The sequence below is a fragment of the Tinamus guttatus genome, unplaced genomic scaffold (genome assembly GCF_059628265.1).
Source record: "Tinamus guttatus ecotype Peru unplaced genomic scaffold, ASM5962826v1 Tinamus_guttatus_pri_ptg000150l, whole genome shotgun sequence".
Taxonomy (NCBI): Eukaryota; Metazoa; Chordata; class Aves; order Tinamiformes; family Tinamidae; genus Tinamus; species Tinamus guttatus.
Window position 1 is genome coordinate 5722082 of NW_028288684.1, and position 144179 is coordinate 5866260.

Here is a 144179-nt window from a genome sequence, read left to right on the forward strand (position 1 = left end):
GAACTCCAAGAGGTGACTAAAACCCAATCACGATTACATTATCTCTTTAAATAATTCTAGTGAGAACCTTTTCTCTGTTCAGCCCAGCTGGAAAATGGCTCTCTCTCGCAATCAGCAAATTCTCTACAGACCAACATGAAGCTCAGGGGAGATGGCACCAGGAAGCAGCTCCATTCAAGGGGCTGGTAATCAAGGCCCTCTCTCCAGGTTTCGTGCACTCTGCACTTAGCCTGGTGCTGCCATTTAGCTAATTGGCTGCAGCTGAACTGCTCTGAAGAAGTAAATTGCTCCATCAGCCCATTTGAGGCAATTATTACTAATGCTGAAACAATATATTTTTTTCTTCATGATGGAAGCAGTTTCTTGAGAATATTAAGAGAAGTATTGGATTATAACAGGGTGTTTTTTTTTCTTTTTTTGATTGCCTCTAGATGCTTTGTACTCTCTGCTCAAACTCCCAAGGTACTTGCTTTTAGCAACAAACCTTTTTCTTTTCTTCTTTGTGCCTGGAGAGCAGCTCCTCCCTGTGAGCACATCTGGCAGGAGAGGAAGGAGTTTCTCCCTGCCATGTTAGCAGAACTGGGAAAGAGCCGTTTTGTCCAGGTGGAGGCATGTGGAGTTACGGTGTCTTGTCTGAGGATTCTGGAAATCAGCCAAGTGGGGGAAAAGCATAGTTTATTCCCCTGGAATTTTAGATATGGAAATAACCCAAGTTTAGCCCTGCCCAGCAGCAGAATATATGGCGTTTTTTGGAGCATACTTTGGAGAAACCTGACCTGAAAGCACTCTGTCCTCAAATACGAGCTGTGCAATCCCAAACCATAACTCCCATATGTAGCACGTGGTCTAGAAATGGCTGAGATCTGCTGCCACAATGATCAGCTCTCCTGATAAAGAGTCTGCTGACAGGTGGATCTGATTCTGTTGCCATGTCAGATTGATAACTTGGTCAGTTCTTCATATGAGGAGATGCTCAGTGTCTATGGGCTTGTAGAGTGAGCGGTTGGATGGCAGCCCTGAAGAGGCCAGTCTCTGAGTCTTTCTCTTTGGTAGACTGTAAACTGTGGTGCACCAGCACATAAGTATGAATGCACGTGACCCATCATCCAAGCCTCGACAGCCATTTCCTAGTCTGGGCTCCTTAGACATCATCATGGGAGAGGAAAGCAGGGGTTTGACAAGGGCTCCATTTTAATTCCTATTCATCTCTTCTGTATGATTCATAATTAGAGACTCCTAGCCCCATTCATGTCTTTCAAATGGATGGTTCTAGCCTATTTAATCTTTCATTGAACAAAAGCTGATCCGTAAGTCCCCTGATTCTTATATTCTTTCTCTCCATTTTTAATTCCATTAGTTCTTTGGTGGGCCTGGTTTGTATGGCTACAGCATGTTCCAATAACTCTATATGCACTCAAATGGAAGCAGTAGCCATAATCACGAAGCAAAAAGCCCAAGCCTTCTTCCCTTGGATTTTTATGCATATAAATATTACATAGGAATGGTCACAGTTAGAGCAAAGATCTGCCTATCCCTGTGTACCTGTCCAGCTTCAGACTATAGTAGTTTAGGAGTTTAGGGACTTAGCTTGAAGCTGTTTCCAGGGAAAAAAGAAAAAAAAAGTGATTTTTAGCCCTTTTGGACCTTTGTGAATTTGTGCAACTCTCTTTAAACCTTTTTATAAACCTTCAGCCTCTCCACAGCTTATGGCATCAAGTGAGGCTGTTTAGATTTGTGCTGTGCAAAAAGTAGTTTCCTCCTCTGTTTTGAAACTGTTTTGATGAGTTTTCTATGTATGTGCTAGTACTTGAGTTATGACAGAACAAATAATCACTCCCTATTCATCTCTTCTGTATGATTCATAATTAGAGACTCCCAGCCCCATTCATGTCTTTCAAATGGATGGTTCTAGCCTATTTAGTCTTTCATTGAACAAAAGCTGATCCATAAATCCCCTGATTCTTATATTCTTTCTCTCCATTTTTAAAAACAACAAATGAGCTCTGTACATTTTATGTTTTATTAGAGAATAATATATTTTTTGCTTTAAATGAATGTTGACAATCACAAGACAAGGGGCTATAAGAATCTGACTCATTTCATTGCATTTAATGTTTCTGTTCAACATCCATTCATACGTGATGCAGGCAATGAGACAGACCACATTTCTCTCTCATTTGGATCTACTCAATCCCTCTGTTTGAATATTCTGCTATAAATTCTTACTTTTTTTTTCCTCCAATGTATGGAATGTTTTGGTGTTTGAACAGTGCTTTCCAAGAAGAGCTGCGCTTTGGTTATGTTTGCCCATAAAGCTGGGAACTACATTAACCTGTCCATTGTAGCCCACCTGATTTTACCGGATATTCTTTCAAGAAACCCAAAAGATTTTAAGAGTGAAGGGGCTGTACTGCTAACAAAAAACATGAAAACTCTCATAATAACCAGGCACTATGAGGATGCTGGAAGGACATAAAATATTTTATCGATTTTTGGAGAGTGGCAGGACAATTACAACTTTTGTATTTGTTAAAATGCTAATTATAAGACTTCATTGAACGAGTGGCAAACTATGATGAAGACAAGCCAGCTCCTGTAAAGCAAAATCATGTTTTATTCCATTAGGATTTTTAAGCTTTTTCAGACTTTCAAAATGACCCCAACAGAATCCCAAACAAGAAGATATTAATTTGGTAATTATGGGATGACTATCCATATTTCACAAATTAAAAATGTATTTCACTTTATTAAGTATTAAGTTATTCTAGCACTAACATTTGTAAAATACAATTTTTTTTTTAAACACACAATCCACCAACAAGAAAATTCCAGCATAGATAAACCATAATGGAAAGAGTAAAAATAAATCATCAACTTGGCTTACCAAGACAAGAGAGAGACTGAGAATTTCTTGGTGGAGCTACATGGCTGGGCAGAAGGAGGCAGAGGTGACACCACGTTGGTTGCAGGAGAGTTCTTGATTCACTCTGGTGATTCCAGGAAAAAAAGCAGGCAACTCTGCAAAGGGATCCCTAAAAGAAACATCCACAATGAACATAACAATTCTTGTTTCCACACATGAGGTTGAGAACATATATGTGAAATTATTACGTTATTATGTATTATGATGTGTGGAAAATATGTGTGAAATTATTAGTCTAAAGAAATAATTTGAAATGAAAGTGACCTGTGAATGACCAGCATTAGCTGTCAGCACTTGTGACTGACTATATTCAATAAGCAAAGCTGTTGGTTCCTCCTGAGCTATAATTGAGCTTGTCCTGGCATGAGTTATTCCCAAAGTTGACTTCTTATAATATTCCTTACTAACTTTTTGTTACATAATTAACCAGGGAACAGAAAACTGAAGCAAGAGCAGCATGAGCTCTTCGAGGCCCCGGGCTGGTCCTGCACCTCTTGCTGTTCTTGCGGGCTTTGCAGAGCAGGTACCAGATAGAACATTTCCGTGTGGTTGTGCAGTGCCTGCCTGGCCCAGTAGAATTAGGTCTAGCACTTGAGTTCCTGCTGCAAGGAAAGATCCTTCCTAAAGGGTGCACTTTAGTGTGGACAGACTGCTTAGTCCTTTATCTGTCAAAACTACAGTCCAATGAACCGTCCAACACATCTTCCAAACTTATATGGCCCTTCCCCTTACTCCTGGATCATGGTCCTCAATTGCTTGGCAAGAAAAAAACCATGAGTAATTGGCAAGAATGGCTGAGAACTTCAGTCATAGCATGACTTCTTACTACAGCATCCTTTCACTGCAATAGGCTGCAGCTTTCTCTGTCTTTTATATTTACTATTAAGTATTTACTATTTACTTCTAAGTGAAAAGCTTTGGTAGCCACTGGTAGAAACTCAAACACCATCAGTAGAAGACACTGGAAAAGTCCCACTCTCTATCCTGTAGCATAGGGATTTTTCAGGGAGTCTTCCTAGAAGGTAAAAATGTTCAACTCAGAATAAAGACAGGAATGAAAATAAATGTCCTGTCCTTAGTGACTATTTGGGGTAAAAGAAACCTTAACTTTAGCCTCACAGATGGGTGCCTACAGAAACCTTCCATGCTGGTGCTTTACTTAAAGAGACTGTAATTGGTGATTTGATATCACTATACAAATACACAACAGCAATTACCAGATCACTCCGTTACTGCTTCACATGAAGAGCAAAAAGGACCCTTTGTCCCTGGGCAGCAATGAGCAACAGATGTTCCTGCAAAGCTGCAGCTATTTGATAAAAATACATCAAAATGCAACAGACTCTAATTAATTGAAGATAATTTCCATGTAGAAAAAAAATTTATTGATTTTTGTTTATATTCCATATTTTTAATATGTTTATGATTCAAGTTAATAACTTAGAGCTTTTTACTTTCTTTAACTGGTCTGTGTGAAAGTTAGGCTCTTAAGCCTTCACATATATTAGCACTCATTTTAATCTCCTTCTCCCAGAAATAGTCTAACACTTATTTTGTTTATCCTACAAAACCAGCATGCCTACATATAGTCCATAGAGAATGTTTCATGATATGCAAGGGATGTAATCTCCTATCACTCCTCTCTATAACAGGCCTTCCAGAGAATTCCTTCCTCTGTTGATGCTGAATGCTTTTGGCCTCTGAACACAATTGTGTTCTGTCTACTTACTGCTCCCTCTTTAAAGATATTATTTCTAAGGTATCTTTTCCCTAGTGTTCAGGAGTAACTAGACTACAGCCACTCCACCAAAGCTGTTCCATTCTTGACATGTAGATGTAGGTCGTAGTAAATCTGAAGAGATCTCTTTGGCCTCCTGACTCTAACAGAGACGCAGATGAAGTAGTGAGAGTTAAGGAACTGAATATAAGCGTTAGATGCAAAAACAAAGCTCACTTTTGCCTCCCTGCTCTAGTCTCATGGGTTTCTAGGGCCATAGGTCTTCTTTTAAACCACAGTCTGAGATTTGAAAAGTGGGAACATTTATTTTTTCAGTAGACACAAACTTAACCATCAAGTAGCTACTTACACGCTGTTTATCACTGTATAAATAAAGCTGGTCTCTGTATGTACTCTACACAACACAAAACAAGTTTAAATAGAAAAATTAGCTACCTACAAACTAATATTGCATCTATTTTATTTAATGAATGAAGTATGTTCTTAATGGTATCATCATCACTGTGACTGGTGAGGAGAACAAGGTACGTGTGTGCTGGGAAGGTTGCAGCAGCCTTGTGGTGTGACCTGAGAGCTAGGCCTGCACTAGGTGCTGGCAGCAGCAGAGGTGCAAGTGCTGTTAGTTTCCTCAGCAAATCTGTGACATGTCACGGGTCATCAAGGCACATTTTGTTCATTACTCTAAATTTCTTTCAGTTATTTAACATTTATATGAAGAAGCAGTTCTATTAAAACGACCCAGAATGTATTTATTAGCATAGGGTGCTGCAAACAGTAGCCTTTTACGGTGTCACAAAAAGCTAACTTTTCTGTGCCTTTAAAAACTTTTTTTTTTTTTTAGTTTTGTTATTAATGATGCAGCATTACTTGGGGGCACTTTGCAGTAGCCCATTAAGGTAGTCCTTACCTGGTGTTGCTCTCACTCTTGGGGCATCTAATGGAATGTAGTCCTGGGCCTCTAGCTACAACATATTCTCATTCCAACCATTATAAGGCAAGTCCTAATACAAGAGTAATAAGAAATGGAAAACAGTCATTTAGATTCCTCCCTGCAGCCGAGCAGCAGAACTGGTGTCAGAGCAGAGCTGTCCTGCATGAAACGCCGCTCCGATGGAGGCTGCCTCACGCGTCTGGCCTTTCCTACGGCAGTTGGAACGAGGGTCAGTTCTTTGGGGCTCTCCATACTCAAATCCAGTTTTTCTTCCCTGCCTCTGCTGAAGGCTCGTGGCCATTGTTATTCTCGCCTGCACTCGCTCCATCCTGAGGCTCAGGCACCCTGTTACTCGTCATTTACATGCCTGGCTATAGTGAAGGCATCAGTATTTGTTGCAAATTTGAAGTACATTAAACAATCAATGGAATTATCCAGAAAAATCCATCATAGAAATATTGTAACACATGCTAATTTTCCATGTTATCACCACATTTGACTCCCCGCAATGACTTCTTTTTAATGTAACAGCTGTGGAACTTTCTGGAAAACAGGGCCCTGAGCCGCCCCATTTTAGTCTGTTACGAAGATGACTTGTGGAATGCCTTTCTCTTTCCTTGCTTTGAAATACTCTGTTTAAGCTCCCCTTGACTTTTATTGGAGACATTTATACTGCTCATGTTCACCACAGAACCATTTATACTGCTCTGTTCACCTTGGAGAACAGAGTAACGCTCTGCTCTGCATTCTAAAAGTAACGGTAGCACTGAAGGCTTCGCATCTTGTTTTCAAAACTTCACTGTGATATTGAAGTCTTGTTTTGCACTTTTGTCCGTGGAATAAAAGGTCATTTTTGTCATACTCTTTTGCAATGCTGTTGCTGGAGAGAAAGGATGGTCTTTAAACACCTACTGTATTTGTTGTGTCAAAAGAAAAACTCTGAAGAAGCAAGTAAGCAAAATAAGACTGAATCAGTGGCTTCCAAGCTCTAAAAAAAGAGGAAGCAGCGAAGGGCAACACAGCATGGATCCCAAACCAACCAGCTTTGCCTGATGTACCCAAAGAGATGTCAAATATCGCCCCTACTCAAGTTGGAAGTGATGTGACTACATTAGAAGACCTCCGGAGAACTTGATATTTAATACACATATACATATTTATTTGGATTGTTTTGTGTGAGAGCATCAGGATTCCCAATTATATGTGAGGAGCTCACTAGGAAAACATTTTTCACTTGCACATAACTAGATACTAAAAAAATTATCTCACCTAGGGAAGTGTGTTAGGACGAGGTTTTGAAAGAAATAAAATGCTTAAACTAGCTTTTAGCAGCACTGAACTTAGAATATTATTCAGCTGACAAAATTATGATAAGGGTGCTTAAATAGCTCGGTGCAAGTTGCTTGCAAAGAGGAAGAAGGCACACCAGGTTAAACAAGGAGGCTTTTATTCGGCTTTTGGCTCTCTCAGTTCTAAACAGTAAAGAGTTAATGATACATCCACAGTACCAGAGAACATAGTCCTGGTATCAGCAAAATGTCTACTGTTTAAGGCACTGATTTGAGGAAGAAAGAATAAAAAAACCACAATGTGGGCTACTCCTATGTAATCAGTATTTGAATCTATTATAAATATGTGCTTCCACAAGCCCCATTCACAAGCAAGTGTTCAGATAACTTCAGTAATTACTGAAACAAGAATCAGTGGTTTCAGGGCTTTAAATCCAAAGCAAGTGCTGCATTACGCTGGAATGGAATCCAAATTGCAACCTACTGATAGTGCAACACAAAGCACAAGTGACTTCAGCAGTAGGGCTTTCAGACCCTGTATTTGGTTACAGTGCAGCAAGGGAAGTTAGGTAAGAGCATACAAGTGCCATATTCTGTTGTCTTAAAGGGGACAGTTCTACAGTATAAAAATTAGTTTAAAACATACTAAAGACAGACTTTGTACAATTTTACAAGACTGAATTACACAAAGAAAAAAATCAAGAATATTTTAAATACAAATCCCTCTTTACATGTTGTATGCATCAAATTACTTGCTGATATAAATTAGGAATATTGCAATTTTTTTAAAGCTGGCATCCATATACTATGGAAATGCACACAGAAATACCGAAGTGTTTTTCAGAAGTCCTTAACAAACACATTTGTACTCACCATATAGATACCCAGTGACATACATTTCTAAAGGAGACACAGGGACCTCTCATGGACACTTAAAAAATCCCATTTTTTTTACCTTTTGACATTCTGAATGTCACTTTCATCACAAATGCTAGTCATCTTCAAGGTACAACAGCGGTGCACGGCTTGTCCACCTATCCCATGAAACCACAATATTCCTGTTTGAAATGAGTATTCAAAGGGCACAGTCCTCACTCAGTATAGCTCCTGGTCATAGAAATAAAGTCACATCTCTGAATTACCAAGGACCTGCTCCAGAAGAGTTTAGAGAACTGTTTTCTGAAGTCAGTGAGGCCTATGAATGTTCAATATTAGGCAATAAAGAATTTCTGCTCATGAGACAATAAGGAAGAAAATGTAAGTTGATGTCTGACAAAGTCCAAAACGTAGATAATGCTGTATGAGATATTACAAAAGAAACTAAGCTTAAAAAAAGAAATAGAAAAATCAGTGAGGTGCCTTCTTCTATTGCTCTGAAGTGTTGTAACAAACGGAAACAAAATATTATCTTCTATGTCATGAACAGATGAACAATATAGAAGATCAACAAAAAAATCACAGTTACTGACTGTCTCTCATTTTCAGTACATTAACTGAAATTTAAATTATTCTTCTGCTTATAAATCTTCCCTGTTATATCCAGCTTTCTTTCCATAAAATGAATCTTCTGTGTTTGGTGCCAGCCATGTGAAATATACCTTCACTGGATCAATATTCCAATGTTTGTGGAACGATACTGGAATTTGGTGAGAAAGGTAGTCTTTTGGATAGTCCATTGGCCGTGCCTAAGAGAGAAGGATGAAACAAAAACGCAGCTACTCAGTAACTCAGAGCTGTTTTTAGAACAAGAAAGTATCACCATTCACTATCATTCAATTCAGTATCATCATAAAGCAATGGAGCACTGACATACTCCACAAAACCTAAACAGTGGCAACTTGGGTTGAAGTCACCACACATATTAACACCAGGTATGCCTGGCTGCTCAGGAATAAACAGACACCAGCTGAAAAAGCAAGGGATGAGCAGCAGCGTAGCTTACACCCCATTTCTTTAAATGCAAAGTCTGGATTCAATGATGAGAAATACTTTCCAGCAATACTCTCTGTCCTTCCTCTTACCGAGAGACGCCAATGCTGCCAATATCAAATCAAATAAGAAGTTTTGTGATAGGAAAAGATTACCAAAGCCAGTCTACTGCCAAAAACGCACTGGTCTTTTTCAGGTTATATCAAGAGGCTGAATTGCAACAAGCCCACATGATGCATATTTCATGTTCCCTTTGACAATTTAATATGAAGCAAGTACATTGTTATTTAAAACAAAAGTTCCATCTGTAGCAGGTCCTGGTTAAATAATCAGATTTTACCATTGAAAAAAGAATTTTAATGAAAAGCAAAACAGACATGTACAATCTTATTCAGAAAGCACTTAATACCAGCATTTAAAAAACAATTTAATAAAAGATATATTCATTCTTTCCTGATGTAAAATAGTAGGAAAACAAGGAGGTGAGGATACTGAATCACTGATTTGACACCTAAGCTTGTGACTGATTTAATATCATCCTCTTGTTGCTGCTTGTGGTTGCCACATGCTGCATTTCTGCTGCTGCTCTATGCAATTTCAGTCAGAAAATCAGGCAATGCAGTTTGACATTAAGAAATCTGTGGAGGAGGTGGGAGTAGGGAGATTCTTTGATATTTAAGCCACAAGTGTGCTTACCTATCAAAATTCCTTTGCAGGCATCAAGGGAGCCTGTCTCCTCTAAGGCTTTTGGAAAAGCTATCTTTGAACAACATCTTGCTTCCCACGATCTTAAGAATTTCCTGCAATTTGCTTTGGATAGGAATAGCTTTTATGTTTCTGAGAGCAAGAGTTTTTCCAGTTTGAAAAAGCAATCAGCCAATTACAGACATAATACACAAAGTTTAGGTGCTCTGGTAATTTGCAGGGACTCAAATCTGCTACAACAAATATTATGTTTATTACATTGCTCTTTAAGAATAATATTGCTTTATCAGTGACTGTCCCAAATGTATACATTCTTCCAATTTATTTTTCTACTTTCTCTTCCTTTCTTACATTTTGTGATATAGGTAATATATATATTTATACACAAACACACACACTTTTTTTTTTTATTTGGTGTGTGTGCTCCAGTTTTCATTTGGTGTTTTATAAATACACTCTTGCCCAGAACATATATTTTAAGACCACAATCCAGAAAGCTATTGGGCCTAGGCCAAGAGCTGTTCTTTTCAAGCTATTCTAAGAGCCTCATCATTTAAAAAGCCCCTGGAACTGGCTACAATATGTATGTCCACATTAATATGTAACAAACTTGAAAACAGTAAGAAAGAGCACGAGTTATACCATATCATGGACACTCTAAGGATGAAAATATTCTTTGCCTCTCTTTCATAGTAATTACTTAGTAGAATTTTGCTTCATCAACTTCCAGGCATCATATTGTACATCATAGACATCATAGTCTTTTCAAAAATAATTTTTGAGTTGACAAAACTACTTTTGATTTTTTTTTCTCATTTTAAAAATCTTAATTGCATAATGGAATAAGTATACTGAAATTTTTCCTCAGTAGTTTCTTTCCATCCTTGACTTTTGTTGCAAATTTTGTTGCAAATATGTTAATTCAGAATTTATTGTAAGCAACAGAAAAGAATTACAATTCAAGTGTAATTTTGCATTTGGAAAAATTGTGATTTATGACCTCTTTATTCCTTGCCCTATGTCCTGGCCAATTTATGAAGAGCTATTTATATCATTCTTCAAAATCCAGCACGAAAGTAACAATGCTAGAAATACTGAATTTATATTAAGTGTCTTTAGTAATATTCAGAATAGGAGAAAATAGAAATAGAATAGAAAAAAATAGAAAATTTATTAGAATAGAAAAAAATAAATTGATACAAAAGTTGGATAAGCATAGATGATAGATTAAATAAGTCACAGTCAATACTCCATTATCTGAAGGAAAAAAAGATTGTTATGTAGCCCCTTCTGAATGGCCCCTTAGAGGCCATATCATAAGTATTTAAAGAAGTGGCTCCCAATTATATCTAATATCTGAAGTGCCAATGTGACTGTGGTTTTTGTAATATGTAGTCACAGGGGAGCTGGGATATAAATCTATTAAAGCTTTGTAATAATCCACGCTTTGAAAATATATTTATTTGCTTGATCAAACTATCCCTGGAAAGGTATAAGGTAGAGCAGCAGTATCTTGGTTACAATTGTTAGGCATAAGTCTACTTTATAGAATACTAATTCATTAGTCTACTTCATATCAACTCTGGTATTAACTGTATACTTAAGAGAATGAACTATATTTTAAATAGTATTAAAAATAATTCTCTGACCTGATGAAAGAGTGGACTATGTGTTATAGGGATTCCTAAGCCACTGAAGCACATCCCAAGGACCATATCATCAGGAGCATCCATGCTGTAACACCGGCATTTACTAGCAAGAAGTTTCTGGACAGCTATTCTGCTAAAGACCATGCTGAAAAATAGAAGCAAATGAAGAGTGTAAGACAACAAATAACACAGCAGCCAAAAATCTCTAGTCACATCTTGACGGAATATTGCTAAGTGATACAAATTGCAAGATGAAATACAACCCCTGGTGCAACATAATTGACATTTCACAATTTAACCACCACTTTTTGATGCATTTCTGAAAGCTAAGTGCTGCAGGTAATAACAATTAGTTGTGCTGTTATTCAAGCAATTACATAGGTGACCATTTTTAGAGCTGCTCACTGTTCCTATATCTGGCCAGGACTTTCAAAGGGAGATTTCTCTTTATCTTACTCAAATATATTGCCTGGTTGGTTATCATGTAGCAATTAAATGAAAAGGAAAGAAATCTAAGCCTAAATGTCATTCCTTATTGCATGTGTTACACAGAGCTCCCTCCATACATAAAAATGCAGAGTATTCTTTAAGTAAATATGCCGGTTGTCTCCACTGATGACGCTCTGCTTCACAAAATGAAGTCCATCAGGTGCAACGTGGCTGTGTGACGTGTGAGCTACAGGAGGGCACGTGGTGCCCTTGCTACTGAAAACCGGCTCTCAGGCAACAGGGTTGGCCGAGCAAAAGAGCCCTGGCACTTGGAATGGGGGATCTCACTAGCCACTGCTTCACTCTGCAAATCTGTTCCCATTGGGCCGCATAACTTCTTACACTTGTGGGTTTTTTTTTTTTTTTTTTTTACCATCACTGTGTTTTAATCATATTAGAAAACAACACTATTTCTGTTTCATCAGATTTGTTCAAAACATTAATTTAAAACACTTGCATCAAAACAGCCAGTGACGTATACAGATTTCTGTAGGAGTTAAATTAACTTACCCTCCTCCTCCAGTGATATAACTATATCCTCCTGTTCCCAAGCCATAACCATAACGCTCTCCAAGAAATACTGGTTCATTTGGGTCATAGCAGCTGAGCAGCTTTCGGAGTCTGGAGATGCTATAATATGAAAGTTTATCAAATTAAAAAAGATATTAGTTCATGCAGGCATTTCCTTTGAAACAGATTTAATATCCTTAGATTACTAGTCTAAATGGCATTATAGTACACAGCACAAAAATAACAGGGAAAATTCAGAAATTCTACAAAAAATGAAATTATCATAATTTTACTATGATAAATGATTTTTAGATTTGGTCGAATGGTGAATCAAATAGCTTGTAATTATTTCTCAAGAGAGGCAGACAAGTTTCTCAGCAAAACAGAATTTCACCTCAAAGAAAGCATGCAATTATTTAAAAAAAAAAAAAAAAAGAACTTTGCAAATGATCTTTTCTTCTCAGAAACCAAAAGAAACTAAAGGGTTGATTTAATTCTAAGAATCATTCTTTATCTTTAGTTATAGGCTCCTCTAAATTATTCTATCATAAATCAAAAATATTATCTTGATCAATCTCTCTTGTTCATGAATATGCGATCCTGCTCACTGATTACTCTGCCTTCTTTCTCTCTCCTACTGCTGTGTCACAGAACACACATTCATTTATCTTACTAAATGCCAGCTTTGTCACACGGCCACCATCTTTCAGTTCTCACTGATCCAATTTTCTCACACAATAAATGTACCTAATCCAACTTTATTTTAATCTTAACAGTTTTGATTCATGCTTTTTAATTTGCTCTAAGTTCTATGAACTCTCTTGCCTGAGAGGGAATTGTATGTTGATGCATGTTCTTGCTAAACTTAACATAACTAGGCATTTTTTCTTTGGTGATGAATGCTACTTCCCAGATTTCCTGAAATATTACACCCTTCTTAAAGGGTTCACTTCAAGCAACTTAATTAAAGCTGAATATTTGAATGTTTTGTTTCTCCGGTATGGTTCAAATTCTCAACTTGTTCATTTCTTGAAAGCAATGACAAACATATATGCAATCTACTCTGGAGAGAGATCGAGAACTCCAAGCTTCTCGTCATAAAAAAGTTACTTCTCATCTGAAAGTGATCTCATTTTCTGACAAAGGCAAGTCCCTGGACACAGTTCCAGGTGGCTCTGAGAATCAACCTTTTTTTTTTGACTATTTTATGTGAGGAATACATCTTATAAAGTGTATTAACGAATGACTAACAATAATCAGCTCATATATGCTCCATCAAACAAACACAAGACCTTCACGTATTTCAGCTACGTGATTACATAGTAACACTATTTGCATAGTTTTTATCAAGTTACAATCAGTCAAGGAATTCTGAAAAAATGACTTTTTATTTTTCTTTAAAGAATATAAATCTGAATAACTACTAAAAAAGATTTATGTCTTAAATATAGAATAAGAATTGAAAATTTCTAAAAGTCCTGTCAGGATGAACAATGAAATACTGCAATTTATACCTTATCAATGTGTCATCATCCACAATGACTAACCAAGGAACTCTGGAAGAACTCTGATTCAAAAACCTTTCCAAAATGGCAAAAGTTTTTCCACAGTGACCTAAATGAAGAGGAGTAAGAAAAAATAGACGTTATTTGAATTAAGGAGACCTGGGCCGCAAGCGGCATTTCCAGCTTTTTTGTGAAGTTGTGGGACATTTGGGAGAAACTTTCTCATACTTCCCAAAACTGTAAAAAGGGAAGACGAAAACAGAAATATCTTTTGCAAATTACTCCAACATCCATGAATGTAAAGTGATACTGAAGTACTGCTTAAACACACCAACCCACCTACCCACCGATAGGATTTCATGATACATCACATCAATATAGACTTAATTATTTACAGGCAAGCACCTGATAAACCGTATTCATAACTAACAACTCAGGTCCTGGTCACTTCCTCAGAGGAAAGATCTTAATATTTAACATAAAGACTATCCACGAAGTTGAGAGTAAAACACCCTTGATTAGAATGAGTCAGATAACAGAAACAAAAAGCTCCATTCAGACATCTGCAGAATATTTTCGAAGGAAAGGAAAATCCAACTGCATTCTTTCTTCATCTAAACAACAGATAATTATCTAAATCAATTATCATTTTCAATAAATCCTACTAAATAAGCATTAAAACATAAAGATGATACAAGACACGTGAAGCTACTTCCATTTAAATGGAATGCAGTATCTCTCTCTTTGCTTAAGAAATAAAGGAAATCCCGGCTGTCATTACTTTGTGAAACCATGGACATAATTCAGATTGATATATAGAGATATACAAAATTAAAACCAATATTTTTATATGTATTTCATGATGAAAGGTGGCCATAAGTAGTATTATAACAGACTCAGCACAATTTGTGTAGTTTGGGACACCAGGACCCCCAGGCCCCACCGGTTACCCCAGCAATGCTCTAAGGTGGATGCAGAAGGTCCATCCCTCATGGTGTGACCGTAAATAGCGAGTGCAACTTCTATAGATAATAGATGCGGACACAGCAGACCTGCCACCTCCTGAAAACACTTACAGGTTGCACATGTGCTACACGATACCTGTGCAAACAGAAATCCTTGCCCATTCCCATGTGCCTCTGATGAGCCCTGAGGAAAAAAGGGCAGCTGGAAACAAAGACCAGAACAACTCACCTAATGGCATAGACAAAGCTAACAGGCCACAGCTCGGGCAATGCTAATGCAGAAGGTAATAGGCTTGTAGACTTTACAGGCTTAGAGAAATAGTTCAAATATGAGAAAAAAACAAAAAAGACATTAAAAAGAATGTCTGAAGCCATCCTATACATGGCTCTTCTGCTATTCAAAGATGAAGCAAGTTACTACCTTAAACCTACTACACTGTCATTACAAAAGTTATTTCAATATTAACATTTGGCTTTTATGTTTAAATAAGACATACCAGATACAAGCACCTAATATCCAAATGCCAGATGCCAAGCAGTTTATGATAAGTACCCAGCTGGCACTGCCTGAGGTCTTTTGTCCTAAACCTATCACATATTGCCACCATTAACAAACCTTATGCAAACAGTGGGCAGACAGCAATAACACATTTTTTCTCTCCTAGGGTAGTATTATCACACCTTGCTTTTATTTAATATTTAACTTAAAATATTTAGGTTTCTACTTAAAAATAAATAAATAAATAAATAATCTGTCCAAATTGGTAAGTTGCACTCTCCATCCACTTCTTGCGTGTGAAAAGTATTCTTTCTGTTTCAACTGCAAGAATGTGTACTACAGAAATACAGAATTTCTAAATTATATACTGTACATGAAACATACATCTTATGCCAAAAACTTACCATCTTTATACAGTAATTCATGCAATACTGAGAACAACAGTCAGCAGCTCACCTCTGTCAGTATTAGGCACTCCTAGGTCTATAGTGGGAATGGAGATTTCTGCATAATCACTGTAGTATTCAATAAGGGCAGCCTCTCTTTCCCAAGTCTGCTTTACAATTGGTACTGCAAAACAATCAGCAGCATTGAAAAGTAAGTAACTACTCGATTAAAATGTTTATGACCTTGTTAACTGACATATTTCTTCACATGGCGAAGGACACATTACATTTCCTTCAAAGAAAATGCTGTTTCAAAGACAGCATCATGGTTATAACCTTTCATTCTACTTTCTTCCCTACACTTTTTAGAGTGAGGCAATTTGACATTTTTATGTACAGGCAGCCAGGACAGTTTTATAGAGCAATAAGTTCCTTTAAAACATATGACTGTAATTTCATACAAAGTACATTGAAAACTGTGGTGTTTACATGCATGCTAACCAAAGTATGGAATTCATTAGTTTTACACTTGCTATGTTATACTTAAGAGCATTAATTATGCAGCATGAGCACTAATTATTAGACATCAATCAACCTTTCAGTTTTGAAACTGTCATATTTTAAGAACAGCACATCCACATCCATAGCATATACAATATACTTATTCTAAGAATAGGTATCTTCACATTAATGTTCAAAAGCACCTATCTCTGGAAACACACGTACAGACTGACATTTATAAATATCATGCAATCAATTTTTACCCAGTGGAGCTTCTACTTAATGCAGGGACTGCTAAACACTTCTTTACAACAGTAATTCTTTTCTTATCAGTTTGCCATTTGCCATTTATAACCAGTCATAGAAAACATTCTAGCAACAATGCTACAAACAAATATAATTATTTCCTAAGGCGAGCAAATTATGAGTAAGACAGAAAAGCAGGATGGTAGGAGCACTTGCAGGATACTTGGAAGAGAACTTTCCAATTAAAACTGTTTATCTTTTTTCCATGTTAAACATTAAGTGGCCAAATCATAAATGAGACACTACTCTGAAACATCTTGCATTCTGGTTGCACTGTTTTATGTTCCCTGACACCACACAGTGGGTCTTCCTAGCAGCAGCATCTTCTTTGAATGATCACCAAAATCTGTATGCCTTATGTGTACGTAGTTCTGTACCATTCTCTACAGAATCAACAAACTATTGCATAAGAAGAACAAATATTGATGCAACTTTCTTTTGTCACTATATATAAACCTGATCCATGTGAACACAAAAGCCACACGTTTTAGCCCCTTGCTGGATTCCTTCAATTATTCTCATTTGACCCACGGTCATTTTAATAAGACTAAAATGAAGTGAAAGTTAACTGCTAAAAGAGAGTAGTAAGAACCAAACTGTACTGATGAGTACAGCTGCTGTATTTGGAAAACTTGATTCCACTCGTACAGCACTGCATACTAGAAAATGCTGCATTAAAAAGTTTTAGTCACTTTAACTGTGCTTTTTTTTTTTTTTTCTTTTTCTGGAGATTTTCACAGGAAATGATGTACAAAAAATACATTAATACAACATTAAGGTTGATATTTGAAATCCAAAGTCAGGAATTTCACAAGACATGAACTCCACCTTCTGTCACAATTATTACACCATACAACACTGCATTATCATGTATTACTTGGTAAAGAATAACATCTAGGTTTCTCATTTAAACTAGAATACATTTTGTAGGCAGAAAATTATTTTGAGGGAATGTTCTACTTCAGAAATGTGCTTGTTTTGCCAAAAAACAAAACCAGAATCCTTTCGGAAACTAGGGACACAACACAGAATTGTCACACGCACACACATACAATCCTTCCAGCGTTCACCCGCAGCAGAAGAGAGGCTCCTTGTAGGACTATGTTTCACCTTCTTCCAATCTATAACTTAGACCTCAGTAGGGTGTTCAACTTGCTATTATGGACTGAGCCTCTCCATTTCTTCAGTGGAGTTCCTTTTTCTTTTTATGCAAGGAAAAAGTTCCCTGAAGCAAAGATCTGAGTCTCACCTCAGTTAAGTGGTCTAACCACAGTGCTACAAGCTAAAGTCTCTTTCCGCCTGCTTGCCTTGCTTGACACTATGCAAACTATTGTCTCTTGTAAACAGAATCCCACAATATTTTGCAATTTCTAGATAACTCATCCTTTCTAAAGAAAATAACAATTATTTGAAAGTTCTTATCACGTTGTTGATGCAAGTCTTTAACAATATATATTTCTGCTTTTGATAACAAGGAAGATTCAATATACACCAGAGATACTCACAGAAGCTCAACTATGAATTCTTTATTATAATTTGTGTCCCTTCTAGAGCCTTGATTTTCTGTATAATCATGAAGTACTTGTGAGAAGGAGAGTTAAGTCTACAGTAAATCTCAAATTTAGCGGCTCTTGCACATCAAATTCTAAGCCTTAATGTTGCACTAGTGTAGTTTTTGGCATACAATAGAAAAAGACTTACCAGGTAAAAGGAGCTCTCTGAAGCTGGCATCCATTAATCTTTCAAAATCTTGAGTAAGATTATCCTCTATTGCATAACATTGGAAGCTGTGAGGAAAGTTCAAGAATTTTCCTCAGTCTTCAACATGTGTTTCTTGACGGATGTTTATATTATCTTTTTAAAGCCTTATGTTCCTTTCTGAGTTTCTGATAATCTTTAATAAAAGCAGCCTTTTTTTGCTTGTTTGTTTGTAATTTTAAGGATTAGAAAATAAACGCGGATCCAGAAAGGCAAATTCTTCAGTGAACTCCAATTACAGGACAGTCATTTTTGCTCTGTCAAAAGCTACTTCATAAGATATCCAGATGACTATGTGATTAAAATACTGGTAATGTGCCTTCATAAAGTACACTAACAACATTAAGAAAAATAAATTACATAGAATTTTATTTGGAAAAAAAAAAAAACTGGCAAATAGCCTAAATCTAAAATCACAAAATGATAGAACCTGCAGTTTTGAATGTGTTAGCAAAGAGGAGCTTAACTAAGAAAAGAATTTCTTACTTCATCCTGTCTTCTGACAAAAGGCATAGCAAAAGCCACCAAAAATTCTACATAATTATCGGTCATTACTTAATTTGCCTTTTTTTCTCTCCATCAACTTTTCTCTCCATCGATAATCATTTTAACTTAAGCTGATACATAAAATAGGCATAATGGCGACAGTGTTACTTACCTGAGTATTCAAGATCTTACAAAATGCAGCTCATTTCCTGTAAATTTGCTTGTTAAACAAATGCCCAGAAGTAAATTAGAATGGACCAGTAGACAGAGTATCTTCCATTAAATCAGTGGACTTGGAATTTTTCCCACCAAGTTTTGTAAATACGAGTTCTAGCTCAACTTAGCTGACACTTATTGTACATTAGCTGAAGTAGGGAGTCTTCTCTGTGAATGCATTTTGCAGAATTTCTTATTACAAGCATTACAGATCACCTGTACACGTCCGAATGTATACGGTGACATTAGATAACAGCAACACAACAGTTTAAGCTGCCTACTTCTTTTATGGGAAAAGAAAAACAAGGAAGGAGTGGAGACAGCTCTTAGTCTGCTCAAATTCCTGAACCAGCTCACTCTACAGCTGCAAGAGTGTCATTGCCAGCACACAAAATGGTACATAGCTGGGTGATACAGTGAAGCATATTAATGCAATAGCTCCAATTTAGATCACTGTAAGCACACTTCAGCCATAATTTTAGTTCAGGTATGTAGTTTCAATAGCTTTTGCCACCCAAGTACTAACAATGAAACATCAAACTACCATAACTTTTTGTTTCAGGCATTTTGAGCACTCCTGAACAATTCCAAATAACAAAAATGTTCTATCCAAACAACACTGTCAGAATTCAGAAGCTTTCATTCTTCCCAGTGGATTTTGCAAACATTTAGTTTCAAGACCTATACAGCCATATAGCTTATGAGCTTGTTCTTTTAAATATTAATTTCCTAAGCTATGTTGTACTGAGCTACTACCTTGAATAATCAGTAACTTACTTCTGTCTGCATGGAATTTCCGACATGTTTTTACAGCAACAAAAACATCTTCCTTTTTCACTGGCTCTCCCTATATGAATAGAACAAAAAAATGAGTTTGTAATTGCAGGCTCCATACCTATAATAAAACAGAGAATAATATGTTTTCATTGCATAGCTTGTCAAGTAGAATAGCGTACTAATACAGTAGAAAATAATTTTTTGTCCCTTCAAAGTGTGTCACTAGTCGTTTCAAATTCCTGAAATAACAAAATACTTTTTCCATTGATGTAGCATTCTAACTTGAACTAAAATACCTATCATTAAGAAAACTAGAGCAGTAGAATTTGTTGTACTAAGAATGATTTACCCCCCCCCCCAAAAAAAAAAAGATATTTTCTTAATGAAAACAGTCATTATGAGAATCTGTATCATACTGGGAAAGAAAAGCCTAACAGTTCATACCAGAACCTGCAAGCTTCAACTCTACTGAAAACATGTTTATTTTCTTTTTTGGCACCTAGAATTTTGTTTTCCTGCAAACACAGCAGTCACTTTTTGGACCCTAGTTACAGTTACCTGTGATATCTTTAAAGGTATTCTCCTAGAGATAGGGGTTGTACTTAAATGCACTTAAAATCTGTATTGCATTTTATCTTTTATCTTTAGACACATCAAGTTTTAGATTCCCATTTCTAAAATGAGACTATCTGGCTGTTAGTATATCATAGAATCATAGGGAGAAATACTGTAAAGACCATGGGCTGCTCAAACACTGTGATTAAATCATATGTGGTAATTGCTTGCCAGGAAATACTGTGCATGACAGAAGGCTGAAAGTAAAACAAAAGAAAATGCTAACAGAGTTCTTTTTTGTTTTGATTTTATTGAAAATCATTTTCTTAACATGTGAGATATTTTTAAGTCAAGTATTATGCATTTTATTAAGGGTTTTACTTTTGCTAAGCAAGTGGTATTTAAAACATGGTACTTACACAAAGTGGCAGAAAATTACTGAATGTTGTTGCACAATGATCAACCTTATATGAGTTCGCCTCATTTGTACAGAACTCAGGCACGGGAGTAAGATGTGGTCCATCCCCTTTCTGCCAAATATATAGTGCAATCTATCAAAATGCAAAACATTTATATCAATGAGTAGAGTAACTAGATAAAAATTCCCAGGGCAAGCACACAAATTATTGTATTACAGGATAAACTTAATAAGAAACAGTTAAAAATATTGGATGTCATTGAGGATTTGTGTCTTGATTGATTAACTTGCTGCATATCTTACTCCTTCACATTTCTAGAGCCAAAATCTAATTTTTTGCTGTAACGGAAATTTTATGGATGGTCAAGGTTTAAAGAATTAAAATTGGATTCACATGTTTAAGCATATGAAAACAACTCATCTCTAAATTTGTAGGAGAAGGGATGAAATGAATATTGGCATCTTCTTTTCAATAAAATAAAAAGCTAGCACTATTCCTTCTATGTGGCAATATGCTGTGTTGCAAAAGAGCCTCATTCTTTGGTGACAATTTAAAATTATTTAAAAATCAATAATGAAACTCAAAAGTTGCAAAGTTTCTTGTAGCTTGGCCAGACTAAGTTTTCAGTCAGGAATCGTCCATGTTGGCTACCTATCTCAGGTTAGTTAAAAAATTAACCTCATTTCAGCCACTTTTTTAAAAAAAGTAATAATAAAAAAAGTTCTTAAAAATGTAAAGGGAAGAAATCTCTCTGCATTCAGTGAAGTCAAGATTGCTCAGTGGCATTGCCATCTACTTTGGATCGTGAATGCTTAATCTCTTTCGAGGACAGGTATCTCAAAATCGGAAAGCATTTTCCTTTTGTATAAAAGCTGTTTAAGCATAAGCTCAAAATAGAGATATGTATTTTGGGCTTGTTTCTGCTACTTCAATCAGAAGTTACGGCTCCTCCATTTCAAAAGGGTGCCCAAGCTAACAAACCAGATATACTTCCTCACAAAGTGGAATTATTGTGTGAAAACTGAGATTCATGGAGCCAACAAGATAGAGTAGCAAAGAGGAGCCTGACTCTACAGCACAGAGGAGAGATCTCCTCCAAGGGAGGAAAATTCCTCTTGGATTCTAGCTGCTGCTTCCAGTTCTTCTTTAACATATTCTCAATGATTCTTACATGGAAACAAGCTCTTCACTAAAATATGGGACTAGAACCAGCACAGACCAAAGCCAATGAGAAAATAACTCTCCCTCCATCTTACGCCTGCTTGGGAAGCAGGAACCTGCTTCAAGGCGGTTTGAACGAGGAGCTTCAAACCTCAATGTTATGTAGGGACCAGCACCCAAATCATGCTCTTTGTAAGGCGCAGGTTTTCATTAAGCTGTTATTAGAAGAGCCAGATCCTTCCTTCCTCCTCCCTACAGTGTTCAGGAAGCACTCAGGGCACACTAAGTGTACTACATATGGTCTAGACATAGCTAGGAGGTCAAACCAGTTATAGACTTTAAGTATTTCAAGTCAGAGGTTAGTTCCTTTTTGCCCATCTCGTTCAGATCAACCTCCTGAAAAAACCTCATCAACCTACACAAAGTCATTCCTGGCACTGAATGGGAATGTAACAGATGCCAGTTTGTTTCAGGCACTGCCAGGGCTCGGGGACAGGTTTGAAAACAGTCTCATATTCTTGAAAATTCAGCTTCTAGCTCTGGCAGATTCTGGACACCAGATATAGCCACACAACAGAACACAACCAGCTGATGACATTTCTACAAACTGCTGGTTATAACTGAACTGTCGTAATCACACAGGCTCCTAGCCCACCTCAGTTGCAAAGTAAAACATATTTAGCTTAATTACACTGAAAACGGTTTAAATGTCTGTATTTTTCTTATAATTAAGGGGAATGCAGATGTCTGGGAGCTGTGCATGCAAACATGTTATTACTACTGCTCAGTTGATAGCAACTTTTTAAGCTATTGCAACTCAGCTGTAGGTTTCTAATAAATCCAGATGAGTTTTGTAGTTTGCTAATTAATTCTACCTTCTCTTAGCCTTGCCGTGAGTGGTCTGTTTCTTCACTGTTTTATCTTTTTACCTTGTTACTATATTCCCCTTATGGCATGTAAACTGTTCCTGACCCTGCCTTGGTTAGAAGGCTACATAAGAGCAAAGGATGTGATTTTATAAAGAGTTTGAAACACATTTTAAGAGTGTATTATCTCAGAATTCAGCTATGTCTAATACATGAATCAACAACAACAAAAAAAGCAATGTTCATGCTTCACAAAAAATATTTAATTATAACTTGAGTTATGCACTCATCATTTATGAAAGTTCATGATGTGCTCAGAAAGCAGATTTTTCATAGAATAATCCCTTAGTATAGTTTTAGCCTACCATATTTGAGATGTAAGAATGCCATTTTTGGTGCTACAGAAGAGGAAGATAGACAGTACCTAAAACAGCAAGAATAGCCTGAAGATAAAAAGACATAAAATACATAAGTCTTTTGTTCATATCTAACAATAGCTATACAAAAATAATCATTCACTGCTGGTTTTGAGTAACCATCAGAGTGAAGAGAATGTGCTGTATTACATACATTTTAAAAAGTCTAGAAAAAAAATCTACAAATGAAAACCAGCTTGATAAAAGGCTTTTCACATATTTGTAAGTTTGGCTTTCCATATGGAAAGTGATATAAGCATTAGGGATGTAGTAGAAGAAAAGGAAAAAAAAAAAAGATACAGAGAATATCAAGGACTAGAAGCACATGTTATTAGGGCTCTGTCAAACCAAGATATTTAAAACCAAGACATTTATCATCCTCCATGAATTTAAACATTATACACAAACATTAAAGATCTCAGATTATATCTTTTGATTTGCTGTCAATCATGACTCATGTGAGAAGGATGTAGCAAGATAAAAAAAAGATTGAAGAAAGAGGAAATGGTGATTTATAAAACAAATGTGGGGGAACAGAACTGTCTCCAGGGAGAGATGACAAGAGACTGTGTAGAAATGATAAGCATAGGGCTGAAGTAAGCTACCAACAGCAGTGAATCTGAAATGGAACACAGGCAAAGAATTGCTAATTGAATATGAAGAGAGATGGAAATTTTTTTGCCATCAATAGGTCTTCATTAACTACCATGGTGCACAAATTAAGAGTCTGCTAATGACATTTTTTGATGGCACTTCAATTAGAGATTTTGTCAGCACTGAGGTAGCCTGGAATACTGGGCTTCAAGATAACACGCCCAAGAAGATGACCAGTGTGAGATGTAAGTTCTTATATTTAAAAAATGAACAAGAGGAATGCAGGCCAGCAAGGTTGCTGGCTTGTTTCATGAAGCAAAACGAGGGGTGCAGTGGTCCAACTGTCTTCTAGAAATATCTCAGACAAGGAGGGAAAATCAAGTGAAAGAACGCTGTTGGCACAAAGCCAAATGCATTTAAATACACTATTGATTTATCCACTATAAGTACAGTATAAATTTATGTGATATGAGGAAGTTTGTAACCATTATAGTATAAGAAAATGTAATATTAAGTACATTCTTAATACAGCCTGGGGCCAGAGTTTACAGATGAATTTTAAGAGCTTTAAAAACACAAAATAAAGTCAAAATCACACATGATTTCAGGCCAAAATCTAATAGCCTACCCCAGGCTCATCCTCCCCTGCTCCCCTTGTTCTAGTGTTCAGTTTGGTGACCCTGGGTGGTTGGAAGCAGAAAAAACACATTTCAGAAATAAGGGTAGCATAGGTGTTGCTTCAAATTCCCCAGTCTTTATTTATGTCTCTTTTGTTTCTTCAAATCAGCTCCCTTATCCTGTGAAATACCCAGCAGCCACCTTTTGGCAGTTGATTCTTGCAAACCAGTGGAAAACAAACAAACAAACACGTTTTTTAACATACAAGTTGCAATGTTGGCTGTTCACACTGACACAACTACCACGTTCCTCAAACCCATCATATCTAGTTTTTGTGCACTAATTTAAAATGTGAGCATGGCTGTCTAGTATTTGAGATGCCATTCGCACTAGTTGAAACTTCATGAATTGGAGGCTTTTTCGTGCTCTGTAAAATAGGTCTTCAAAGGTACCTCACTGTATACAATCATGTAATGTTAATAGGAATGCAATTTTCTTCATGAACTCCTCTATGCTTGCAGCATGGTTTTGAAGTATCACATGTCATAATATTCTAAAGGAAGGGAAATAAATTAAATGTGCCATTAAAACTTTCAAACAAGCCTTAAAAAAAGCTGTTACTCCTTCTTTATTTTATGAAGATTCAAAGAGATTTTTTTCTTACTCACATCACAGGAATAACCCACTGCTTACCTCATGTTTTAAATCTATTGTAAAGTCTGACTTGAGTGGTTCACTCTTCAACTTGTTCGCAAGCCTGTACAATAAAGATGATGAAACTTACTTCAAAAAGCATGAACAAAAGGAACGTATGACTGGCATCAACTGACCCTTTACATAAACAAATAGACTTACATCTTACATCTATTAAATATACACAAATTGCCTAAAAGTTTCTAGAATCAGCAATTCTTAACTGTAGTTTTCATGATCATGATAAGTAATCTGTAGCTGATCTATAAAACCAAAAATATTTTTCAAAAAATAATTCATGGGTAAGCTGCAGAGCAAGCAGAGAGAAATGCAGACCAACAGCAGACTTTTGACACAAAGGGTTAGGGAAATACTGCTCTAGATAAAGAGCTGCCTATAGATATTTCACAAAAATAATATATATTTTTAAATGATATATTTTCTAGCATATTTTAAAGTATTTTAAATAATAACATTTTAATATCTTCTAATGCCATAGTCCTACTGTATTACAAAATAATCACTACCATACTTACAAAATAATAAATCACTGTCAAAAATATCATACTTAACTGCATACTGTTAATCCTCTTCAAAAAAAATCCTATTTCTGTATTTACTGTCCCAAAAAGCAACATGCCTTTTTTCATATCAACTTTTATTGCATCCGAGCACAGTGACGATGATAATATTCATTTTCCGCACGTATTTCAACACATTTTTTTCTGCCCAAGAAGGAAGATCTCATCTAGAGTGGATGTGGCCTAACATTTTCAACAGATTAAAGGCAATAGTAGCTGCAGACTGATCACCATCTTGAACTTCAGACATTCTCTTTTCGTGAATTCCAAAGCACAATATTTAGGCACCTTCCATTTGCAAAAATATTGATTTTTGCTACAAGGTGCGTTCAAATTCTGAGGTCTAGGAACGTTTCAAATCTTACCTAAAAACTACACATCCAATCTGAACTAAGCAGTTCAGAACTAAGTTCTCTCTATAAGATGAGCACTTACAGAGTCACCCTAAGATCCAGGAATACATCAGCTGTCTAGAGGAAATTTCTTTTTTAAAATCACAAACAGTATCAGCCACAGGTTAACGTGATGTTAATTTTTAGATAGGCAAAGCTAAGAAAAATAAATCATGCCTAACAGGTACAGCAATGCTACAGAATTATATGTGGATGTATAGATGTGGATGTATATATGTGGATGTAGAATTATCTGTGTATGTATACTAACAAATTCTTAAGTGTTTACTTATGATACTTATATTTGAACATGCTGAACAAAAAAGAAATGGAATTCTGTCAATATTTTTTTTCAAGGTAAATCTATAGTAGGAGTACAAATCTATGTAGATATACCCAGAGGTAGCTATAAATTAACATGCATTTGCACAGTATTTGAATGTCTTGCTACACACCTTGGATTGAAACCAAAGGCTTGGCATGATAATATCGGGTCAACAGGAGCAAGAGTTCAGCGCACAAAACCAATCCACGAAGTCAAATAAATTAACTGGTGGAGCATCCTGCACTGAGGGAGTATAAGCGCCATTCAAAGATAGGTCAAAATTAAAATTTGACTGGATAGTTACATTTTTTGTAGTAAAATCTTCAGCTGTACTGTAGACATAGCTTTTACCTATAGAAAATATTAATCCATAGCAAATTCTAACTAATTTAAATAGCATCTAATGCTATTAATTATTAGATGCTAGCATTAATAATAGCATCTAGAAAAGAAAAAGATGTAAATTTAAAACTTTTAATTATTCTCAATAAGCAATTAAGGAGTGATTGAAAATTCAACACTTACTTGTTAACAAGTGGAATGCTAAGTGCCCAACCAGCAGCAAAATCTGGAAATTTAAAGATTGTAGGATTTTCAGCAAAGGCATAGTGGTGAATTATTGTAGATTCTTCATCATACAATGCTTTACCCAAAAACCACTCCTGCAAAGGAATACAGAAAGCAATCTTGTTCACCTACAGTATCCTCTTAGTGAAGAAGAAGACTTCATTCAAGGTAAATAAAGCAAACCTGAAAACAAGAACATGGGAAGTATATTCCTCACGGTAAGACAGGTAAAAATTCTACTTGATAAAAAAAAATTACAAAAGGCAGTTCTTTAAATGTTTAGATATATGTTGTCTTTTCACTCCCCATCTTTAGCCCTGCATTCCACTCGTGCAAAGAGCACTAAGTCTGACATTACTGTCTACTGATTAGACAGAGCACTCAAAAACATTGCACATTCAGGGCTTGAATGTATCTCCATTTTGGATTCCCAAATGTTTAATCTACAGCTCTTGTCTGCTAGCGAACCTGAAAAGCAAATACCTTTTAAATATCTTTATCCTCTGAATCACCTTAATGGTTATATTAAATATTTCAAGACTGGAGGTGTTCTTTGCATTATGACAGTAATTCAGACTGTGGTTTTTTTTTTCTCCTTTTTTTTTCCTTTTTTTTTTTCTTCTGGCAGTTTCTGAGCTCTTCATTAAAATAGATTCAAATTTGTGCTGATTATTTTTCACAAAATAATAGCTCCATTCATTACAGATACATTCAGACCAAACACTGCCATAATACTTTGTAACATTTATAACAATCGGAGATTGGGTAGAGGGGCAGGATCACTCCCCCTGAGTAGAGGGGCAGGATCACCTCCCTCGACCTGCTGGAGACGCTCTTCTTAACGCACCCCAGGATCCCATTGGTCTTCTTGGCCACGAGGGCACACTGCTGCCTCATGGTCAACTTGTCGTCCACCATGACACCCAGATCTTTCTCCGCAGAGCTGCTCTCCAGAAGGTCAGTCCCCAGCCTGTACTGGTGTCTGGGGTTATTCCTCCCCAGGTGCAGGACCTTGCACTTGGCCTTGTTGAATTGCATGAGGTTTTTCACCGCCCAGTTGTCCAGTCTGTCCAGGTCCCTCTGGATGGCAGCGCAGCCCTCTGGGATATCAGCTCCTCCTCCCAGTTTTGTGTCATCAGCAAACTTGCTGAGGGAGCACTCTGTGCCTTCATCCAGGTCATTGATGAATAAATTGAACAGGACTGGACCAAGGACTGACCCCTGGGGGACCCCGCTAGCTACAGGCCTCCAACTAGACTCTGCACCACTGATCACCACTCTCTGGGCCCTGCCATCCAGCCAGTTCCTAATCCACCTCACTGTGCACTCATCTATCCCACACTTCCGGAGCTTGCCCTGTGTCTACAAAGGTCCTTCAGTGGGGCCAGCCTGTGGCCAGGACTGCTATAAGCAACCATGAAATTTATCTTGCTTTGACTTCTGCGGCCAAGTCCTGGGATGCCATCCCTGCTGGGAGCCCTCCCTCCTTTCTGGCACCTTACTTACCCTGTGATTTATACCTTCAAGCCTAAAAGACCCCATTTTTCCCCTTCTTTATTGGAAGGATCCAGTTCTGCCCACTGGATGGATTTAGAAAATAAGAAAATATTGGGAGGTAAAAGAAGATGGGCAAATGCACCAATTTTTATGTACAAAGATAATCTCTTTGGACAAAAGTCAAAATAATTATTAGAAGGATTTTGTGCAAGCACTTCTAAACTCTAACTTTAGGGCCTCCAGGGCTTCAGTATATTCATAACACAGGAATTCTGTTCACTTGAGAAACAGGTAATATTAACTTTTTTGTTTAACAGTACTAATTGCAGACAACTCCCTTCGGACTCTTGACTCTGTTGCATTAGTGCATAAAAATCTTTTCTTATCCTAACTGTATGCTCATTTTCACACTGAAAAAACACTATAAACTCTCTCAAGCTTAGGAACCAAAATAATAATAAAAATTAATTTCCTTTCTCTAAAATATAGAAAATTAAAGCCATTCATATACCCTCCTCCAGCTTTCACAGAATATCATAATCTGGAAATATTAAGTCACAAATCAACACCTCGAAGGCATTTTAGGTTATAGCTGATACTCTCCATGCTCATCTGTTCAGATCTAAATGGTAAATAGTGTTATATAGGACAAGTTGATGTGTGCGGGTCAGCCTTAGAAGGGAAGATGAAATCAGTTATATACTAGGAAACCCGTAATGCAGCTTACAAGAGGTATGATGACCATCAATATTCTATGTGTGAAAAAAGTGAGTGAAAAAATAATTAAACATATTGTGGATAAATACCATCCACAAGATCAGTTAAAATACTGTACCTCAAAAACGTCAAAAGTCACCTCCATTTAGTAAGGGCACTATGCATCTTTGAAACACTTTAACTAATATTGAGAAATTTGATGCAATGAAATCAATACTACACTTCAGGGCAGCAGTGATGATTTTACATAGCTTGCTATGATTTTATACAGCTTGCTAGAGCAAGTTGACTTTACCCACTCACTTTTGTATCTACTTAACTCACAAGGACCATGGTGCTTTCACATCTCTACTTCCGCACACATTACATTCATATCAGTCTTAATAGTTCTGTTACTAATCTCTAAATATGCAGACTGAAAAGCTGCAGACTCACCAGCTATTTATATGCTGCTTGCACGTATCTTATTGTGATTAATGTGTGCCAGCTTCTTATTACGCCCACTGCTGACATGATAAAATTGAGTGAGCTCATTCTGGTCTAACTCAACATTTTAAATTATATAACAGATGGACTATTATTTAATACAAGGAATCAGTTATGGACTGTTATACTAAGATGACCATTACTCTGTATAAAAGCAGAACATTTCATTTCCCTTTCAATGCAGACTGAAACAGAATAATTTATTACAGTAGCATTTACATGTACTGCAAGGAAGAGATGAAAACTGGCATGTGGACAGCATCCAAAAACAAATTATCTATGTATTCTCAAGATATCAGTTTGAAGTAGATGCTTCTGAAAAAAGAAAGACAGTATGTTCCAAAGGCCTGAAAATATTTAGTAGTCCATTTTGAAGACAGAGTAGTTTAAAAATATAAGATCTCTAAATAATTATGGTTATCATTTTAGAAGAGAATTGCGCAGAAACATGATAAGGCCTAGTACCTGCAACAGAAGTAAACACACTAAATTGAGCTAAATTGAGACTCAAAGTGCAGTTCAATACTTGATCAAAGTAACAATAAAGAGAAGAAACATATTTCCAACACGATATTTTGGCTTCTTTTTGTCCAGGCAATGAAAGACACCAGGCTGAACATTTAGAATTCCAAATATTAACAGCTTACCATTTGCATTGCCAAGTTTACATTATTTTTTGGTTACTGGCTGTTTTATTTGCTGTACAAGTCTTTTGGTGGTCTTTCCTTTCCAGCAGGTAAAGATTTTACTTCCCTTTTTTTTTTTTTTTTTTTTCTTTTTTTTCTTTTTTTTCTTTTTTTTTTTTACCACCAAGACAGTTCAGAAACATAAAGCAATAAATGCTCTAACATATTTGGTCAGAGTTAACAAATCATCCTGCCTCATGATAATCAGAACTGATGATGGATAGGAAGAAGACACACAGTAGATGATATGCACCTTTCTACTGCTGCTACATAATTTTCAGATGATCTGCAGAAAAAATCTTCTTTTATTCAGTTTTAATAGCTCTCCAACATGCCTTTGTACTGCTTCATGTTCAATACCTTGCTCATTCCCTCCTTCAACATAAGGACTCTATCATCCCTCATTTTATGCTGTCTCTATCCAAAAGCCAGGGGCTGAACCATACAGACAATGCTGTAACATGAAATTCTGGACAAAAGAAATTGTTTTATAAGAATTCCAAAATTTTGTATATATAATTCTGTTTCACAAAACATAATACCAAAACCATGCAAGTACAATCTAAAGTAAATTAAATATCTAAATTTTTATTTTTACCTTGGATGCATCAAATCTTCCAAGTGTTTCCAGAAGCTTTACAACTTGTATTCTTGTATCTTCTTCACAGAAGAAAATCCATGAGGAATTCCCACCATAAGTAACAGATAAGCTTTTTTTTTTAAAAAAAAAAAAAAAAAAGTAACATTTTACTACAAAACTGACTTTTGAACACAATCATAGAGTCAACCGCCACTCCCCCAGATATAACCACTTGGAAATTTACACACAGAAAGAAACTTTTACTACTTAGAATTACAGTATTGTAAAGTGTAATATAGCACTATAGTAAACTGATGAAGATATTGCCTCCGATCCTACCTATTTATATATTACTAGTTATCCCATACAGAAAAGAATATAAAGAATGTCAACTCAAAAATATGCAAGCACTATAGGAATAGACACCTATAAAGGCAGAAGTTTATAGACAGCAGTTTAAGTTACCCTCTGCTCTGCACCCTAATTTTTCTTCCATGGAGACCCACTGCTGGACATTACCACCCACTGCAGTAATCCTGAAACTGCCTAATGACACCTTTTATTACCACTGTTTGACATTGACCACATCCTTGAACCAAACCTAAAAGCTTCATGAAAACTTTAATCACTGTAAACTTCATCATAGTGATAGAGATCTTAAGATTACACCTGATAGAAGTCCTCAGAAAAAAAATGCTCTATACAAGTTAATCTGTGCCCAAGAAATAAAGATCAGGAGTTGTCGTTAAGTAGGTACAAACCTCCTTAAAAACAGTGATATCTAAAGAACTGAGGAAAGTCATTCTACTGAAAGTAGTTTTCATACGAGCGCAACTTGCACCGTAACACCTGGCATCGGCTAATCACTTAATTACTCTCTCTTTCTCCTCTCCTATCCGCTTCAAACAAATAAACAAAAACTAAGCAGTACCAGCCTCACAACACATACATATTTCTTAACTGCTCTATGTCTTCATTGTGCTCTTTTGCTAGAAGTCTTGAGCAAAGCTAGAGACACAAGGAACTGGTTATTTGAGAATTCTCTTCAAGACAGAAAACCATTGGGATTCCATTTCTGATTACTGAAGAAATTTCTTTTGCTTTGTCATATGAACTAGCATCTGCATTTTTGTTTCTAAGCATTAGCGTGGTGGTGGAGTTATCTTGCAAGAGCTATTTCTTTTAAAGCTTGTAATTGGGACACCAAATAATTCAGAAGAGTAGCCATTAAGTCACTCAAGATAGGGCTAAGAAAGGAAAACAAAGATGATTCTGATCCTCCAGTTTTTCAGTTTACTTTTATTCTCTTTTTGCTATTTTTGAGGTTTATATATATATTTTTAGTTAATATGCAAGCACCATTTTCATGTTCGTGCTCACATAGAAAGTAATGGAAAAACAGCAACAAAAAGAGAGTAGAATAAATCCTCCGTTGTGACGAGTCTGGTACTAAAAAAAAAAAAAACAACTAAAAGAATCTTTTTGAGTAATGCTTTTTAAATCAGAGGAAGAATAACATTGACTCAAGAAACTGCAGAGCCTCTGTCATGTATTTCAAATGACTTAGACAAAGGACAGCCTCCAGTATCAAGAAGCTTTAGGACTTCCTGAAATGGAACAAATTGAAATGGAACAAATGGAATTTGTTTCCTAATATTTGTAATAGTACTGAATAAATGCAGCAAACCTCCCTTGGAACCTTCTGCATAAGCTAAGACAAGATATACAAAATTTCCTGTACTATTATCAGAGCATAATAAGATGAAAACCTATCAAAGGGATGATGAAACTTACACCTCTTCACTGCGGAGGATGAATACTGCTTAGAAACACAATAAGAAATATATGATAGAACGCCCCAACAGGTATTATTCATTATCTATTACATTATATATATAAAATATACACAGGCACAACTTTATGTTACCAATATGAAGAATCAAAAATTCAGCATTTTTTCACACCTCATATCTTACAGTGTGAACAACTGAGAAAAAGAACGTAATTTCTATTTCTTTTCACTAGATTACTTTTCAAACATTTTTCACACACGACTATTAAGGGAAGATAGCTGTTCAGTTACACTATACTATTTCTTCTTTAATTCCTCTCATTGAAAATGGCTCTCTATAATATAATGAAATTTAACAGAAAAATCCTTTGGAAAATTGGAAAAAGAAAAAAAAAATGTGAGGGTACAGGTGAGAAGATAAAGTTGCAATTTCCAACCAAAAAAGTTTGCTTCTGAAAAAAATAAAGTTTGAGTAATTCATATTTACACAGAATTACACAGATTACACAGAATGCTGAAAACAACTGATATTCAGTATACTTACTCTCTCATTAATGGTAGTATGGTCCATGCACCTTCATGTCTATTCATCTGATGAATAAGCAGAACTGTAGGTAATTCCTTTAAGAAAACAAAAATATTCATATTAAACATGATTAAAATACACTTTTTTTTCTCAATTTAAAACCAAAATTACTCTAGAATGATTTTGGTCTTTAGTGTTTTCACTGGCAAATAGCCCTGTGAAATGGAAGATTTAGGACAGTACTAATCAAGGAGTTCTAAATGTTTCTTCTAACTCACTGTTTCTAAATTACAGATCAGATATAAAGCTAATACACTTTCGGTAAACTATCTGGCACAGGTCCCAAGTGCTCATTTAAGCTATATTTCATATTCTTGCTTATCAAATCATAAAACCCCATGTTGCAAAGAAAGCCTTCTAAATAATGTAGAATCTTCTGCAAAGCAGCAGACAATCCCATTAACTAGAATTTAAGAGGTCTAAAACTCATTACTTTGAGTCCAAGTCTGATTTGTAACACTAACATCATGACAGCCAGTCAAAGGTTTAAGCAAAAATTAAGAGAAGCAGTTTACATTTTTCTGAATGCCAAAGAAGCTTCCTAGAAAGCATTTTTTTCCAATAAACTCCTTTTCTCTTTTTCTTTTGAAATCTCTCTGATGTGACAGACCAAGATGTCTAGCAAGTGACTGATCATCAAGGAGGAAGAACCCAAGAAATCACCCTTTAAACACAACCCTCTGAAAACCCAGATCATGCATCTTTTTCTCACGTTTACAAATAGATATATATATAATTTATACACACACATATATAAACTTTTAAAGTTCTGTATATACTGTGTGTGTATATATATGTATAAAGCTATAATATAACATATAGTTCATCCTTATAATTACATAAACTACATTTTCTATATTTACTTTAGGTATATTTAGTAAAAATTTATGCCTTGCTGGCAGTGCAATGCCCTAAACCAAAGGACTTGGATGAGTGAAGTTGTTGTGATTTTACTGATGCTGCAACAGTGAACTGATACACTTGTAAACAAATTGGTTATAAACCAGCACTGCAAAACATTGTCTATATATTGTTGGATATACCTCCATATAGTTTCTACCTATCTGTATTGTATAACTATATACATATATATATCTTACAAATTCTTTATATATATACTACATATATAGCTTTATAGTTCATTTATCTATGTACATTATAGATACAAACACACACTACAGTTTAAAGTTTACGGCAGCATCACTAGACTCACAAGCTCTCAAACCCTTTGGGATAGGTTACTACTGAAGCAAAAATCTGTGTGTCAAAAAAGCCTCTCATCACAAACAGTTTATCTAACTTGCTCATCCTCTAAATACATTCCCTTAAAACAATTCACTTAATAAAGCACTGGTGTTGTTAATATACTTTAACACAATTCACCAGGAGAATTATTTTTTAATATTGTATAAATGTTAGGTGATGCAATTATTAAAGGTGGTGTCAGGTGTGACACCCACCAGCTCAGTGAATAGGACAGTCTCCTCTGTCGCCCCACAGCCTACAGATGTTGCCTGCCAGAGTATGGGATTCATTTTGGGATGCAGAAGAGTGTCTGGGGATTGAGAAGACATAATACAGGAGGTGTAGGGGAAGAACTGAAGGCAGGGAAGGAGAGGCATCCAGGTGATATGGGGAAGAGTCAGTGTGGGTCAGCACAGAGAAGAGGGGATAAACAGGACCAGTCGCTTGTCAACAGCATGCTGTTCCATGCCCTGTACCCTGCCACTGCAGTCTGTCCTCTTTTCCCCATTAAACTCCAAATATAGTCATTTTCTGGGATAAGGGGCTCTGCACATGTATGTTTATGGAGATCTAAGTGCTGCAACTGGAGTGGGACCACCCGTCATGGGGCCCAAATGGCTGTGGTGCCTGCAGCAGTGGAAGGGGAGAGAGCACATGTGTTGTGTGAGGTGCCTGCGTCAGTGCACGCGAGTGCCAGGGAGCACCAACATGGGCTGTCCACGAGCAGAAGAGGGGCTTGGGAGCCAGGAATCAGACTGGTCCTAAGTCTGGGCCGGACGCTGGAGAGACCAACGGGTCTCACAGCTGGCAACTGGAGGGACCAGCAGTTCCCAGTCTGCCACTGGAGAGATTCTGGGATTTCAGGAACAGCTACTGCTAAGGTCACAGCTCTAGAACAACTACCAGACAGACGTTTTTACATGTGTGTGTCTGTGCACGAGGGAACTGGGAAGGCAGGGGATGGAGGGGCAGCAAGTGGACAGCCTGAGTGGCAGCTGGTGGCAGGAGCCAGGGCATGTGTAGGTACGAGGAGGCCAGAGGACCAGATTCACACTGTCCGCTGGCTCCACCAAGACTAACTTAGCTTGTTTGTAAAGACAGCTAAGCTTAGCAACCACAAATGCTCACAACCTCCAGACTTCATATACTGAAGGAAACATCTCTGTTGCATATGAGAATAAACGTGCCTCTCCAGAGTGCATTAATTGTATCTAAAAATAATAATCCACTTTTTTAAAAGAATGTTATGTTCCTGTGAATGACAGAAATTGAAAAGAAACTATGCCAAAACTCTAATTTGGAACAGGCTATTCAGATGCTTTTATATTACCAGTTGCTCTGATTTATGGTTCTAGTTTAAGCCAATTTATTAAATTCTTTTCTGGCTACAGCTAAAATTTATTATTAGAGTCCAGAGCTTTTAAGTAGAAGTGGCAAATCTTAGTAAGAGCATGATCAAAGTATGGCATTTCACTGTAATATACCAGCACACAATTCCAACAGCTAGGCTGATATTTGTATGCGGCCACATATTTCATGTAGAGGAGAAGCAGAAAAACAAAGAAAACTGTAACTATGTATTCAGTGTTTATATTACTACAAAAGCTGATGTTATTTTCATTTTAGATACAACCAATACCTGTGCATGTAAGAGGCATGAAGTAAATTACTTCATTTAAGTAGCTATACAGCATACTCCATTATCTTCTATTAACCAAAAGTCTTTCCTTTGTGAAGGTCACAGAATTAATGATGCAGAAAAAGTACCCTTTCTCGAGCTAATCTGATACTTCTGCAAGGTATCTTTCTTTGTGCCATTTCTTGTAAGCCTATTCTTGCTGTTGCTCTCTAAATCCCTCTAAAACAAGAATACGTGTCTTGTATTTACCTATCTTTTAAACCATCTCTAAAAATTCATCAATTCTGATTAATAAATTATTAAAAAAAAAAATGTACAGGTAAAGTGACCTCTTCCAAAAAGTACCAAATGCTCTCTGATGCTTCCCCTTCCTAAATTTATCTATTTTCACTTTGAACCTGGTGGAAATAAACTGATCAATTACTTATTCTACCTTCAGTACAAAGACAGAAAAAAAAAAAAAAAAAAAAGACATCTGATATCATCAGGGTGATAGGGAAGCCGGGAAGGGGAATATACAGGCTGGCTGAAAATAGAAGTATAGGGGAATCTGCTCTTAATAAGGTTAGTATATTGATTCCCTCGCATATCTGGCATCTGTCCCTTGGCTTTGTAGGTGGATGCAGGGCAAGAGCTGGTTGATTATGTTTGTTGTTAACCCCAGACACTGCTCATGAGTCCCACAGCTCCAAAGTTAGAAAAGCCTCTCTAGTTTTCACTCTATGGGCTCTGCAAGCAGTTATCACCACTTTCCCTTTTCTTGCACATTGAATGCTGCTTTTTAGAAACTCATCTTCAGACACATTCCCAGCTAGCAGATGTACCTTCGTCTCAGCCCTCCTGGAGCTTAGGTAAGCCCAGCTCTCCCAGACGTCCATTCTGACCATATTTGTTTGCTGCCATGACACAGGAGATTTGGAGAACACACCGAAGCCTTCCTAGAGCTTTCCTTCTAAAGACTCGTACACCCTTCCCAAGGTATCTAAAATATGAGCAAGTTAGAACATACCTCCTACCTCTAAGCCGACAGGTCCCATCAATTTTCTTCAACTGACACAGTCAAGTGCTACATTATACACCATATCATCTCTATTTTCTAACAATTAACTAAAAGCATTGAGAACTACAAAATACATAGTATCATAAGACACAAGTATCAGTACTTATCAGAGCATCAAGTCCAAGCATTACAAACGCACTTTATTTAACACATCAGTTACTAGGCAACTGTCCAAGATGATCATGACTGTTTAGTCTTTGCTCTATTTCTCCCTTTAAGCTGTTAAAGAAAAAAAAAAAAAACTTTGCAAACCAAGTGCAATAGCCAATAAATAGATGATTTGTAGTCTTTTGCTTCTCTTGGAGTGTAAAATAATTATAATAATAAAAAAGTCTACTGTTCTGCATTGAGATAATCTCTAACTCTATTCTCTGATACTTGTTATCATTTTAAAAAAGGCACTAGTTTTCTTAAAATGCTATGTGCAATTTCAAAGCGTTCAGGAAAGGTCACAGCAGTACCCTGCCTTCATAAATCAGGACATAAACACAGTGTATCAATCTGATCAATCTGCCTCCAGATGATCTTACATTAAAAAAAAAGAGGAACATTACTTAACCACATGGAGGTAGTGATCTGAAGTGGTCCTGTACTGCAACTTGATAAGAGGCAGAAAAAATGGAAGCGGTGAAGAAGCAAGAAGTAGCAATTTTATTCATTTTCCTACTGTATGCTATATTGAAAACCTGAGAACACAACTTAGCTGTCAGTAAAATATATTTGAATGTATAACCAAAGCATGGACACTTCAGTTCTTGCCTTCTAGATACAGCCAACTCAAATGTCTGAGAAAATAGCTACGTAGGTGTTTTCAAAGGAATTCCTAGGCAGTTAATGTATTGCTTTAAAGGGTTGATCTTGCAACTATTTCCTCATCAGAAAGCTTTGTGCAACAAATATATTTCTATCTTAAAATCTTGTGCCAAGTAAACCCCCAAAAGCTTTATAACTAAGGCAGAAAGAGAGAAGAAAGGAGGGAAGAAGAACAGCACAAAAGAAAAGAAAAAGGGCACATAAGAAAAGTCTGATAAATACATTTCAAATATTGATACAGAAGCCCTGAAGGACTTATGAGATGGAAATAAAAATGTTAGCTTTAATTTTAAGTGTTAATTTCTGATGACTTTGCAATTCTACTAATTCATTATTTCACCTATACTTCAAAGTAATGAATACAGTGAGACCTGAGCAATTCTGACAAAGAAACCCACACGGCAGCCAGAAGTGGCACAGAAAACTTCAGATCCATTTCTCTTCCACATTCTTTACCAATAAAGGCATAGCTTAGGAATATGGTTTGTTCTCCAATATATGCACCGAATGCTGTAGAAAAGGTTGAGAAGCACCTGTGCTTAAATAATGTTAAATTTGCCTACTTCATTTATATATTTTGCCCTGACACAATAACTCATCTCTGCAAGGTCAGCTATAACACTTCACAGGATCTCAGTCTCTGAAAACACTGTCATCAAAAGCATACGGCGTCATTTTAATGTATAGAATATATAAGTAAAAATATATATTGTCTATATCTTCCAATGACACGAAGTCAAAATATACCTTCTAACACAAACATAAAAAACTGAGAGGATATCAGATATATTCGTAAAATTTTGAATAAATCAGACTCAGAAATATAAAAATTACTACAGCTTTTCTCACTTGCCACTGTTTATATAAGAAGTTTACAAATTCTTAAACTTCCCATGCAATTTCATGATTAAGTTTTAGCAATTTTATTTTAATAAATTATGAATTTAAATAGTTCAACAGTCTTTAATAAGTGCTACATTTTACATTAAATTCAAGTTACAAATTCATAAACAGTAAGATACATTGTAATCTTCCAAGAGTGTTTAATTTAGAAAATACGCAAACATTTTAATTAAAATGTAACACTTACCAAAACTGTTCTATTTAAATGTTTAAGACTCATTTCCTCTACTTATCCACTTAATGCATCAGCTCTATGCCTTTTAATCACACAAGCAATACAAAACACAGATACAGTCTTTGTCCAGATGCAGAAATCTTTTGCCTTTTGTATTCTCTTCATTAACATCTTTCAGTGATGTTTTTAGATGAGTGTCTTGCCATTAAATATCACCCACTGTCTCCATGCCTGAAGGGACCAAGTTTGTTGATTCTGACAATCCCTATGGCCTCCTAAGAACTAGATAACCAAAGGTGTAGCCCTCAAATTTAAGTTTCGCTATTACCAGAGTTGGGCTGTTCTCCAAAACGACATGGACAAGGCTGTCGCAGATCATCTTAACCCTGCAAGCAATGACCGTTCTGCAGAAGCAGGAAGCTATTTCAGAAGACCCAAGTTTTCCCAAGATTTGACCCACAGATGCATTTTTCTGCATCCTAAATCCAATACTGTTACCACATATTCCACTAGGGAAAGCAACGGTCTAGCTCGTCACAATAAATCCATACATAATGTGTAAGCCAGAGCTTAGAGGACTCCATTTACCACTACTATAAAACATTTACAGTATTTCATTAGACTAGAATTATCCAACTTCTACAATTTCTTTAAATCCATGCCCATTATGTACAGAAGATGATAACATTCATCATCTATCACTACAGGACTGGTAACACTTATAATTTCAAGCTCGTAAGAGTTAAGGGGTTAGAGACTGATTTTGCTGATTGTAAGATCTAGTTATTGTCAAAAAGATTTGGGAAAAGGTACCTCTGCGGAATTTGAGAAAACAGGGCATATCAGTCAGAAAGCACATGATTAAAACAAAAGGAAACAGCTAGAGGTGAACAAAGATAAGGAGAAGTCAGTCAAAGCCGCAAAGTCCTGCACTCTGCATGATGATTTTAAGACAGCAGATTCAGGACAGTCCTGAAATACTTGTTCAAAACAAATAGCAATTTTTCAGAGTTTGGTGTTGATATTGTGGGAAATCTCACCACAAAGAGGAAATGCTCTAAATGAGAAGACAGCAGGACAAAGATAACCCAAGATTTGACTTAAATAAAACCAGGCAACCACCAGGAAAAGAGGGGAGCAGGATTTTCAAACTAGAATCAGGAAGCTCAAGCAAGCCATCTGGAAGTTGAAACTACAGGTACCTTACATATTTCATTGAATTTATGGTACTCCTTGTGGAAAGTCTCCAGCAAATTTAATTCATGAACAGAAGTCCATTTGAATATACAGTTCTGTTTAAACAATTCAGTTGCAATGAATGAATAATTCTCCCACTAGATTTTCTAATCACAACATTTTTAATATGTGTGTTAGCTTTATGGTAAGGGTAGGATGAAGAACTGTTCAGACCTACATCAAGACTCAGAATTAGAACTTGCTGCACATTTGGATGAGGAATTTCACAAATTAACAACTATACTTCTAGTAAGGAATGAAACAAACAAACAAACAAACACACACTTTTTTATTAAAAAACACACACTTTTTTACATCCCAGGAAAAAAGTGAGATATGGGTATCAGAGTTCCTCGTGGGAACAGCATCGAACAGTAACAGAGGTTCTGACAATCCTCACCAGGACGGGTTAGGGGTTGACCTGCTGGAAAGCTCTGCAGAGAGGGATTTGGGAGTCCTGTTTGACAACAAGTTAACCATGAGGCAGCAATGTGCCCTCATGGCCAAGAAGGCCAAGGGGATCCTGGCCTGCATCAGGAGGAGCATCGGCAGCAGGTCAAGGGAGGGGATCCTGCCCCTCTAACTCAGCTCTGGTGGGGCCGCACCTGGAGTATTGGGTGCAGTTCTGGGCTCCCCAGGACAAGAGGGACATTGAGCTTCTAGAGAGGGTCCAGCGTAGAGCGACAAAGATGGTTAAGGGAGCGAAGCATCTATCTTATGAGGAAAGACTAAGCGAGCTGGGCATGTTTAGTCTGGAGAAGAGAAGGCGGAGGGAAGATCTGATCCCCTGTAAAGTACCTGGAGGAAGAACGTAAAGAGAATGGTGCCAAACTCTTCTTGGTAGAAGCCAGTGACAGGACAAGGGATAATGGGTGCAAGCTGAAACACAGGAAGTTCCACCTCCATGTGGTGGAGAACTTCTTTCCTGTGAGGGTGACAGAGCCCTGGAACAGGCTGCCCAGAGAGGCTGTGGAGTCTCCTTCTTGGGAGATCTTCCAAACCCACCTGGATGCCACCCTGTGTCACGTGCTCTAGGTGTCCCTGCTGGAGCAGGGGGTTGGACTAGATGATCTCTAGATGTCCCTTCCAACCTCAACCATTCTGTGATTCTGTGATCTCAACACAGCCATGGAAGCAGAGTTATGAACTCCACAAATATTAATTCATCCAGAACAGGAATGTAAATCCCAACCGGCAAGTTCAGAGGATGAAAAAAAAAATCCCCTTAAAGCAGTCTCTCCCAGCTGGCCCAAAAGAAATTAACAGGAAAAATCTGGAGATAGAACATTTCAGATGGGAATATGCTGAAGGCTTAACATATATACATTAATATTTAATATTAATATTATTAATATTTTAGCAAGCTAATTATATTTATTTCTTCTTCCTCAATATTTTAACACATAAATCTTTCATGTTATTAAATTTTAAACTCCAGAGTGGAATGCTGCAACTAATAGAGCCCAGGGAACCAAAAAAAGCAACGTCTTAAAACACACCATGCTCAACAACAACTGGCGTGTTTAGGTTTTAGATATTTTAGATCACGTTTGTTCCTGCTGCATTTCAGGAAAAGCGATTTTGCACAACAATTGTAAATGAACAAGAGGAATTATGGATGCTCCTAATGTGCTCTTTATTTTCATTTCAACCAATACATTCCAACATCCTGAGCTGCAAACGAATAGATTGAAAAAGAAACAATATTATAAAAATGTGATGAACTATGCTGTCAATGAAGATGTTATGGAAGGCAAACATTTGTCAAACAACATAATATGGACGTCTTCTATGCAAAATTCCATACATGTGTTTGTACTCATTTCTTTTAAACTAATAGTCACTACAGTAATAATCCTTAATCAACTCACAAATAGGGAGTGTTTCCTCCCATTACATGGGGACTAATTCAAACCTGTGAAACTTCATTTCTATTACACGACATGAAAGATGATTTTGCTCAAAACAAAGAAAGCCTAATGGTAGAGACACTGTAAACACTAGTTAAAAATAATTCTGTAAAACTGAGGCAATACGTCACTTTATCTATTGTTCGTACGGAAGCACGTGATACTCAGTTTTGTTTTCCAGTATTACACGGAAGCAATCTTAAAATTATATTCTTGTGTTCACATGTTCAAACCATTAAATAAATACTACTATATTCCTAATCTGTTATATTTCCTCTGATTAGCATACACAGGATGCCCTTTAACCTCTGGGCTTTTAAAGAAAATAACAATCTTTGCGAATAAATTAGTTTAAGGTGTTCTAAGGAGGAAAAAAAAAAAAGATCTACTAGACAAGTTTTCATAGAGAAATACAGATCCCTTCATCTTCAAAATAATCTTAGGAGTCTAGACAACTAAATAGCACTACTGTGTCAAAAACAGCATCTCTGACAAAATCCATTATTTTTCAAAACCAACATTTTATTTGTTTTCTAATAGTAAATATTTTAGTCAAAAAAGCAATCTTGTTGCTATCTTTGCTAAAAGAGAAGGAAGACAGTCAAAAATAATGTAATTTCATACTCTGACAGATTCCCCATTCTTATGTTTCCTAGGAAGGCCTAGTTTGCAGAGCTTCTTAAAAGTAGAAAGCAGAAAAACAAGTAAACTGGTAAAAACTTAAGGAATTTTCTTCATTGCTATGGTCTAGCCATTGTTTAATATATCTCAAAGTTCAAGTTAATACCTAAGAAATATCTATGATTTATGTTTTTAAGCATGAAAACAATACTGACATCTGCTGGCACTCAGCAGTACAGAATAACTTCTCATATTTTATTCTAACAATGAAACAAAACAAAATGGACAAACGGACAAATTAAGCATAAAGATTCATGCAAATAGAAAATATTTCAAAGCCACAGACACAGTCTATGTAGCAGCAGGTTTTCACTCTCCATTTTAAAAAAGTAGAAAACAATAACTAGTTAAAGGATCCTTCCGGTCTAACCACCTGGTCTTTGGTTGTGTGTCACTGGACAAATGAACCTCATGATTCAATTGATCCAGCCCTTTATTTCCATCCAGCAATTATATTTTAAGCTGCAATGATTTGGTTTCCTTGGCCAGAAGATAATAATTTTGTATGTATTCTTTTTAAGGAAAAATCTGAGCTTTAAATCTGATGTGTAGAATTGCAGAGATCATCTGTCTTCCATCAGTAATCAGTACTATCCAGGCATACCCAGAAAAGCTTAAAATCCTACAGTGGAATTGAGATTTGACAAAAACAACAGGGCCCCAAAAAGCAGACTGGCTACACTTTTTTTTTTTTCTCCTCCCCTCCCCGTACATTGGAGGTTCATCCCCCTTCCCAGATTTCAGGTATCAGAATTTTGGGTTGATTCATTTCCATGACTGCTTATCTAAATTGCCATGAATGCTTTTTAACAGGTACCACTTAAGATGGAAAAGCATTACCATTCCAGGATTCCCATAAAGGAATCTCCTTAATGACAAAAAAGACATTTTTAAAAGCTACTGTAGTTCATGCAGGTCACAGATAGTCACAGGTACAACTCTTGAATTACAAAAAAAAAAAAAAAAAAAACCTTTCTCTCAAAAAGCATTCCTATATTCCTGTCTAACCAAATATATGTATTTCTAGTTCTTGACCTTCTCACCATTCATTTTATGCAACAGCAACCACTAAGACCCTTATTTTTAACAATAGAAGCCTTAACCAGGGGTGCACACTTTTGTCTGAACACTTGCTCCAGCTCTAAAGAAGACTCAGAATAAGCAAAACTCAGAGATGCAAAGGCTGTCCACACAACTGCTTGTATTTAAAGGTTAAAAAGTGCACTTAGAATATATTTAATTGCAAGAAGATTGATAAGCTTGGCTAGATGAAGCCTGAAAGCAGAAGCCCAATCTAATCATTCCAGTTTAGGGCCAACATATGCATGACTCTGTGTGTGTGTTTAGAGCAGTTTTCCAGAATGGAAAAATAGGTCCCAGAAACTTGAGACCAGGCTATTTCTTATCAGAATATGCATCCCTCTCTCTGCTTTTTTTTAAATTAAAGACAAAGAAAATAAAAGATTGCTTATATAAGTCTTAACTGTCAACATAAGCCTTTTAAAAACTTCTTCTCTTTATGCTCAAGCTTTACAAGCAAAATTTCATTTTAGAATATTATGTCAAAATCAGCAAAACGTTCCACGCGTCACATAACGCGCTGCTCCCAGATGAGCAGGGCCAATCGGCAGGGAAAAGGCAGGGGGTTCGGTCTGCGCTTGGGCGACAGCCACCCAGGACACAGGGTGGGCAGGGGAGCACCGCTCACCAGCGAGGAAGGGTGCAGAGGAGGATGAGAGGTGAGGAAGGCCACTGCTCTACAAAGTAGGAAATCCTGCACCGAGATTTTTTTTTAATGTCCATGATGCAGCCCAGCTGCTACAGTGAAACATAGACATGACAGCATTTTCATTGGCTCTAACAAAATAATAAAGTGCTAAACCAAAAAATTATTCTAAATTCTACTTAAATGTTTATGTATGGTCACATCATGAAAAGGCAGTCAAATATTTTTAATGTATTACAGTAATTTTGGATAACTGCAAATATTTATACTTCAAAGTCTTTCTTTTTATCACTTCAACATCAAATGTCATCCAAAAAAGCAGTTGTTAATACAGAAAGGTAGATAGTTTAAATTAAAATTATTTGGTGTTAAATCATTGTATACAACCAGTACATTCCCACTGTAAGTTTTATCATGAGCACACACAGAAGACAATTAATGAAATGAATAAAATGGATCATTAAAAAAGGCACAGTAAAAAACACTTTTTTTTTTTTTTAGTAAAACGCTGTAAAAACATATACGACAAGGTACAATCTATATTATCTAAACATACCTTTCCAAGATCTGCAGCCTGTTTTAAAATATCTCTTTTTAGATCTTCTGCTCTCTTGGAATGAAAAGAATTACTTTGACTCTGGATGATAAATACAATTTCTTTTAATTCTGTGAACCAGAAAATAAGATTTAAAGACAAAAGGAGTTATTTTAAGCTTTGCTCCAAAGGTAATGAGAACACAGCAAGGAGGATTGGGGGGAATCTATTGTACAGTAAGCTATTTAACTTCACAAACATTGCATGGAATAGTAAAAAAGAGCTAATTTAACACACACACAAAATCCAAAGCAGTGCTTTTAAGAATTAACATATAAAAGGCATGTCATATCTATGAGATTTGCAGCAACAAAGAAATGTAGGCACCCAGTAACAGTAACCACATAAGTCCTATCATTTCATGAAGTTGCCTTCTAATGTAGCAGCATTCATTATTATCACAGCATTAAAAGTTACTGGTCATAAACCAGCTTCTCACATAACCAGGCAATGGCTGAATATGAAACAAAAAGAGATGGTTCCTAACCAAATCCCTTAAAATCTGTTAAAGATGAGCACCAGATGGACACACATACGCAGAAGTAGTAATAGTCTTTTATGCAATAGGGCATCAACATCTTGTGTCTCCTTGATTTATAGTGTTTAAAGGTATCACAGTTAAGAACTTGCAACAAGAGAGGATCAAGGACAATCAAGGGATGAGATTAGGGGACATCCCACCTCAGCTTTCACTGTTTGGTGGCAAGGAAAGAGTGAACTTCACTGATACTACGCAGAAAACAGGCAAATCAGGCAAGGCAGTGCAGAACCATTTTGCCACTGACTGAAAAGTTAGTGGCTAAGGAATAAACAGGATATTAATGACATTGTCCAATGGAGAAGGAGATAACTAGAGGACTTGTAACAAAGTGATGGATTGAAAACTCCATTTACATCCTAGTAAACTCGTGGTGAGAGCCTGATCAATCATAAGAGATAATAGATGTTAATTTGTTCATGGAGGAGGCAACACAGAAAATGTTCGAATTTCCATGATAGTATTATACCAACACAAGAGAGCGGGAAAGAGGAAGAAATGAAAGACCTTCTTCAGAGGGCTACATGAGAGGTCAAATTGAAAAAGGTCTTGGATGAATATTCAATAGATTAACTCCAGACACTGACAGCTGACTGGAAAGCAGACAGATTTTATTACAAGCGAAGTCTGAGTGAAGAAGACAAACGTCTCAAGGACAGAGCATGTTTCAGGAGGCACATGAAGTTTCTTATCAGACAGAAGAGAGCTCCAGCACCTCTAATCTGCAGTTGCTGTGTGATATAAGTTCAAAGTTATGTGCTACAAAATTAGTTTATAGAATGAATATTTTTGCAACATAGATCAAATCAATCTATAAGGTCCTAGTGTCACACTAACATCTTGATCTCCAGGATACAAATGCTGAAATAGCAACTAGAGCAGAATGAACAAAGAATAGTGGACAAAAAAAGATAGAAAGTTTTCAAAGAAATGAAGGAGGAAGAATATCAAGGAAAAACTGCAAAACTGAGCAAAAAATCATGACAAGAAAAACAGTGGCAACCAAAAGAAGACTAATACAAACTATCTTTGCCAAAATCCAATAAAAAAAAAGCCAACAGCCAGTGGCTAAGGATTAGGCAATTGCATAAAAATTATACAGTATCCAAAGGAACATTCCTTTTGCTCATTCACACACCTTTCTCCTTGCTATTTTAGACTCAAATACAAGGTACTAGTTAAGTGTTTTTCTACCTTTACCATGATGTTCTTTTTTCCACAATTTATTAGCTTGCCCATCAAGACAAACTCTGAAGATATCAAACTCAGTTAAGTTTCTGAGGACAAAGCTGTGGAAATGGCATAAGCACTGATGCAGATATCAGTACTGACTGCACATTGTTCTTCCGCATAACATCCCTTCATGTTCTGACCCACCTGACAGACTACTTAAAAAAAGAAAACTGTGAAATAAAAACTTCTGAATAACAGCTATTTGTTCTCTAGTAGGAAATAAATTCACTGCAGAAATTAGCATCAATAAAGTGTAATTTTGATAAGAGCCAAAGGGCTGAATTTACATATACAATGGTGAAAATATCCTAAGAGAAAAAAAAGCAAAAATTAGACTGTTCTGTACATAATGTGTTTTATTATCAGCATATTTATAGATATACATACAGCTGAATTACGCTCAGTTTCACATATGGTACATTTAGCAACTGAGATATCCTGAAACAATATACTTTCTAGGAGTAATCTAACACCTGCCTTGGTGTTACTGCTTTAGTCCAATTGAAATATTTCCCTCTGGCGCAGGCACTTTAATTCATAGAAATAAATATGCACTGTATTGAAATGTCAACAGAAAAGCATGTATAAGTTTATAAATGCTTTGCTGCATCAATTTTTTTCTCAAGTTAAGAAACAGCCAACCAAGCAAGCCAGAGAATGGAGTCTTTCAGAAGATTAATACCTAAGAGAGCTCTTGACATATTGATATTTTACTTCTCTTGCTGATGTCTTTTTCATTTCCTTAAGACATTCCCTTATCTGGAAACCATCTTCATTCTAAAATGCTCATTGATTGGAAAGATACTGCAAGGTCTCGTACACACACATACCAAAAAAAAAAGTTCAGAAACAGAAAGGCCGAAAGTTCTGAGTCTTATTAGAATTAGCAATGTCTCATTGCTAAACAGAATAAAGCCTTAACAAATTTATCAACAACAACGTGTGCTCTACAGAGCAGACAGTGACCATATATAAATGTGACTTCTTTGGAATAATCGCTAAATCACTTTTTAAGAAGGCTGTGGAAAAACAGATAAGCCTTGCAAGAGAATGACTTTTTTGTTTTTTTTTTTTTTAAAGTAGTTTACTTACCACAACAAAAAGTTTTAGTTAACTCTAAAGTACCAAAGATCTTATAATAAACATTTGAACATTTCAAGTAGGGCGGGGGGGAAAAAAAAATAAAGAGGAATATAAGAATAGAAGATAATGACAATGCCTGTTAGCCTTTCTCTTCTAGTCAGTGATTAGAGGATTCAAGTGGAATGCAAGAAATGCAAATTCAAAGCTGCTTCCCTGAAGCAAGGCCAGATGGACCGACCTGAATGCAGGTCTTCAATGCTCCAAGCAACCAGCTGCAAGCAGATTCTGAGGTGGGTCTTGGCTGTTCTCTTCTACTAAGCCAGATACAGAGAACAGAAAATGTCTCTCTAGCTTCCTTATTGCTAACTCACCTGACATAAGGGACACCTATAACTATGTCTCTGACTCACTAAATATTTCATAGAATCATAGAATGCTTAGGGTTGGAAGGGACCTCTAGAGATCATCTAGTCCAACCCCCCTGCATACGCAGGGACACCTAAAGCACGTGGCACAGGACTGCATCCAAGCGGGTTTTGAAGATCTCCAGAGAAGGAGACTCCACAACCTCTCTGGGCAGCCTGTTCCAGTGCTCTGTCACCCTCACTGTTAAGAAATTTTTCCTTAGGTTCCTATGGAATTTTTGGTGTTTCAGTTTCCGGCCCTTTCCTCTAGTCCTATCAGTGGCCACCACTGAAAAGAGACCATCACCGTCCTCTGCACTCCCTCCCTTGAGGTCTTATAGACACTGATTAGATCCCCTCTCAGCCTTCTCTTCTCCAGGCTGAACAGGCCCAGCTCCCTCAGCCTCTCCTCATAGGGCAGATGTTCCAGGCCCCTGATCATCCTTGTGGCCCTGTGCTGGACTCTCTCCAGCAGCTCCACATCCCTCTTGTACTGTGGAGCCCAGAACTGGACACAATACTCCAGATGCGGCCTCACCAGGGCTGAGTAGAGGGGCAGGATCACCTCCCTCGACCTGCTGGAGACGCTCTTCTTAATGCAGCCCAGGATCCCATTGGCCTTCTTGGCCACGAGGGCACACTGCTGCCTCATGGTCAACTTCTCATCCACCATGACACCCAGGTCTTTCTCTGCAGAGCTGCTCTCCAGAAGGTCGGTCCCCAGCCTGTACTGGTGTCTGGGGTTATTCCTCCCCAGGTGCTGGACCTTGCACTTGGCCTTGTTGAATTGCATGAGGTTTTTCACTGCCCAGTTGTCCAGTCTGCCCAGGTCCCTCTGGATGGCAGCGCAGCCCTCTGGGGTATCGGCTACTCCTCCCAGTTTCATGTCATCAGCAAACTTGCTGAGGGAGCACTCCGTGCCTTCATCCAGGTCATTCATGAATAAATTGAACAGGACTGGACCAAGGACTGACCCCTGGGGGACCCCGCTAGCTACAGGCCTCCAACTAGACTCTGCACCGCTGATCACCACTCTCTGGGCCCTGCCATCCAGCCAGTTCCTAATCCACCTCACTGTCCACTCATCTATCCCACACTTCCGGAGCTTGCCCAGGAGGATGTTGTGAGGGACGGTGTCAAAAGCCTTGGTGAAGTCGAGATAGACGACATCCACTGCTCTCCCCTCGTCTACCCAGCCAGTCATTTCATCATAGAAGGCTGTCAGGTTAGTCAGGCAAGATTTCCCCTTGGTGAATCCATGCTGACTACTCTTGAGCACCTTCTTGTCCTCCATGTGCTTGGAGACAACGGCCAGCATGAGCCGTTCCATCACTTTTCCGGGGACGGAGGTGAGGCTGACTGGCCTGTAGTTGCCTGGGTCCTCCTTCTTGCCTTCTTTGAAGACTGGTGTGACATTGGCCTTCTTCCAGTCTTCCGGCACCTCCCCCGTTCTCCAGGATCTTTCAAAGATGATGGAGAGCGGCTTAGCTATGGCATCTGCCAGCTCACGCAGCACTCTGGGGTGCATCCCATCAGGGCCCATGGATTTGTGGGTATCGAGTTTCCTTAGGTGCTCTCTGACCCAATCTTCCTCTACCCAGGGCAAGTCTTCCTTTCCACCCGCTTCTTCTCTTGTCTCTAGGGCCTGGGGCTCTAAAGGGCTGCCCTTGGTAAACACCGAAGCAAAGAAGGCATTCAGCAACTCTGCTTTTTCTGTGTTATTTGTAACCAGGGTGCCCATCCCGTCCGCCAGCGGACCCACGTTTTCCCTGATCTTCCTTTTGCTGTTAATGTATTTGAAGAATTTTTTTTTGTTATTTTTAACGTCCCTTGCCAGCTTGCCTTCCAGACGTGCCTTAGCTTTCCTTGTCGCATCTCTGCACTCCCTGACTATATTCCTGTATTTCTCCCAGGGGGCCTGTCCTTTTTTCCACATTCTGCATACCGCTGCGTTCTGCTTGAGCATTGCCACAAGCTCCTTGCTCATCCACGCAGGACGCCTGCCCCCTCTGCCTGCCTTCCTACACACAGGGATGCACTGTTGCTGGATGTGGAGGAAGTGCCGCTTGAAAACTAACCAGCTCTCTTGGGCCCCCCTGCCTTCTAGAGCACTAGCCCATGGGATTCTACCGAGGAGGTCTCTGAAGAGGCTAAAGTTGGCCCTCCTGAAGTCCATGGTTGCAAGGCTACTTACAGCCCTGCCTCCTCCTCGTTGAATCCTGAACTCCACCAACTCATGGTCACTGCAGCCGAGGCTACCCCCCACCTTCACATCTCCTACTAGGCCCTCCCTATTTGATAGCACGAGGTCCAGTAGCCCACCTCTCCTCGTCGGTTTCTCCACAACCTGCGTCAAAAAGTTATCGTCGACGCTCTGCAGGAACCTCCAGGACTGCTTATGCCTGGCTGTGTTGTCCTCCCAGTTGATGTCGGGGTAGTTGAAGTCCCCCATGAGAACCAGGGCCTGTGACTGTAAGGCAATATCCAGCTGACTATAGAAGGCCTCATCAACCTCCTCGTCTTGGTCAGGTGGCCTGTAGCAGACACCCACCACAGTGTCTCCCACATTAGTCTGCCCTCTAATCCTTACCCACAAGCTCTCAACTCGCTCATCCTCCACTCCCAGATTGAGCTCCATGCATTCCAGTTGCTCTCTCACATAAAGAGCAACTCCACCACCTCGCCTTCCCAGCCTGTCCTTCCTAAAGAGCACATAGCCTTCCATGGCAGCGCTCCAGTCGTGTGAGCTATCCCACCACGTCTCTGTGATTCCGATGAGATCATGATGCTGGGACCGCACACAGATCTCCAGTTCATCCTGGTTATTCCCCATGCTTCGCGCATTGGTATACAGGCATTTCAGGGAAGCCACAGAGGCCACAGGTTTCCCAGGAGGGGTGAAAGAGGACCCTCCGTGATCATTTCCTATCCTCACTTCCCCACTACCATACTCCCGCTGGACGCCATCTGACCTGGGCTGTGCGGTACTGCTTGCCGTAAGTAATTTAAGTAATTTAAGTGCTTCATTAAAAAGCACATAGAACAGGCATTAACAGAAAACACAGAGCACCACATGATGATTATTATGCTTTCCTGGGGCATGTGTGATCAACTCCAACTCCTCTCCAGCAACTATACTTACGTATCCAAAACAACTAGACTCATGGTTAGAATGCACTGTATTAGGTAAAAAAGGAGCACTAGCATTTTCACAGCTTTGCCAAGCTTAAATCAAGCTTTGTAATGCATTAAATACATTGTTTACTGCTTCACAACCCCAAATGATATCACTACGCTTACTTTAAAAAAAAAAAAAGTTCTTCTGCTAAGCATTTGCTCTGACACCAAAATAATCCTTATTTACCAATAAGTTGTGTATCTTACACCCTTGTAGGTGACATGGGATCTTCAAGATGATTTTTCCACATGCCTCATACACATAAGATCACGTATTTGGCTGTCAGTGTCTAAACACTTTACGTTGTTTTCACCTTTCCACTCAAATGTCCCTTACTAACTCTTAGCCATCCTGGATAAATTGCTTAATAGGCCAACCAGGCTCTTAAAAGAATACCACTGAATAGAATACTTTTGATCCTATCAAGATATTACAAAGTGTTTGCAGCGTATCCTCTTTGCAAGTCAAATCCAAGAAAAAAAAAAAAAAAAAAAAAGCCTCAGGACTACTTTATTCCTCTTGGCTCATTTAACATGTGTTAAAACAACAAGAACAGAACAAAAACAGAACAAAACAAGACCTCACCCTGCAGTCAAAAGCTTGTGAATGTTCTTGTGGCAAGACAAACCTCTAGAGAGGATTCTGCCTACCTGGGAACTTGGTCACACTCTGGATGTGCCCCTTCCTTTCCACAGATTGCAGAAGGCATCTAGGGAGCCCAGGTTCAGCGCACCCTTGTGTTCCCAGAGAAGGTGGCATCATTATACACTAGCCTCCTACACTACAAACTACAAAAATTCTTAAAGGAAGCTCACAAATCCTAACATAGCTATCCCCCGTTGTAAATAACTTTATTGATCTTAAATGCCAACATAATCCACTTCATTGAAACAATGATATATGTTCAGGAAACTTTCTCAATTATCTGCTCAGTCTGTATTCACCAACAGTAAGTTCTCCTACATTCTCAGAAATTATGGCATATATTAAACTCCTTGGAGAGTTTTCATCAAGAATTCTTGCTCCAAGAGTCCAACATTCGTATGTTTAAACATATGAAAAATGAGCAACTGCTACATCTGACTGAACACTTAACAGTCAGTGTCTCTCCTCAAGAGATTTATTTGAGACATGCTGAAAGCAAAAAAACCACTGTTGGCCAGGAGCCAGCCTGCCACTGGGGCACGAACCCACCCATCATTAGAAGGTACAGCATATGAAGACTTTCTGCCATGGCCTGGCAATGATGACCCAACAGCAGCAAGTCACAGCAAGTCTTAATCAGAAAGATCGCTCTGATCTTTTGGCTGGACTGTAATATAACAGATCCACACAGGGAATTCTTCGCACACCAGGCGATGAAGAATGCTACATCACGTTCTGAGAAGACAAAGCTACAGTGAGTTCATGGAGCCAGACTTCACTACACTTGTCCTCCAGTGGCTAGGAGCAGAAATCCTGATTCTTGCCTTCAAAGGAAAAGAATGGCTAGGCTAAGGCTTAAAAAGATCTCTTAAGCCTTGTAAAAGGTCTCAGTAACATTAAAAGGTCCATTAGCAACTCCGGTAAAAGCATACTAAGTGTTCCTGGAATTGTGCTTTGCTGTGAACTTGCAACTTCTCAGAAGCTACTGCAAAAGAAACATGGGCAGGCTGGCTCCTTTTAGAACTGGCAGATCGAAGTGCTTGGGGTTTAGAAGAGTCAGAAGTACCCTAGCAGTCCCCATTTCTTCAAAACTCAGATGTGACCCACTTCAGTGTAGCTGGGGCAGCACAAGGTTTCACTGCAGATATCTTATTTGACATCTGTGAACTGACTGCTGAAAGGAGAGCAGACCTGCTTTCAGACTTGATTAGAAAAAAAAATCCGCAACTCAGACGGAATCTTGCAGTATTTTTATTCTTACAGCTTATGTCACGTCTGGTGAAAATCTGTTTTATCACTCAGTATCCTATTCATACTTTACATTTTTAAAATATTTCTTTACAGGTATTACAAGTATCATGGACCATAAAAGCCTACCAGAATTCAGCATTCAGCTGCATTCAGTATTATATGAAATCTTTGAAAGAATTGCTACTACTAAGTATCATGCAATTTGATTAAAAACATTGTGCACTACAAAAAGCAATGTGTCAGTGTCATAATGCAATGCACATTTCAGAAAAACACTTAACTAAAGAATTACAAAAACAAAAGAAAATCAAGAAGTTTCATTTTGATGAGAATACATGAGCAAGGAAAAAATGTATATATTTAGAATGCAGCAATTAATTAACAGTACTGTTGAGCATGTAGGCACCATTACTATTATTTTTCATATAGTAACTGAATTTTACACATAGAAGAGAAAACAAAAAACAAAAACAAACAAACAAACAAAAAATCAAGCAACAACAACGAAAACAGAATACACAGGACCAGTACAGAAAAGCACCAGCTTAGTAAAAGGTTGCACATAAATATTTCGGACTTACCTCTTACCCTTATTTTACCCATTGCTCCACTTTTTTTGGACTTCTACAAGAAAGTTGAAACAAAGAAAAATTAGGATGCAGGCAAAGCCTCAAATTTTTCTGTAGAGAGATCCAGAGAGTGAAAACATTTATCAATTTGTACACTGGATATATACGGACTCACAGACTAATTAAAAAAAAAGCTTTTCATCAAGAAGGAAGAATTTTCTGCGTGCCATTACCTAGATAATATATTAAAAGAATATGTGTTTTTTTCATGACTCAATTTATACTGGAGATTATCAAGTTAGCACTAGCCATTTTACTTTTTTTTTCTCAATTATCTTTGTAATCAGAGCAGAAAGTTGGAATAAGGAACTCGATGAAACACATCCATTCAATGGTATTAAAAAACCAACAGACTTATCCATACGTAATCAACTATTAAGCACCTATTGAAACAAAATTCTTAAAAAAAATCCTGCAAAGCAATTTATATCAAGAAAAATTAAACATGAAAAGTTTGTTGTACATACCCACGTCTATACCAGAAGAGTCATGTTGTTATATATGTATATTTGTGATGGGATTTCAACAGAGTGCTGCTGTTAAACAATTTCAGTATTTTTGTTCAGTTTTACCCCTTAAATTAGTCTTTATATAATACATAAATACATATGCATATATACACACACACATTAATACATATCTTTATATACACATACATACACCTGCAAACACACAGAGAAGTCTGTTAAAGAACATGCATTTTCACATGCCTAATGCCTGTTGTGCTCTTTTACACAGCTTTCTTTGACCAGTAGCTCTTCTAATCTGCTGACATGTCATTTCATATACAAAATCATATATGAAATAATCATATTTCATATGAGATTTCAGCTTTCCTTGAGCCATGATTTGCACAGCAACATGCAAGAAAACTAACAGAAAAGCACTCATTTTCTTCTTAATGTATTGTGCAATTAAGAAAATAGAGAAGAAAGGAAAAAATATCTCTGTAGTAATGAGGTACATTTTCAAAAATGATTTTGGACAGCATGTGCTCTCATTGTTGGCTTTAAAAACTTCAGGACAGCAAGAAGACTTTAGTGTAGGTTTCTAAATTTATTCTTAAGTTCATCTTAGAAAACAATTCTGCTTCTTTTTCCAAATTACTATTTTGTTCTACAAGAAAAGAAAAAGTTATCTTAATACAAACCAGCACAAATCAGAAAAACTAACGTAAGAAAGATGCTACGTATAGGCTTGTCTTTAAAATTTCTTTCAGATTCTAAGTATCTGAAGGATAAATTAATACTAGAAGAGTAGTACTCTGTGTAATGTGTATCCCATTAAAATGTCTTATGTGTCTCATGGAAGAGAAAGACATTGCACAACATTTAATCCCACTGAAGTCAATGAGCAAACTAATCAATGTCACAGACATTAAGACTTTCTGCTCTGGTCTTATAAAAATCTCTGCAAAATGCTGTTGCTCTGTAAATTAGAATTTTGTACCTGCAGCACTGGTAGTTCAGTCTTTGCTTCCACACCTTCAGGAGCTACACTTACTGCAAAAGCTGAAAGAAAAAAACAATTGTTTTTGTCAAGTATGAAAATGAGCTCCTTTAATTTGAAAAGTTCTGCAGATAGAAAAAAAAATTAAGTAAATTTTCAGATTAAATTAAACTATATAGGTGATAATCTTTCTGAATGTAAGACTGCTTTTTCTTATGAAACCTGCACTTTTGCAATCTGACAATTCTATTTGCATGCATCTCTGCAAAGATTACGCTTTGACACAAAGCCAATTGGTCTTGGCTTCAGGTCAAGTAAATCCCATTAAAAAAAGAAAGAAAAATTACATCTGTCCAGTCCAGTAGTTCACTTGACAGCATAATGTGCTACCACATGGGAGACCTGCATTCCACTCTGTCTTTTAGGTTAGAGTTTGGGTTATCGAAGCTTCCCTAGGAACTACAGGAACTGACAGCAGCTGGCACAAAGTGTGTCGTACTTGAAGGTGGCTGTCGTGTCCTGAATGTGTTTTTTGAACAACAGTCTAAAGCTGCTAATACATGAGACCCAAATAAATGTTGGGGAAAAGAACAAAGACCCAGAAGAGTGAACTTGCATTGACCCACTGTCATTTTAAACCTCTTATACTGAAACTGCCATATTCATACACTTCAGTTTTGCATTAGAAGAATAACCGTAAAAAACACCTTTCAGATTTTTTGTTTGGCTTTCTAGTTGATGTAGTCTTCTAATCAATTTGTCTCAGCTTACTCATTTCTGAAACAGTAATTATATTTAACATGGAAAGTTTTGATAAGATTCTTTGTAAACATTCTCTTTCCTAAAGGTATTAAAGAGATGTATATTCAAGTTAATTGCTGCAACTTGGAGGGATCTAAAGATAATACTGGTCAAACTGTAGATGGGCTTTCTTCAAAACTAAGAAAAATCAACAGATTGAAGTAGAGTTTCTCACTGCACTTTTAAATTAAATATTGCTTGAAATGTATTTCAAAGTTAATTGCTAGTAACACTCAATTGTTCACTCTAGAAACTTGTAATTTAGGAAAGGAAAAGGCAATATTGTCCAAAGACTGTTATATTCCATCTCTGATTACTTATACCCCTATGCTCATTCACTTGAAGGGCAAAATTCATTAGATATCCAAGAGTTGTGTTTCAGTGACATCTCCGGTGCTGATTAACTGAATCCCAAATCATACCACTAACTATAGACATCCCAGGTTTATTCTGACACAATAGACTCATGTGACCCGTTATCTCTTTTAGCCTCAGGAAAAAACAAACAAACAAACAAGCAAAAAAAACAGCATACAAGTAGGCATCTGCCTACACAGCCTTGTCCTTCAAAATATTTTACACGTCAATTTCAAAAAGGCACAGAAAATGTCTAAATCTGCCTATTACATCCTTTGCTGACAGCATTTGCTGATCATTTTCATCTTCCTGGTTCAGCAAAACAATACTTAGAGATCCAGGTAAGAAATATCTTGCCTTAGGCAAACCATATCCACATCTTCTACCTGACACAACCATAATTTCAAGATCAACACAAAACACCCTTCTGGGATATGTATTAATTACATACTATTAAACTAAAGAAGTATCGCCTTGTAAATTCAGCTCATTTTCAAAACTGCAAAGTAAGTAGAATTTTCAGGATTTTGTTTTTAAAATGCAACCATGGAACTGCATTCAAAGATCTGAAACGACTGTGATTGACAAGAGACACTGCCTTTCTTACCATAATATTAAATAACCTACGCCACACAGCTTCTAAATTTTATAAAATATTAATGCATATGAACCTTGAAACAAACATTATACAGATAACCTGGAAAACAAAACCAAGCTCATACTACATTCTGAGGGCACAAGGGCCTTCTAAGTTTTCTTATATCACCTACTTCATCTTCACATCACAGAATCACTGCAGTTGGAAAGGACCTGGAAATTATCCAGTCCACTCTCCCTACTCAAAGCAGGATCAGCTACAGCAAATTGCTCAGAGTTGTATCCAGGCATATTTTGAATATCTTCAAGGATGGAGACTATGGAGACTCCACAACCTCTCTGGGCAACGTCTTCCACTTTTACAGCTAAAAAAAAAAATGCTTTTCTTGTGTTTAAATGGAATTTCTTGTGTCTCAGTTTGTACCCACTGTTTCTTGTCCTGTCGCTGGTCACCACTGAGAAGAGTCTAGCCCCACGTTCTTCACACCCCTCTTTCAGGTCCTTAGGCGCATTGCTAAGATACCCCCTCAGTCGTCTTCTCTCCAGGCCCAAGAGTCAGAGCTTCCTCAGCCTCTCCTCGTATGAGGAACGCACCAGTTCCTTAATAATATCTTTGCAGCCCTTCGCTTGACTCCAGAGGGTCCTTGACTCTCTTGTACTTTGGGAGCCCAGCACCGGACAGAGTTGACCCCACAGTGCTCAGCAGAGGGAAAGACTCAGTTCCCTCGGTCTGCTGGGAACACAGCTCCTGATGCCGCTGGCCTCTGCTGCAAGAGCACGTTGTTGGCTCTTGAAGAGCTTGTTGTCTGCCAGGGTCACCAAGTCCTTTTCTGCCACGCTGCCTCTCAGGTGGCCGGCCCCCAACTTGTACTGGGGCCTACACTTACCTCTCCCCACGTACAGGACTTCCCATTTCCCTTTGCTGAACTTCATGAGGATCCTGTCTATTTTTCCAGTCTGCCAAGGTCCCTCTGAATGGCAGCACAACCCCTGGCGTATCAGTCAACAACTTCCCTAGTCCAAATAGCCTCCCAGTTTTGTAGTACCTGCCAACTTGCCAAGAGTGCACTCTCTCCCACCACCCACGGCATTAATGAAGGTGTACAACAGTACTGGTTCCATTACTGACTCCTAGGGTACACTCTTTCTATCATTTTTAAGTCCACCTCATTGCCCATTCATTTTGCCTGTACTCACCACAGTTTGATTTGCCCCACCAATGGTAAGTCCTCCGTGCTCAGACTTTCCCTTGAACTCCAGGAAACTTGGATTTCTGATGGCAGGTCTTACCAGTAAGGACCATGAAAAAGAAAGTACTTCATCCTTTTCTATGCCCTTTGTCACCAGGTCCTCTCTCTCATTCTGCAGCAGGTCCACGTTTCTCTAGTCTTCCTTTTGCTGCTGGAGCAGAAGCCCTTCTCATTGCCCTCACCAGATGATTCATTACCAATTCATCATCTGAATCTGAACACGGAAAGTTGCTAATTACCGTTGCATCTAGACTATCTCCAGAGTTGGAGGTACCTTTGCCAATTCCTGAAGTTCCTCCAGTCCATTTATGTTGGCATTGCATGAAAAAAATCATCTCAAGTGGACCACTCACTTATTATAGGACAAAATAAAAATACAAGAAGACACTGCTCAGTTGGTAAACTTTTAAAGTCTGTAGATATTGCAGTGCTACTGATTAACTATAGGATTTCCTGCAAACAAAGCCATCTAAAACAGAAAAGAATTATTTTAAATGCAACCTATAATTCTACTTCTGTCACCTCATTATTTAGAGAACTGTATAAAGCAGCTATTCTCATGATTTGGCGCAAGCATGATGATGGTGACCAGGTAAAATGCCATCCTTCACCTTCTCTTGCTAACTGCTCAACAGCTGAGGCCAAGTAAGCAAAGAAATTTTAGACAGACTGTAAACTTCTGTTTTCATCAAATTTATCTTTAGTTCTTTTCAGGCTAACCTTTTTTGATCCATTTCCACACACAGACACATACAAAAGTTAATCAGACAACATAATATAAGCAGCTTTGATTTTTTTTCTCAAGTGTTTCATTATTTCCATGAACATTTTGGTAAGTGGACTTGCTCATTTTACTAGAAAGTAAAAACCAATCATTTATTTTCATTGTTCAGCAGCTGAGCTGTAGGAATAAGGGCCAACAAACTATTGGGTAGGTGGAAGTAAATACTGCAGCATTAAAATATAACATATTGTATAAACGTATGCTTATAATGTTATAACACCATATTATAAATGTAGCCATTTTTCAACACTGCCCTTTCAAGCATAAACAGCTTACAAATGTTTATGATTAGATGTCTGTTAGGTGCAGAGGACATTAATAGTGGAGAGGCTTTTTCTTTTTTTCTTTTTTTTCCTCCCCTTGGAGTCGAAATCCACTTTTGAGCAGAAAGAGAGCACCTCCGACACCTTCCTCTATGAAGGTCTGAATCAAGGCTGACTGAACCCAGAGCCATTCATTCCAGCCACCCCACTTGGCTGTGGAACGGTTTAAATTATGATTCCATGACTTGTGTGTGCCAAAGTCATGATTAATAATAACCACTTCAAATAACTAAAGCTCTTACATCATTCGCAGTATATTACACATTTGAAATAAAATTTCTGCATATTTATACTCATTTGCTCACTTTTTTTTTTGTCTATTTTTGTTTTTGGTGTGGGTTACACACACACAAAATAAATCAAAGAACAGGAATCTCTGTATTGATATGATTCCAGAAAAAATCTGCACTGCCACTATCAGTCAAAAAGACAGGATCTTCTGTAGTGAGACAGCCTGGAAGAACTAGCAGGCAAAATAAATTAGTTTTATGTATTTATATGCACATCTTTCTACCATTTATTTTCCTTGTTGCTACCTTATATACCTCAAAGACCATGATCTAGCCAGTTAAGATGAAGATGTGCAGTTTTATCAAGCCCGTCTGTGTGCGTGTGGAGGAATAATGCAAGTGTGATTTCCAGCCTCTGACATCATTTGACACAATAAAAGGAACTCATTTTTTTCCTTGAGCGAATACCTTTAAGCTAATGCCACAGGGGAGGGAAAAAAGAGACAGCTAAACTTACCACTATAAACCTTTAAATTGCTTTTAAATGAGTGTTATGCATACCAGTAGCCTTATAAAAAGAAAGCAGGGGAAAACATTGAAAAGAAAAAAAAAAAAAAAAAGGAAGAACCACCATCATCCCTTCTGGCTGTCTGAAAGTTGGACAAAATAAAACTATCTGAATATACTTCCCCATTCTAGAAGCTGCCACTTTCAAGGCAGAACTTACAAGATGATTCTTCAATGAAATGCAATACAAATGGTTTCTGTTTGCCGAGGCCAAAGCTGATTATTTTGCAGAGTTACCCTCTTTGCCATCTCAAAAGCAGAGAGAATTAATAAAGATGGGACTTTAACATAAAAGGGGACTAAATACAGTACAAGAAAGTTCCTATACTACAACAAGCTTCAGACGAACAAGTCCTATGCAACCATTAAGCAAGGGCCACTAAACTAGAGAAACTGGCACAAGGAAGAACACAAGTTTTGCCATTGCTGCCTTCTAAACTTATTCATCTCGCTACACAGCGGCGCACACAGGGAGAGACGGGAGCTGCTCTTCTCCGACCCTCATGACAACGTGTTCAAGGTTACAGGCATCACAGTACCTCACAAAACACAAGTAAAACTGTTCATTCCCAGAGGAATGAAATACACCTTTAGGAAGAACAGCAGGGATTAGGCACTTCCAAAAAGCATCAAGCTGCAGGGCTGAAATGAAGAACTTCTTAGAAAAATCGAAGTTGCATTTTATTTCCTTCCCCCCCCCCCCCCCGTTTTTTTTTCCTTTGCTGAAAACAGTATTTTCTATGTGTATTAGGTTTCACCTGCCTGATTTTTGACCTGCTAGCGGAAGGAAACCCGATCCCGAGGCTGGGAACAAGGCCCAGAGAGGCGAGCGCTCAGGGATGCAAGCAAGGAGAACAGATGTAAATATTACTTCCATTTTACACATTTTCCACAAGAGCTCTCAACTCCTTTATCCTGTGGGGATCCGACTGCTGACAAGCTACTAACCCTTCTCTTTTAATCTGCTACCACCTGCCTACGAGGGCGCATTAACAGACGCCTGTGAGACGCCACTTAAATGCGAACAAAAAGAAAGTGTTTTCCTCTTTTTGCTGGCATTGGAAGCGGGCGCTATCGCCACTCCTGAGAGGCGCGCAGGACTAGGGCGCTATTTCCAGCACGAGGGACGAGCCGCTCGCGGAGGGGGCTCAGCCAGCTCAAGGGGGTCCGGTCCCGCACCGAGGGTCCCGGCGCGGCCGTTAACGGTCACCGCGGCGGGGGGGGGGGGGGGCGGCGCCTCCCGCCCGAGCCGCTCACAAACTTCGGGGGCGGCGGCGCCTGCTGCCCGCCGGGACGCGGGCCGAGGAAGCGGCGGCCGCGGCTGTCCCTCGCCTCGCTCCGTCCCGCGCCCTTGGCCGCCACCCCCTCCGCGCGGCGGTCACTCACCCCGCGCGCGGAGCGGCGGCACGAGGAGGAAGGAGAGGAGCGCGAAAGCGGCGAGAAGGAGCCAGCGGCTCCCGCCGGGCTCCCGAGACATCTTGGCGGCGGCCGCAGAGCTGCGCGGCGAGAGAGCAGCAGCAGCAGGGGGAGGAGGAAAGGGGCCCGGCGCGCGCGGCCGCCGCTACGGCAGGAGCGCAGGAGAGCGGCCTCCGGCTGGTGGCGGCGCCGCCGCCGGCCCCTTCCCTCCCGCTCTCCCTCCCTCCTTCCCTCGCGCTCTCCCGGCTGGAGCGGGCGGCCGCGCAGGGCGGCGCGGAGGGGCGGGCAGGGAGGCGGCGCCCCGGCCGCGGCGACACCTAGCGGCGGCCCCGGCCCTGTCCCCGCGCGCCCGCGGGCAGTGACAGATCCCGCACGGGAACCCTGGCAGCGCCGCCCTTCCTGCGCATGGAACAGGGTCTGTGGCCGGCACGACCAGCAGTGTCTTCGTACTGCTCGGTTAGTAACTGCTGCAAGTCCTTCAACAACCAGGTTAGGCCAAAGGGTTCTTTCTTTCTTTCTTTTTTTTTTTTTTTCTTCTCTCTTTCTTGGAGGAACAGTCAAAGGAAAAAGGGTATAAACCAAAAAGCACATACACAGTATTTTTTACTGCATTACTATTCTTTTTCTATGTCAATTTGGTCTAGGCTAATCATGATTTCAATTATACTAACAGTAAATTCTGGGTTTACGTATAACGTATGCTTTCGCTTTTTCCCCTAAACAGTATTTCAAGTGTAATACCCATCACTCATAGTGAATAATTCCTTAGACAGTGGGTACTTGTACACGTGGATTCTGGTTGGAACTGTATGTGCACATGTTCCTTGTAACACCTGCAGAAGGTTTCCTGCACACACAGTCCCCTTCCCCAGCCCAGCCACTCGGGGTGCACTGAACCTCTCTCACCAGTGCAGCATACGGATAAACTATAAGCTCCTTGTGTTTTAAATTCAGCTTTTAGCCCAGCAGCACAGGACCTGGCTTCGACTCTTCCTAAAAACTCTGCAGCTTTTAGGTCAACTGTGTTTTTCTCCTGACAGATGGAGTGGCACCTTAACCCTGCCAGAGAGGGGATTGTGAAGACAAATGGAAATCTTTTCACACCGATAAATGCTCACTCTCCCTGCAAGTTCGGGCAGTCATATCTACATCACTTTAACCTGGTGCTAGATTTCACACTTCGCTTAAAACTACCTCAACAGAAATATATTAGCCTGATTTCCCCAGGAAATTAGATTTATTTAATCTACTTGTTTGTCTGCTTTATATTACAGGGGACTGAAGAGGAAGGGAAAATGACACAAGTGTGAGCAGACACAGATTGTAATTTGCAGAACAATTTCTTCTTGCTGACATTCTGATTCACTAAAGTTACTGGCCTAAAAACAATCATTTTGTTGCAAATTAAGTAGAAACTTTCATACTATGTTTCTCTCTGATTCTATGTGCAAGCTTATCAACAGAAAAAGAAAATATCATGCCCACAGAAGTTGGACTAAATTTCAAAAATTCTCCTTTTAAAATGATTAAGATACACCTACTATGCTAATGTTTCTGCACTCAACATGTCATCAGGGAAAAAAAAAACATTGTTTTGGTTATCTCTCAATTCTAAGAGAAATTTAATTGCATTCACTAGAAATAAGGAATTCTTACATGAAACGATCTTACATTAATATTCTCCAACTGTTAAAAAAAGCACTAAAATGTTTTACATCTTATATTTCTGCATTGCAATGGGAAAAGGGGAAATAAATCTTTTTCTTGAATTCTAATATGTGCACAAACTCAGATCTTATTTGTTTTTCTAACTGCCCTCCATCTTGGGGATTTTCCACTGCAGGCAGGATGAAAATAATGAACTTTTTAGTACGGAATACTGAGTTTCAGAGCAACAGCACGCTTACTTTCCTGCTAGTATTAGATCATATGTTAATAAATAATTCAAATGTAGCACTGTTGGCGTGCCATCTCTCAAATTATCTAGGGAGACTGCTAATACCAAAGAGGATCTGTCAGATACATGCATAAAAGTCTGTGCACCAACTTTATTGTGTCCTGATGTTTACATTTGATCAAACAAAAAGATAAATCTTCACAATGTATATAAAGGCTACTTGAATTCAAACACTGCCATTCTAGCTAATGTTTTATTCATTTCTTTACATAAATCAAAAGATATTCAACCTTTCCAGCCTTGAACCAAGTGTTCTGAGAAAAAAAAAAATCTCAATAAGCCAAGGGAAAATGGAACACTGGGAGAAGGTCGGAGGCAGAAGATGACAACAGAGTCCTCTTGGGCTGGCATGTGGCTCATGGATGGCTGCCCTTGTGAGCAGCAGCCCAACAGGGTTCGGGATGGCCAGGAGGCTCCGTCACAGGCCAAGGTCAAGCATCACCATAGAGAAACTAAGGGGGAATGGCAAAGCGAAATCGTGAACCAGAAACAAGGGCAAGCAGCAGCTTTGAGAAGCTGACTAGAACTACTTTGCTATGTTAGCTGTCTGAAAAACGTTGAACTAATCCAGGGTTGACAGTGTATGTGTATGGTTTCTTGAAATGGATGGAGAACAGAGGCAAAGAGAGAGGTCTATGGATGAGAAGACCTGACTTCTATTCCAGCTCTATCTCAAAGCCGCTGCTTTGTCCTACTCAGCAAGTTATATAGGCCTAACTTAAAGCATACAAATAGTCTTGCTGGAATCAAAAAGAGTTCAAAATTACACAAGTACTTTTTGAATTGCAAAATGCATCTGTATAATACAGATTTCCCAGCTTTTGGCTACTGGGGGAATAGTTTAACAACAGTCCCATTCTATTAAAATCAATAATGGTTAGTTAATACCCATGGAATACATCTATATTTGTTAAGTGTCAGGCAGTGCACATGAGCATGGAGGACCTTATGGTCATTTCTCATTCTCTGGTCCTTTAGGACTATTCTATCTTTTCTCAGGAGAGATCTCCAGTAGAAATCTCCAAGTCCTAACTGGTGACTAACGTGACTCAGGCAGAGCCACTTTTCCCACCTTGCTCAGAAAGATTCATGTTACCATGGAATAAGCCCAGGTGCATGACCCAACCTGACAAATAAACCACTTGAGGAGATCAGCACTGTCTAGCGAAGCCTCTGTGGGCAGCCCACAACATAGTTTGAGCTTCTTCTCTCTCTTTGGATGAATCTAGAGAGCACTTGCTCTTAGTCAGAATTTTGAGGCCTCGAGTCATTCATTCCAAGCTTCACAGAGTACCAAACTGGGGCTGTAAGAGACTCCCAGGGACAGATTTCACTCGACCCTCAGCATGTGACCGACTTTGATGTTATTAGATTATACCCTCTTTGGAAAAGACTGGGTAAAACAGCAGACATGAAGAAAGTAATCATTCCCAGATTCCTAGAAGCTGGTAAAGATGGATCAAATATTATTTCTTGCACATAGGGCAAGCTCCTCTCTGTGATCTGGCACAGAAACAGTAAATTTCCCATGTAAATGTTTTCTTGTGATGGCTTGTCGTAGCACTGTCTAAACAGCACAAATTGTGGACACTCAGGGATAGCAGGGACAAGTACTTTAAACATCTCTGAGCAATACAAACCAACTCATGCATGAGAAACAGGATTCCATCAAGCTGTGGAAGATTAAACAGACCCCTTGAGAGGGCCTTGAAACAGCTGCTTATAAGTCAGCACTTCAATATCTCTTGCAGACCACATTTTGACCATATCATTCTTGTAAGCATCACTGAAAAACTGTTGCCTCAACATAGCCAGATTCAAAATACGTCTTATCTTCTAAAATACACACTCTGAAAGAAACATCATCAGGAAACCTAAAATACTTTGCCTTATTCAGCTGGCATAAACAGAACTTATAGCTGGAGCCTTGTCAATGCTTCTTAGATTTGTGGCTTAGAATACACGCTAGCTATAAGTCGACGGGTCTGTGTAAAAGAAGTATGGGTTTGGGATCTAGAATATTTTGGAAGATGAACCCAAAAGCCATATTTGTTTTTCCCCTTTTTTGAAGCCTTCCTTCCCACTCATGTCTTCACCTCTGCAAGTAACTCTGTCATTTCTCCTTCCCACAGGCTCATAGCTGAGTTACGGAGTCTGATTTTTCTTCTTTCTTGCAGTATTGATTCAGACATTAGATTTTCTGATTATATTTTATAACATCCTCAGATGTTCTCTGTGGCTCTTTATTCTCCCTGCAAAGTCACTGTGCAGGCTTCAGTCATTTTGCACTCCTAAACTGTCAGAGTTGGTTGCCCCCACCCGGCATATATGAGATCTTTATATTTTCCTTGCAAAACTGCCGTTATTTTAAAAGAGGAAGCATTAAACTACTTGACTGTGATTTTTTAATCAATATATGAAAATATTACCTTGTCAATCTAGACAGCATAGATGAACAGCAAAAGATTTGGTAAAAAATACACAGGCACAGAATGCTTCCATGTATTTTAAAGAACTTAGTGGCATTATTGACCACTTTCTCTTTTTCTACTAGAAAAGATATATAGTGGTATTAAGAAACAGCAACCCTTCTCAGTCATAGTGACAAGGAAAACACACCATACAGGGGATGGTCAATTATTATCCTTTGAATCTGTCTCAATTGTTTTAATGTTCTGCAAATAAAGGTGTTGAGCAGTAGAATAAGCTGAATCAGTCGTTGCAATTGCTGCCTCAAGGTATCTATCCCACTTCAAACAGGTGCCAGCCGCATTTTTTTTTAACCTTATTACTCCTGCACTGTAAAGTATGGCAGTTCAGCTGGAACCACCTTAAGAATCATTATGTCATCCCATTGTGTCGCAAAAAAAAAAAAAAAAGAAAAAAAGACCAAAAAAAAGGAGACCACCACTGCTCCACCATCCCTCAGAAGTAAAATAGAACAGACAAGTTAGACTTTGCACATCTGCATTACAAGTTTTAATACCATTAATCCTGTGAAGCAGAGGTAATGATTAAAACATTCCAGGCAAATGTAGGAGGATAAAGGCTCGTTTTCCCAGAAATAGCTCTTCTGGGAACCAGCTTAGTCAGGGGCAGCTCAGAGGACAGGGGTGCTGTCCTAAAGCACCTTGACAAGTTAAGAATGGGCTGAGAGAAACCTCATGAAGTTCCAAGTCCTGCACCTGGGGCAGAACAGGCTCATGAAACAGCACAGGCTGAGACTGGCTATGGAGCATCTTTGCTGACAAGGGCCTGGGAATCCTCATGGAGAAGCTGAAGAGAAAGTTGGCCCTTTGGGATAAGGGCCGACTGTACAAGTGACATTAGTAGATATACAGTAGGCAGGTCAAAGAGTTATCTTTGCTTTCAGTTTTCTGTTATTTGGATATTTGTAGCTGTACAATTATTTTAATCATCCTCAGAGAAGATTTATACCAGTAGTTAAATGAGGTATTTGTCATAAGCTTTACACTGGTGATATATATAAATGTGAAAGGGCATACATGCATACATGAATGTATGTTAATCAGATCCTTCTGATCTGGAACAAATTGTGTGCCTGCCAGCAAGGGGTTTAAGATCCAATTAAAAAGACCTAAATACATCTTAAAGGTAAGCTGCTTAGAGGAAATTTCATGTTTACAGAAGCACATAATGGTATTCGGTACATCAGCTAGGTAGACACCCACATAAAGCAGCTCTGAATTCAGAAATCAATCCAAACCAAAGACCAGAATAAACCACACAGGTGCTTTTTACACTGGCCCACTACTTCACTACAGGCTGGCTGAAGCATGTACACAAAAGCAGACTGCCCACAAAGTACATCTTTATTTTTGTCAAATGCCTTGGAAATGATTTCTTGATTAGAACTTGAAATCAAAAGGATAATATTTTAAACTAAGCAACATCAGTTCTTGGTCAGAAATCCATTACCATTTAGAGCAAGATGATTACTTAAAAGCAAGCTAAAAAAAGAAAAACTACCAGTTCTGCTTTTTGGCTTGCCTTATATAGTTATGCTAGAAGGAAGAATGAAACTGGCCCCTTGCAGGAAAACCTAAACTAAAAGACGCCTCTGCTGCAGCTTACACGAGACTGTGGTGCCCCCCAACGTCCAGAAGTTACATGTAAGCTTGGTTCCCTCTACTGATCCAAAGGCATGCAAAAAAGCAACCTATATGATGCTTATTAATAATCATTCCTGTATGTCATATTTTCTTAAAGGCCTGCCTCAAAAATAAAATTAACAGATGCGGCAAATTTCAAAATATGTGAATATTTTATTTATTTTGCTAAAAGACATTTTGTTTCAGCTTGAATTCTTTGCAAAATTGATGCTAACATAGCCCAAGTGAATATGGACAAGTCATCAGAACATATTTACCAGCATTTTCATGATTGCCTCATTATTTTAGTCTCCTCACCTTTTGGGCCCATCCCATCTGAGCCACTCACAGGGTTCAGTCTTCAGCATGTTCCCGTGCTCCTGTGCTGCTCCACTCTCTTGCACAATGTAGTTTCCATCCACTGATCCCCACAGGCAGGGCAAGCTCTAAGGATAGTAACTTTTCAGAAATGCAACTATCCCTAGCCAAAGACTTCAAACAGGAGCCTATCACATTGGAAAAATTTTCCATAAGACTGTTAAATATAGTTGGATTGTACCTTTTATATTCATATTCTTACATTCTCTAAGCTACAAAACATTCCAGCAGTTGTCTCAGATAGAATCATAGAACCATTATGGTTGGGAAAGACCTTGAAGATCATCAAGCTCAACTGTAAGTCCTTCACCACCCTGCCTGCTAAACCACGTCCCCAAGCGCCTCATCTGCACGTTTCTTGAACACTGCCAGGGACGGTGACTCCTCCACTTCCCTGGGCAGCCTCTTCCAAAGCTTCACCACTCTTTCCAGTGCAACTTGAGGCCCTCTCAGTGACAGTTTTGAACAAGGGAGCCAGCTGACCTGTTCTAGTAATTACGTAGCCTGACGATTTTTAGTTTACAATATCTGATATTTTACTCCATAATTTTTTCTGGGTTTTATATGAGGACATTTTAAAGTTTTAAATTCTCAAAATACATTGTATTAACAGATTTCTGTGACAGCATGTTTAAGACAGACTTATATTTATAATAGCTGATTTATTCCAAATATACTTTTTAGCACACTATAAATATTTAAAAGGAACTTTTTATTTTGGCAATATTCCACTTAGTGTATTTGGCACAATTGCCTACTTTGTGAGAATGCAAGCAGAGAAATTACATACTAGTTCGCTTCTAGGAAAAGGAAAAAAGTGTTCCTCTTGTGTTTGCATACATACATATATTAGCATGCACACAGAAAGATCAACTGCGGATGTAGTAGGCCTAAACTGCTTAGTCAGGGTACATTTTCAGTAAAATAGAGAAACTGAGAAACAAATCTGTTTCCTTGCATCTCTACAAAGGTTTTTAAAGAGTGGCATTTCTTTTATTATTATTATTCAATTGTTTTGCTTTATGTAAAAAGAAAAGTCAAAATGTGGATACTCTTAAATGGTTGGGATATTTTCTAGTGAAAAACACCTTTGAATTGGAGTCAGAAATCCTTAACAAGTAATTCTCATACTAATATGCAAGTATTATTTTTAAAACATTGTACAAATGTTGAAAGCACGAAGAGCCTACATAATCCCCACACATTTAATTAACAATGATTCATATAAATGATACATACTGATTTGGCAGCATATTGCCAGATGGTTTGTTATCACATGAAGTAGTAATAACTTGGCTTTTCTTTTCTTCCTCCCCCCACCTTGCTTTCCTAACTTTCAGCAATTTTCATTTGTATTCAATTTCAGATCTGTTTCATATATTTAAAAATAATGCTCAGCTTCTTTGATTTTACATACACAAAGCAGACAAAAATCACTCTTTGAAACACTCCTTTAAATCAGGACCATCTCCTTATTTTGTGATTTTTTTTTGCATTTGTAAGTGCATTTATTTCATTACACTCAGGCATGAGGGAATTTACGCAATCAAATTCCAGACTTAAAAACCATTCCCTTTAACTCTTCACTGCTTTCAATCTGTGATGCACACCTGAATGTCTACATAAGATTTGTTTTGCACTGTGATCAGATCACTTTTTTTCTTATTCATAAGACCATCTTGTGTCTAAGCAACAGGAAAAAAAAGGCTATAAAAAACTGTAAACACAGAAGCAACCAAGTTAAAGTATTTGAGATTCAAGAGCACTTACAACTTAACGTTATTGGAATGTTACAAAACTCCACAATTTCTAAGTTATAGTGTTCTTTTTCCTAAAATCTTAATGTTTTCCAGTGAGACAATTCAGCTGGTTTAAGTGAAAGGATTGAAACATGTGAGCTACACTTAAATGAATACAACTGAAAAGTTTACAATACCTTGATATTATAACTTCTAACTTACCTCCTCCAACTTGGAGTAGGGTTTGGGTGGTTTTTTGTTTGTTTTTGTTTGTTTGTTTATTTTAATTCAGGGAATGATTACCCAATATTAGACAATTATGGCAACTTCTCAGAATTCAAAACAAAAAATCACAATCACTTAATTCTGAGAAACTCTAATTAACCTCAGAAGAAAAGTCTGCTCCATTTTAATCCATGTTTTATAAGCACACTACTTAGATCTATTATTAGGTGCAAAAATTAAATAAATAAGATTCCAGAAAAGAATTAGGACAGCCTTGCTTTTGGATTTAGAAGCTACTTTGGAGGATAAGAGTCTTATTTGGGGTGTCAGAGAGCAAGATAAAAAGCGTCATTCCCCCTTGGTTACGCTCAGGTTTGGATCCATGCTACGCTATGTCTTAAAGCATGCGGATACATGGGCAGAGCCAGGAAGTGTCACGAGTTTGCCAAGTGTGAGGCTTTTATCAAGCAGCAAGGCAAAGTCTGCCTCACTCGAGTGACTACACACATTGTTTAGAATGGATATTCCCCGCACTGGGGAGGTTCTGCACAATACCAGGCAGATGACAAACCTGCAGCGAGCAGTGCCTGTTGGTTGCTATGCAGGCCTCGGACTGCCTTCACTGTCACTTTGGGGACACATCCTCTTTATTTTCTTCTCCAGGATCCTTGTGCAGGACAAGCCACCAACAAAGATCACACAATAAAGCAAGAGTAGCATTAATCTCCCTGTACAAGCAGAAAATACAAAAAGGCAAATGCAAACCCTTAGTCACTTTACATAGAGAACGTGTTACCTATTATCTGTTATCTTGGCATAGTTGAATAAGCCTTTGACATCCTACATTATATATGGGAATAAAAGTATCTGTGCTTGAAAATCCCCACGGTATTTCACTTAATATCAATATTTTAAAGGAGTTGCAGAATGTATATATACATGAAAATAAATATCATACAGTGTGAACATATGCAGCAATATAAAAATAGGTGTTAAAAAAGCAGCACTGGAGAGTAAGGGAAACTATTGGAGCTATGTAGTGAATTCGTATTTCCAGAAAATCATGAAATATGGAAGGGAATTTCAGTCTTTCTTTGCAACAAAGAAATACTCTCAATTAATATCTTTGTTCTTTAAAACTTGGTATGGAACTCGAACTATGATCTCATCTGAGTCTCGTTAACGGCCTTCTCAAATAAAGAGGGAGAGAAATGGTACAAGAGCTTAGACTGACTGGCTGATCCATTGTGTACTACCATAAGAGCCAGCTGCTTACAGCGACCGTGTGCCAGCTATATACTATGGAGCAGGTTAGAAGATCCCATGAGTTGGGATGCAGCTCAGGCCACAAAGGGAAACTAAGAACATGCACGAAGTCCCCAAAGAAACTATACAGATTCCTATTTTTCTTTAATCGCAAGGTTTAGATGTTGCATGTCTATGCTGAAATAAATTTTTTTGCTTTATTTTTGGTGCTGGTTTGCATGATAACGGGAAGATTATGTAGAAAGAATCTACTAACCCAGGGTCCAGGCAACATAACATGAATTCTGAAAACTCAACAGATTTGTATGTTACGATCTGTGGTATTTTGGCCTTACAGAGGCACATGAGCCAGTCTTCTTAGCTGGGATCACGCTTTACAAATGTAGACATTAATGTCATTTTGCATCAACCATGTGGCAGTTTACCTACAGTAAGCTTGATGTAGCAGATGAGATCCCCCACTTCCCATGCTGAATTCAGTTTCTTAACACTTTCAGTTATGGTAGAAACAGAACATCCAGTGCCAAATAAGACAACATTTAACTAGTTTAAACAACTCACAAACTTTTTCTTTTTTTTTTTTTTTCTCCAAGTCAGTGTGTGGCCATGCCTAAAGAAGCCCTTAGCTATCACGGAGAGCAAGAGCACGCCATCAGCTGAATGTCCTGAGCATGCTCATGAATCCACAAGAGGCAGTTGTTTGTGGCCAAATCATCTTCTCAATCACCACAAGCTGAGCACTTAGGCAGTTAGGATGAGTATTTGGGTACCCAAACATTCTAAGCAAGGGAACCTAAAAAGCCGGAAAACACCAGTTTTATTCTGATAACGAGCTGCAATAGCTGATGCTTCGTAAAACAGAAGAGCTGAAATAGAGGGAGTATGGATATGGATATATCCTTTATATGGATATGAATAGAGAGGGAGGAAAAATCCAACACCCCACTGAGCGGCGATGTTCTGAAAGCAAAACAGATTTTTTTTTTTTAAAAAAAGGTTTATTATCTACCCTATATGGGTCACAGTTTCAATGACTACAATCTTACAGCTCCACAGAGGGAATTCACCTCGCAGAGAGTAGCCCTCTAACCCATAGGTGCTCCGGCTCCAGGGCAGGTAGGATGAGCTGGATTCCTACCCAGGGCTGCCACCTCTTGGGGGTACAGTATACGGTACCGTACCATAGCACACCAGCCAGAGGGTGCCAACAGATAACTTCAGAGTCACTGTGGAGCTTAAACATTTTTCTGCTATTGGAGATCAGCTGCAAAACTGCGCAAACAATCAAGTTTGTTTATCCTTACATAGAAATAACACAATTTACAGTAAAAGAGGAAAAGAAAGGCAAAAGGAATGCTCTAAATCTGTTTTTTTTTTTTAAATAATCTATGGCAATGCTTAAACTACTGGGTATTCTTTGTATCTGCATTTGCTACAAAAAGATTTGCTAAGCACTTCTTTTTTTTTTTTAACTGCAGACAAACAGGTGAACTAGCAATGAGCAAATTAGATCTTCTCTCACAAGTGCTACAGAACTATTAGCTAGGACCCAAGGAATTAGGACACGGGTAAAGAAGGCAGAAGTGCTTGGGGCATTTTCAGCAAAGGAAAAAAAAAGAATATTTAAGTAAGTACTAACTAACTAAATACTTTAAAGAAGTCTACCCCCCGAGCCCGATTTAAGTTATAAAGTTTAGTACCAGCAGTAGTTACAAAATGGTTCTTTTTTCTACCGCCCCACTAACGACCGCGCTTCCACACCCTGAGACTGGGGAAGGAGAAGCTCCACGGGGGAAAGGGAGCGGAGCGCAGCGAATCCATCCGGCATTCCCGGCTCCGCCCAGGCCGCCATGGGCGCAACCCGTCGTGGCTCGCGGTCCCCGCCACCCCCGCGGCCAGAGCGGAAGAGCGAGGCAGAGCCAAAGAGGGGCCGAGGAGACGCGGGGGGCGCAGGCGCGCGCGGGCCCTCTCACCGCTCCACGGTGTGACGGTTTAACCGCTTAACGGCCGCACGCCGATCCCGCCGCCCCCACCCCCAACGTCCGCCGGCCTGCACTCCCCGACCACGCCCCTTCCCGCTAGGCCACGCCCCCCTGCTCGGTGCTTTGACAGCGGCCGGGGCCGAGCCGCCCCGCCTCCTCCCCGCGCGGCTCCAATCAGAGCCGGCAGCGTCCGCCGTCGTCATGAGAACGGCGCGCATCACGGCAGCCCGGCGGCGCTGATTGGTCGGAATTGTTCGAGAACGCGGGCGAAGGCGGAAACGGAAGCCGCACGTGGAGCCGGCGAGTGGCTGCCGCAGTTTCTGGAAACTTCGCCTCATTGTCATATTTAAAGCGGAGGCGCCGGCCTCCCCCTCCTTGTCCTCCCGCCTCCCGCGCCTGGAGCGCTGTGCGCGGCACCGGCACCAGCGCCGGGACCAGCACCAAAGCCAGACAGCCGCAGCGCCGGGAGCCGCACGGAGCCAGAGCGGGGGCGCGCAGCCCCCGGCGGCGGGACCATGGCCGTGGTGGGCTTCGACCTGGGCTTCCAGAGCTGCTACATCGCCGTGGCGCGGGCCGGTGGCATCGAGACTGTCGCCAATGAGTTCAGCGACCGCTGCACGCCGTGAGTGCGGGGTGCAGGAGCCCTTCGTTGGGGAGGGGGTGCGTTAGCGGTCGGCGGAGGTGCTGGAAGGTGCTGGAAGCTTCTAGGGTGCCCGGGACGGAGGAGAGGGTAGTGCTAGGCTCGAGCCCCCAGTTCTGCCCCGAGAGGCTCTTAGGGTTAACCCGGGTTAACTTCCACGGGCATTAAGGGAGGCGGCCAGGCTGTAGGTTTGCGTGCCCTCGTTTCGTGCACAGCTGCGTGTTGCTGCGGGCGGTTAAAACCGTTTATTGCTTGGCGATGCACGCGAATAAATCAGTTTTGTAATTGTGTTGGTAGTGAAGTTTAGCAGCCTTCTTAATTAAAGCCATACCCCAGAGCTGGGTCCGTGTAAAACTGCAAATCTGAAAGTTCTAGATTTCGCCTATTTAAATTTAAATACGTCAAAAAAAAAAAAAGGGAAAAAAATCCTTCCCCCCCCCCCCCCATTTTTCCCCCTTTATTTAAAAGCCTTTTTTTTTTTTTCTCCCTTTCCTGGAGGTAGCTCAGCTGAGTGGCTTCTCTTCTGGCTGTGCAGAGCTGTTTGCCTTCATTCTGGGGTCAGGTGTAAAAAGCCTCAGGCTCAAAGCAAGAGTTGGAAAGTTGGGAGCAGCCAACCAGGGATGGGATGGATGGGATCTGGATGTGACATCTTAACTGTAATCATAATATTGAGCTGTGTGTGAATAAGCCATTGTGAAAAGCCCTGGATTTGAGCCAGGGCTGTAAAGCAGATAGAGCTCTTACTGTAGTGTGTTACCCCAAGCTATAAGAACATCACTTGAACAGAAACAGAGTTTCTAGTTTTACACTGTTTTTTTTTTTTTAAAAAAAAAAAACAAACTATCCATGGGAGTTCTCAGTACCATTTATGGTCCTTATGGTGTTAATTAGCCTTTTTTTTTTTTTTTTTTTCCTTTTGTAGATCAGTTGTTTCATTTGGATCCAAAAACAGAGCTATTGGTGTCTCAGCTAAAAACCAGGTAGGTAGCTTCCTGGCCTTGAGAGTTAACAGTAAAGCTGCTGGTGCAAAGCCTTGTTTAGGTACCAGTGTGTACCTATTGCTAAAATGAAATTAATTTCTTGTTGTCAGCTAATCATTTTACTTTAGAAATGTTGCAATGTTGCACTATGCTGCCATGCTTTCTGCAAAGAAATGATTAATACAAGTTGCTTTAGCAAGAACACAACTGCTCTCTTTTTTTGTTAACAGTAGTATCCTCCAGTTGAACACATTCATCTTCTAACGACCTGGTCATCAAGTTTCTTGTCCAACTGTTTGTTTATAGGAATTTCCAGCATTCAAAGGAAAGCATTTTTGTTTAAATAAGGGATATAGTTTCTTATAATTAGATGCGAATCAGACTCTTGACTCACGTTCTTAAAGCTATTTGGGTGCCTTGTTACCTTTGGCTTCTTTAAGATAAGCGCCCACCTATTCCGTGTGTGTTTTTTCTGTCGTGTGTATGTTTTTTTGTTTGTTTTTTAGTGTAGGCCTTTGGTTCTGTTTCAGGCCCTTGGAAAGGGACTTAAGGTGCTTGAAGAAATATTTGAAGTTGTCTTATATTCATATTTGCATTTTAAAAAATAAATCTTATTTCTGGCACATCTTAAAGTAGCTAACTAAATGCAGTAGTTAAATCCTCCAGGATTGTAACCTCTTGTTTGTGGGCTGTTACATAACTGCTGCCAGTATAGAGCAAGCATGCAGCCTGTGTTGACCCGTGCAGATCTCTTGTGTAGTAAAGACACTTCAAAGGGTTTCCATGGAGAGAACCCTAAAGGAGACTTCTTCCTGCTACAGCATTTCCCATCTTAATTTTCAGCAGCCGAGGAAATAAGAATAATTTGTATGTTCATGAGCGCACACATACATCTTCAGTTACAGGTTAACGGTGTCAGATAGTATACGTGTCCCTTTGCTTTTTATTTTTATCTTAAATTTAATTTTTATCATTACATCTGTTTATTTAGCTGTTGCCTTTTGCTGGTTTAAGTCATAAAATAATTATCAGTGTACAGAAGTAAATGAGATTTTATTCAAAACAAGTGACCTAAATTCTGCATAGATTCTCTTGAGGCTAACTGAAAGATATGACAATATTATTAGAACATTCTATTAAATCCTGTCCAGAACTTCAAATAAACTGAAAGGAAAGTAGATTAAATTGCACTTCAATGTGCGTAATGGTCTTGTGTTTTCTGCCTGTCCAGGACTTCAGTTGCCTTCAGACTAGCTAGCCCTTAAGGGATATTAATAGAATTTCTTTCTTAGTTGCCCTAGTAATTTAAGCATTATTATTTTTTTTTTTTTTTTGCCAGAAGAAAAGAATATGAAACTTAAAATGATAGAAGATTTCATGAAGGTTTTTCTGTAAATGTAGAAGTAACTTGACTTGGACAACAGAGATCTGTATTTGAGTGACCTATGGTGTTATAGCTGCATATATCAGGCAGGGATTACCTTACTCATTTGAGTAATATGTTCTTAATTTTAAAAAAAATCTTGACTAGTGACTTCAGGAATGTGACTATGTGAAAGCTCAGAATACTCAAAGGTGGTCTCTTACTCTGATGCTTTACCAGTTTGTTTGTTAAAGAAATTCTGTGATATGTTAGGTAAGTTTTGGCAGCACTGGGTGTGAGCAGTAATGTGTCATTTAGGCTACCATAATCTCTGTTTTCTTAGTTGTGACTAAGCAGAGAGGTGTTGAAACATGCTAGAGATCTAATGGCATAAAATTGCTCTAAAGATGTCATGAGATTTTTTTTTTTTTTTTCCCAAAAGAACAACTTTGAGTTTAATTCTAAATTAGGTTATCAAAAGTCACCAGAGTGTTTGTGCTGCTCAGCCCACTGCATAAGTATTATTTTTGCATCCACATTCTTCCACAGTACAGCTGTGAGTTAGGGCATTCAAGTAGTATGAAGTTGTGGCTGTACAAGTAATGAAACAGTGCCAGGAAATGTTTTTGGACACTAAACTTAAATACTTTCTTGTGTTAAAGCATGGTAATAGCTCCTGGTGTGGTTTTGGCTTGCATGAACTAGCGTTCCCCATTACAATTGCTGGGCCATGGCAGTTTGAGTGGGCTCTTGGAGGTATTTGCAGATATATTTGGGATGCATCTCTTCTAGGCCACTTGAGTCATCTGGAACGTGTCTCTGGGTGGGTTCTCGCAGTGTATTTCAGTATGTACTTTATACTGGCATTGATTCCAGAGTGTCTGGTGTTTCTAGGTGCTTGATGATGCAATTGTACCCCCTTTGGGTTGGGCACAGCAGTTCTTGTAACTGAGCAAGGGAACTGGTTTAAAAGTACCTTGAAAAAAAAAGGCAGCAAGTGGTGAACTGGATGAGGAGACTAATCAGCTTGAAATTGAGTAACTGAACAAACAACTGTTTGTGCTTAATGTAATGGGGGGGGGGCAAGGGGGAAACAATAGGAGGTGAAGTGACTGGGATTGCAGTGCCAGCTTGCAGGCAATGACATTGAAATTGGCTCCTAGATGGAGTTATTTGAATTGCAGTTAAATTAGATGGCTGAAGTAGCAGACACTGTAAATCCTATTACTGCTCACTGATTGCTTCAAGATTTGACTTGACTGGTGCTTGGGGGTTCATAGAGCAATGCTGGTCTGTAATGGAGGATGATTAAGAGTGGTTTTCAAAACATCCTGTTTTTGTTTTACAGCAAATTACTCATGCCAACAACACAGTGTCTAACTTCAAGAGATTTCATGGCCGTGCATTTAATGATCCTTTCGTGCAGAAGGAAAAAGAAAAACTGAGCTATGATTTGGTTCCTATGAAGAATGGTGGCGTTGGAGTGAAGGTAAATTTGCAGTACAAAGTTCCTTTCTTTTATAGGCAAATGGAAAACTTCATATTTCATCATTTAATCATTAAAATACAGGTTTCGTTTAATCTCTCTAAAGGTTTTCTTTAACCTTTCTCATACTGAGTGAGCTCTTGTGTGAATAGCCAACTAAATCTTTAAACAATGTATATTAATTATCAATTAAAGTCTCATTGCAATAAATTGCTCAAATATGAGCTTCCCTGGTGCAGGTTGCACATGAAGTTTGAACAGTTCAGGAGAAAGCTGTTAAGGTAATTACAAGGTTATATGAGTTTACTTTTAAGTATCCACCTTTCTCTGTCTCACATGGAACGCATTGCAACAATCTAATTACATGGTTAGGGGAACTCTAAAATCTTTGTTACAAGTGAGTGGCATCTTTAGTGAGCTGGCTGGTATCCTGTAACTTATTTGCAGCAGACCTTCAAAAAACATATTTACAGTGTAATTCCAGTTTGTGCCTTGCTTGCACTCCAAGTTTGTTGGAACAATGTGAGCTTTTTCTAGAAAAGAGGTGTACCTGCTAACACTAGATCCGTATACAGTTATCCTGCTTACTGGTATCCTCTACAGTTCTTTAGATTAATGACAGATTTGTTGACATAGGGGGCTATAATTCTGCTTCCCAAATAAGTATTCTAGCCTAGTTCTGGCTGTGGGCTTATGGTTGTATTTTTTGTTTATGGTTTTGTTTGTTTGTTTTCAATGCCTTGAGCTGTGCTTCAGAACTTTGGTGAAGATGAGGCAAAGTGTTGACTCTCTTCATAAGAGGTTATGCATTAGACTGAATTTTCATACTGGAAGGATAGTTACGTTTTACAAAAACAGGATGCTTTTTTAATGCAGATTGTGACTTGTAATTTTTAACAGCCCCAGAGAGAAATTAATGTTTTTCTCTAATTACAATAAGTCTTTCACTGTACAAGAAAGTTTAGTATTGAGAGAACAGTGCTACTTAATGGGTTTTTCTTGTTCTCAGTCTGTTTGGAGGACAAACTAATAAGTTCTATTTTATGGGGGGTGGTAGGGAATAATTTTTGAGAGTAAACTGAATAAGTAGCATTCACTTAGACTGGGCTATTTTGAGACTTGTTCCACTGAAATTGTAATGCCTGCTGGTTGCTTTTCCAAGTTGGAATGACGTGAATAAAAAGCAAGTGCTTTAAGAATCAGACATAAAGTGTTCTTTCTCTACACTATTCTAGTACACAGAAAACTGATAATTTTTGATGTTTTGATGTTCAGTTCTTCATTTTAAAATCATCGTCTTGGTGGCTAGGGTTTTAAGAGAGTTCCACATCCACTTTAAATATTGTGAACAGAAGTGCAAAAATGTCAGGAGGGCATAATTATTAGCATGTACTTCTGTACTTTTCTACAGTTGACAGTGGTTTTAATGATGGCTGTTTTTGTTTTTTGGCATAATAATGTGGGGCTGGGTCTTACCCGTTTTATACTCACTTCTTTCTAATTCACTTGAAACTCCAAGCTGTTTTCTCCATCTATGGAGCTAGTATTGTTTTTGATGCTTATCAAATCTGTATCAAAACAGTTACTGCTTCTACATTCTATAGAGTGGCAAAATCTTGAATTTACTATTTAAGTGGCAAACAAATTAAAACTGCCATTTACATAATGGGCTAATTAAGCTTGTCAGGTTGGGAGGAGGCAGAAGCATATCAAATCTTAAACATAAGATTTTTCTCCAGTTGAAAGTGTGGAATTGTTTCCCTGTTTTTCCTTTTCAGGTGATGTACATGGATGAGGAACACATCTTCAGTGTGGAACAAATTTCAGCTATGTTGTTGACTAAATTAAAGGAGACTGCAGAGAGTAACCTGAAAAAGCCAGTAACAGACTGTGTTATTTCTGTGAGTAATTGTAGCATAAAGGAACAGTTTGTTTTTTGGACTTCAACAATTGAGGGCATTTTTCTATGTGCATAAGGTGAAAAAGAAATCATGTAAGCATTTACAAAGGGATTAATTCTAACTAGCTTTAGAGCTTTAGACTTAAGGAAATCCCAGGGCATTTCCATATTCCAGTCCTTGAACTACTTCATCAACTCAGTCTCTAGGTGATGTCTGAACGTTTGGGTCCAAGAGCAGTTTCTGGATCTGTGTGTGTACTCTGCTGCAAACTGGATTCCATGTCAGAGTACACTACACAATGCAGTTATCTTTGTTATTGAAGTGTGCCCTCTGGCAGCTGAGAACTTAAACTTCTGTCCTGCTTTTATTCATCCTTTCAGTAATGTAATTTTTTCTTTCAATTTATGACTTCATGAAGTGACCTCAAGTAAAGAACAGTTGTTTCATTACACTGCTCAAGTATAAAATAACATTTGCTTCTCTGTGCATGTGACATTGAAAACTTTGCCTTTGCTATTAGAATAATTAGTTCTCCAGTTGATACTTGGAAAGTAGCTAGTGTTTTCTAATGTAGTTTCTGTCTTGGAGGACATCTGTGGTGTCTGTCCAAAGAGATCTGTAGCAAACTTTCAATAATTTACTCCTTCAGAATCTCTCTTTTTTTTTTTTTTTTTTTTTTCCTCTCCCTTCAAGTCACTTTGGCGCAAATTCTCTTTATTCATGTTATGTGTTATTTCTTTTTACCTCTCCTCTGTAATACTGCTATACTTTTTTTTTCTTGCGCGGGAATACATGAGCTAATTGTGATTGCGATGCTTCTGTGTGTCTCTGCATAATACTTTGTTGCATATGTTGCACCTATAATTCAAATTTGTTTCCCTGTTCAAGTTCCTACCATTTATATATAAATAATTCATTTGCTTCTTGTTTGTATGCGCTAGTTTGAATTGGCTGATGTTAGCCTAATTCCGTTTAGCTTGATTGAGCAGAATGTTTAAAGTCTCGATTTAGTACATAGTTGTATGTTAACACCTTGCAGTGAGCGAATTCCTTAAAGATGTAGAACAGCCACAATTTTTAAATGAAAATTTTCAAATGAACAGTGTTTTGCAATGTATTGTTTCCTGGAAATAACTTTGTTCTTACCTGCTCTCTTCAGGTTCCCTCCTTTTTCACAGATGCTGAAAGGAGATCTGTTCTGGATGCAGCTCAGATTGTTGGATTAAACTGTCTTAGACTAATGAATGACATGACAGCAGGTACATATGGTAGAGTTTCTATGAAGTTGGGTATGGTAAGGGTACACTTAAGTACTCTTAAGAAATACAGCTGTTTTTAAGTGGTCCAAGAAAACGTGTTTAAAATGGTTGTTTCTTTCTTCTTGACTTAGTGTCTTTCACTTTAATGTCCTCTGTATGCAAATGTAGATGTGATGATGCATTAGTGATAGCTATATTCCTGTGTGCTTAGATAAGTCATCACATATGTGTAGATGAGCTTAGTGCCCAGATTTTAACAGTTATCAGATTAAACACTTGATTCAAAAAAAACCCTTTAAATCTTCACCAATTAATTTTGAAAGTTTTTGTGATCAGAGCTGTGATCAGAGCTGTGTGTTTAAAAAAAAGATGTTTTAATTCTCTTTCTTGTTTTAAGGACACTAAAAAAATTGATAGAACAAATAGTTTATTTGGTCTTTTTTTACAAAGTAAATGTGTTATCCTGAATCTATTCCCTTTTTTTGAGTGTTTAATTGCTCACAAAAATGTGGGAGTTTTTTCTTGTTTGATGAAAACTTATGTTAAACATTCATTATTGATGCATTGGTATCCTCATGTTTTCTAGGATTATTTGCAGATACGCATCTCTGTAGTGGACATTGCCATTAGGTCAATACAGTATTAAGATTCTCACCTTGAGCAGTTTGTATATTTACACCTAATAAGGAACCAGCTGGACAGTATTAAAATCCTATTGCTCTGTGTTAGTGTTATCTGATTTCAGTCTAGTTTCTCATTTGTATAGCAAAGGCTTGTAGAGAGCATGTGGCAGTTTGAATTCTTGAGCTGGGTAAGGGTGGATCCCGCAGTAGATAGACCTGTCCCATGCTTGTGTGTGTTTAATCTGAAGTGTGGTATTCAGCAGGACTGCATGTCTCTTCAGTGTTGGAAGAGGAGGAGGAGTGACAAATATCCAGCAGTGCTTTTAACATTCAAATGCCATTTTTAAAATATTTATGCCCCCTGGCCACCAAAAAAATCCACACTAACTTGGCATTCCTAAAGAACCTTTCCAACCCTTGGCTTTATAGAGACAGACAGACAGAGGTAACTCTTTATGTCTGAGGAAGAGGTATTCAAAGAGGATCTTTGAGTCATGATGAGTGGTATGTGCCCACTAAAAGCCTTGCCACAAAAACCTTGTCACTTCCTTTTTCTGTTTATTCATCAGAACTCTTCCATCAGCTCAGTCTCTGGCTGTACATAAACTTTTCAGTACTTCATAGCAAAGATTGTTAGAGTTTCTGCCTTTGAGATGAACAGTCCCGAGGGATGCAAATAAGTTTTGTATCCTTCTCATTTTGTTTTCTTGTCTTGAAGGGAAGACGAGCCATCTTTTCAAACATTTTAAATTTAAGACTTTCTGTGGAACAGGTCCTGATTTATAGTAGAACAGAAAAATAATTTATTTCCTTTTGTCCTAATATAAGGCAAATACAGCTGCTGCCTCCTCTTGTGATTTATCAAGTTTTGTTCATAAGTTCAGTTTAGCTTGGCAGTAAAGGTAATGTCTTCAATCTGAATATAAAGACAAGAACATAAACATTAAATGAGTGGCCAGACCAACACACAGATCCAACCAAATTTAGATCTCAAAGATAAAACATGTAGAGGTATTTCATAGAGCTTCTGTTCTTATTTAAGCACCTGCTAATGGGTTGGCTGTAGGAGAGACTACTGCAGTACTGGGTGTTTTCTATAAACCTTAAGAGAAAAACACAGGCGAAAGAGTGTGCTGGGCTGTTGTCTTCTGTGTGGAATACAGAATCTGAGCAAGACGGAAAAAATATATGTCATGCCAAAAATCTCACCCTTTTCTACACTGAGTGGCTTAAACTCTCCAGGCTTTCATTTTTTCATCTTCTACTGCATCAATATTCATTCAGAATGCTGCTGCAAATTTTGTGTCATCCTGTGTTTACATGCCCTATTTCTTTCTATTTTGCACTCCTGGCACATTGTTGCCTGATATTCCCTGCTGAGAGCCTTTCCTTTGACAAGCCTCTGCTGCGTGTTCATAACATTCTCAGACAAAACCTTTATGCTGGAGGTATTCCTTTTAAATAAAACACCCTTTAAATATCCTTTTTTGTTACCCAGAAGCTTAGAACTGAGCTGTTGATAAACTGAGATCAGAGTAGATATCCCTTGAGCAGGGTCGTTGCTTTTTAGACTTGCATATTTAAACAGGTAGGGATAGATGTACATGACTGAGTAGGAGTTTTTTTTGCTTTTTCAGATTCTAGGGCTTGTATTAACAGCATACAACTTATGTATAAGTTATACTCTACTCTTGAAGTACAAGTCTGGTGTTCTCTTGCTGCTTTTCATCCTATAGCTAATGTTCACAAGGATGTGATGGCATATACTTGGAGACTCACTAAAGATTGCAGTGATAATGTCTGCCATTTATCTTACAGTGGCTCTGAACTATGGAATTTATAAACAAGACCTTCCAGCTCCTGATGAGAAGCCACGGATAGTAGTGTTTGTTGATATGGGCCATTCTGCATTTCAAGTATCAGCTTGTGCGTTTAACAAGAGTAAACTAAAGGTAGTTAAACTGGTTGAAAATAAAAGGCTTTATGAAACATAAGAATCAAATTATCTGTAATTTTATTTTGCTTAAGTGGGGAAATATTTAATGCATGTGCAGTGGCAAAGAGGTGAAAGGTGAAGATTACTTTTATCAATGCCCTTCATTTAGCATAGTTTTAAGCAGAGGCAGTAAATTGTTTGTTATACACCTATATAAGATATACATGATAGCTGGAGTCGCTCTTTTACCTATATGGGCATAGGTGTGCATTAAAAATGTGTTACTGTTTAGGTTGTGGTTGCATAGGGTTGTCATGTAGTTAAGAAGGCTTATTTCTGCCATTACAGCAAAGATCAATTTTTGGCTGATGTTGCTGATTAAAATAGATGCTGTGTGTTGGATCATAGCTGAATACACACAGCTTTTTCTGGAAATAGAAGCTTGATTTGAAAGACTCCTGCAACTTCTCCCCCGCCACTGAGAGTAAGACTAAATAATTGTATTCTTTTGAACCAGGTGCTTGGTACAGCGTTTGACCCTTTCTTGGGTGGAAGAAACTTTGATGGAAAGTTAGTAGATTACTTCTGTGCAGAAATAAAAGCAAAATACAAACTGGATCCAAAAGCAAAAGTTCGAGCTCTTCTCCGTCTGTATCAGGAATGTGAGAAGCTGAAGAAACTAATGAGTTCAAATAGCACAGACATTCCCTTGAATATAGAGTGCTTCATGAATGATACTGATGTATCCGGAAAAATGAACAGGTGAGGCCTAAGACAGGCTGTTGCTTTGTTGCCAGGTTTCTTAAGCTGATTTTCCACGTCCTAAAGAGACTTTTTGCAATAAAATTCAGGGCAAGAGCTGACGAGCTGTGGCACTTTCCTTCAATGCTTGAATAACTAAAGCTAAAATACACCGTTTGGCTACCTGAGCAGAGATGCATTGTTTGGGTGCAGTAATGTGTGCATGATAAGCATGGATTCTCTTTGTACAATGACACATTTTTAAAACCATATGGATGCATGGAAATCAGACTGGTGGGGTTGATTGGGCATTTTAGGTGTCCTCCAAGTTGAGGTAACCTAAATCCCCCAGCAACAAAGGGAACTTTTTTCTATGTGTCCTTACTGTATTGTAGATATTGACCAGGAAATGGTGGACAGAAACACTGTTATTGGAGGATGAGTTGATTATGACCTGGTGTAAATGTGGTTTTCCTTGTAAAGGGAGCATCAGTGCTCCCTTTGTGTTTGTGTTTGTAACCTCTGCTCAGAGGCAGAAATACAGAACCTGCCCAAACAATGCTTTCGTCTCGCAGTATAATTGATTAACTGTGATAACAGCATAGGAAAATGTAGAGCAGCTGTTCATGCACTGCCTTGTCTGTTGCTGTCACCTCAGCCCAGTCACAGGGGCTTGATCTTGTTGCAGTGCAGTTAACAAATGTGGCCAGGCTCAGTTCAGAAACAACACCAGGAAATCATAGTGGTGGGACAGGCATGTTTTTGGTTAATTTTATTCTGTTCTTTAGGTCTCAGTTTGAAGAACTCTGTGCTGACTTACTGCAAAGGATAGAGGTGCCTCTGCTTTCACTGATGGAACAAATACAGCTGAAAGTGGAAGATGTGACAGCTGTAGAGATTGTCGGAGGAGCAACCCGCATTCCTGCCGTCAAAGAGAGAATCGCTAAATTCTTTGGCAAAGATGTCAGTACTACATTGAACGCAGATGAAGCTATAGCCAGAGGCTGTGCTCTGCAGGTAGGCTACTGGCAGCACTTGATTCCTTACACTTCAGTTTCCTGGGAGCACTCATGTGGAGAGCTAACCAAGCAGGCGGTTAGGAGAAATACTAACAGACCAGAGAAGAGAACCGTGTTCAGAGTGGTTCCTTTAAAAGTGGGCAAGGAAACATACTTGTTCACTGGTCTCCTCATGGAACTGTTGTGTTAGAGTTCACAGTATTTCTGTGGCATGCTGTTTTATTTGAAGTACTGCTTTTATTTATTTATTTTTTTGAGCAAAACATTTCTTCCTTCTTTTTCTGTCTTACTGATTCTCTTATTTCACTTCCTCTTCCCTTTTTTCTTTATCCTATTTTACTAATTGCTTTCTCTTACAAGCAGTTAATTCTCTGCAGGGAAGGATGCAGGAGCTGTAAGATTTTCTTCTAGGGCTAGGTAGTGCAGCACTTCCATTCTTTGCAGTCTTGCTATTTCTTTAGACTTCATTTTCACAAGGCATAGTAAAAACTGACATTCCTAGATTAAATGTTTGAACCAAGAATAATTGGGTTGTCTTAAGTGGACCAAATGTCTCACCAATTCAAAGAGTATAAATACTTCCATAGTGTGTGTGTGTGTGTGTTTTTTTTTTTTTTTTTTTTTTTTAAACAGATTTCATTAAAATCAAGCAACTCGCCTAACTTGATTTTAGTAAAGCCAATGCAGTTCTCATTTTCCTCTGCTTATAGAGAGATGTTTTAATGCATTGGGTGGGCAGCAGGAGCAGAAAGTTAATGAACTATAATACATGTCTGTTTTCTTTTAGTGTGCAATTCTTTCCCCAGCTTTTAAAGTGAGAGAATTCTCTGTGACAGATGCAACACCATTCCCAATATCTCTTTTGTGGAACACAGAAGCTGAAGACACTGAAGGGTAAGTACCTCAAAATACAGTTTTCAGAAAGTTTTGGACTTCAGAATTCAAAGATAAGGTTCTTGATTCAATTTAAATTATATTGACATTTTAATGCAGAGCTTGTGTGGGTTCTGCACCAGAGACTGACAGCCGGGTTCTCTATAAAAGCATGAGTTAGTTTTAGCCATAAATATCTTCATAGTTTTTAAAATTAAATATTTACAACTTAAATAAGCTGTCAGCTGATGTTTTGTTTCCTTGTTATTTCCCACATCTGTGATATTAACTGCATGAATGAGAACTTTTTTAACTCAAGGACTTCCTAATGCCTATTATTTACTGCTTTAATATGAACATTATGAATTATGTAAATGTTGTTACCTTCTGTGGCTATTGATTGTCCAGCTGAAAGCACAAGTGAGGGTTTAACCCTTCTGAGGTTTCACTGACTCACTTGGCTGGAAGGGAGAAGAGATTTCTTGTAATGGCAGTGTCTTAAGACGGTGCCATTAATTATGTCATGCCCTTGGGAAATGCAGCTCTTGCTGTTTAGGCTGTACAGCGAACTAAATTTTACCTTGATAATTTAGGGAGAATAGTAGAGGGATCTGTTCACTGTTTTTCTGTGTTCTCTGTAGTTTAGCTTTTGGTCTTTGTATCTTTCTTCTGGGAAGGAACCTAATGCTTGTAATGTTAACCTGTACTTTCTTCTTAGAAGCCTGTGACCTACCAAGTGAAATACATCTCATGTTTAGGTTGCCAGATGGCTCTTTCCACAGTTAAGAGATTAAAAAAAAAAAGTTGGAAATTAGAAAGAATCAGAGTGACAAAAGAAGAGGACAGAGTCTAGAAAAAGAACCAAGCTGTGGGATATGAAATTTCCCCCCTGCTTCTCTCTCTCCCCTCCACTCCCTTTGCTTCTTTCCTAACTCTGCATTCTCTCTCAGCTCCTTTGTCATATCGAGGAAGGAATAATAATCTGGTGTCAGGATTCTCAGCTGAGCCATAGAACACAAATGAGTAAGGAATTAACAGGCCTATAATTAGTTTTTTGAGCCTAACTGAGGAAGGGTGCAAATTATGATTTAAATTATGCTGTTCCAAGCTCTGAGTAACATCTCTGGAGGAAACAAATTTTGCAGGTCTGGTGATTGTCTATCACTCAAGATTCCACCTACATCTAAACTTACTTGCTTCTGAGACTCAGATCAAGAGTGGAGTAGGGTAATTTGGCATCAGAGTACACAGTGGTAAATCCTCTCCTTACACTTCTCTTCTTCATCCCACCCCCTCCATCTTCCTAAGCAGTAGCAAAGACTTTATTGGAAGTGTCCTGAAAGGTAAATTTGTCCAAGCAGAGTGTTTTCTCTGGAAGCTTTTTGTTTTAAGATTAGAAATTGTCAACTAAAACATTAAGACTGATGCTTTCCCTTAATTCTAGGGTCCATGAGGTGTTCAGCAGAAATCATGCAGCACCATTCTCCAAAGTTCTTACCTTCTATAGGAAAGGACCATTTGAACTAGAAGCTTTTTATTCTGATCCTAACGGAGTCCCATATCCTGAGGCAAAAATTGGTAAGCAGATATTCTGGAAGTGATGCTATCTGCCATTGCTTGATCTCAGTATTGGTCTTAAATCAACCCTGCAATAGTAACATGCTGCATACAGCTGTGTGATGGTTGTATATTTAATCTTTTATGTCTGGAGGATTCTGTTTTCAGCAGTTCCATTTCAGAGGTAACAGTTTAGTTTTTGCCTAGCTTCAAAAGATGCCTGAGTGTGAACAGAGGAGAGAACTGGAACGTAATGGCCAGGACTAGAATGGGGCTATAACAGCTTCTGAACTTCTTTCAGTTCTCTTTTCTGCCTTTCATGAAAGCAAGCTAGGAACTGTATATAGAAAACTGAAGTGGGAATTATCTAGTGGTAGTGCAACCATTAAACAGCTTAATTATTAGTATTGCAGTTTTCTGTACCTGCTGGATTTTTCCCTTAATGTTGGGTAAGTTTTAATCAAGACAGACTGAGACCTTGGCAGCTACAAGACTCTGGTAGTGATTTGAATTGGATTGGTGACACTTACGAACAGCTGTTTTTGTCAAAGTGGTCAGATGTTGACAATTTAGAATGCAGAGAGATTTTGATGGTAAAGGGGTGGGTCAGTCAAATACTTGCTCTTTAGTTCCATGCATGGAATCAGATGTTACCTGTTTGCACACTAGGATTAAGAAAAGTTTGTTACTAATTATCAGGTAACTGTTTTTGGTTGGTATTTCAACTGCTATTACACTATTTCAAGGTGGTAAAAAGAAAGACAAATCACTCTTAAGAAAACATATGTTCTTCTGTATTGTTTCATTTATTTGATTTTTCTCTTATTTGTGTATTTGTTTATATCCAAACTATCCGTTGATTGGGTATTAACCAACAGAACTGCTATACAGTACACTTATCATTGGAATGGTAGTATTAAAGATAAACTTTCCAAATACTTTGGAGGTGAATGGGAGACTACATAGAGCAAAAGCATCTCCATCTGATTTAGTGATACTTTGCTTAATATATAATGCACTACAAGGTTAAATGTAATTATTTCTAACAGGAACCATCAATTGCTTTCCTTATTTTGAAGTAAATGTTGCATGGTGGTTTCACTCCTGGTCACAAAAATAAAATACTGTATGTCTTAGAAACCAGCACAGTATTCTGTAGTCACAGAAACAACAGACTTGAAATAACAATTATGGAGATGGAAAAAACAATAGTGAGATTTGTCTGTCCAATTCAATGGCTATAGCAGATGAAAAGATGTTTTAACTGCTGGTCTGCAAACTGAAAATGGAATTTAAAAATCGGGTTTGTTTTGGCTTGCCCACCAGTCTGCTCAGAACAGAGTTGTTAATGGGTCTGAGTGAGTCAGTAGTTGGGATGTAACTGTCAAAAGCAAGGATGGGTCACAACCCAGTGTTACTGGATTTGCAAGAGGGGATTAAGTCTTTAACCTATAAAGTAGCCAGATAAAAGTTCATATGCATGAGCACCAGATCCACGAGAACAAAACGGTGCATGTGAGTGTGAGAAATCAATGAATTGCTACTTACCAGTTACACAAGTGTCATAATCGCCAGGTTACTGTTCTGGTGACAAACAACCAGGGAGAAAAAATATTTGTCTGTTTTTAAGCTAATGTCAAGGAGATCTGACTCTTCATATGCTTTTAAGCTGGTGGTCTATTTATTTCAAGTATTACAGTGGCTGCAAAATTGCACTCTGCTTCAGTGCAAAGCATACTAACAGGCTTATATGGATATTAGAAATGATTTTTATGCTTCCAAAAATTCTGTTCCCATACTGGATAATAAAGGGTCTTTTGAAAAGACACTCAAGCCAATTCCAAAAATTGTATCATAGACAGCCCAGTTATGGGAGGGCGAAGCACAACTATGGGAGGGTGAGTTTTACTTAAGGTATTTATTCTGTGTAACTGGTGTCAGGAAAAGCTACCCTTGTTGAAGAAAATGAACATTTTTCCCTTTTAAGTTGCAAGCAAAAATATGCTAATATTTGCCCTAATTTTGTGTCTTCAGTAGTATTAAGCTCATTTTGGGGACTCACATGTGCACAGATGGTAAGGGATTGTAAAGGCTTTTGGAACTTACTACTGAAGTTCTATCTCTTTTCAAATCTATCAAAAAGATATTAAAAAGAACATTCAATTTTGTCTTGGATTTGTGTGCTGAATTTTACAAGCCTAAAAAATAAGGTGAAATCATGTCTTTAATACTAGGCAGAACTGGCATTAAACAGGAAAGAATCTGCAATGATATTTTTGGAGGGAATCCATGAGCAATGAATTGGCTTTGCTAGCGTGATCAAAGACATAGATAGCCTTTTGTATGGAAGAGAGGGATGTTACTTAACTCTGTAATGTTATCTGGTTAATGCCACCCTGTGAATATTCTTTTGGTTTTAGGTAGGTATGTTATACAGAATGTGGCAGCCCAGAAGGATGGGGAGAAGTCTAAAGTCAAAGTGAAAGTCCGTGTCAATACTCATGGCATTTTCAGTGTGTCTACGGCATCCATGGTTGAACCAGTTAAAAATGAGGAGAGTGAAGATGTCACTGTTGAGACTGAAGTCGAATCTCAGGACCAGAGGCCTCCTGAAAATTCGAATGATGTGAGTTGATCTTTCTCATGCATCAACATCCTTACTGATGACAGTGCATTCTGCAGTTAAATACTTAAGAAAATAACTTTTTAAGGAGGCAAGTGAGGTTAATTTTGAGATGTTCAGTGCTGTCGGGGGGGGGGAAGAACTTTATAAAAATGGGAAAAAATTAGTGCTGCTGTCCTGAAAAATAAAAAAGTGTATTTTGAAATGAACTGTAGAGTCTCTTCAGAAAGTGTCAAGTTAGCTCTAATATAACCAAACGGCAGCAGGAGGGTGGACTTTCTTGCAGCTGTTTATCTGTGTACTCTGAATAGCGGAACTCGGTTGGGAGCATGTGTCATCTCTGCTGTCTGTAGTGATGGGGTTTGTTTGTAATCCTGCCAAGTATTAGCCAAGTTTTGAAACTTCTTGTGGAAGAACTGAATTGTTCTGCAGTATTGAAGGAGGGGGGGACAGTGGGGAATAATGCAATATTGTTACTTTGGACTTGATGTTTAAAGAATTTGAGGGGATGTAAAACTGAGAAGCTGTGATCCAGTAAAATAAAAGCCACTTTCAGTAAAAGACAAGTGGTAGCACGCACACACACGTGAGTTTTAAGCTGTGAGCCTGGCACTGGCATCATTTTCACAAAGTCTTACCTGAATTGTGCCTAGTCGGTGTCGTTGCTAGTTCAAGCCTGTATGTCTGCGTGTGCACAGAATGTTCTCTAGGGCACACAGTACAGCACGCGTGTCAGCAGTGAAGTGCCCTCTAACTTCTATTAAGTACAAGTGCACATGCCTTCTACATCCTTTGTGCCTGGGCTTTCATTTCAGAAAAATATCCAGCAAGAGAACAGTGAGGCTGGAACACAGTCCCAGGTACAAACTGATGGTCAGCAAACGCCACAGTCTCCCCCTTCATCAGAACCTCCCTCTGAAGAAAACAAAATCCCAGATGTCAAGAAAGTGAGTGACCCTTTAACTCTGTTGAAAATGTTGTACTCTATTATGGTGGCATTAAGATGGTAACATATTCCAGAAAAGTAAGGAACTTGGTGCTCAGGACCGCTTTCCTTTATTTGCTTTTTATTATGGAAAATGATCTGTATAGATTTTAATGATTTTTTTCAAAGAGCTCAGAAAATTCCTGTAAGGAGAAAGTCTCTCTACCACATCCCTGTCTCTATGCAGTGTTACAGAGCTAACTGGTTTAGGTTGCAGAAAATTCCATTTAATGGCTGTTAGAGATCAAGCTTATTAGATCTACTGAGAGAAGCTGAAATTGTGGATTCTTAAAACAGGAAACAACCTTTGTGAAAAACTGGAATTCGCATAATACTTGTAGTAGTTTGCTTTTATGTGGATGGAAAGTGTTCTTTTTTTCCACTTCTGGAAAAACTGCAGAGATGGATTATATATCTGGAAGATGCCCTTTCTGTTGCTCAGTACTTTCCATGAAGTAGACTGTAAACAACCTAGGATATGACGTATAATCCCTGAAAGGGAAGATGTCTCAAATGTATGTTGAAAATTATGAATCTCTGCGTGTTCTAAGTGTTACATCATCAGAAAGAAGTCAGGAACTTTATCTTATTCTTCTTCTCTCCAACTCAGACAAATGAGAAGAAAGGTGATCAGCCTCCAGAAGCTAAAAAACCCAAGATAAAAGTGAAAAATGTGGAACTGCCTATTGAAGCTAACTTGGTTTGGCAGTTAGGAAAAGATCTCCTCAATATGTATATTGAAACAGAGGTGAGTTAGTGTGGTTAGGCTGCTTTCTTGATTACAGTTATTTAACATTTCTCTGCTTTTTATGGCAACTTCTGATCTTTTAATGTAACACTGAAATGCAGACTGACACCTAATTTCCCATGAGCTAACACACAGCATTAACATATAGCTGACAAGTGTTGATCAAAAAGTGTCATTTATACTGATAGCATCAGAACAGTATTCCCTGCTGTGAGCACAGATTGGTTCAAGCTGTTAAATCTAGAGAAGGACATCCCATTTCTTCAGGTAAGTCCACTATGTAACTATAGGAATGTTAGCAGTTATGTGAACCAAGGCCTCTGGGGGACTGTTTCACAGAAGTCATGCTTTTTGTGATGCCATTTTAATATAAATAATTAAAACACTTTTCTGATAATATTCAGGGTAAGATGATTATGCAAGACAAACTGGAAAAAGAAAGAAATGATGCAAAGAACGCAGTGGAGGAATATGTGTATGAGTTCAGAGACAAGTTGTCTGGACCATATGAAAAGTTTGTTTGTGAAAAGGTAGGTTACAGCCTCAAGAGCTTCTCCAAAACATTATTATCAATATATGTTCTGTATTATTTGGTCAAGCTTCATCATATGCATCCTGGAAGTAGTTGAAAATCATTACTTATTTAAATGGCTGTGACTGAAGAATTAGCTTCTCAGTTTGGCAAATGGCATATAGCCCTGAAAGCAAACTTTGTCATCAGGGAAAAAAATGTTTACTTAAAGTTGCTGACTGGAAATGGAAGCTGTATTACAGCTGTAATACAGCATCTATAACCCTTCGGTTATAGAATTCAAGCTTCAAGCACTGTCCAAATCCAAGGCAAACAATTACAAGTGCTGCCTATGCTGTGGACTTCTGTCTTTCCTGTTTAAGAGACGGGTATGATTTAATTGCCTTAATGAAGCAAAAGCTGCAGTAGAAATGCAGTTTTCCTTCAGGAAGCTAAGAATTAATGCTTATATTTAACTGTCCTGTATCTATAAGAAACATAGTTGATCCATATTTTGATGTTCAACATGTTGAATTCTGGTACACAGGATCTGCAAGGGTTCTCTGCACTCCTGACAGAGACAGAAGGCTGGCTCTATGAAGAGGGTGAGGATGAAGCTAAGCAGGTGTATGTAGACAAACTGGAGGACTTAAAGGTAGGTCTGTTTGTATGCCCCAACAGCAAAATTTCCAAAATACCACCAGAAACAGTGTAAATGGCTGTTAATGAACTCTCTAATATATAAGAAATGCTTTTTCTAGAAATTAGGTACTCCAATTGAAATGCGCTATCAAGAAGCAGAAGAGCGACCGAGGCTCTTAGAAGAACTGGGACACAGGCTCCAATATTATGCTACGATAGCTGGGGAATTCAGGAATAAAGTAAGTGCCCTGATCTTTCTTTTCCCTGAGCCCCACCAGCTGGCAGAGATTTCAAAATCACTTTCAGATGACCTGCAGTTTCTTATTGTATAGGTGATGAAGTTAACACCGTAATTGTCACCCCATACTCAGCTTCAGTTGCTTTTTATGTTTCTGCATATTTTCAGACACAAAAGGACATTCTCATAAGAAGTGAAGGGTAGACCATAGTCTGATTGCTGATCTTTTAAAAGCCCATCTGACTACTTTGAAGGTGTGCAGGTGTGCATTAAAGTTATACAGTCCTTTTTTTCCTCTCCCAGGAATGGATATTCCAATATTCCATTCCTGTGCTGGTTGAGAAGCATGAGCATAAAGGACAGATCAGGCTAAACTAAAACATATGTCACATCATATATATGATTTACCGCTTGTTGTCGCTGGCATTTGAAAATGCCTTTCTTCATAAGCATGCCTGCCTCTGAAAACCTAGCCCATAGCTTTCAGCTTAGCAGTTTAGGGTAGCTCAAACTAAATTTGACATTGAAACTTGCAGCAGAAACAGTTTTGTCTTTACAGCTGTAGATTATAAAAACGTTTTTAAGTGAACAATGCAGTACTATTACATAGTCTTGAAATAACTAGTATCATTGAATACAACAGGTTTAAGTTTCAAATCCCTCTTCAGAATTCCCAATCAAAATCATAGGTTGTGTTGCTGGGTTAGTTACTTTATTAGTTACTTGCCTAGCTGTTAGCATTGCGCTGTGGGGAATGTTTCCCAAAGCTGAGCCACTCTGAGCTTTCCCATTCTGAATGCCACAGAATAGCCTCATCCCAACTGCCCTGGGACCTCTTCAGACTCCCCAGAGAGAGAAGGCAGTTTCCTTCAGCAGTTGTTTCGAATGTCATGTTACCTTATTGCATGACCAGCCTGTGAAGCCTGGATTCCCCTGTGTAAACTAGCTCTCTTGCTTGGTTGTTGGACAAAGGAAGCTTTATTTTGACACCTATATTTCTTGGTCTCTCTTGCTGTAATAGATCTGGCTTGTTGCCAACTTACGTTTATTTTCAAAACCAGTGAAGATGATAAATAGTAATTAATTGGAATAGTCTTGTCATAACCTGATGACAGCAAACCTGACATTGTTAACTAATTTAACACATCTGCATTTGTGCAGGATGAGAAATACATACATATTGATGAAATGGAAATGATGAAAGTAGAGAAGTGTGTTGGTGAAGTGGTGGAGTGGATGAATAATGCTGTAAGTGCACAGGCTAAGAGGAGCTTAGATCAGGATCCAGCTGTGCACTCACGTGAAATTAAGGCAAAGCTACAGGTAAGTACTGAAATAAACTGAGTTTGGAGGCTGGTGCTAAAACTAGAACAGCCTTTTTGGAGTTTCACTTCACATTTAATCTCACTGCTCTGGTGTCCTTAAAGTGTAGTTAGAAACTACAGGTAGCATGTGCTTCAGTGGAAAGCAGAGCAGCTTTTAATACTGCATGTGGTCCTGGAGAGCTATAGACATTTTATGTCTTTCAGACATTTTGAAAAATCAGATTGTTTTTGTATTACTGGCAGCTGCAGAATAATTTTGAAAGACATTTAAAATACAAGACATTAAATGAAGTACTTTATCCATGGAGCTTTTATTAAGTCAGTTAAGTTAGCTCAGAGTGCAGTCTGTACATGTCAGTTTGGCCTCAGCAAGCAAGTAAAGAGACCAGTTTGAAGCATTAAGAAGCACAGGGCTCAGTATACTCTGGTAAAGCCAGCAGGTCCTTTATTGAGCTCCATCTCCTTGCAGGAGCTGAACAATATCTGTGAGCCTATTGTCACACAACCCAAACCAAAGGTTGACTCTCCTAAGGAAGAAAATCCATTAAATGAACGGGGTGATTATAAAAATGAAGATATGGGAGATGACGACAAAAATTCTGAAATGCCCCAACAAAATGGCGAATGTCACCCAAGTGATCAAAACACCATGAGCATGGACTTGGACTAAACCACTGCACTTGCAGCAAATTGCTTCATCCCATGACAGAAGATATTTTTGCTGTCGTATGTAATGGGAGTTGGGGGGGCAGGGGAGGATGTATTGTTTTGGAAACTATTTATATTTTTTCTTAAAAATTGTCTGGAATATGCTGTATTATGGGAGGAGGAATAGTAATAGTGGTGGTCATGACTATCCTAAAAGGAAAATTGCCTTGGTAACTTTCAGATTCCTGTGGAATTGTGAGTTCATACTAAGCTTTTGTGCAGTATTTAACCATTTGCATCACTAAAGATGAAAAGAAGCCCTTGCTCTGAAATATACTGCTCCTTCAAGATGTTATAGCTGAAACCTTCGTAGGCATTTGTAGATGCCAAGGTAGTTTTCTTTCATCTGGACATCTAATTGGGTATGTCAATAAAAAGCCAGTGTCTATCCTATTCATAAGGACTTTCCAGAAAAATCCTCCTGTTCTGAGGCTTTTGACCACTGCAGTCCAAAGCAGTTATCGGATAATAAGATGGTGAAATGTGTTAGTAGCATGCGGAAACGCTTACGTTTCGTCTCCTGCTAAACAATACATTTTTCATGTGGGGTACATAAAATGAAGGAAATGCTAATCCTGTTAGTGTTATTGTGAAGCCTTTTAATGAGCTTTAAAATAAAGTTCATTTTACTGGTATCTCCTGACTTGTTGGCTTTAGTTATGTTCAGTACTTCTGGTATAAGTCAGTACCTTCTTCACTGTTGATGGCAGATACCCAAGGCCCCTGCTTTGCTTTCCTGTGCCTGAGTCCTAAAAAGCTGCAGCTCTCTGGCTTAGCACAGTATGGTTTGTTTAGTAAGCTGAAAGGAACAAGTGCTTAACCAAAGAGACAAATATTGCTTTTTCCTTGCCCTGAAGAATGAGCACAGCTGAAGGAACCCAAAAATTTCACAAACATGAAGAATTTGATTTTTAAAAAAAGTAAAATTCAGATCCCTGTAGCTTAGAGACTACAATTTGCAGTTCAGAAGATATTTAAAAAATGATTAAAGACTTAACACAATTTCAAGTGCCTTTTTATTGTAGATTGAGCTAAAAAGCTCTGTTCCAGACACTTTTATTGTAGATTGAGCTAAAAAGCTCTGTTTCAGATATTTTAAGTAAGTGACTCTGGTTAGACCTTGATAAGTGGTTTAAGAACTAAAAACTCTTCTCAGGTGAATCTCTGAAATCTATCAAAGAAGCTTATATTTTTAGGTACGTGTAGCAGAGGAAGGGGCTGAAAATTCATATCCTCCACTTTAGATGTCGAACTCTACTGAGGAATCAGGTATGTGTTAGCTGGATGCTGTAAGCCACAGAGTTCAGTGATGCAAGGTAAAGGATGTGGCTCAGTACGATTTTTGTCTGCAACAACAAAAAAAGAGGAAAGAGGAAGTTTTGCTCCTCTAGAGTTACTAAAGTCAGGAGTAGAGCTGTGAGGACTGGTGCTTATAATGTGCCAACTAGTCTTACTCTTGCCCAGTCTTTCTCTTCCCATTCCTGCTTTCAGCAGCATCCCTAGCTCTTCCGACAGCCGGGGCAGGAGCAGTGTTACAGGGCGTGCAGCTTTCTGGTGGTGCAGGTGTCAGCAATGGCCCCAAGTAACTGGGCTACTGAAGGGCACATCCTTGTTACAGGCTCTTTGTGCCAGAATTAGGGAATTGTGTACAGTAGGAAACATCAAATAGATTTAGATTCTTCCTTTTTCTAGAGCTTAGAGGTCAGATGGGATTTCAAAACTGTTTGGAGGATGGAGGAGGCAATACTTGATGTATTGTTCCGATGTAATGGTAGGATCAAGACTTAAGCACTAAGATTTTTAACTACTTCATGCATAGGTTATTACTTGCTTAAAATGCATAGTATGGTTCTAGCCCTGTGACTGAAATAAAGAATATCTTGGAGACATCTCACTGAAAGCAGAACTCTAATGGAACAGCTAGTCCTGGAGCTATCCTGGGAAGCTTTGCTGGCACGGGAGTGATGGATTGTTACATGTTCAGTTACTTCAGGAGAGAGTGTTGCTCTAATTTTCCTCTAATGAACCTTCATAAAATAAATCTGTACCAAGCACAGACAAATCAGCTTTTTCACAAACTTCTGGAACATTGACTATTTCATAGCAGTTAATGGTGTGGTAAGTGGTTAATCCCTTATTGAGCAGCCTATTTAAATTTTCATAGTGCTTGTGCTTCAATCTGAAAGTTTAAAAAAAAATAAAAAAGGGCAGAAATTAGTAATACAAGCTTCTTCCCTTCCTCTGAATTAATGAATTTCTCACTTTCTAGTTTACCTTTCACCGGTGATCTGTGAAAGCCACTTGTTCATTCCCTCTTTGATCTCAGCATCAGTAAGAGGGATGTGAGGATGTTTGGGACAGGAGCTTTCTTCATGCTGCAAAGTGCCAAAAAAAAACACTCAGCAGGGCAAGGAATAAACCTTGACTGCTAATCAGTTTAATCTTATTAATGTGGTAATTCTTTGGTCTTACCACGCTACCCATTAAATAGTGCACAAAGTTCTTCCCTCCCACTCACCCTTCTAAAAGAAAAAAACTTGATTACCCTAAAACAAGGTTTTAAAATTCTTCTGATGGAGTATTTTGGGTAATGTATTGAATTGGCTTACTAAACTCATTTCTAAATTAGCAAATCTATATGCAATTGTTTTGCTATTACAGCATTACTAATAAGTAGACCATCCAGTAACAGTGAATGTATTCTTACTGTTTAGGTATGCTTTTCTTCTGAGCTTTTCTAAGACTCTTTGGACTTTAGAAGATCCTAGAAAAATGGATCCTAGAAGATCCTAGTAAAGACCATCTTTTTCTTTTTTCTCCTTCAATTCAAATATGTGTGAGGGATAGAGGGAGATCAGGCCCCCACTAAAAATGTTTAAGGATGTGAGTCACAATCCATCATAAGGCACTTATTCAGACTAGCCTTAAGGGTTGTTTTTAACCTTACTTTAATGGTAGGTGAGACATTTATACACTTACCTTCCTAACATAATGGTCTTGTGAATTAACTGCTGCTTTTAGATGGCTTGTAAGCCCCCAGCACCCATCAAATAGCTTCAAATTCAGTATGTCTGTAATTCTGAATTCTGGATGCTCCAAACTTTGATAAAACGCAGAAGACTTCCTAGAATTGTTTTTATAGTTTGCTGTCATTACGGTTTTTTTTTTTAAAGATTTATCGAAGTAATTCTGAAAGGACATACAGTATTAGGGGAAATCACCCTGCCCTGCTGATCTTTAAGTATTTTAAGCCACTATAGTAGAGGTTTATGTCCTCAAAAGGATAAGAGCAAAGCAAAGACTCTTAAGATCTTCGAACGTTTTGGGGTTTGTTTAATCTACAGCGTAATTTCACAATTTAAGGGATTAGCAATGTTTAGACTATAATTAAGGTTCAGTTATCAAGGTGCATAATAACACTTGTTCATGTGTCTGATCCTTCACTGAAATGTTTCTTTAGTTAGTTACTACTTCCCCCATTTTTGTAGTAGTGTGGGTTTTTTTGTTTATTGTGTTGTTTTTGTTTGTTCTTCTTCCATGCCACCTGCTAGAAACGATGAAGCCAAAATAAAATAATCTTTCTGAAACACCATAGAGGCCAGCTATGCACATTAAGGTTTTGGGCAAGGGAGGTCTTACCCACTGCACAGAGAAAAAGTGTTGGGTCTGCACCAACCTTAGGCCCAGGCTTTTCCTGGGCTGTGGGACTCTGCTCTGAGCTGGTGACTTGTGAGGCAGGAGCTTGTCCTAGATGAAGGGGCAGGCTCTGTGGGTCTGTGAGGATCTCATAGGGAACCCCGGGGTGTTTCCAGGAGGCTGGAGTGGAAACCTCCCATGGCTCTGTCTGGCCAAAGGTCCCTGGAACGAGGAGAAAGAGGAGGAGAGACGGAAGAAAGGAAAGAAAGAAAAAAGGATGTGAGGGGAACAAAGTAAAAAAATCTGTCCATGGTTATCCACAGATGGCAGACAGTGTCTCTGTTAGATAGCAAGGGAGGAGGGACTTGAGACATTGCTATGAGTGAGCTTTGGCTCCAGGCTACCTCTTCATATGGCTGCTTTTTCCTATCTCTGAAATTAAGGATAGTAGGCTGCCAGGTACATTACTAAATTTGAGGTGAGGATGGGGATATAAACTTTGGTTATGGCTGAGCAGACTAATTTCCAAGGAATCTGCTGCTCTGATGCTGATATTTGTCATGCATATATTTGTGCATCGGCCTGTGGTTAAGCTACAGTACAGCTCTTTGAAAAATATTCCCCAATTAAATAAATACAGTTTATGTAATCTTCAAAGTCAGATGTTGTTTATTTCATGGACCTTGATCAATCCCCCAAAACAGTATTCAGTGGATGTTAGCTAATTTCAAAAGTGCTAAAGGAATCAAAAATGCAAATGGAAAAATAGGACCTAAACATGTAATTTCCATGGATTTTTTTTTTAAGGCATAATAAAACCTCAGCATCCACATATTCAGATTTTAGAATATCATAAACTGGCCTTAAGTTCTTCTGGCTGTCAGAATTCACTTGTAAATACGGTAAGAAACATGTTGAGAATGAGAAAGAAGAGAATGCCCTGTAGGCCTTCCTTGTGGACATTAATAAAACTCTCTTGGTCGTTTAAGTGTAGCCCTTAAGTGATGTAAAATGTAAGATGAAAAACTGGAAAGTACAGACCCAAGTCCAAAATCCACTGCTGCAGCCCAAGAATCTCTCACTTAGGCACCCAGTAAGTCATAACCCAAAGGGGTGTGTGTGTGTATATATGTATATATATATGTGTATATATGTATATATAAAAAAACCCCAATGATAAAAGTCTACATCAGCTTTCTGCAGGTATTTTTTTTATGTGCATCTGCTGTTTGGCAGCTCTGCCTCTGCTCTCGTGGCAGTGCTCAGCTGTCAGCTCTACTCACTCACCAACGTATTCGCCATGCAGACTCCACAAGCGGACGGTGCAGTCTGTAGATGAGGACAGCAGGACTCTGTCTTCATCTATCACCTCTAGGCTGTAACGACAGAGCAGGGGAGAGGGGGGTGCGTGTGGAGGCTCCTGCCAGGAAGCGTGTGACAGCGTCGCTAACTTGAGCCAGCGTCACGCATCGCTGAAGGACACCGAGGTACAAATGGCTCCATGATACTGCCGCGATGTGAGAAAGTAACTGCCACGGGCAGCCGCTGAACATGAGCACAGCAGAGAGCTGCGGTGGTGCCCGCGGAGATGGTAATTCATCTAAATACATTTGCACTAAGAAGCAACTGTTAGTAGGTCTGTGTACTTTGTACGTATCTACTGCACTTCCTGAGGCTATACTTACGATACAACCGTTTTTATGTGAGCTCGCCACCGGTGCATATCTACAGCAAAATAAAAAATAAATCTGTAATATCCCATATATTTCACAGTAATACAGATATACACGTCAATACAATACTGTGTCACTTCAGAGAGGCAACAACAATTTGTGCAAGAATGAGCACAAAGCCTATGAAATAGAAACTAAATATTTCTGCATAAGTAACATTGTTTTAATGCAAAAAAAATAGTTTTTAACATGCTCCGGGTAAACAGATGTACATCTGTTTAGCTTCCACTACACTGCATGGATTTAAGTGTCAGGTTGATATGCTAACAACATTACAGAGATTTTGCTCAATCCTTACCTCCTACTGAATTCAAAGTAGATTTGTTAGAATTTAGGCAATGGACCATTAAATTGTTTTACTTAAAATACCTTAAAATAAGGGCAAATTTAGCTGTGCTGAAAACAAGTCATCATGTAACCAAGGTAAGGATTTTTGAGAATGTACAAGACATAAAAGTAGATTAAAAATGTGGCAGGGAAGAGTATTTTGATTTGCTTCAAGTTTTGTGTTTGTTTGTTTGTTTGTTTTTACTACATAGCCCCAAATCATAAGGAGCACTTTGTTCATTTTAATCCTTATTTTCTCTTACTGTGTTTGCTCTGTTGCATACACACATCCATATGACCATTCAGAAAAACAATTCATGCTACGTACATGGTGGTGGCTCCTGCTCTGGGCTCCCCAGGGCGTAATCCTTGATGCTGTAGACATACGCGTAACCATCGCGATCGGCCGCGTACAGAAGCAAATCATCAGCAGTGACAGCAATGCTGCTGATGGGAGACTTCACTCTAGACTGAAACAAAGACTCAAGTGTGATTATCACAGGCTGCAAATTACCGGGTAATATAGTACAGCCTACTTCAATGGGCTTAAATTCCAACATACAGGTGATGTAGCAAATCCAAAGAGGAGATGCGCGTTTGTAATGGCTGATCAAGGAGATGGTGCTTTTCCTCTCCCCTCTTTATATACAGTTTACCCGGGACTGCAAGGACAGCCAACAGGCAAACTTACAGGTGTGAAGCTGGCTGGAGGCCGGGCTCCGCTGAGCAAACGCCAGAAGTTGACAGAACCTGCAGAAAAACAAATCACAACAGCAAAAATATTTCTCAGCAACGGTGCAGTCTATTGGACCAGGAACACAGCAGTGATGAAATCAAAATCAGAAGCAATGATCAAGCTGTTCTCCACTAATCACCTCATGTCTGCAAGGTTATTTCTACTGACCATTACATACATTACATATACCGACTTTTCTAATAGTGATGTTTCATCATTTTTATTATTCAGCTCAGGTGTTCTCCCAAGCAAGTGACTATTTTCACTTAAAACTTTTAACATAATGTAAAGATCAATAAAATATCCTCCCACAGAACAGACTTATTATCAGCATGTTATCCCAGGGCCAGAGCTCCTGCAGTTTTTACTGCACGGGAGAGGAGTGCTCCGCAGCCACAGGAACATGTTTTAGGATGGTGACCTCTCTTTAGATGCTGTAAATCAGTAATCTGAAAATACATCCTTACGGATTAAAAGTGAGGAAGAAGAAATATCATTCATGATACTTCTGAGAAACAATCACAATTTTCTAATAAATAATTAAGGTCTCTTTTTTTGAAAAAAAAAAAATACAGTACAGATCATTTAAAAAACATTCCAGACACCACTGAGCTGTGACATTGCTGGGACATGCACCACATCACAACATCACAGCACTGGCTCATACCTTGAGGGCCATTGGAAATGAGAGTTGCTGCTCCAGATTCAAGTGTAGCCATGCGAGTCCTTAGAAATACAACTTGGGAAACACTTGTGTCTACGGCTTAAAAAGGAAAGGGAAGAACAAAATCCATGTGTTCAGTGCATGGCTGCTTAAATGCTGAAGAGTTCAGAATTACTTTTCTGTAAAGAACAAAACTGAACCAATAAAATTAATTATGTTGATACAGCGAGATTATCTCCTGTTGAAATATTGAAATACGACAACAAAACACCCCCATCTCTGTCTTTTTCTAACACAGTTGTAACAAGTTTGATCTGCATTTATTAGAGATGTCCCTTCAAAGCTTCACAAAAGATACTGTCATCACTGATGGTTTTTAGTAGAGCTGATCAGAGAAAGATGGAAACCTTTCACAGTGGAAAGATTGAGACTATTGAAATGGAGAGCACTCTGCATGGTTGTTACTACAGTTTTATTTTGGAGCTAAAGAAAGGAAAATGCTGAGAGTTTCTAAAAGAGCCTATTTTGAAACAAAAGCCTATTTTTCTTCAAAAAACAGTTCAAATGATAGGATTTACGAATTGTAAAATACATATATATGGTATAAATAACCTCATAAAAGTCAAAACCAACCATTTTAATCCATCTAAAATATATATTTTTAAAATTTTCCTTTTGCAAATATTCTGGAAAGCAGAGGTTTATTCACTGTCACCGCACTGCTCCCGAGCGGTACTTGCCTCCTCCCATAGCGCAGTCAGGAGGACGTGGAGTGTGCAGTTTGCAGCAGACGCAGCCAGAGCTCATGTTCCAAACTATAATTTCACCATCGTAACTAGCCGTGGCGAGCAGAGCCGGTGGACAATGAGCAACACTCAAGATATCCTCTTTATGACCCTGGGTCTAGATGCAAACGGAAAAAGAGCCATGAGGAAAGAACTGTTCAACGCCCGCTTTTATTCTGCAGGCTCTTGTTGGCTTGGTCTGGTCACACACAAAAGCCTAGAAGAAGTGATCCCTGCTCTTGGTCTAATGTGCTAGACACAAAGCATGGGAATAACCTCTCCCTTCTCCATCTCCCCCTCCAAAAAGTAAGTCTTATATTTTCCATGACCAGGAAGGCTGTGGGGACGCCTGTTTTCCGCCTCCCATCTTGGTTCACAAACATTTAGCTTTACCCATCTCCTCTTCCCTGAGCTTCTTCTGTTTTGGACTTCTGCTAGATAATGGAGAAAACTAGTGACCAAGGCATATGTGCTGCTAAAATAAAACAGTTGGTTACAAAAATCTCGCTTGTCTAAATTAAATGTTGACCAAGTATCTATTAGTCAAGCCATGCTGCCTTAGACTGTGCCATAACTGACAGGTCTCCCTAAGAAATGTATTTGAAACAGACTGGAGGTGGGTTCTTACTATGTCATCCTGCCAGAACGGTTGAGGTTTCTGAACTCGGTGAAGCTCCTCTGTGGAGTCCTGTACCAAAGAAGACACAAAAGGGAGACACTGTATCTCCCCAGCCAGAAGGATATGTGCATATATGCTCTCCGCAGACACGCATCCACCAGCTCAATGGGAGGGAAAACCAGTGCTATCAGTTCAACCCTGTGAAAAGAGCTGCCAGAAAATGGAAATTCCACTCCACGGAAGGTAAAGAGGTCCCTGAAGCTGGCAATTCCCAAGGGCACAGAAGGAAATCTTGCATCTTGTGAGGAAAAAATAAGCCCTGCATATCACAGAAGTAATAAGTTTCCTCTCTGCATTTTAAACCTAACCTTGGTAGAGGCCACCACGATTTGGCTATCTAACAACAGAGAAATGCATAATCCTTAATCATTGCCAAGTAAAGCTTTACACAGACTTTCTTCCCCTAAAAAATGACCAAAATACTGAAATCTGAGGACAAGAAAGCATTGTGGCACCTACTGTGCAAAGATTTGCACACTCAACTTTCTGCGCTGATTAGCCAAGCTGCACTCAAAGAAATTGCTCCCAGGCCCCAAAGCCAAGGAAACCCAAGGGACTGGGGCTTTACCAGGCAGCTCAGTTTCACCCACGTCACACATACGAGCCTCGAAGGCAGCCTCAGAACTGTGCCTGCTTTCCGAGCTGAGCACCAGCACGGTCTAGAGAGGGGGAGGCCCAGTTTAATCAGCACTTGTCCCATGGAATGATTTGTGTATCCCTTTGATTTGTGCAACTTGGACACTTTTTTGGTTTCAAGCCCAGACAGAAGGTTTTGGTAGGGGTAAAAAGATTTCTGTTCCTGTTCAGTTTTTACAAAGATCAAAACACTGAATTATGCTTTTCACTTAAAATAGGAATTTAATACCAATATTTTTATGCTAATAGATCATCTCTTTTATATGCAGTCTTTCTACTTACAAAGTACACGTTTATTCTTCTGTCCCATCCAACAGCTACAATATACCTAGGAGAATATTCAGGACACAGCTCAGGAAGTATTTGCTTTATCAACAATCTCTTCCAAAATTAAAAAGATACAAAGTACCTCAAAATGGCTAGTTCAAATATTCATACAAGAGCAAATTTACTCACTGATCTCCAAATGATGAAGCAGTTACCTGCAATCTGCCACTCTGGTCTTACTCTTCCTGTTGGAAACTACAGCATTTTTCACTGATGTGCTTGGCACTATGCTTAATGCAACAGATTCTGACTTACATGTGATGCTATATGACAAACAGCACGGGTGTGTTGTCTGTGATGCAGCAGAGCAATGGCACAGACAGCCTATAATTTAGAGCACCAGCTGATTTATACACATGTCTAAATACATGTTAAAAGACATGGGCAGTTGATAGGGCGGTTGAAAAATATAAAATCCCATCAATGTAGTTTTCAGTTAGTTCCTTAGCTCAGGGCCAGCTCTGCTAAGGGACTCTGTCCTGACCAAGAGAGCGCACAACGTTTAGTCTTATCCTTGCAAAGGGCAGGACGTTTCTTCCCCGGGGGATCCTAGGAGGGGTAGGGACCTTCCCCTGGGCTCCCTGCCTTTGCAGGTGGTGTGGGGATGAGGGAGACACAGCAGAGCCTCTGGGACAGACCTTTTCCCAGATAACCTCCTTTTCTGCAGCTTCTCTGGGGCTGCTGGTGTTCCCTGGGCATTGGTCCACTGTGGACGTGCAGATTGAGCCTCCCTTACAGGCAGCACCGACAACCTGAGCCTGCTTGGTCAGGCTGGGCTGCTCTGCTTGCCTGTATTGCAGTTCTGCTTGTTTTTATTATTTTATTTTATTTTATTTTATTTTATTTTATTTTATTTTATTTTATTTTATTTTATTTTATTTTATTTTATTTTATTTTATTTTATTTTATTCTTTCTCTCCAGAAGCTGCAACACATGTTTCTGCCTGAGGCATGCAGGTCTGACTAATCCCTCAGGAATGTCCCAGGAGAGAACCTTCCCACGGAAAAGCAGGGTTACTTGCTGCATAAACTCCCACCAAATGCATCCACCCCTGGGATGAGGCTCACTCAGTGCTGTGGAAGACCTTACTTGCTCTTATTCACCTCCACGTAGGTGCAGTCACAGATCTCATCACACTTGTCTTCTGTGGGAGAAAAGAAACCAATCCAGCCTCGTTTAGGCTCTTCAAATATTTTCCAGTCTTTCCTCCAGACATTCCCAAACTGCTTACCTCTCTTCAGAATATGCAGACAGTGCCCATTATTGTAATTCCATATCTTCAAACATCCATCTCGGGCTCCTGTAACCAATCTAAAACAAGATGCATGCTCTTTTTTTTTTTCTGTATTTAGTAGCAATAACACCGACAGAGACTTAAAAAACATGTAAAGAAATGTACCTTCTTCCACTGTCATCAAAAGTCAAACAGGTGATTGCTGCCTCCCCATGAGCACTGGTGAACTCAAACAGCTGCCTTCCTGTTTCAAAATCCCACACTTTAACTGTCTTTAGAGAAAGAAAACAAAAATCAAAGAAAATTGGAGTCTGAAAAGAAGCCCAAGATTTCCATTTGAATTGCCACCTGGGTCCCCACCTTCATGCTCAGTCTTTCTTTTCTGCAGAACAGCAAGGGAAAGGCATGTCCCTCTGTCACCTTTACTGAGATCTCCAACATCTCCCTCAGCAGGGGCTGGAGGACAGACTTGAAGGGGGGTTAGTCCTTAGTGCTGAGGTGGTTCTGGGTATCCAGCACCTGCATTTCTGCTGATGAGGCTGCTGTGGTGCAACCCGCTGCCATGTGCTGGGCTCACCGCGGTGGGCTCCACACCAGCACAGTCTGACGGGATCGGGGGCAGCAAAGGGAACAGCATAAATAACAGATTCATGTTCCCAGGAGCAGCTGCCGACAAGATGGATGTGATGTGTGCTGCTTTATACCTGCTATAATATTCACCATACGGGCTGCTAAATACCTTGTGGAGAGTGGGGCATTAAAAATGCACAGGCAGACAGAAAATAGCTAAGAGGATGTCAGAAGAAGTAGCTCTTTAGAGCAATTCCGTTTTCACTTACAGATCCTTCGGAGCAGCTCACCACCTGCCTGAACGCTCTGTTAAACTTGCAGCACAGAACAGGCTCCAGGTGAGAGACCACCAAGCGGCGCTCTGGGAGAGGCCTGTTCCACAGAAAACCACTTCAGGCACTTGGAAAGCACCCAGCACACCCGGCGCTTCCCCCCGGGCTCCCCACAGCGGGATCGGGTCGGCTGGGCCACGCTCTTTACCAGCGTCACAAAAGGTGGGAGCACTTAGAGCTGCTCTCCATCTTTTCCCTGGTACATCAGGCAAAGAGGAGAAGGAAGGATGCTGAATTCAAAAGGAGCTAAAACCCCAGATAAGGAGAATGAGGCTTTTAGTCCTTAACAAACAGTATGTTCTTTATCTGCTGTCATTATGGCACTCTCATGCGTCCTTAGCAAACTGTTCTGTCATTGATTTCACATTTACCAAACCACAGGCTAGTGAAAAAGAGACAGAGCACAGCCCCCCTCCCCTGCCTTGTCCCCAGCTGCCTTTACCTCAGTTCCAGGTAAAGGAGAGCAAGTGAATCTGCAGCAACATAAAGTGATTGCATGGCGGGTGCATAAAGGCAAGCTGAGAGCTCGCCCTTGATTCCACTGGCTTTTGAACAAGCTGAAAACAAGCAGCTCTGGTCCTCAGCATCCCAAATCTACAGGAAAAATGGAAAGCAGAGGAGGGGAATGTGTGTTATTCCAAAGCCTGGTGCACCTCAGCACGCGGGTGAGCGTCCTGCGCAGGCTGCACTTAGTGTTGCTTGCAGGAGGATCGTAGGGGGTTGGCAAAAACTGTTCAGCCATTTCGGAGCATTTCATTGCAAGGATCACAGGCAAAAAGGGCTGTTAGAAGAGTGTACAGATGTACCAATAGGAAAATTCTGCTTTCATTCCTGGCCTGTTCACAGCTGTGCACATCTCTTGTGTGCAGAAGCGAGAAGGGAGGCCTGAAGCAGAAGTCTCACCCGGTCTTTGATCACCAGCAAAGCAGCGGCTCAGGCCTCGCTTTGCCTGGTGTGGGCGGCGGGGGCCCCAGGCACAGTTATGCTGTGTGAGAATAAAGATGCTCAAAGGAGCAAAGCTGAACTGAGAGACACAACCCAGCGTCCCAAAAGCTCTGTATTTGGCTTCACAATTGCAGATGTTTATCCAATATAGGCAAAGGGCATGTGTTTATTTTGTGCAGATTATACACTAGTCACACATCCAGAAGTTGGAAAATTTCAGCAAATTTACATAGAAAGAACAAGAGGATTGTATCAAAACTCTTTACAGACCTTTACTGTGTTATCTGTGGACACGGATATTATTTTAGCATCCTCTTCACATATGTGGAGATAGAAGATCGGTGCTGTGTGGCTTCTGAGCATGCCTGTGCATTGGCTGGAATTCAAATAAGAATAGTTCAATATTAAACAGTTTCAATCTACTAGTTTCTTATTAGGACAAATAAAATGTAATGGCCCTAAATCTTTTAATGATTGTCTGCAAGTTTTCTCACAAAAATTTTAGCAACAGTAGCTCCTCACTAAAATAAAGGCAGAGGCACTGCAAGCATCTGCCTGAAGAAAGTGGCTTTTCCTGCGTGTTAATATTGTTTCCCCACTTCTCTGTACTCCCTAACTCTGTCTGCTTCCATCTCCGCTGCAAACTTCAGTTCTGATGTACTCCTGGCATTCCCTCTCCATGCAGTACCTGACACAGGGGCCTTCTGAACCTGTTATTAGACTTCTAGGCATCTTGGTAATTTACAATGATTTGACATAGCCATGACTTGGACTCTAAGGCTCTCCTCCTCCCTCCCTGGGCATCTGTTTTTGCAAAATATGACACAGTTCTGGGAGCTCAGCGATGAGAAATAGTGATGAGGAATAGCTCCTGCCAAGCTTTCATCAAAAAACGTCTGGTTTTCTGCAAAACACCTTTTTATAGAAGCTGTTTTTCACTGGGGTTTGAATGAGCTAATGGGGGGCAGCAGTCTTAAGAATAAAGACCTCCAATACGGTGCACCTGGGTGTCTGGTTGTATCAGAGGAAATGCCACAGAGTGCTTGGTGTTCCTGAGCTCACAGATTCATACAGACAGCAGTGACACAAAAGTCGGGCCATGGGCAGTTGGGGACACTGGGGGCTATGACATGTCCTGCCCAAGCCCTCTGGCAGGTGTCACAAGCCCCCTCACCTGGGCACGTAGGGGTTCCACAGCCGGATGGTCCGATCCATTCCTCCGGTCACAAGGAGATTATTCCTCTTACTGAACGCAAACGTTTTGACTCCTCTGGGGACTCGGAACACAGTCTGATCCCCTCTGGCTCTCCTTGGAGGCGATCCCATTGCCGGCTGCCCTTTCCTTCCTTTTGAGCCTTTCCCAGGCTCCTGTATTTCTTTCATACGCTGTTCAACATTAGTAGATCCAACAGTGCATCCTGGAAAAACAGACACCTCGCTCAGCAAAGCCAGGCAGCTGGAAGGACTCCAAGCCCCTAGACTACCTACCACCTTTTGCGAATTAGGCATTATGCTCCTGAGTCATTAGATTTTCATCTTTCTTAATTTTAGAAGAAGTTAACTCATACCCTTTTTTATCACACTGATGTATTCCTCCTCCCATACTTAATCCTTGATGACAGTTACTGAGTCTCTCATTAATTGACACAGAGCTGCTTTGATCTCTCCGAATAAGGGAACCCACCCCCCCACCTTTTAAATTTTATTAAATTTTAAATATTTTTAATATATTTGCTTGTTTTACTCTTCCTGGAGCTTCTTCCAGTGTATTAGCAACTTTTTTTGCCAGGGAGCAATGCAGACTGATGCGGTCTTGCTGGTGTCCCTGCATGTGCTGCTCATCCCAGGGCACAGGCACAAACACAGCCTGCACCTGTGACGACTTCTGGGCAGCAGAGAGCAAAGGAAAACCCCAGAGAGACCAAGTGTCAGACAGAAATCAGGCATTAGGAGAAAAGCAAACACTTATGTCATGTCTCTCCCGAAGCACAAATGTTTTCCTAGAACAAGACAGTAAAAAAGAAATAAGAAAAGGCCATGACAGACAGGAATCAGCACCACAGGGGGAGTTCAGGTCCTTTCTTCCTCTTCAGTATTTCATGTTCCCTTTTTATACAACCTGGAAGCTACACAAAATGAGCAGTATTTATGCAGCAGGGTTGTGATCTGCTGCTGTGGAGAGGAATCCAGCGAAAGCTGCCACAGAGTTTCAGAGCGGAATAATTATCTACTGCTAATTTTATAACCTTGAACTAAGCACATTCTCCAGTTATGATCTACCCAGGAGAAATGAACTCCGCGAAATTGAAAAACAACATGTGTTTTTAGTCAGATCATGAACTAGGAGAGTCGTCGTCACTGTGTCACACTGTCAGCTATTTTAGATAACTGTGTCTGCCTGCTGTCTCGTGAAATGAAACCATAGCCAATGTGGTACCCGCTCTGTCTGCAGCCACCACATCTAGGCTGAAAAAAAAAAATCCTTGACATTTATTGGATTTGCAGTGTAGATGGCCCATTAACCTTGTGCATATTCTTCACACTATATGGGTAATAATATTTGACTAACTCCTAGTGTTGCTGTTCAGTAATGACTGTACTTTGTGCTGAGGTTACCAGAGGGGAGGTGCTATTCCTGCAAATTTTTCCCACAAGTGATTTGGGCTAATGAAAGGGCACCACATCTGTCTGGGAGAGACAGATAGAAGGGCCTGAACTGGGAAGGGAAGACTAAACTCCAGAAGCTTCAGGTTTTCCTGTTCCTCAGGAAAATGATGACTTTAAGATGCTTTGCTCACGTGGGCAGATAACAAAGAGCAGCTCTAAAAAGCACGAACAAAAGGACAGTAGTGGCATCGTGAGTGTTGTTCTGGGTGACAGTAAATAATAGCTTAAGAGAAAAAATATGTGAAATATTGTACCAGCAGTTAATTTGCACTATTTCCAACAATTCAGCTAAGACTAAAGAAAGCAAATATACGTGTTTAAAGATGGTTGCTATGGAAACCAGCAGAGATTTTATAGTTGCTTATGAAAATAAAGGAGGTTCCGATTGATAAGACAATTACATTTAAATGGTCACCATGGAAACCAGAGGTGACCTTGAGGAGACGGGAGTTCTCTCACTCTCTTCCTGTGGGCAGATGAAGACAAATTGGGCGGCAGTGAGCTGTAGCAGAGCTGCACACACTTAACTCTGATGTTGGAAATGTTCAGAGCTTCACAGTTCAAGGCTGTGTGCGAGCTGATCTGTGTATCGAGGAAATGTATTTATTTACTTACCCTCAAAAGAGGGGATTCTGCTCAGGGAGGTTAACAGGAGCTTTGCAATCAACTTGCTTAAGAGTGAAAAAGATTTGAGAGACCTTCTTATGTCTTTAATTCATTTAAGGAAGTACATTTGCATGTGTCCCATTGGGCTCGGGGTTCAGCAGCTGCTCAGGTGCTTTGCTGAAAAGAAGCCATGGAGTTGCTGGGTTCATTTCACCTCCACTAACAAGACCCAGAAATACAAAGCGAAAGGAACCAAACACGTAAGTTTTTTTCGTGTGGACTGGTTATTTAAAGACTGAATAAAGTTAGCCAGCCTGCATGTAACACAGAACTTTAGTATTTTAGCTCAAAGTCTCAAGACAGACATTGAGCTTACAAGGTGCATACTCTTGGCAAGTTGTGACCCAAAGGACAGATTTCTGATAGATTTCATGGACAGATGGACATGGTTTAGCAGGCATGCTTGTGATTGATAGTTTTACAGATGGATTTGATGATCTTGAAGGTCTTTTCCATCCATAATGATTCTATGATTCTATGAAAATTCCCCAGTAACCATTTAGCCTTTGGTTTAAATATTCATTTTTAAAGCACTGGCGAGTTCTCAGTATTCCTGGACACAAGCTCAAAACTGAAAACTGTATTATTTATATTCCAGATGTCTATTCTTATGTTATCACCTGAATTAATGCAAAGCTTCTCCTCTTGGTGTTTGGGACACACTGACTTCCCCACTAAGGGTTCAGACTGTGACAGTGCCCCCAAGGCCATACCTTCCAGCTTGTACCTCTGCCCAAGGTACACACACTTTCTTATCATTTAGAAAATCTTTAGTTCCAACATATCAACAAATCATATCAATCAGAGATTTTTATCTTGCATTATTTCTAGTGAGGTAAAATGAATTAGATGGCAATCTAATGATGATGATGATGGCAATCATTTATATTTTCTGACATTTCACCAAGTTTTCAGTGTAAACTTGCAGGCAAGAGGAAAAAAGGGAGTCTGCAGAAAACCTGAGGATTCAGGTCCTTGTCAAAGATATTTTTAGACCATAGGGATAGGTTACTAAGTGGCAAATGTTCTTTGCGACTCTTGCTCTCCTGCATTAGCTCCCAAAGTTGGTAAGACTGGTCAGCAAATCAGTTCAGCTCAGCTGCAAGGCTGCTGCCTTTTCTACTGGCCATGGAGGGGCTTATGAATCAGTCTCACATGTACAAAACCTACCTGTGCCTGTACAATAGGTAATCCCAGAGGGAAAGAAAAAAAAAAAAAAAAGGAGAGAATTCTGCTTCCATTCCACTCTGTCCCCAGAACCTGGATGCCTTCTGTCATCAATGAACATGTTTACACTTCAGGCCACTACTAGGTATGAAGGTAGCAATGACACTATGGTGGAACTACAGTAAATTGGAAGTAAACTTCCAGGCCTGGAAGCACAGAGAACACAAATTATCTGGTAAGAATTTCCTACTTGTTTTAAGGATAAGCAAAATTGTTACCTATTACTAAAGCTGTCGACTCGTGGCTGGAGGTCGAAATTACAGCTTTAATGGAGTCATAGTAACTCAGCTGCAAAGAATGAGAGAGAATAATGTTTAACGCAAAGTTGTGTCCATAGGAAGATACAGTCTGCTGGGCTATTTTTTATTCTGTTTTTTTTTTTCTCTCTCTCCCTTTCTTTTTTCTTTTCTATAGAAAGGAAAAAAACACAGATGAATAAAGTGAATTAAACTCTTCATGAGCGTGAATTGTGTAAACGTGTAGCTGAGCCTCTTCTCAGCATGCTGCTGCTCCCACTCTTATCAAACGACAGACCAGCTCTCCCATTTTTTTTATTCTTTTACCTGTGTAACCCAGTCCTCATGCACTTTCCAGCGGATGTAAGTCACACTGGGAGAGAGAATAGCACTCTCAAGACAAATGCTTGGCATATTATCAGTTTTTGGCAGTTTCTTCCATGTTCTGGAAAAAAAAATAAAGTCAAGGGTGCAAAGGTGGGGAGAAAGAAAACTACCCTTCCTGGAGTGCTGTAAACCAGCATTTCATCCCCTTCACCCACGGACAGTAGAGATCAGTGCCTGCATGAGAATTCCCACCTGAGCCTTGGCATATGGGATTGCCTCAATCTATGCTGCCCTTTACAAGCAGCTCCATGTCAATCCCAGACTCCAGGCTGCTCCAGGAGACATACAGATGTCAATGAAACCCGTGGGAGAGCTAAGGAGGTCTATCCAAGCAAGAGTCCAAGGAGGCATAGAGAACAGAGCAGATCATTTGTGCAGGGTCACTCCCAAGCAGGAGTTGTGTCGTGGAGACACGTTCTTGTCTCCACAACAAACTGGGTTCTAGTTTTCTAAGATGCACCCTCCGAGCCATTAGAAGCAGGCAGGAGACAGCTGAGTCCTCATACGCATCCTCAGTGAGGATGCACTATGGCTTCTCTTGGCCCTAAATCACTGATAGAAAATAAGGGCTGGTATCTAGAGTCTCCCAACTTATTTCACACAAATAAGCCTACATAGTGTTCTGAAGAAGATATCTATGATCCCTCCTCTCACGTTTCATCAAATGAAACAATTACCTCAAATGCTTGGCTGAAATAATTAAAACCAGTACCATTAACACCATACCCTCTGCAGCTTCTCAGCATTGAGCTACCTTTGCCTCATGGGCTTAGGTCTTGCTTATTGAACAGACAGAGCTAGAAGTTTTGTCCTTTACTTCTTTAAGTGAGATCCGGTATTGTGCAAAAATACTAAACTACTTGATGGGAGTCATAACATGCTCTTCCACCAGGCACTGAATCAGTCCCCAGTTCCCTCCAAATGTGGGAATCCAGATTTCTCCCTTCAGCAGTGGGAAAGCATAGCACTTCTGTATCAGTGCTTGCCAAAGCCCAGAAAAGAACCTTTCTGATACATTTATCCTGAAAGGAGGTTGTAGTGAGGCAAGGACTGATCTCTTTGGCAGAATAACTACCCATAGGACACGAGGAAATGGCCTCAAGTTGCACCAGAGGAGGTTCAGGTTAGACACTACATGGAAAGAGTAGCCAAGCACTGGAAGAGGCTGCCCAGATGGAGTCACCATTCCTGGTAGTGTTCAAGGAATGTGTAGATGAGGCACTTAGGGACATGGTTTAGCAGACAGGGTGTTAAAGGGCTTACACTTGGACTCAACTATCTTGAAAGTCTTTTCCAACCATAATGATTCTGTGCTTCTATGATCATTTTCTTCCAGGCTGAAACGGTCTCACAGCATGGCTCCCATAAGAACAAACCTTTCAGCATCGACTTCAAATAATCCCAGTTTATACAGGCTTCCCTGGGCCTCAACAAGCTTATACAAGAGGCCTAAGCCATCTCTCTCAGACTGTTTCAGCAGGCTGCATTTAGAAAGCTGTTCAAAGAGATGATACAAAATACTCTCCTCCTCCCACCTTCCAAATTTAAAGGAAAAAAAAAACCCACAAAATTATTATGATGACAGCAAGGCAACAATTTGAGAAAACAGACCACGAAACAGCCAAAGCAAAATCGGTTTGAAATCTTGTGGGATATGTATTGCTTCAGTGTTGAATCCTTCAGCTCTCTGAAAAGTGACAAGTGGCTGTGAGCTGTGCAGTTTTCCTCTGGTAAATACTATACACCAGTGGATAGGGCAGAAGCAAGCTGATCTGAACACACTGCAATAGGGTTTCTCCGAGAAACGTGCAAGGGCACAAGCACCATCTGCTGGCTTGATCATGAAAAAGTATCACAGAAATTTTTCATTTGGTTGCAGGTCCCTGCATCTGCTCTGCCTTCAGCTTTAGGGCAAACACATTTATGCAACAGCATCAGAATGGGGCATTCCAGATGGGTAATTCTAGTCCAAGCTAGACTGGGAAACATTAATTACTGCATTTATAAATCAAGATAATACATCACAATACAAGATCAAAAGAAGAAAGTTACACCTGGCAAAAATTCACAAGATTTCATCAGCATTCCCACCTGAGCAGCACTAAAGACTTTCATTTTTCACGTGGCTTTGTATTATATGTGAAACATAAGTGCTTACCTTAGGAGTTCTCCCACAGAGGACATGAGCAAAATATTGACACAGCCCTACAAAATTTGAAAAAACAGAAACAGCCAAGAAATGTTTTGTAAGAAAATTATAGGCACACACATATTTACCCCCTCAGTCCCTGATCTCAAAGGCAGATTTGCACAGGCAAGGATTTCAGGATTTGGCACAAACATAACAGGCAGTGTTTAGCAGATGGCTAATTCATGTTGTAGATATATGCTATCAAAGGACCTGCAATTAAGCCAGCAAGAGCTGAAGGCACACACCAGTTTCACAAAGCTGCTCAGCAATTTGCAAAAATTGAGCCCAGAATACCAATAAAAGTAACAAATACATGAGAGCTGCCAGTTTCCAAATGAAGAGGAGAGCCAACCCCAACATTTTGCATTCAGAATGAGACCAGAAAGGTGGTGTCCATGGTTAGTTCATGGGAAGGCCTAAACCTGCAAGCTGCTGGGAGCCTTCGGCTCATGACTGACAGCTGAATCCATCATGAAGGGCAGTGGTCAGGGAAGAAGTGCTACAATATCAGGGCTCGGCCAGAGAAGGGACCGACCGTCGCTCTTGCAGGAAAGGCCTTGGGCTGCACGGAGCAGGCAAAACAATCCACCCGCTGCAACAACGCCCTCGCCCATCTACTCTTTTATGTTCTCCCTCAGGCTACCCCATTTCCCGGCTAGGCAGATGTACATTGGACAACACTGAGTAAGGAGCATTTCAGATTTGAAAAGAACCCCAAAGGAACACTTTTCCAGGTGCGTACCTGATCATCTCCGTAGAGAACCATACACTCATCATGAGCAGTGGAACTAAACAGAAGAAAAGAACAGTAAGCCAGACCTTCCACTGAATCTCAGCTAAGGTTTGACCTGGCTCCTTAGTTACACACAAATCTCTGGCCATTTAAATGCAGCCCCATCACAGAACTGTCCTGTGTCTGGCACAGAACTGCTGTGCACGACTTGGGCTACCCAAACCCCCAGCTGCAGGAGGAGAGGGGCTGGCGGGGGCGCTGAGCACACACGGGCAGGTTGTCCGCCCAGCGCTGTCACGCGCGAGGCAGCGAGGCCCTGCGGGCGCCGTCAGCGGAGGTTGTGCAGCTCCTCCTCAGCTGATGTCTCCTGGCTTCGGGCCACGCGGGAACTGCAGCAAGCACCTCTCAGACTCGGTAGGCTGCTCGCCCCCGCGCTGCTAGAAGCTGTTCATATCACGGCGACGGAGGCTGTAAGAGAGCCTGCGTACATCCCACTAGGCTTCCTTGTTCCGTAGTCAGTGTGTGTTGTTTTTAGGTTTTTACAGAAAACTAAAACGGCATTAGAATGTCTCACCATTGCCCCCCACTGCATAATCAGCTCCCAGGGGTGCCCCCAGGGACTCTGACCTAAACATCTCAGGAAATCTGGGCTATTTTCAATGTGCTGCATTGGCCAGGGCTTTTTACAACCTTTCAGCTGCAAAGTTTGATGTCCCAAATCAGAACCCAGCTCATGTCAAGATTTAGACAGTTCTTTATGAGGGAAAAGTAAGGCATGCCCTCCCACTACCATAGCAGTTACAGAGAAAAGATCAGCCCAGATCTTGCAGTTAACACTTCCTGGGAGGAATGGTCCCAGGTGAGCTAAAAATAAAAGAATTTGTAATAGCCTGAGTGCCATGGTTATTTTGTCAGGTAGGGGTGGAGGAGGAATGATACATTTCTTGTCAACTCTATCCAAAAAACATATATTTTTTTTCCTCCAAAAGATGCTTTAATGAACATTTGGATCCGTCTCCTCAGACAAAATCCTCGGATGAAAAATCTGAGATTTAGTTGTTTTGAGTCTACTTTTGCTCTACTGCAAGAAAAAAGTCCTGTTAAAAACCTCTTCATGATTAGGTTTGACCTGCCAGACACTGATGTGTCTGTGTTAAATTTATTATAGCAGATATCCCATGCTTGCACAGCAGAAATAAGAAAAAGAACTTAATACTTGACTTCTGAGATCAAGTTAGTGAACTAATAAAGCTAAATCTCTAATAGTTCCTTATATTCACAACCTCTGGCTTGATGAGAACAAGATGAATAACAGATATCAGAGACCTCGTTTTGGGAAAAAAGTTTAGATCAACCACCTCAAGCCTGTTAGTCTGCAGTATGTAAATTGGACAGTTTTAATGGCAAATACTATCTATGTAACCAAAATACATTGAAAATTCCTTAGTCTAAACATGCAATATTATTTCAATACTAATGCCAGCCTTCAGGTCACCTAATGCATTATTAAGCGCTGTTTGACTCTCCAAGTATGTTTAAACACTTTGTGTGAACAAAACTCAGGTTTCATTAAAGTCCGTGCTAAAACATCGGCATTTCTATAGCTCCACAATAACATGTTCATGCATTATAAGGTTTATTGCTTTATCACACCATTAACCCAACCTTTTGTTTGGCAAAGGTCTTACCCTTACACCTGTTTTACAAACCAATAACACTAAGCTTCCCGGGAGCCTAATTGCATTTTGTTTGCAATGCTCAAGCTTAATATAGGCAACTGCTTGTTGCTACTTCTTATGTAACTAGATAATAAACTGTGAAACATCATGTGCAAAATTAATTGTAACATGGCTTGTTAATTATAAAAGGTGCACTGAAGTACATGTAATATGTTATCATAACAGCAGGCTGTTTGGTATGGTACACAGTAGTTAACAGGGGCACTGGAAGCAGCCCTGCTTTTAGTCACTTGAAGGGTGTCAGGATTATACCTGTCCTTAGAATATTGGCCCCAACTCCTGCAGCAGAAGGCAGGATTTGGTTTGCAGGGGAATATCAGCTGCCTGGGCAGCAGACAGGACCGGACAGAAATATATGTATAAATACAGTAAGAATTTACAGAATGTAAAGAAGATGGGGCCAAACTCTTCTTGGAGGTGGTCATTGACAGAACAAAGAGTAATGGGTACAAACTGAAACACAGGAAATTCCACCTCCATGTGAGGAAGAACTTCCTTCCTGTGAGGGTGACAGAGCCCTGGAACAGGCTGCCCAGAGAGGTTGTGGATTCTCCTTCTCTGGAGATCTTCCAAACCCACCTGGATGCCACCCTGTGCCACGTGCTCTAGGTGTCCCTGCTGGAGCAGGGGGTTGGATTAGATGATCTCTAGAGGTCCCTTCCAACCTCAACCATTCTGGGATTGTGTGATTTTCCCTCCATCATCCACACTCACAATCATCCATAGTCTAAGGTAGCTGATGACTGGGACCTCCTGAGGCAGCTTTGGGGTCTCTTACCTAAGCTGGCTAGTGTGTGGCATAGTCAATCAGTATCATGTCCCATTTGTACAGAACATTTCTTAGTGCCAAGTATTTTGGAGGCAGATTATTGAAAGGTTTTAGCTGTCTTTCATATTCACTCACCATCAATGGCAGGAAGCATCTATACACTGTTATTTACAATTCAATCTGACTACAAGCTGAATAAACACCCAAACATATAATATGGTTAAAGTATTATAATTAAGATTATAATTAAGAGAGATAAAGTGGCCTATGTAACAACACATTTTTTTACATTTATTTATTTTTATATTGTTAAGAAATATCACGTGAAACTATAATTGCCATCAAGGCCAGACAGAAATACAGACTACAGAATATGGATGCTGAGCTGGGAGGGACAGCAGGAAAGGACTATTGCTTACCAGTAGTCCAGTCTCAAAGGGACAGCTTCCAAGGCACTGATCTGGCAGTATGGCTCAAAGTTGCAAAGTTCATACAACTGGATTTCCCGATCACTGTCAGACAAATTTTAAATGGGTAACAGATTTCTCCTGTCAGTTGTCAGTCTATTACATGTTTTGTTTTAAATATTTTTAAAGTACTGTTTTTAGAGTGTCCATGATTTAAAGTCGCTATCTGGATTACCATTTTTTCTTTTCTTTTTTTTTTTAAATGAACATAGAATTTGAATTGAACAAGCTCGCAGAAGATTCTGCATAATTACCTCTCCCACAAAGATTTATCTTTATGTGTGGATTTATCATGGAGAAGTTTCAAGTAGATGACTCATGTTTGATACACGCTTTAGTCCTTGACCAGAGAGGGACTAACAAGCTTGTCACTGCCGTGATTTTGGAAAAGGGACCTCAACCCACTACTACTTGGCTTGAGATCATTTAAGGCCTCTTGCCCTTTCCCAAGATATGGTGACAGGAAATTACTAGAGTTAAATATTTACTTCTGAGGTGTATTTCTTGTTAGAGACCACTCACGCTGTTCCCAAGAGGAGTTTGTTGTATTGTGTCATGACAGTGAAATCCAACACCCACTTAGGCTTCTTCTTGGCTGTCTTCTCCTAAAAAGCAAGAGAGATTGTTGCAGATATAAAGCAGAGTGAAGAGCAATCCTGTCCCACTCCGGATGAGGTTTTTGCTCACCACTGTAGCACTGACAAATCAATCATTATATAACATCTTTTTTTTTTTTTTTTTGATGGTGATGATGTAGCTGGTTCTGGCCTCATGGTTTCGCAACATATGGTTACTCAGCTCAGGCATATGGACAGGGGTTTACAGGGGCTTCCTTTGGGCACTTGTTTGAACAAGATCTTACACCCCTCACTATTTGCATTATTTGAGGAGTTTCCCCCTTGAGAAACCTTCTGTTTTTGCTAGGCCTTGATGTGCCTCACATCCTCCCAGAGTTAGAACCACCTCTGTCTCAACATCTGTTTATGGATGTAGAGTAAGTGCATTTGCTTTCCCAAACACTAACTGCTACTTTTTTAATCACCAGACACCTATAACTCTTACCTGTTTGATAATGACAATGACAACCTTGCAGCAACACAACACCAAAAGCAATGGAAACTCCTATACAGTCATGAACCTTACTGGAATATCCTGTCTTTCCACAAGGACAACTTTTCAGCATTTGCTGGAGCAAATGAAAGGAATAGATATTTTCACCAAAATAAAATGCATCAGTGATTTCAGGTCCTCATGTAAGCCAGGGCAGCTAAAAGGATCTTGGGAATTAAAACAACAGCTAGTCATTCCCAGGAGTACTACACTGTATCCAAAACATTTTTCTATGGGCTTCCCCTGTACTAAGGAAGATACAGTTCTGCAGGTATTTTTTATTGCCCTTAACTAAACTTTAGACAGATTAGGTTGGTAATTTTTCTGGTTTATACGTACTGAAGTTTAACTACCTAAAGGTTCAAATTATAAGACTGTTGATCATGATATTGCCACATTTAAAAAATAAGTATTTTTTTAATGCCACATTATGCTTATAATTTGTAAACCTGCATGAGGTTCTGGATAATTCTAGAACTTTCTTGTGCCCACTTCTTTTCAATTAAGCTCCCTTTCTTTAAGATTTTGATCATCGACTTCTTTTTTAAGCTGGAGTGATAAAGCTAATAAAGCTATGAGCGCTTACTCACTGATAATTCTGTAATTTTATAGGCTTTATCTCTAACAACGGCATATAGCAAATATTTCTGCTTTAAATCATCACACAGTGAGAGAACTAATATAAGCTTGCATTTAAAGTGCGATTTTCTATTCCTGCAGAGCAGAATCACTTATGAGCATCGTAATTTAGACTAGCATTTGAATAGAGGATTCAGCATGAGGCAAGAAGGGCTTATAAGAAAATAAAATGCACCCACAAAGATCATCTTGCTCCGCCTCAGCTTCAGCTGCGCAGACCAGAAGGAGACGACACCGTCTTCCTGCGCCATCACCAGCGTGTGGTCAGCCAGGGGACACATGCGCAGGACGGGCTCCCCGGGGCAGAGCGGCCGCCGGGCGGCGGGGAGCGAGAAGGCCGCCCGCTTCAGGCGGGCGTAGGACCTGTCCTGTTCGGCGTACTCCAGCTGCATGTATGTGCAGAAGTCGTTCTGGCACAGGAGAGATCTGGTCACTCAGTGAGCACAACGGTAAAACACGGGATATGCTCACGCCAGGCTGGGCAGTGATGCCCCTCAGCGCTGCCAGGTGGATCAGTTTCCAGGGAGGGAAACCAGCACAGTTTGCAGCAGCGACTTGCAAGGCTTTCCTCATCTGTTCCCCCTTCTTCACCCCCTGAGCCCTCCTGCCTCCTCACCATCCATCACCAAACCCTTGAAGGCGAACACAGTCCCTCCTGCTTAGGGGATGCAACAGGGAGCAGGTGGTGCAGCATGTGCCGTCTCCCTGAGGGCCTCCAGGCATTGCATTCCCCTCCACAAAGAATCACTAAGCTTAGGAAAGACCTTCATCTTGCAGGAGGGCCTCAAAAGCACAGCTGGACAGGGTGTCACCGGCAGGTCTTGCACTGTGAGTTGAGGTTGTGCGGCTCCCTTGCTACCCTCTCGTCTCAGGCCACCTCTGCTAAGGGGAACGCGATGTCCCCAGGTGGACAGCACAGGCCCAGCTCCCACCCCCCTGGACAGGGGCAAGAAGCATGGCGGGGAGCGGTTGGGCAAGAGATGGGATGAGAATATGGGCCTCCTTGCTCGCTGGGCACTGCTGGTCCAAGAGACATGACTTTGTGCTCATATTTTTGTAAATAAAAGCTTTATCATAGAAATACTCTGCTACCTTATCAAGTCTTCCTCCAAGGGGCAACAAACTCTAATGTTATAAACACCAACTAACAGGAAGAATAAGGGCCAGGGGAGGGCAGGATGTCTGCCAGAAGCAACATCAAATGCTTCTGCATTTTTTGGAAGTGTCCAGTAGGTGCCTACTGCTGTGCATGGAGAGGAGCAGGACACGGGTATGGAAGTGCCTTTGTACAAGTTTGAACTGGATGAGGATTTCAGGATAATTTACCCAGCTTCTTTCTCAATTTGTGCAAAACTCCCAAAGAAACTTGGATCCTTTCCCAAGAAAATCCCAGTCTAAAATAGAATGAAAAAGTGCATTTTACAAAATAACTTTAATATGAAAATTTGAAATTATTTAATACTTCCTCTCTTTAATATACTGTGAACCCTGACTTAAAGGTCAATTCTGTTGCTGAATTTTTGAGGTTGCAGTGCTATCATTCCTTGCTGACTAAAAATTTGTTCTCCAAGTTAGAGTAAACAAAATAACAAGCCCCCCTCCAACCTGTCCCAAATGGATACTCACCCACTGAATATTTCCTGTTGCAGCATAGTCTATTTTCATGAAAAGCTTTTCAACTTGCTCGTCATTCTGAAAAGGGTGTATGATAAGATAAACATATTTGAGACAAATATGTGAAAAGTAATTGAGTTAATATCCACTACTTTCATAGTAGATTTTTATTCAGCTGGCAATAATTGGGTTTTGCAGTCTCAGCTTTGGTGCTGCTTTCTAAATGAGTAACAGAATTTCAGGAATACATACTTTTCCAAACATGGATCAGACTAATCCAATTATGAAATAATTTTACATAAAAATGCTAACCTCTTAATGACTGAACAAAAAAGATAGTGGCCTAGATATTGTTCATTTCTGCTCTCAGAGTTATTCTACAGTTTTCACTTAATACCATCAATCATTCTTAATCTCCCTTTTCACAAGCACAAACAAGTAACCGAACTGGACACAGGGAGCAACTATATATTTAAAATGCGGTTCTCCCATATTCCATATTTTATTTTGAATGCCTAATATTCTGGGTTTTTAGGAAAATTCAGAGGCTTCAACAGCACAAACCTCAAATGATCTCGTATCTGCAGGGTTAACAAAATGTGGTGTTCCTTTCAAGGCTTTTGTAAAATTGTAGTTCACTCACTGTGTTATGTGGACTCATGCACTTCTTCATTATCTGCTTAAACTTCTCTAAATCCAGTGATTTGTACCCATCCTTTTCCAGTTCCTGAGAGTAAAAGAAAGAACGAGAAACTGCTGAAAAAATATTTTTATTTTTAAAGATTATTCATTAACAAGCATGTTAATGTGAACATAGATTCTGGCAATTTAGTCTAAAATTACAATCATTTTCTTCATTGTTTTATGGGCCATCCAACCTGAATTCTTTACTTCAGTAGTTAGAAAATACATTCTACATTACCTTAGTACCCTGGGATGGATGTTGTCTCCTGACTTTAGTGTCAACTGGACTTATATCTCTGTGTATTTTTCAGCTTAGTGATACTATTTAATAGACAAAATAAAACCTTGCTTTCAGCTATCTGGATGCAAAAGTCTCGTTGTTGTTCAAAAATGAAGAAAAAAAAAAAGAGCAGGAAATAAACCCAAGTCCTTTCTTTGCACCAGCAGACAAAATATGGTAATTTCAGGTTCCATAGAAATATAGCTATTACTCAGAAAAGCATAGTTTGCAACTTTTAAATAGTGTATAAAATATGGCAAAGTGCTTTCAAAACACATACACTATGGATCCTATGGGATTGAGATTTTTGCTCAGAGCTGGGGAGATTTTTGCTCAGAGCTGGGGCAAGTCTTGCTAAAGATCATCCATATCCTGAGCTTAATGTGTCCTCCTGAGGAGAATGGAGCAGGAAGTCAAGAGAGAGAAGATATCGGGTGCTCTTTAATACCTGCCTAGCCAGTGGATGGTGCAGGAAGACAGCAATTCCCTTTAACCCTCAGCAGTGAGTGGTGTCCCCCTTGGCCTTTTGGGGATTCATAGAATCATAGAATGCTTAAGGTTGGAAGGGACCTCTAGAGGGTCACACATGCAGGGTCACCTAGCGCATGTGGCACAGGACTGCATCCCAAGCAGGTTTTGAAGATCTCCAGAGAAGGAGACTCCACAGCCTCTCCGGGCAGCCTGTTCCAGGGCTCTGTCACCCTCACTGTTAAGAAATTTTCCCTTGAGTTCCTGTGGAACTTTTGAGGCTTCAGTTTCTGTCAGTTTCCTCTAGTTCTGTCAGCAGCCACCACTGAAAAGAGGCCAGCACCATCCTCCTCACTGTCTCCCCTGAGGTACTTATAGACACTGATTAGATCCCCTCTCAGCCTTCTCTTCTCCAGGCTGAACAGGCCCAACTCCCTCAGCCTCTCCTCATAGGGCACAGGTTCCAGGCCCCTGATCATCCTTGTAGACTCTCCTGGACTCATCCTGGACTCTCTCCAGCAGTTCCACATCCCTCTTGTACTGTGGAGCCCAGAACTGGACCAGTACTCCAGATGTGGCCTCACCAGGGCTGAGTAGAGGGGCAGGATCACCTCCCTCGACCTGCTGGAGATGCTCTTCTTAACGCACCCCAGGATCCCATTGGTCTTCTTGGCCACGAGGGCACACTGCTGCCTCATGGTCAACTTGTCATCCACCATGACACCCAGGTCTTTCTCTGCAGAGCTGCTCTCCAGAAGGTCGATCCCCAGCCTGTACTGGTGCCTGGAGTTATTTCTCCCCAGGTGCAGGACCCCACACTTGGTCTTGTTGAATTGCATGAGGTTTTTCACTGCCCGGTTGTCCAGTCTGTTCAGGTGCCTCTGGATGGCAGCACAGCCCACTGGGGTATCAGCTACTCCTCCCAGTTTGGTATCATCAGCAAACTTGCTGAGGGAGCACTCTGTGCCTTCATCCAGGTCATTGATGAATAAATTGGACAGGACTGGACCAAGGACTGACCTCTGGGGTACACCACTAGCTACAGGCCTCCAACCAGTCTCTGCACCACTGATCACCACCCTCTGAGCTCTGCCATCCAGCCAGTTCCTAATCCACCTCAGTGTCCACTCATCTATCCCATACTTCCGGAGCTTGCCCAGGAGGATATTGTGAGGGACGGTGTCAAAAGCCTTGGTGAAGTCGAGATAGACGACATCCACCGCTCTCCCCTCATCTATCCAGCTGGTCATTCCATCACAGAAGGCTATCAGGTTAGTCAAGCAAGATTTCCCCTTGGTGAATCCATGCTGACTGCTCTTGAGCACCTTCTTGTCCTCCACATGCCTGGAGACAACGGCCAATATGAGCCATTCCACCACTTTTCCAGGGACAGAGGTGAGGCTGACTGGCCTGTATTTTCCTGGGTCCTCCTTCTTGCCTTTTTTGAAGACTGACGTGACATTGGCCTTCTTCCACTCCTCCGGCACCTCCCCCGTTCTCCAGGATCTTTCAAAAATGATGGAGAGCGGCTTAGCTATGGCATCTGCCAGCTCCCGCAGCACTCTGGGGTGCATCCCATCAGGGCCCATGGATTTGTGGGTATGGAGTTTCCTTAGGTGCTCTCTGACCCAACCTTCCTCTACCTAGGACAAGTCTTCCTCTCTCCAGGCTTCTTCTCTTGTCCCTAGGGCCTGGAGCTCTAAAGGGCTGCCCTTGGTAAACACCGAAGCAAAGAAGGCGTTCAGCAACTCTGCTTTTTCTGTGTTATTCATAACCAGGGTATCCACCCCGTTCACCAGCGGACCCACATTTTCCCTGATCTTCCTTTTGCTGTTAATATATTTGAAGAAGTTTTTCTTGTTATTTTTACCATCCCTTGCCGGATCGCGTTCCATGTGCCTTAGCTTTCCTTGTCGCATCTCTGCGCTGACTACGTTCCTGTATTTCTCCCAGGGGGCCTGTCCTTTTTTCCACATTCTGTATACCGCTGCCTTCTGCTTGAGCATTGCCACAAGCTCCTTGCTCATCCACACAGGTCTCCTGCCCCCTCTGCCTGCCTTCCTACACACAGGGATGCCCTGTTCCTGGGCGTGGAGGAAGTGCCGCTTGAAAACTAACCAGCTCCCTTGGGCCCCCCTTCCTTCTAGAGCTCTAGCCCTGGGATTCTTCCAAGGAGGTCTCTAAAGAGGCTAAAGTTGGCCCTCCTGAAGTCCATTGTTGCAAGGCTACTTACAGCCCTGTCTCCTCCTCATTGGATCCTGAACTCCACCAACTCATGGACACTGCAGCCGAGGCTACCCCCCACCTTCACATCTCCCACAAGTCTCTCTCTATTTGTTAGCACGAGGTCCAGTAGCCCACCTCTCCTCATTGGCTCCTCCACAAGCCACGTCAAAAAGTTATCATCAACGCACTGCAGGAACCTCCAGGACTGTTTGTGCCTGGCTGTGTTGTCCTTCCAGCTGATGTCAGGATAGTTGAAGTCCCCCATGAGAACCAGGGCCTGTGACCGTGAGGTAATATCCAGCTGACTATAGAAGGTCTCATCAACTTCCTCGTCCTGGTCAGGTGGCCTGTAGCAGACACCCACCACAGTGTCTCCCACATTAGCCTGCCCTCTAATCCTTACCCACAAGCTCTCAACTCGCTCATCCTCCACTCCCAGGTTGAGCTCCATGCATTTCAGTTGCTCTCTCACATAAAGAGCAACTCCACCACCTCGCCTTCCCAGCCTGTCCTTCCTGAAGAGCACATGGCCTTCCATGGCAGTGCTCCAGTCGTGTGAGCTATCCCAGCATGTCTCTGTGATTCCAATGAGATCATGACGCTGGGACCGCACACAGATCTCCAGTTCATCCTGCTTATTCCCCATGCTCCGTGCATTGGTGTACAGGCATTTCAGGGAAGTAATTGAGCCTGCAGGTTTCCCAGGAGGGGTGAAAGAGGACCCTCTGTGATCATTTCCTATCCTCACTTCCCCACTAGCATACTCCCGCTGGATGCCATCTGACCTAGGCTGTGTGGTCCTGATTGCCCTGTCCATGTGACACTCCCCTTCCCCTTTCTCGCCTAGTTTAAAGCCCTCCTAACCAGGTTGGCCAGCCTTTTGGATTGTCAGATGAAGGAATAGAGCAGCTTTTGGATAGCGATGAGCAAGAAAACCAGGTACCTGCCAGGCTGGGAATGCGGCCCAGGCACCCCAACTGCAGCCACAGCTCTGCTCTCATCCCTCCCAGCCTCCTCTGAAAATGAAGCAAGTGTGTTTGCTGCTAGACTCCGAAATGTGTTTGCTGGTAGACTCTCTTGGAATGCCAACCCATTCATGCTTCCCCTCCTTCCTGGCATCTGTAAAGCTTGTAACTGACTTTGGGTGATTTTTTTCCATCCTGCAAATCTTTCTCTGCCTCTGACACTTTCTACTCCCTGGCTCCCTTGTCTTGCTCTCTTTTCTAGTCTCTCCACTTTCTCTATGTTCAGCTACTCGTTTCCTCCCTCTTCTGCTTCTGAGGTTCAGTCTACTTCAGAGTCAGGGTCACAGACTAGTTCCTATGAAAAAGGTGCAGAATGCAGAAGAACACTGTTTTCCCTCCCTGCAGCCCTGCTTCCAGCCTCGGAGTCACCTCCTCACACACCTTCTTTTTTTTTTTTTCCTCCTCTTTCTTTGATGTCCTTCACTGCTATGAAGACAACCTGAGTCAGTCAGATATCCTGGAGGCAGTGAGCCAGTTTCAGCCAAGGTCCTGAGGTGTGATTGCTTCAGGTCATACAGAAAACAGTGCTATTTATTCTTTATTTAAAGTGTCTCAGCATTATTTCTAGGACTTGAATTCAGCCATCTGGGATTTTTTTCTGTTTTGCCAGCATTGATTACTGCACTGCTCAGCTTAGCAGCCCCCCCACAACCAACTGGCAGTATCTGCAGAGAAGTTGGGATGTTTCTGGCAGGGCACTTAGTCTGCAAATTCACCCCTTCTGCAGCTGGATCATTGACTCCATGGCAAACAATTTGCCCACTTAAAAAACTGTTGTAGTTACTGCCAAAATTGCTAGGCTTTCTGGTGTGAATCATCTCATTTCTGAGTTCTGGCAACTTCATTACTCCCCTGAGTATTTCATGAACATGTTGGAGAGACAGGGAAGCACTGTGATTTTTACTGATAGGTTCAGATTTGGGGCACAGAAGCCGAGCTTAGGCAGATGTGTTCAAACTACAGTCCTGCTGGGCCATGCACCTCAGGCTCCATGCTCTGGAAATCGTGTGCCAGGTAGGGAAATGCTGAGGATGCGCTTGGGTTCATGCCAGCACTGCGATGAAGCCAACGGAGGAGCACACTCAGTACAGGGCCTGCGAGGAGCCCAGCACCTGCAGGTGGGCTGTCCCACAGGCCCGGTGACCTGCTCGTGTCAGACAAGTGCTGGAGCTTGGAGCAGGGGCCGAGCTCCGACCAGGCCTCCGTCACCCTGTTTCTGCAGGCGGCTCGCCCTCCCCTTGCAGGCACAACAAGCATCTCCCAGGGACTGCTCCAGTTGCTCCTCTCGTGAACAGCAGCAGCACAAGAGCTGTATTTAGCCTCTTGATTGCAAACATTTTGCAAGGGGAGGAAAGGAACAGTGCTGTTATTGCTGCACGCCATCACTGTGTGTGTAGGCTGTCCAACCTACAGCTGCTCTTTTTTTTTCTGTCTAGATGCCAGGTTTCCTCCTCTGTTAAAAAGATCTTTCCCTTTTGACAGCTTTTGGCTTCTTCCATATTACTAGCTCCCAAAAGCAGCTGGTGGCTCTAATCCCAGAGACCCGTTTCCCTCTCCCTTCCTCTTCCAAAATGCGATTTCCTCCTTGAGTGCCAGAAAACACGAATCATTGTGAAGAAGAATAAATTTATCACCAGCAAACATCAGATGCCCCAGGTAACCACTGCATATTGACAAGCCTTGCGTCCCTCCCTTCCTAAGCCTTGTGCCAGGTAAGGAGATTCCCCTGGACTGCCATCACTTAGGGAAGCTCAGCAGTAGCACTGGCTTCTTTTGTGGGGGCTTGGCTGCTATGGCAGATCTGCTCCCTTGCTGCCTCCAGGCATTTGCTCCCATGCTTGTGCTCAGAGGACACATTGCGGGGCATTTGATGTCGTGTGCAGGTGGCAACAGGAAAGATTCCCCATATTGGGATTTTAGAATCCCGAAAGAGAGATATATTGATTAAAGAGAACATAGAATACTTCCCTATTGATTATAAAGCACTGATTGTTGAGTATTCCTGTGAATACCCACATGGGAATGAGCAACCTCTGTAAAGAATATGCTCCAAGGAGATTGCTGAAACCAATACATCAGGAAAACAGCCACTTTTCAGAGAGAGTGAATGACTACATCAAAGTTATTATAAATCATAATTTCCACCCCAAACGTTCTTATTCCAAAGCAAACTGATGTGACAATCACTCAGGGAAGAAAGTGTCAATTAGAAGCATTAACATTGCACAAAACACATTGCACAAACATTGCACAAGATAGATAAGGCATTTTTCCCTGCTCCCATGCTTCTCTCCAATCAACATGTGGTTTTGGCCATTTTTTATGTTACACTAAGAGATAACAATTTCACTGGTAAAACCATACCTGAAATGCAGAATTCAGTCTCTGAAGTTGTTCAAGAGTCATTTGTTGTTCAATCTTGTAAAGTATAATAATAAAAACAAAGTGTTAAAAAATAAGTCACCTATAGTGCTATTAGGCTTACATGCAGTAATGCTTCACAGTGTATTATTTAGGTGCCTTTAGAAGGGACAAGATCTGAACTAATGAGCAGACACCTTTCTTTTCCTCTCAGATTGTTTTCTTAAATACATTTACTGTGAAAAGAAGGTCTCATTTGTATATCACACTCTCTAAATAAGTATCTTTCCTGCACCTACTACCTACATGAAAGACAATGAGAATTCAGCATTAATTTTGAAGGGAGCAGCACCAACTCTATTTTAAGCCCATGGTATCAGCCATTCCTGCCTTGGGTGCTTCTGTGGCTAATGCCCTCAGCTGGAGTCACTGGCCGGCTGGCTTACAGCCCCTTCCTGCACAGCCAGACTGTGGCAAAGCAAAAGAACAACCAAACACACTCCACATGCCAGCAGTGGCAATACCTTTTTACACAGTCATCATCATAAGCGTAATCAATACTTAGCATTTATACTGAAAATTTTGCCTTCTGAGCAGCAGCCAAATAATTAAGATCCTAATTTTGCTCTTGAACACCAATATGCCACCACTCCCTCATCCCATCCTGCTTTCCTGAAAGTGAATAAATAACTGGCTGATTAGAGAGAAGGCATTTTTTTATTTACAATGATCAGTCTTGTTCATACTATGCATGTTCAGGTCCTGACCACAGTCCAAAGCGCTGTCATTCACTTAGGAGCAGGTCATGTTGCTGTGTCCACCTAGAGACCTGGACCTGCTCAGAAGTTGGATCCGTCTGCATCCACGCATGGAATTTCCTCTGACTAATCAAACCTCATACTTGCTGTATACCTGCTTATCCATATCTGCTCCCAGACCTTTCACACCCTATTTGTTTTGCTTTTGCTCTGGCAATCCTGTATTCTGCATCCTCCCTACTTCTCCTTACCTCCCACCCACATGTTCTTGAGTTTTCAACTCCAACTCAGCTCAGTTAGGGAAAAGAGAGCTTCTCTCTGCTCCATCTTCTGGGGATTCAATGTAAACATTACAGCCTAATTGAGATAGGCAGGTTTCTGGAAATGATTGCCTGAGCAGCAGGCTTCAGTTTGGGCAGCTCACACTGTCAAGATAAAAAAGAGCTTGGTTTCTCTGTCCCTGGATCTGCTGCAGAGCCAATACCAGCACTATATAAAGTTTGAATTATGTAGCCACTCTCATATTTTTTGCTGGCTTGCAGATTCCCATCTTCCACCTTGAATAGGCACCCATCTAACTCAGCTTGCCATCACCAGTTCTTTACATGTTACTGTAAATAAGTTCACCCAAAGAGCTATTGTCAGCTCTGTGTCTGGCTGCCCAGCTCCTCTGGGTCCAATCCTGCTCACAACAGGGACTGCTAGAGGCCGAGGGATGCACACTGTAATGTCCACAATACCTTTCCTTTTGAGAGGCTCTTTGCAGGGTTGAAGTGACGCTGAACTTTCAGGTTTTCTGATATATTTTCCATGAGGCCGACTGAGTAACTTCTCTGCTGCCTTTTCAGCATCTCCTTTGCCAGCCATTCTGGGAGGGGAGAGGCATCTTCCCGGGCTTCTCCTGGAAAGTCGCTGGCACAAGCAGGAGATGCCACCTGCAGCCGGAGGCCTCCCCGTGACGCCTGGATGTGCGGATGTGCAGGGCCCCCAGCCATGAGGGGCCCTTGCAGCTCGCTCAAAATGCTGCAGAGCCAAAAACAGCAGAGAGTGACAGGCGGGTGGTGGCGAGAGGGGTTCAGTTTTTAAGTCTTGGCACTGTACTGCTACCCAAAGCTTGCAAAGCCGTTCATAGAGGCACCAAAGCTTTACCACGGAGGTGGCACTTGAGAGCAGGGCCCCGCTCTTCTGCTTGCGCTTCAAGCCTGAGGCTGGGCAAATTGCTGGGAGACCTAAACAGGTTACCCACCTCCTAGACTAGTTCTCAACCTGCCCTCCTCAACCAACCTGGAAGGATGTCACCAGTGATGCTGGGGCCCTATGCCTTCCTGCAATGGGTAGTGAAAGATATTTAGGGCAGTCTAAAACACTAGGTCTGTCTGGAAGGCCTGGTACAGCTCAAGTGTGGATACTTTCTGTTAGTCCTCTCCTGGTCCTGTTCTGAACCACTTCTCTCCAAGATGCTGGCCTTGTAGACAGCCCCCCCCAAAAAAGGACCATTGCAGAAACAAAATATGGACGTGATGCACCATGTTTGTCTCCTGCTATTCCATACAGTGCTTCAAAACCATCACAGCATGATTTGCACCTTCAGCCCTCCCTTCTGCCACACTTCAGAACATGCAAAGCACACCATGGGCTACAGAACATCCTTCACATTATTGCAGATATTTTGACCTGAAAAAAATCTACAAACAGTAATCAAGTCTTGGGGCCACAGAGGTATTGTATGGAGCCCAGATGAGACACAGGGCTCAGTTCATATGCACCCAGTCTGCTCCAGAAGAGACTAGTTGAAAGCAGTGGATATAGCAGGTTGTCTGTGCAACTTCGCTTTGGAGCCAGGGATTGGTCCATAGCTTTCATTTATTTAGGAGTCAACTACAAGCAGCTATCAGGGAGCTATTGGACTGGTCTTCAGCCTTCCCTTCTGACTAAATCCACACAGCTCTCCTCCTAAGCCATATGCTCTAGGCCCTGGCTATCTTGGATTTTTTCAGTTGCCCCATAGTTCCCTTGAACTGGGAGGCCCCCAAATAGACACAGCATAATGAATGTTATCCTGCAGCCTTTACTCTGTTACCACCTTCCTGCATCCGAACACTCCTCTTTTGCCAGCCTTCAGACAGGACACCCTTGCTGCCCCCTCTTCTCACCTGCCAAGCAGCTTCCTGGCTCTTCTTTCTACTTTTTAACCACAATGGCAACACAGTGCAGACATGAAAAAGGCCACTGCATCCAAAGAGCTTACATCTTTTTCAATAAGTCTATAAACCAGTATTCCTATCCCTTCCCAAAAGGATGATAGGGAATGCTAGTCTGCTCATGTGCTAAGGGCACACTGCCACATTCATTAACGCTGTTGTATTTGTATTTCTTCCTTCACCTTATTATATATATTTCCTTGTATTTGTATCCCTCATGCATAGCTATTAGATATAGTTCAGCTGTAAAATCCAAGGGCAAAGCTTGTCACTTCCTGGGCTTGGACAGGCCCTAACTCTTTGTGGGAATCCAGAGGTTGGGCTGCTGAGTATCACAGCAGTTACTGTCAACAGGAACATACTTAATACTGAAGGCAACAGAATGGCACTTTAGTTGGTGCTTTCTGACACTTGCTCTAGCTGCATCTGTGAAAAACACAGAAGAAAGAAAATTTAAGGGAAGAGGACAACTGTTTTATAAATTGCAAATCTGCTCAAGTCTTTTTCAGATGACAACAGTGTTCATGCTGCTACATTACAGAAAAGAGTCTTCTGTGCCAGAAGAGCCTGCGATTTCCAGAATGTTAGTAATCAAATACATTATGTAACTGAGAATAACATGGATGGAGCTCAGATCACTATAATCAGCAAACAGTTTGTTTCTTCCAGGCTCCGGCAGGCAAAAAAAAAAAAAAATTAAAAAGTCCCACCCCCCACTGAGACACATGAGTAGAATCGGCCCTGCCAAAAGGCTGCTGATCCTTCTCTGCTGTAAATCATGTTTCTATGAAACTAGGCAACAGAGCAGTGATCCATATGCCAGGTGGTTTTCTAGGTCACCTGAGAGACCATCCTGTATCAGAAAGTCATAGTTTGTCGGCACATGTGGGCTTTAAAGGTGTGTGTGAGGGTGCCTGGTTCATGCATTACTGAGATTTTTTGTTATCTTTTGCAGCCACAGTGAGAATTATTTCTCCTCACACACCAGCAGTGAGGGAGGAGTATGGGGGAAGGCTGTACGTGACTATCACATTGAGCTGTTAGCATTAAAATACACACATAAACCTACACAGATGCCCAGAATTCTTGAATCCTAAGCCCTGTTCACTTCGAACTGGAATTTGTGTCATGTCTGTATAGTTACCATACACTGCTGGAGAAAGATTGAGTGGGACCAGGAGACAGAGTTTTATCTGTAATGGTCTCTATCACTCTACAGTGTTAAGTGCCACAAAGAGCCTACAAGATGGAAACAGAGCAAGAGAGCAGGGATGACTACTTTAAGCATGCCCCAATTCCCAGACAAGGAAATTTAGCCTAGACTGCTCTCAATGAGGCAGTCAGGCATTGCTGGGGCAGGCTAAGAGAGTGGTAGTATAACATATTTATGTTATGACATATTAATTAATGGCTTACAATATGGTAAATTGCCATTAGTTGAGTATCCATTTGATCTACAGCAAAGGAAAAAGAACCAAAACAAGCACTTTTTTTTATGAAATTGACTTTTTCTTCCCAATTTCTTATTTCTGGTTTTGAACTCCTCATTAAAAGGTCAATATTTAAATAAATATTTTTTAAGTAAATGCACTCACTATAAAAAAATGAAAAAAACTATGTCTGTACATAACAAAGTCTGTTCTCCCTAATTTAGGGGAACAACTGAATTTCAACTGACCTTACAGAACACTTCTCCAGGCATAGTAAAAGCACTGTTTTTGTCAAAGTTTGGTTGTTCTGAAGTAGTACCAACCCTGCCATTCCTCACTGCAGACCTTCTCTCCTGGGCAAGCACAATGCTGTTAAATAAACAACTGGATTTCTATGGGTGATAAATGACCAAACATTTCTGTATGCCTTGTCACCGTATTATTATCATTATTGAGACCAGAAGGAACAGAGATGAAGTCAATTTGGGGCAAAATTCAGCAAAATACTGTTTGCCTAGTGAACAAACACTGTTCATGCAGATATGGATCAAATTCTAGACACTGAGTACTGTTTTATGTCCCTTCAGTGAAAAGCCCTTCCAAACTTAGTGTCTTCTTTCCACAAGGGCTCTCTCACATTGCAGTCAAATCACCTATCTTATTTATTTATTTATTCACTTATTTATATATATATATATTTTATTATTTTCCCAGCTAACCATGTTGAACTCTTGAAGACTATCAGTCCCCACAGCACGAAAGTTGTCCTGAGTTATGCCAACCCTGTTTATGGATCACCTCTGTGACTTTTTGTTGCAAGACATTTCTATGGACTTCACTGAGGTTTTGCATTTCAAAAACAATGTTTGACATCTGATGTATCATTTCTGTTCTAGTCCCTACCACCTCCATATACAGTGGTAGATATTTTCCATCTCACTTGCTAGCATCACTTCTATGCTCTTTCCCGTTGCAGTGCTGAGAACTCAGGCTGACAAGGTGTCCTCACTTGGGATGCTGCTTTCTGGGATACAGTTCCCAGTTCAGTGGAGCTGATCTGCGCTCCTTGTTCCAGTAACTTTCACATGTTGAGTGAATGAGCTCAACTTCCTATGCTATTCAGCTCACTCTATGTTATTCTTTTGCTTTCAATGCATCCAATCAGTCTTTGAGTTATCCACAGATTTGAGCAGTGAAAATGTTATATTAATTCCAGAGAGAGGTAAATATTGATATGTGTCCAGCCTCCTCACAATCTCTAAGCAACCTTCTCATATTCAGATATGGTTTCTTGTTAGTTATTTGCTGTGCATATATCAATCATTCAGTTTTCAGTCAGTTTAATATGATCATGTTGATCACGCTAGTCAGAATAGCTCTTAGTACTAAATAAAACACATTACAGATTTCTGACATCTATACAATTACCTTTATCAATATAGCTCTATGCTAATAAACAAAAGATTATTTGTTTCACAGACCCACTCTTTATAGAAGTGTTGATGTCTGTTCCATTTTTGTTTAATTTTCTACAACTTTATATCAGTAACAATAAGTAACCTGCGCTATTACTAGGATGCTTGTGTTCCTTTATCATGTCCTTTGGGTACTCAACCATGGATCTTACTTTCCACTACCTATATCAATTCTCTTGACAAATTCTGATTTATATATTTTTTTCTTTTTTTCTGTGATGTTTTTAATTATATCTATTTTCTGTCCCTTTACTATATACAAGCAGACCCACACCATCTATTCCTACTTAAACTAAATGTGTCCTATTTCTCTTGTCTTTTTCCTTGTTCAGACACTACTCTGACTTCTGTTCCTGTGCCTCTAGCTCCTTGTATTACAGCATTGCCACAATTTGGCTGTACAAGAAGTCTTGTTTTTTCTAAATGATGTATAGTGTGGAACCTCTGCTTCCAAACCACTTGCTCTGCTCATTCTCCAAGTTGTATATTTTATAACAAACTCTTTTTTCTGTCTTCTAGCAGAGAAGTAGACTGTATCCTGGAGTTGGATGGTATTTACCCACGCTGTTGGGAAGTTCTACAATGAAGATACTCTCTTGCTTTCTTCCCCTGGAGCTCTAAAAGTGTCCCGCTTGACAGGCCAAGGTGAATTTGTAAAGACATCCTCTTCACCTTAACTCCCTCCTAAATAGATGGACTCACTTATCAATAGTTAGAGAAACAAGGGACAGACACCAAGATGCTGATTGGTTGTAATCTTCATAACACTTGTGTTAAGAGAGCATAAAAGAAGTTAGTTTGAAAATAAAGTTGTCTCACTCTGCATCCCAGACTAAGTTCATTCCTTCTCAAGGCGCAACGAATGGAATGGAGCCCAGCGTGGGGCTCGGAGACTGGCTGTCTCTCCGGTTGCACCGTGTCGGGGAGAGGGAGACTGCGGACACCCGTTGGTCATCAGCAGAGCTCGTTTATTGTCTTACAAGCAAGTATTTTTATACAGGAAATAACTAGCCTCATACATATTGCAAAGCCTGAGCTCACGATTGGCTGTCGGGCTGGAAAGTTCTGGAATCCCTAGATGGCGAACCCCCACTATCAGGCCGGTCCTAACCGGTTCTTGCAATCCTCGTGGTTAGGACAATGTCAGGGTAACCTTGGTGTGCACTATAACCTACTTACACTAACTCCAGCTGGCTGCCAAGGCCCTTCTCCTTGAGCCAGAGCTGAACCACGTCCTCCACACTTCCCCCGTTTTCTTTTTGGGCTAAGAGGCTCATACGACCTTCGACGGCTCGCATTAGCATCTGCTGCAGACAGCGAAACATGCAAGGCATAATAAGCAAGAGTAACACTATCATAAGAACCATAGTAACCAGGCCTCTTAGTGCTGAAGTGACCCAAGGGCCTAAACCAAAACTTTTAAGCCAATCCTCAAAACCAAAACCAGAGGACACTTGTAGTTGATTAGTGAGATCCCTTAGGTTTTGGAGACTACGGTGGATCGATTCAGAATGGTCGGAGAGATTCATGCAGCACATCCCCTTAAAGTCCTCACACCCATGCCCGTGGGCCAAGAGCAGAAAATCAATGGCAGCACGATTTTGCAAGGTGGCATGTCGGACAGAATCTACATCCATTAAGAGATCAGAAATTGCCCGGGACGTGTCGTTCGTTTGCTTTGCAAGCCAACACCCCATTTTTCTGAGAGTGGTGAGGGCCTGTGCTGTTGCGACCCCGGGCGCCAGGATGGATGCTGCAATTACCTCTCCCGGAGACCAGAACTTTGCGTTAGAATCACATTCCTTTTGAAATTGGTGAGAGTGAATCCCTCTTTTAACTCTTCCAAATTTACGATGCAGGTCGAGGATCATGGATGTATTGGGGGTGAGTAGCGTTAATCGCCCTAGGGTGCAGGGACCCCTTATCATCCTGGAAGGTATGCCCTGCCAGGCCCTATCACCGCAAATCAGAAAGATTCCCGGTGGCAATTGCAGTGGGGCATTATTTGATCTGGCTCGCCCCTGTTTATAGCAGGGAGCGTGAAGGCAAATCGCTTGGAATCTCGAGGATGTAACCGTATAGTATAGAAACAGTCCTTGAGGTCTATTATCAGAATGTCCCACCCCTCAGGAATCATGGCTGGGTTTGGAAGTCCAGGCTGCAACGCCCCCATCGGCTCCATTTGGGCGTTAACAGCCCGTAAATCGTGGAGCAAGCGATATTTGCCCGATTTTTTCTTGATCACAAATATGGGCGAGTTCCAGGGACTCGTTGATAGTTGCAAATGTCCTTGTTTAAACTGTTCTTCTACAAGCAAGTGGGCTTGCTCCAACTTTTCCCGTTTCAACGGCCATTGCTTAACCACCACCGGATCATCCGATTTCCAGGTTAGTGGCAACGGGAATGACCAAGCAATGGCATTCAGATTAAAGGGTGTTCGTTGGTTAATATAACCCCCAGTTGAGCCAGTATATCCCTGCCAATTAGACATTGTACGGACTGGGGTAGCGGGACTACAGAGAGCGCCGCCATGACGTGGTTGTTTTCCAACGATATTCCCACCAGGGGGGTTTTTCTGGCTAGTGTAAGGCCGCCTACTCCCGTAATGGTATGACCTGATGCCAAGGTAGGCCAGCAACTGGGCCAGCTTCCAGGGGCGATAAGGCTTGCATCGGCTCCGGTATCCAATAGGGCTGCGATTTTGATCGTTTCCCCCTTAAATGTTATCCGCACCTCCTTTTTGGGCCGTTCCGATAGATCGACAGTAAGGAGCGTGAGCCCTGTGGAGCCAAAAGCTCGGTCACCCCGGGGTTGTACATCCTTGGGGGAAATTTCCGCCGCTAAATGGGGTATTGGAATCAATTGCCCGATTCTTTGTCCCTTATCAATTGTAATGGGTGGGAAGGGTGTGTATACCATCAGGCATATTTCTCCGGTATAATCGGCATCAATGACCCCAGGTAACACAAACAACCCCAACATCGAGGCAGACGAGCGTCCTAGGAGCAAGGCACCGGTGGGCCTGCCTGCTACGAGCAACGGTCCTTTTATTCCAGTAGGAACCCTTTCCGGACGATCAGTGTAGAGTGTTGTCTTTACATCTGCTGCCACGTCCAAACCGAGGGATCCTGGGGTTGCGGGCTGCAGACCGCAGGAAGCGCTGTTTGCTGCTTTCTGGCTACTTGTGTCTGGGCGCGGCCAGTCGCGCTGGGTCTCCCGTTTCCCGATATCTTACGACAGGCTCCGCTGGAGTGAGTGCTGGCTTGGCATTGAGGACACCATACTTCAGGAGCTCGGCACTCTCGCCGGATGTGCCCCCGTTTGCCACATCGATAGCATTTCAGGCCAGGAGCAGAATTCTGCTTATTTTTCATGAGCCCCACCGAAGCCTGGAGAGGGGCCAAGGCTGCCAGAACTTGAGTCTGCATACAGGCAGCCTGTTCCTTCAAACCTTCCCCCAGCCCTTTGATTGCATCCACTAAAAATGCCTGATTTCCCGAGGGCATGGTGGCGGCCCGTTCTAAAAGTTCTTCTATGCTCCACCCTCCTGGCAGGGTCCCAATCAATTGTTTAATCTTCTCGTTCCCATTTTGAATGGCACATTGTTTTAACAGTGCTCCCTTCATCCAGGTGGGGACCCCGGCCCTATCTATAGCCGCCGCCACCTTATCTATAAACGTCCCCAGTGGCTCCTCCCTACCCTGTTTGATCCCCATATACGGTGGCGCTCCCCCCGGCTCTCTAACACGATCTAGCGCGGCTCGGAACAACCTCATGGCTTCTCGTGCCTTATCAGGTCCTATAAGGGCCTGGGCTTCCGTTCGTACGTACGGTCCTATCCCCAAAAGTTCGTCCATTGTTACCCCATGGAGGGGATCCCCGGGTTGTCGATTGACCGCAACTGCATCATGGACCAACGTCTGCCAGTGAGCCCCGTGGAGCATCTGTTGATGTGCTGTCAATATGAGCCGCTGCAGGGCTCGTAAATCGTTCGGTAACAAGATGGTCGTATCAAACATATAGTCCAGCATTTGCTTCACGGGTTCACTTTTTGATCCATATTGTCTAACTGTATCTCGTAATTGAATCAACATTTTCCAGTCCATCGGAGTATACTCCACCCTCATTTGCTGATTTCCCTGCGGGTCTACAAAAGGTGTGTATAACACCGGGCAGGCCAGCATTCTTAGCTCCCCTAACTCTGGGTCCCCCTCTTCTGCAGCGTGTTTGGCTAATTCCTGCCATGCTTCGCCCCGTTTTCTGGTGAACTCACTCCATGCTCCCTCCAAGGGGCGAGCGCTAAGGACGGCAGCGGAGGCTGCGCCCTTTGGAGACACATTCGAATTCAAAATGGCGGAATCGAGATCGGGAGGGGCCGACGGTGGCGGCCGCTCCACGCTCCCTTTTTCTTCCTCACTCTCCTTCGGCTCGCCCTTCTGAGGGATGATAAATGTACGCGTCCCGGGAGCTAAGAGCTCGTCCCCATATTCATATCGAGCATTATTGTGCTGCGCGGCAAGCGCATGGCTAGCCGCTCTTTTCTCCGATTCCCGCCGTAAAAGAGCGTTATGTACGGCTCGCCATAAACGTCCCTGCTTTTTCGCGCTTTTGTCCTCATCTATAGTTGCTGCCCATAAAAGCTCCCCAAGCTTTCGCCACTCCGTGAGCTCATGTACTGTATGTGGGTTTTTAAAGCATCCCTTGTTAAGGCCCCACTCAAGCAAGCCTGGCAATTCCTTTTTCCAATCCTTTGTTTCATACCCCTCCACATTGCAGTGTTGCAACGTGCGCATAAATAATTCATACGCCACTTGCCTATCCATTTTTATCGCTAGCAGTTACTTTTTCTCCAGGCTTCGGTGGCGCGTACGGCCCCTTACTCACCGATGTGGCCAAGGGGGGTGTCGTTCCTCTCCGCTCCAAATGGCGGCTTCGGCACCGTCCCGGCTGCGCTGCGGAACCCGACTCTCTAATACTTCTCTCCTTCGTGGCGATCACGTCGGGGTCACCATTTGTCGGGGAGAGGGAGACTGCGGACACCCGTTGGTCATCAGCAGAGCTCGTTTATTGTCTTACAAGCAAGTATTTTTATACAGGAAATAACTAGCCTCATACATATTGCAAAGCCTGAGCTCACGATTGGCTGTCGGGCTGGAAAGTTCTGGAATCCCTAGATGGCGAACCCCCACTATCAGGCCGGTCCTAACCGGTTCTTGCAATCCTCGTGGTTAGGACAATGTCAGGGTAACCTTGGTGTGCACTATAACCTACTTACACTAACTCCAGCTGGCTGCCAAGGCCCTTCTCCTTGAGCCAGAGCTGAACCACGTCCTCCACAGCACCGCCCAGCTGAACTCCAGGATTCCCGCTGAAAGGAAGCATTAGGATCAAACTGAAAGGAGGCAAATTTTGTGCGCACATCAAAACCTCCTGAAAGGAAAGAGGTAAGCGGCTGGGGACTATGGGGTCACATTTGACAAATGAACAAAAAGATGTTTTAGAAGTCTTTCCCAAGATCTTAAAACAACAGGGCAAGAAAATAGATGAGAAAGATCTACAAAAAGTCCTTCCCTGGGCATTTAGAAATGACCCTTCCATAAACAGTAAGAATGTATTTGATCCAGAGAGGTAGCACAAAATAGGGCTCTGACTGTGAGACAGTGCCACACGTGGTGATAAGGCTGTTGCTGGCCTGTTGCCGCAGTGGTGTGTCGTATTTGAAACACTGAAATCCCATAATGGCTCGTGGTCAGTCATGGATGACGGGGCTGGGGCTGCTGCGACCCCATCTGCGCCACTGTTACCCTGGGCCATGTCCTGATGTGAATCAGAGAAGAAAACCTGCCGCAAAAGCCTTCGTGGTATTGCCACCTGATGATCCTGATGAAGACCCCTTTGACTTGGGCCTCATTGATCCAGAAATAGAGCCAGACCTATATCCACCAGATCCGCATGATAAATGGGCCTCAGTGAAGAGGGGTGCAAAACAGGCCAGGGATGTAGGGATGTTGAAGGCTTTTCCTGTAATATATGCGCCAGATCATTATCCGCATTGGAAAGGTTTGTCGTATAATCTTATTAAGGATGTGCGACATACAGTGAAAGATCATGGCCTTGGGGTCCTGTTTACCACCCATCTTATACAGTATCTTTGTGATACTTCGGTTTTTACTCCCCATGATTTTAAAACTTTGTTTCGCCTGATTATGACTGATACTCAATATATGATGTGGGAGTTGAAAATGAGACAGCTTGCTTGAGCACAAGCAAGGGGGAGGAAAACCAGCGGCTGCTGAAAAGAAACCCTTTACGAGCTGTAACTGTGGATGTGCTAATGGGGGAGGGTGACCACCGTGCTGCAACAGCACAAGCTGGAATTCCCGCTGAGGGCCTGCGGCAAGTTAATGCACTTGCTCTCTGCGCCCTTAAGGCCGTCCTGGAGGCTCGTAAACAACAACAGCCTTTTGTAAGTAAGACAAGATGAGAATGAGCCATATATGAAGTTTCTGGATCAGCTTAATGAGGGTCTGGAGAAGCAAATTGACAATGAACAAGCCCGAAGCTACATTTTTAAACAATTGGCGATTGAAAATGCTAACGCTGACTGTCAGAAGGTCTTACGGGCTCTGAAAGATGGCACCATTGATGATATGTGAAAGCATGTGTTAATGTCGGTTTTAAATTATATGAGTGAGTATTCATTGACGGCTGAAGCATTTGTGACAATGTCAATGAAAAAAGCATGTTTTGCCTGTGGTCAATTTGGACACGTCCGAAAATATTGTCCAAAAGCAAAAGTGAATGAAGGTACTGTGCCAGCAGGAAGCCGAATAGCACAATTAGTATACTTTTTACCACAGATGCCAAATGCTGCAAAAACTAAACGCGGCACAGGCTCTTTTGGGTCCACAGGACAACCTGAGATTTTCTGGATTCAACAGATCAGATTAACTATGAATTGCCTGCAGATATCCTGTACACTACAAGCAGGAATGATAAAGTTTACTCTACAAGGGCTGCCTCGCAATGGCCCAAAACGTACCCTGCACACTTATCAATCCGAGTGTGATGACCAAGTAACACTCTGGAACACCAAAAAGATTGTGGCAGTATCTTTATTTGCACCAGGAGTGGCATCAGGGAAGGCACTGGGAACATTAAATAAGCCTGGCTGCTGGCTGGCGAAACAGAGTAATGCTACTTCCCTGGCATCGAGTGGGCTATTGCTAGATGTTGTTTCTGTTAGGCATGCTTCGCTTCAAAATAGAGCCGCTATAGATTGTTTGTTATTAGCACAAGGCCATGGGTGTCAGGGTTTTGATGGACTCTGTTGCATGAATTTATCTGACCATTCGGAACCTATCCATAAGAGCATCAAAAATTTACAAGAAGGAGTGCAGAAGTTACATTGAGATGATGGTTTCAATATTTTGGGAAATCTTTTGGGGAATTTAGGATTGGCCGCGTGGATTAAGGGGATATCACAAATAAGCTTGATGTATTTAATAATCTTTGTTTGCCTTTTAATTTGTATCCCATGTTTGTCAAAAACAATTCCGTGTTTAATAGACCGTGCCTTGACACAAGCATTCTTTATAAATAAGGAAGGGGGAGATGCGGGGGTCTCAAGGACAGACTCGAGAGCATCGGTGGAGCGGCCTTGGGAAAAGGACACTGTTATGCTTGTTGGAATGAAACCATGGGAGTAACTGTGACAAACTAAAAAACCTTTTGCTTAGCCATGTTAATGCAAGTTGTAAAGTTTCTAGTTATTGTACTAACTGTATTTTGTTTATTGTTAGTGTGTCTGCTTTTTTTCTTATTATGTGTTCAACGATTGATTGATCATTTAACCAAGTTATGGCTGTTCAACTAAAAACAGCTATAGCAATACAACAGTTAAATAAAGAAGGGGGAGATGTAGAGGCCTGCTTCTAGAACAAAAATACAGGATGCCTTGTCAGCAGATAAGGAACAGAGCAGGAAAAGGAGGAGGACTGCAACCTCGTGCAGAATGTCTTGTCAGCAGACAAGGAACAAAGCAAGGAAAAGAAGATAACTACAACCGCACGGCTGGCAAGATGCTGAATGGTTGTAATCTTCACAACACTCGTGTTAAGAGAGTATAAAAGAAGGTGGTTTAAAAATAAAGTTGTCTCACTCTGCATCCCAGACTGAGTCCCTTTCTTCATAAGGTGCAACAGGAACTGGTACCACAAATGAGGAATGGGTCACAAGGTCCAACCTCAGCTCTGTAAACTACTTACCAACACCTACCCATGCCATGCTGTGTTTATTCCTTCCCTTAAAACCTCCTCCCTTGTTCATGAGCATGTGCAGCCTTCCTGTACTTTTTCTTAGAAACCAGAGCAAATTTCCTTGTGGCAACAAATGCTCCAGGGAGAAAAAAATTACAAGAACACAAGCTCCAGAGTAACAGCTGGTCTAACAAAACCAATCCAAAAAGACATTTGCCACAGAATCTGCATTTATATGCAAAAATACACACACACAGATAAATGAATGTGAAAGACTCCTCAAAAAATGGTTTTGGGGGGAGAAGGAGGATTTCAGTTTCTGGTGAGCAGCAGCT

At 40.4% G+C, this 144179-nt stretch overlaps 4 protein-coding genes and 1 long non-coding RNA gene across 5 annotated transcripts; 1 reads left to right on the plus strand and 4 right to left on the minus strand.

Annotated features, from left to right (window-relative positions):
- Nucleotides 1-8043: 8043 nt before the first annotated feature.
- B3GLCT (beta 3-glucosyltransferase) lies at nucleotides 8044-73340 on the minus strand. The gene is made up of 13 exons (XM_088522145.1): nucleotides 73250-73340; nucleotides 45038-45147; nucleotides 33052-33128; nucleotides 30734-30845; nucleotides 26708-26844; nucleotides 24885-24948; nucleotides 20537-20668; nucleotides 19563-19632; nucleotides 15589-15702; nucleotides 13678-13777; nucleotides 12164-12283; nucleotides 11165-11309; nucleotides 8044-8566 (listed from the first exon to the last, which is right to left on the minus strand). Exons 1-13 carry the CDS (start codon nucleotides 73338-73340, stop codon nucleotides 8399-8401), a joined length of 1440 nt encoding a protein of 479 aa, XP_088378271.1. The 3' UTR covers nucleotides 8044-8398.
- Nucleotides 73341-73931: 591 nt separating this feature from the next.
- On the plus strand, nucleotides 73932-96263 carry HSPH1 (heat shock protein family H (Hsp110) member 1). Its single transcript, XM_088522231.1, has 18 exons — nucleotides 73932-74092; nucleotides 75033-75090; nucleotides 77802-77942; nucleotides 79718-79840; nucleotides 81000-81099; nucleotides 83541-83674; nucleotides 84176-84420; nucleotides 85188-85416; nucleotides 86206-86312; nucleotides 87736-87869; nucleotides 90269-90474; nucleotides 91287-91418; nucleotides 92067-92204; nucleotides 92609-92734; nucleotides 93263-93370; nucleotides 93477-93596; nucleotides 94757-94918; nucleotides 95390-96263. The coding sequence occupies exons 1-18, from the start codon at nucleotides 73986-73988 to the stop codon at nucleotides 95588-95590; spliced, it is 2571 nt and encodes an 856-aa protein (XP_088378357.1). The 5' UTR covers nucleotides 73932-73985; the 3' UTR covers nucleotides 95591-96263.
- A 619-nt stretch (nucleotides 96264-96882) lies between these two features.
- Nucleotides 96883-116373, minus strand: LOC104568364 (cilia- and flagella-associated protein 337). The gene is made up of 22 exons (XM_088522146.1): nucleotides 116350-116373; nucleotides 113357-113539; nucleotides 113012-113081; nucleotides 109408-109651; nucleotides 108504-108609; nucleotides 107731-107882; nucleotides 107226-107328; nucleotides 106552-106658; nucleotides 106384-106463; nucleotides 106242-106296; nucleotides 105107-105152; nucleotides 104138-104197; nucleotides 103465-103627; nucleotides 102728-102823; nucleotides 102016-102074; nucleotides 101653-101794; nucleotides 100950-100989; nucleotides 100552-100640; nucleotides 99305-99486; nucleotides 97903-98003; nucleotides 97677-97807; nucleotides 96883-96974 (listed from the first exon to the last, which is right to left on the minus strand). Exons 1-22 carry the CDS (start codon nucleotides 116371-116373, stop codon nucleotides 96883-96885), a joined length of 2325 nt encoding a protein of 774 aa, XP_088378272.1.
- A 6948-nt stretch (nucleotides 116374-123321) lies between these two features.
- LOC148595135 (uncharacterized) lies at nucleotides 123322-131313 on the minus strand. Its single transcript, XR_015913224.1, has 3 exons — nucleotides 131221-131313; nucleotides 129726-129779; nucleotides 123322-123405 (listed from the first exon to the last, which is right to left on the minus strand). It is a non-coding gene; the product is annotated as an uncharacterized LOC148595135 (long non-coding RNA).
- A 7368-nt stretch (nucleotides 131314-138681) lies between these two features.
- On the minus strand, nucleotides 138682-140409 carry LOC148595136 (endogenous retrovirus group K member 24 Gag polyprotein-like). The gene has a single exon (XM_088522147.1). The coding sequence runs from the start codon at nucleotides 140407-140409 to the stop codon at nucleotides 138682-138684; it is 1728 nt and encodes a 575-aa protein (XP_088378273.1).
- Between the last annotated feature and the right edge of the window lie 3770 nt (nucleotides 140410-144179).

Coding starts and splice junctions, on each gene's coding strand:
- B3GLCT (XM_088522145.1), bottom strand. CDS start 73,340: ATGGCGGCCTGGGCGGAGCCGGGAATGCCGGATGGATTCGCTGCGCTC. Junction 33,129..45,037: donor AGGCTGCAGATCTTGGAAAG/GTATGTTTAGAT, acceptor GTTTTCTTAAAG/GAATTACCTACAGTTCTGCT. Junction 20,669..24,884: donor CAATAGATTTAAAACATGAG/GTAAGCAGTGGG, acceptor GCATTTTGATAG/ATTGCACTATATATTTGGCA.
- HSPH1 (XM_088522231.1), top strand. CDS start 73,986: ATGGCCGTGGTGGGCTTCGACCTGGGCTTCCAGAGCTGCTACATCGCC. Junction 87,870..90,268: donor ATATCCTGAGGCAAAAATTG/GTAAGCAGATAT, acceptor TTTTGGTTTTAG/GTAGGTATGTTATACAGAAT. Junction 91,419..92,066: donor AAATCCCAGATGTCAAGAAA/GTGAGTGACCCT, acceptor TCTCCAACTCAG/ACAAATGAGAAGAAAGGTGA.
- LOC104568364 (XM_088522146.1), bottom strand. CDS start 116,373: ATGGTTCTCTACGGAGATGATCAG. Junction 106,464..106,551: donor TTTGATGACAGTGGAAGAAG/GTACATTTCTTT, acceptor ATCTTGTTTTAG/ATTGGTTACAGGAGCCCGAG. Junction 96,975..97,676: donor AGCTGATTTGTCTGTGCTTG/GTACAGATTTAT, acceptor TTGTTGTTGCAG/ACAAAAATCGTACTGAGCCA.
- LOC148595136 (XM_088522147.1), bottom strand. CDS start 140,409: ATGGATAGGCAAGTGGCGTATGAATTATTTATGCGCACGTTGCAACAC.